The sequence below is a fragment of the Chionomys nivalis genome, chromosome 4 (genome assembly GCF_950005125.1).
Source record: "Chionomys nivalis chromosome 4, mChiNiv1.1, whole genome shotgun sequence".
Classification (NCBI taxonomy): Eukaryota; Metazoa; Chordata; class Mammalia; order Rodentia; family Cricetidae; genus Chionomys; species Chionomys nivalis.
Genome location: NC_080089.1, coordinates 78,513,536 through 78,657,714, shown reverse-complemented (window position 1 = coordinate 78,657,714; position 144,179 = coordinate 78,513,536). Strand labels below are relative to the sequence as shown.

The 144,179-nt window shown below is 40.0% G+C and overlaps 1 protein-coding gene across 4 annotated transcripts; it reads left to right on the top strand.

The window, feature by feature from the left end:
• The first annotated feature begins 24,588 nt into the window (after positions 1 to 24,588).
• Positions 24,589 to 130,815, top strand: Col12a1 (collagen type XII alpha 1 chain). 4 transcript variants are annotated; one of them, XR_009056979.1, is made up of 67 exons: positions 24,589 to 24,997; positions 27,919 to 28,026; positions 34,568 to 34,684; positions 36,053 to 36,196; positions 36,846 to 36,905; positions 38,617 to 38,880; positions 39,034 to 39,198; positions 39,966 to 40,139; positions 42,286 to 42,576; positions 43,015 to 43,617; positions 45,033 to 45,305; positions 48,669 to 48,941; positions 49,401 to 49,673; positions 57,557 to 57,829; positions 60,927 to 61,193; positions 61,703 to 61,895; positions 62,873 to 62,994; positions 64,664 to 64,813; positions 64,895 to 65,014; positions 65,113 to 65,277; positions 65,714 to 65,860; positions 68,182 to 68,321; positions 68,936 to 69,065; positions 69,902 to 70,044; positions 70,492 to 70,621; positions 74,030 to 74,166; positions 75,237 to 75,366; positions 77,672 to 77,811; positions 78,288 to 78,420; positions 78,528 to 78,554; positions 79,804 to 79,946; positions 82,363 to 82,492; positions 83,623 to 83,762; positions 84,184 to 84,313; positions 85,479 to 85,621; positions 86,890 to 87,019; positions 87,638 to 87,780; positions 89,413 to 89,542; positions 91,184 to 91,303; positions 92,542 to 92,688; positions 93,553 to 93,669; positions 93,814 to 93,960; positions 94,598 to 94,672; positions 96,457 to 96,596; positions 98,013 to 98,136; positions 98,300 to 98,443; positions 100,457 to 100,621; positions 101,437 to 101,475; positions 101,581 to 101,719; positions 103,709 to 103,851; positions 105,654 to 105,763; positions 110,444 to 110,593; positions 112,657 to 112,734; positions 114,186 to 114,272; positions 115,894 to 115,947; positions 116,459 to 116,554; positions 116,971 to 117,024; positions 117,739 to 117,792; positions 120,506 to 120,559; positions 121,874 to 121,945; positions 123,956 to 123,991; positions 124,098 to 124,164; positions 125,154 to 125,342; positions 126,265 to 126,333; positions 127,539 to 127,709; positions 128,675 to 128,967; positions 129,823 to 129,885. XR_009056979.1 is itself a non-coding variant. In XM_057766552.1 (66 exons), the coding sequence occupies exons 2-66, from the start codon at positions 27,954 to 27,956 to the stop codon at positions 129,996 to 129,998; spliced, it is 9,363 nt and encodes a 3,120-aa protein (XP_057622535.1). In that variant the 5' UTR covers positions 24,589 to 24,997; positions 27,919 to 27,953; the 3' UTR covers positions 129,999 to 130,815. The 4 variants fall into 4 exon arrangements, 3 of the variants coding, with proteins under 3 accessions (XP_057622535.1, XP_057622536.1, XP_057622538.1); XM_057766552.1 differs by lacking the exon at positions 128,675 to 128,967 and having other exon boundaries at positions 129,823 to 130,815; XM_057766553.1 differs by having other exon boundaries at positions 128,675 to 129,959.
• Positions 130,816 to 144,179: the final 13,364 nt, after the last annotated feature.

Genomic DNA, 144,179 nt, shown 5'->3' with positions numbered 1-144,179 from the left:
AAAACAACTGTTTCATTCTAATGTTTAAACTAGATAGAAGGGTTCTACTCATTTTTCCTCTACACTTTGCATGTTTCAATTAATTTTTTTTAAATTTTTGCCTCCTCTCTACCTCCCTTTTCCCTCCCCCTCCCCCTGTTTCAATTATTTTTAAGGAAAGAACAGTGGATAAGCATCTTTGAATGCAATCCGACTTCATAATATTTGAGAAAATTTTTATAAGAATTTGATCTTGATTTTTTAAATTCTTACATGTAAAATTGTATTTATAATTGTTAAGAAATATCTCTCCACTGGCGCAAAAAACTTCAATCAAACCAGATTAAGCCAAATTAAATGCCCGTGTTTAATAGACAGCACACTCCTGGGTGGCTGGGAGAGCATGGCGAGGGAAAGACAGAGGGAGCACACACACAAACCCAAAACCACATGTTCCTTGCTCCCGTGCGACCCTAAATACCCTGTGGGAGTGGTCAGCGCTTGGCAGGCTGGGAGTGACACTCCAACTCAATATTACATTCCAGCCTTTTTGGATGTAGGAGTGTTAGAGGACTGGGGTCTTACTTTTAAAATAATATACATACCTTTTTAAAAAATTTAAATTTACCTTAAGGTTTTAAAGAATTTTTTAATTATATGAATATGTGTCTGTGAGTCCAGAAAAGGGTTTCAGATTTCCTGGAGCTGAAGTTACAGATGGTTGTGAGCTGCCAGAGGTGGGTGTTGAGAGCTGAACCTTGCTCCCCTTAAATAACAGATGTGCTCTTAACTGCTGAGCCATCTCTTCAACTCTGAAGATCTCATTTTAATTGTGCGTGTGTGTGTCTATGTGTGTGTCTATGTAAGGGAATGTGCACACAAGCACAGGTGCCAATAAAGGCCAGAAGAGGGTACTGGGTCCCCTGGAGTTGGATTTGCAGATGGTTGTAAGCCACTTGTTTCAACCCCTGCCCCCCAAACAAAGCAAAAAAAAAAAAAAATGCATAAATCCATTTACTTTTTGTGGTGAAAACATTGAAAAATCTAATTTTGAGAGAGAGAGAGATTTTTGAGACAGGGTTTCTCTGTGTAGCCCTGCCTGTCCTGGAACTCAACCTGTAGTAGACCAGGCTGATCTTGAATTCACAGAAATCTCCCTGCCTCTGCTTCTCAAGTGCTGGAATTGAAGGTGTACACCACAGTCCCCCCTCCCCCCCCATGGCTTAACATCTACTTTTACAATAGTTTTCAAGTATATAAGTGTCCAAGGGTTTCAGATGCTGTGAATAGACACCGTGATCATATAAATGAAAGCGTTTAATTGAGGCTAGCTTACAGCTTCAGCGGTTCAGTCCATTATCATCATGGCAGGAACGTGGTAGCAGGCAAACAATGTGCTGGAGAAGGAGCTCAAAGTTCTACATCTTGATCTTCAAGCAGCATAAAGTGAACTGTCTACCACACTGAACATAGCTTAAGCAAAGGAAGCCTGAAAGCCTGCCTCCACAACACACGTGCTCCAAGAAGGTCCCACCTACACTGATAAAGCCATACCCCCTATCAGTGGTGCTCCCTTTAGGGGCTATTTTCTTTCAAGCCACCACAGTAAGATATTTTTATTGGATGTGATCACCAAGACGAATAAAATCTATTTAGTCTTCCACCATTTTTTTGTCCTTTGCAAAAAAAAAAAAAAAAAATCTCTGATGAGAACGGATGACCCAGATGATGCAACACTTCAGAGCACCTCTGTTGCAGTTTCCTCTGAATTCTGCATCTAGAATGGCTGCTGGCTGAGATGATCCAGCCTCACAAAATACTCCAGTCAGGACTTGGCCATAATCCTAAATTTTCTCAGGATCCTCCAAAGATTACCAGCACCCCCAATCAACAGGAAGTAATCTAGAGAACTATGCCCACATTCCCCAAAATAAATTACGGATATTTGTCATTATTTAGAGGTTTGGTTACAAATTGTTATTAGTAATGGTCAGGAAGAAAAACTAAACAAAGGAGATTAGATTCAGGGATCTTGTTCTGAAAGGAAAAAGGGGTAATATAGAAATGATAGAATAAAAGAATAAATCATTGAATCTACTTTTAACTAAAAAAGCAACTCCTAGTCTTAAGTATTTTACATTGGTATGGATTTTAGTTTATTGATACAAATTTGTTAATTTTGTTATACTCTAAGTATATTTTTACTCTTGCTTAAGATATTGTGTTTATGCAGCTCATTTAAAAGTGTAATGTAAATTAGGAAATACAGATTAATAGACATCTATAATAGTCAAAATTATAGTCATGTTAGGTGTGTTTTCAAGGTCATACACAGATATATTTCAATAGATGGTCTTCAAACACTTCAAAGACCTACATATTATGGCATTTCATATGTTTAATAACCTAAGGCTTTTTATGACAGTGAGACACATCTGTGCCTGGCAGCACCAATCTACTTCAGAGATGATGGTGGGCATCAAAGAAACTCTGTATGGAGTTTGTTTTCTTTATGGCAAAAGTTAGCCATGTGGGCAAAGAAACTACCCTTGCCTCAATTGCTGACAGATGGGACCAGCAGGATACAAGAAAGGCAACTGCTAAACTTTGCCAAGACAAGGTAGGTCAGTACTTCAAAATTCCCTTCTTCACAAGAAACTCTGTCAGATATGCTAGGGCTATAGGCCAGAGTTAGATACCCCAATGTTACAGAGGAACTTTGGATGTAGCAATACATCCCTGTTGTTAGGTAACACTTCACTCTTCTGGGATCTTTAGTGGAGTTTAAGACTAGATAGTCATAGTTTTTCTTAGTTATGATAAAAAATGAATTAGATTGAAAACTTTAGGCTCACCAAGATAGGATAGATATTTTAGTATTTTATTTTGCCAAATGCAAATGGACTGGATATTGTAACTATTATTTTTAAAACTTTTTGTTGTATATAACCTCATTATGAAAAAGTTAAGACCTTCCTTTTTAATTAAACAAAAGGGGAGAAATGCTGTAGAATAACAAAAGGGGAGAAATGCTGTGGAATAACCCTTCTGTACACTGTGGATATGTATTACTCTCACTGGTTAATAGAAAGTTGACAGGCCAGTAGATGGGCAAGAAGTTTGGGCTGGAAAGCTAAACTGAGAATGATGGGAAAAAGGAAAGTGGAGTCAGAGGAGAATCCAGACAGCCTCTGAGCAAGCAGGATGTGCAGAAAATGAAGTACCATGCTGTGAGCCATATGACAAAGCATAAATAGAAATATTGGCTAATTTAAATGTAAGAATTAGGTAGAAACAAGCCTGAGGTATCAGCTGATCATTTATAAGTAATGTAAGTGTCCGTGTGGTATTTGGAAGCAGCTACTTGCTAGGACAGGGAGTAGGCAGTAGGTACAGTAGGTACATGGCTCAGGCAGATATGGGACACTGAACCTCGTGGATGTTGTATCCTGGTACCTGGGTAAAAGTCAGTACAGAGTTGCCTGCTTTGTTGGCTCCTGGAGCCTACCACTGCTACAAAAGTCACAGCAGACAACTTGTCTACACTCTCCTGGGCCTCTAGGGCTCCTGGCAGCCTCTTCGCTATCCCTGTCTTCCAGCTCCCTCCCAGAGCTTGCTCTGTCTCTCTTGCCCATCCCTTTGCTCTGTCCTTGGCTGCCTCCTTGTTAGCTAGCTCTGCCTCTTAGCTCCATTCTGGAGCTTGCTCTGGCCCCAGCCATGGCTAACCACTGTCTTTCCTCTTCTTTCCCTAGGAGCTGCCTGCTCTGTCTCTGTCTCTTTGGTTGCCTCGCCAGAGCCTGCTGTTTAAGTCTGGCAGGTACAATAGACACATCTCTATGACTTCCTGGGCCTCTAAGATGCAGCAATTCTCCCTCCATCGAAGTTCCTCTCTGCCATCTTTTCCTCTAAGCTTCTCCCACCTTCTCTGCTTATGGAGGATGTCTTCTTTCCCACTTGCTCTGTCTCTCAGCTGGCTCCTATCTCTAACCACTGGTCTCTCTGGATGCTTCTGCCCCACTCCAGCTGGACTAGGGTGATACAGGAAATAGTGATTGGCAGCTCCCACAGGCACCATAAGCCCCCTGTTCTACCACCTGCTGCTTGCTGTGCTGCTGCAGCTAGCCATGAACCGAGGACTTCCAACTTGATGGGCACTAGATTTCCAAATTCTCACTGATTGTTTCAACTGATACACTACACAAACAAATGATCCCAAAGTCTCTTATCTTTAAACCTTCTTTACTTCCTGCTCTTATCTTATCTCTGACCCTTTGATTCAGTTTTGTAGGGATTCAGGTGTTTTTTTGGAGTATGGATCATATTAAAATATTGTTTTATGCTCTTCTATTCTATAAAAAAGCTGGCTCTGGAGTTGGGTTATGGCCTTCCCCTTTCTGACCCAAGCATGCCTGTTTAAGTTTCCTTAAAATCTCCATCCTAGGTCAGATGGGCCCCCTGACTGTGAGGAGAACAAATCAGCCAGGTCACTATGTACTTTAAACAGCTAAAAAGTAAAGTTTTTGATATGTGCCTGTATTTTGTTTATAAATGTTTATTGCATTTTTGCAACTATATTTATCAATCATATTGACTGAAGTAGGAGCTGCGGGCTGTGTTCCTGCTGCCCCAGCTCCTGGTCGCCTGGCTAGCTTATGCCCCAAAATAACAACACACAAACTGTATTCTTTTAAACACTGCTTGGCCCATTAGCTCTAGCCCTTACTGGCTAATTCTCATATCCCGATCAACCTATCTCTAATAAACTGTGTAGCACCAGTCTTACCAGGAAAGATTCAGCATGTCTGACCTGGCGGCTTGCTTCATCGCGTCTGGCTCTGAGAGGAGCTGCTCTGCATCTGAGCTCACTTCCTCTTCCAGCATTCTGTTCTGTTTACTCCGCCTATCTAAATTCTGCCCTATCAGATGGGCCAAGGCAGTTTCTTTATTGACCAATGAAATCCCACATCAATTGACCTAACTGTTGTTTTAGAGTAATGCCGACTTCGTAGGAATAAAGTACATCTTATGCTTCTATTTTGTTGTTGTTAGAATTTTTAAGAAGTATTTATTGTAGATCTTCTTTGAAATTCTGTTAAACTGAAAGCCTCCTCTCCAAGGACTGCTTTTAATGATACCTGAAAATTCCATGAACATACATGAGGGTAACAAGCAACAGTCCTACCCAATTACTAGTGTGGGAGGTCCTTCTGCATATGTGTTGCTTTTACTGGTTAATGAATAAAACTGCTTTGGCCTATGAAAGGGCACAATAGAGCAAGGTGGGAATTCCAAGCAGACAGAGGAGGAAAGAAGGCAGAGTCAGGGAGATGCCATGTAGCCGCTGAAGGAGACAGATGCCAGCCAGAACCTTACTAGTAAACCATGAGCCTCATGGTAAAATACAAAATAATAGAAATGGGTTAGTTCCAGATGTAGGAGTTAGTTAATAAGAATTCTGAGCTAACAGGCCAAGAAGTGTTGTAATTAATATAGCTTCTATTTTGGGTCTGGGTGGCCAGGAACGAATGAATGATCTCTGCCTACAAACTATGAACCACATTAACAACAAGCATGAAACAACAGCCTTAAAGATTTGTAGCGGCACACATATCTTAGTGGTAACCAACAGCTTTCTAATTGAACTTAAGATTCAACAAGAACAAAATCATACCTGGTAGGGAAACCTAGCTAACTACCCAAGGCTAGTGAAATAATGGATCTTGGAAGAGAAGTGCCACTTTACTAAACCAGCATAATCTGTAGCTGAGGCTGTGCTTTCATTTCCCGGCCTCCCAGTCCTGAGTAATTACACAGGAACTTGTATTATTTACAAGCAGGTCAATGCCTCAGGTTTCTTGCTGGCTAGCTCTCTATATAAATTAACCCATTTCCAATAATCTGTGTATCTCCACGTGCCCTGTGTCTTGTCAGTGGTGCTCTGGCATGTTGCTCCTTTGGCGGCTGCATGGTGTTTCCCCAATTCCACCTTTTTGCTCTCTTTTTCCCTGCTTAGATTTCCTGCTTAGCTATAGTCTATCCTGTCATAAGCCAAAGCAGTTTCTTTATTAACCAATGGTAATAAAACATATGCACAGCATATAGAAGGATATCCCACATCAATAATCCATAACTACATTCTAAATAAATATTGGCCCTTATGTCCATAGGTATGTGTAGTTATTGGTCTTCATCAAGGAAACTTTTAGTTTCAAAAGACAAAGACCATTAGATAAAATCACAACTAATCAAAATACAGAATTGTGAAGCCCAATCCCAACATACATCTACATCTACAACATGACTCTTGCACCTGAGGCTCAGGATAATTGTGGAAGAGAGGGTGGGAAAGACTGTAAGAGCCAGAGGATCAGAGAGGTTTCTGTGAGATTGTGTCTTCTAGAAATGTCTCACCAACATGGTTGCTTAACCATGAGCTGAACAAGCGTAACACCGACAGACATGCAAAAATGTGTGGGAGAAAGACCACAAGGCCTGAGCCTTCCACAAAGAACTATAGGCAAGTAAGAAATTCTGAGAATGGAAGAAATTACCATTCTCCAGAGAAGGGCACACCAATTGCTTACCCAATCCAAATGGTTTGCCCTGAAAATATACATACAAGTAAAATTATATAGACTGAGCAGATTATATTTAAGAATATATATGTATATATGTATACATAGATGCATGCAGCAACAATAAAGAGACCATGAATTTGAATGAGAGCAAGGAGAGGTATATAGGACTGTTTGAAGGGAGGAAAGAGAGGGGAGAAATATAATTGTGTTATAATTCCCAAATTAGAAAAAGTAAAAAAAAAAAAAACACCAAAAACTTCAAAATAACAACAACATAAAATCAAACTCTTCGGCTGACAAGTTCATCTAAGATTTTGCTTTTATTCTTGAACAGAAGAAGGGACTTGAAAAAGCAAAGATTGTTAGAGGGATTTTTTTTCATGAACTACATTGGAACCTTTTTGTGTGTGATAATGTAGTCTGTGTAAAGGAGATAGAGTAAAATTTGAATCACTGTTGACAATCATGATATAGTGAAAGACATTTCTGGCTTTCATTGATAAATAAGGGACCGCGTGGAAGATTTTGTTGTTGATTATGATCTCTTACACAGTCAGTAGGTAAACACATTCTTAAAGAGTATCCCCTGTTGATTGACTCATTTTAATGATATTTAGAGGCTAATTTGTTCCTGTGACCCAGTTCTAAATTCAGTTCCAGAAACTGTTTCTGTTTCAGGAAATTAGATAGGATGTCCTTTGTAGCAGTTGTTTATTATTAACATAGCAATCTCCCTGGAAATTTGCAGTTACTCCCTTTCCCCTCGAGGAAAATTTTGACAATATGAATTTATTTAGGGTGTTTTCTGATAAAATAGTAACAGAACAATAATCTTATCTAAGTTTTCTCAGGTCAGTCATTTAAAACTGGTCATCAAGAAGTATCTACTAAAATAGAGTATATATATTGATATAGTATTTCTTACACTGTAGCTCACTGCCAGTCAGAATAATAAATGAATTTGTTGGGTCACAGAGATGGCATAGTAGTTAAGAGAGCTTGCTTTGCATGCGGAAGACGCAGGTTCAGTTTCTAGGATCCATGTCAGGTAGTTCACAACTATCTGTAACTGAAGTATCATAAGATAGATGACCTCTTCTGAGCTTTGTTGGCACCATTGTGTGAACACACATACACATAAATAAAAAGAAAATAAATCTTTAAAAATATCTAATTTCTTAAAAAAACAAACTGTCTAATATTGATGAATTTGGGAGTAACCTTCAAAATTCAAAATTTCAAGTTGTTAACTTTTGTTAACAGCTGAGTAATGTTTCACTGTGTAATGTGCCACTGCTGTGGGACAATGAGGTGTTTCCAGTTCTTGGCTATTGTGAAAAGAACAGCAGTAAACATGGATGAGTAAGCATCTCTGTAGTAAGGTATTGAGTCTTTGGACATATGTCAAAGGATGGTATAGCTGACTCATGTTATAGTTCTATTTCTAGCTTTTTGAGGAGCCTATTAAGAGAATTTGTTCACACAGTTTCGGAAGCTGAATCCTATACCAACCATTTGAAAACTGGAGAATGTGGAAGGTGGGTGGTGTGACTCAGCCCAATTCCAAAGGCCTTAAAACCATAAGAGCAAATGGTGGGGTTCTTATCCAAAGGACAAAGGCTGGAGAACCTAGAGTCATCATATCCAAGGGGAGGAAAAAAGTGCATTCTGGATTCAGAGGAGAGCAAAAGTAAGCCTGTCCCAGAAGAGTTAATCTGCCATAAAATGTACCCAGTCCTGTAACTATCCCATAATTATGATATAGAACATTTCCACCATGTGCTAGGGTTACATTCTAGTCTTTTCATGGTTCATCTCTTACCCTCCCTTTTATTTTTCTAGTGATGAGGTATCAAGAAATGACATCATATGTAGCATTCCATGCTTTTGTATCTTACTTTTTCTCACTTGCACAGTCCATGTCACACATTACCAGCAGTTTTTTCTTTTCATATGTAAGTTTATTCCACTGTATGTATTGTAATGAGTCTTTTTCTGACCCACCAGCCAGCTCCCAAATAATGGCATGGAGACATTATTAATTATGAATGCTTGGTCTTACCTTAGGCTTATCCCATTAGTTCTTATAGTTTAACCTGTTTTTATTAATCTACATTTTACCATGTGGTTTTTTATTTTTTTTACCTTTCTTTCATTTAGTATGTTCTACTCCATTTGTGTCTTTCTGTACCTCGATTATCTCCCCCTACTTTCTTTCTCTGTCTGGAAGTACCACCTATGATATGGGATTCCCCTATGAATGCTGTGAATACCATTGGTTAATAAAGAATCTGTCTTGGGCCTGGCAGGGCAGAATAGAGGTAGGTGGGAAAAACTAAACTGAATGCTGGGAGAAAAAAGGTGGAGTAAGTGAGATGCCATGTAGCTGCTGCCAGGAACAAAGGAGCCAGAAGCTTGCTGCTAAGCCACAGCCATGTGGCAATGCACAGATTAATAGAAATGGGTTAAATTAATATGTAAGAGATAACAATAAAAAATTAGAGCTAATAGGCCAAGCAGTGATTTAACGAATACAGTTTCTGTGTGATTATTTTGAGAGTCTGGGCAGCTGGGAAATGAACAAGCAGCCCCTACTACAAATTGGTGTTCCAACGTGTGCTAGCTAAATCCACATAAAACCTGAAAGGGCTTAGAAAAGAATTCTAGACACAAAAAACAAGGTTTAGCTGCATTTTTTCCAGATGGGCTCTGCTTGCTGGAGGCATGCTGAAGCTCCTTTAAGAGAGGTCTTCCTGATATAGTAGCCGAAAAAAAACTGGCATGGCTTCAAAATGGCAGCTTCCTGGGCCATGCTGCCAGCACTAACTCTGGCTCATTTGGGAGCTCCAGCTATGGAGCATTTAAATGGGTTTTGTGAGCAACATGTTACAAACTGCTTAATGGTGTGAAATCGACTCGCTGCATATTTGGAACTGGGGTACTGTGCATGGCTTGCAGAGGCAGTTAACATGCCTCTGACACATTGGACTGGGTGGGGCCAAGAGGCAAAGCAGCTTTGGCCCTAGTCATGCCCACTTAGGATTAAAAAAAAAAAGAGTGCTTCTGGTCAGAAAATAATCACAGATACACAATAAAGACAGATACAGATAAAAAGACCTCTAAATGGGTCATAGTGTTACTTGGGAGTAGGCTTGGGAGAGAGAAGAAAAAGAGTAAAGAGACAGTAAATGTAATATAAAAGAGTATAGTCATAGATTAAAGGAATAAAGATAATAAAATAAATATTAAAGTCATAGAAAAAGTAATAGAGTAAGAAAAATAAGCCATATAAAGATAGAATATACACAGGGAGTCTGGATTATGTATATTATTGTGTTTTCTTTGAATTTTTGACTGTGAAGGAGCTAAGTACATTTAATTGTATGGGCCACTAAACTAAATCAGCAAAGATATTTTAATGACTTCAGAATTTAGGCTTAAGGATTTGTTACTTTGGAAAAGAGGTTCTTCTTATGTTTCCACAGAGGATGAGAACTTGTGGAATCCTTGCAGACTAATGTGGTTTGATGGACCAAGACCTTCTGAAACAGTGCCATAAACAACCCCCAAAATTACTTTGTCCAACAAAAAGCAGGAAGAAGTTTGGAGAGAACCACACCCACATTCCCTAAATGATTGCTTATAAATGTTTGTTTACATTTAAAGGGGGATATGCTATAGACAGATACTTTGCATTGGTCCAGATCTTTGTTTATGGATACAAATTTAAGATCAATTTTGTTTTATATATATATATATATATATATATATATATATATATATGCTCTTGATTAAGATATTATGTTTGTGCAGTTCATTTAAAATATATGCATAATTAAAAAATAGATTAGTAGATAATAATCTATAATGTTAATATTGTAGTCATGTTAGTTAGGTTTTCTTGATATATAGAGATATCAGTTAGATAAGTTTTTCTTCAGATCTTTCAGAGACCTTCAGAATATGGCATTTAAAATGTTTTAATAACTTAGACTTTTCATGATATGAGATACATCTGCTCCTGGCAGCACCAATTTTTTCAAGAGGATGCTGGGGATCAAAGATTCTCCTTATGGAGTTTGCTAGCCATTTGGGCATGGAACTGCTCTTGCCTAAACTGCTTGATGTTATGTTGTATAAACTGGATATGCAGGATCCACAGAAAAGTGACTGCTGAACTTGCGTAAATGTCAGACAGTCCTTCAGGGTTCCTTCTTCATGAAAGAGTCTGCCAGACATTCTGCAGAAAAAAAGTGACTGACAAACTGCCAATATAGGCAGATCTATCATTGAAATTTCCTGCTTCATGGAAAAATCTGCCAGATACTATGGAACAATGGGCTGAAGATGGATGCCTGCAACATTACAGAAGAACTTCGGGTGACTGTCCAGCCAGCAAGATATCTCTGTCAATCCTAGAGTTTTGGAATTTGCTTATAATACACCTCCTGTAAACTTAGGTATTATATCCTTCTGGAGTCATTGATGGAGTTAAAGATTATACAGTTATAGTTTTCCTTAGTTATGATAAAAGTTAAAGTAGATATAAATATTGTAACTGTGATTCTTGCTTGATACCTGTTTTGTTATATGTAATGTTACTATATTAAAATTAAAACCTTCCTTTTCATTTAGATAGAAAAGGAGAGGTGATGTGAAATTATCCTCTGTATGCTGTTACTACCATTAATGAATAAAAAAAGCTGGCTTGAGCCAAAGCAGGACAGAACAGAGGCAGGCAGGGAGAACTAAACTGAATGCTAGGAGAAGGAAGGCAGAGTCAAGAGACGCCATGTAGCTGCCACTGAAAACAGACATGCTGGAACCTTACTGGTAAGCCACAGCCATGTGGTGATATACAGATTAATAGAAATGGGTTAAATTGAGATGTAAGAGTTAGCCAATAAGAAGCTAGAGCTAATGGACCAAGCAGTGATTTGATACAGTTTCTGTGTGATTATTTTGAGGCTGAGCAGCTGGGAACAAACAAGTAGCCTTCCTACAACAAATATCTCCTTCCTAGCTATTGGCCATTTGGTTCTTTATTAAACTAATCTTCACACAGTGTACAAATATCTCACAACAAGACATAGTGTGTGTTTATTCATTTGATGGACAATATAGCAGCTTCTAGAATTTTTCTATTATGAAAAATTCTGATAAAAATAAGAATGGGGATGGAGCCAGAAGGTGGAGCACTTGCCTAACGTGAATGAGGCCATGGGTCCCATTCCCAGAACTATATACACAAACACACCCCCCCCACATACAAACATTCACACATACACACACATGCACACACATACACACAAGCACATACACATGAAGAGAGAAGAGAACATAATTTCTTGCATGGATATATTTATATGTACATGTATTTTTACCTTTTAGGTTTTTTTGTGTCTGTGTGTATGTCTTCATGCGTGTGTGTGTGTGCATGTGTGTGTGTGTGTGTGTGAAGTCAGAAGTTAATACCAGGTGCTTTCCTTAATTGCTTCCCACCATTTTGAGACAGGGTCTTTCACTTAATGAAGAACTAACCAATTTGGTTAGACTGGCTGGATAGAAAGTGCTACAGATACTTCTGTCTCTGCCCCTAGCCCTGGGCTTACAGCTATGTGCTGCCAAGACAAGCTTTTATGTGGGTGCTGGGGGCTGAACTTAGATAGTCATGATTTTGCAGTTTACCAACTGAGCTGTCTTCTGAGTCTCAGGGCAGCAGGTTTGAGGAGTTCTTGGAATGAATAAAGGATAACAGCAGGAAATGCCAAACAGGAAATTCCAAGAAGTCTGGGATTGTATGGTAGAGGCTTGCTTTCTGTCACAGGTTCTGGGGAAGCTAAAGGAGTCTCCAATTCTATCCCATGAGTTTATAGTGCTAGAGAGAGCCTTTGGGTGTTTGGGAGGATGTGAGCCCTATTCTGACTTACTTCCAGTGTACAGATAGAATCTTCTCATACTAATGGTCCCATTATAGTCATTAATAAGACTCCCGGATTTTTCTGGAAACCTATATTTCCTGTCTATTTATAGCTCCATTTATTTTTCCTTTTTTACTTTCCAGCATAATGTTTGTTTATAAAAAAAGGTGTCCTGTAATCTTTTCAATGACGTCTGTGATAGGAAAGATCAAATGTAAGTTGTTATGAAAATCTTAATGGAATAAATGACTTGCCAGGGAAAACACATGTCCAAGAGTGATGTCATTCATGAGGATTCCATGCTCCTTTGTTTCCTGGGGACCTGCTGTTTCCATAGTTCAAAGCACGGTTTCAAGTAGAGCAAATGTCAAAATTATGTTATATGTGAAGGCCAAGAGCTAAGAAATTTCTGGAGGCAATGATGCAAGCTTTCTCTGTGCTTGACAGCTGTTTCTCCAGACTGAAGTGGAATGAGGCAAAATGTCAATTTCTTGGTAAACCTGGTATCTGTAAGTAGGAATATTGACACTTTGAGAGGGTTTGGCTTTAGTGCCTGGCACAGTGTGCATGGGTCTCCAGTCACTGTTTACTGAGGAAAGAGTCCATGAAAAAGATTTGCTGTCAAAGTAGTAAGATCACAAGTCCATGATCTTCTTTAAGAGAGAGTGTTGGTCTTGTAGACTGAGTGTTTGTGTCTCTATAAAATACACATGGTGAAAGTCTATGTTCCAAGGTAAGGGCATTTGGAAATGTGGGCTTGGAGAAGTAAGTGGGATTCTCATGTACAGGATTAGTACCTTCAGAAAGGAAGGTAATGATACCACCACACAAGCCCTTCTTCCAGCTGCTTCTGCCCCTTGCTTCTGTTTCCTCAGTGGAATCCCTGTGCTGTGGCTCTGCAAACACACTGCCTTAGGTGGTGGTCTCAAACAGAGCCTTCTTCTGCAGAGCATATGTAGAAAGAACTTGAGTGTCCAAGGTGTTCGGGGAAGCACACATGGACCAGCTGCCTCATGGGCAGTGGTTCTCAACTTTTCTAATGCTGCTACTCTTTAATCCAGCTCCTCACGCTGTGATGAGCCCCCAACCACAAAATTATTTCATTGCTACTGTTATGAATCATAATGTAAATATCTGATATACAGGATATCTGATAGGTGACCCTCAAAGAAGTTGCAACCCATAGACTGAAAACCGCTGCTCACGAGTTCTTTGAGTTTTAGTATTTGATATTAATGCTTTGTTGCCAAAGCAGTAGAGGGTCAGTGTTGGGAATCTTGGGAGAGGAGTATGGAAAGGTGATGCAATGTTCTCAGGGACTCCAAGGCTCGAGAAATAGGCATATCTTGCCTTTTGTGTCCATATTACGTCCTTTTACCTAAAAACGTGAGTATATACTCAGTGCTGCTGAGTGCATGCGGCATGTAGACCTAAGCTCCCTCCCGTTTTGCTTGCTTTGGAGCAGGAGCCCCCATCTGGGCTTCTCTACAGCTAGCTGTGTCAGTTGGCTGGGCAGTGTCGGGTGGTCCCGGCACATAGAGTTGCGCATCACTGCTTGTTTGCTGCATTCCACTTTGAAAGGTTACAGACACAGATACATTGTGATTGGCGTCAGCCTTCCTGGCTGTCTTCCAACCCCATTCTGGAGACAGTGAGGTAATAAATTCTCACACGTTTTGTAAAAGTAACAAAATCCCCAGAAGCAGGATACCAGAATTAACTGAAAGAAGATCATCCAGGAGGGGTACCTGGAGTGTACTCATGACATGGCTAACAGCGACAAGACATTGAGCACACCTCTTGTCTTCTGTGGCTCTCAGCTTTTGTTGCTGAAAGATGAAGGCATTGGTTATAGGATGTCAAAGAACCTTGTCTTCTTGATCTCAGTGCTGTGAACATTTCTATCCCCACCATGTCAGGCTGACCACCCAGTGTCATTGTTTTGCCAGAAGTATATTTACAATCTGTTAGGTATCAATGCAGTGAAATGTTAACTACAGCTCATCAGAAGAGAAACAGCCTAATCTCATTTTTGGGTGTGTATGTAGTAGTGTAAACTTCAGTAAGAACAACGAAATAGAACAGCAATTACTGTGTCCATTGGTACATGAAATTGTTCCACGTTTTTGTCTGATTTAAATTTTAAATTAGTGATGACAGTAAACAGATCTTTTCTGGGTGCCACGTGGAAGTAGGAATGCACGAGGCTCAGGAAGCAGGCAGCCTGAGTTCTGATTCTAGTTTCTCTGCTTATCAGCTCTCTGACCCTGGGCAATCAACTTTCTTTCCTTGTAACTTCCTTAATTCTAATCTTTATATCAAATCCATATGTAAATATCTACTTGAACTATGATTTGGGGACTAGTCCTAGAGTGGTTGGTGCTCATCTCCAGCCTCTGGGTGGCAGCTGGATCATCAACATGTTTTAGATTCCTGTGTGTCTACTCATTGGTCATAAGAACTACCTGGGCCCCTTCAGAACTCCAGAGATGCTCTAGCCTTCCCTGGGGGTGGAATTTAGTTGGTTTAAGGATAAAGTTCAGATAGCAGGGTGACTTTTAGTCTCTTTTAGTTAACCTTTAGTGCAGTTTGGCTGAAGACCCCTTGTCTTAGCCCTGCCATGGCCATTCAGGTCTCAGGTGTGAGGATTGTCTTTTCATTGAATTTAGAACCAGTTCTTATTTGCTGAGACCCTTACCCTTAGCTCCCATGGAGTGGTCAGAATAAGTACTGAAGAGTATTCAACCTCTTTAAGAGTTTTTACAATAAATAGTAAAAGCCCAAGTTTCATTTCAAAACAGAGTGGACATGTCAGCACAGCACCAACACTCACCTTTCTCACTAGTGCTCTATCATGTATGCTCCCTGCCTGTTCTTAACATCAATGATGACGGTCTTTCACTGTGAGAGGACTTGGAAATTGTGTTCAAAAGCTACATCTATTAGGAGAAAACAAACCCACGACAAGAAGTTGTTCAATAAGTAGAATGACAACTCCTTTTCTCTTGAAAAAGTAGATGCATATGAGAGTTTGAGAACCTTTTCAATTTACACAATGAATGGAGCCGTCAGTCAACTTGGGCAGTTGATTGACAGTAAGGTGGGAGTTTCTTAGATGCTTATTTGTATACCATGCAGTATTATGTATTTATCCATGAACATGCTTACTTGGGATCTGAGGAATGAGTATGCTATCCCTTCCCTTTGAATATCTCTGACTGGCTAGTATATTTGGTTCTTTGGTCATTTTCATACTTGGAAAATCCCCCAAAAAGTATAAAAAATATTTTAAAAAACTCTTCTGTATGTAATCCTGAAATGCAAACCTTTTATCTTAAGGGAAAAATCACCAGTCAACTTTCTTTATTAGAAAGAAATTCTGAGGATTTTGATTGTATATGGAGTAAATCTAAGGCAATTTGATTGTGCCACTGAATCTGATTTACTTCCCCACATTTGGCCATAGCATCACCATTGTCCTCTGTCACTTGACTGTGCTAGGTCATCTAAAATGTTTTTTCAATTCTTATTCTTTCCTCTTCTTTTTTGGTACAAAGTCTTGTTATGAAGTCTGTGGCAGTCTAGAATGCATTACGCAGTCTAGGCTCACCATGAATTCCTCATCCCCACCTCTGCTTCTTCCTTCGGAAGGACCAACCATTGTTTATTAAGCCAGCCTTATTCCTCTGTGTGTTGTTGGTATAAACAGCATTTCTTGATGTGAGACTTGAAGTTCTTTTATGCATGTGTGTGCGCATGTGTATGTGTGTGTACCCATGAACACAGCTGTGTCCTTCCAGAGGCCAGAGGCCATGTTGGGTGACTTCCTCAATTACTTTCTGTCTTATTCTCTTGAGACAGGATCTCTCATTGAACCTGAGTTTGAATTTTTCTGGAGGCTGGCTGGCTAGTAAGCTTCAGGTATCCTCCTGACTTCCCAGCTCCCTGTCCCCTCGTGCTGAGTTTGTAGACATATGCTGCCACCCTCCACTTGAAATGGATGCTGAGGATCCAAACTCAGATCTCCATGCTTGCGAGACAGGCGTGTACCCCACTGAACCATCTCCCTTGAGTGAGACACTCTGCTCTTATAGGGACCTCAGTACTCTTTCCCTTCAGTCCTACTTCTTTGCTGGCACAAGCCGTTCTTCCATAGAATTACCAGGAATTCTATTGTGAAATTAGACATGATTTTTAAAACCATTATCATTCCTATGTTGAAGAAGGATGTTTAAAAGAAATCCCACACTAGGTTAGAATTGAGAATAATAGACGGATTTATTTAGGGGTAGACTCACAAATCAGAATCCTCTACTGGAACGGCAAACAGAAAGCGAATCCAGCAGCCAGAAAAGAGACTGAACGTATGCTTTACATAGACATAAACAGTATAAGAGGCCATGCCCAATGGGCGGTTAACTTAAAGGCTATTGGCTGTATGCTTTTCTACAGCACTATGTTTAATCTTCTGAGTTACTTTTAATGAAAGTAATTCAGCATTTTAACAGTTGCCTCTTCCAGAAATTTTTCAGGAATCACTTAAAGATACAGTGCTTGCTCCTTCCCAAGAATTCCCAACAATCTTTATTATTGGGAGACATAGCTTCATGGTTTTCTCATATTTTTGCATTCCTGAGGGACCCCTCTTTGTTCCATGATACCTCTTTGGGAGTGTCTTTATAACAGAAGTTTTGGAAGATAGAGATAATTTCTCTGCGGAGCCAAGGGCAGGTGTGTCCAGCATAGTGCAGACCTACTGGACAAAGGCCAAACAAGCTTCCTGCCCTTAGTAAAGATTCCACACTCAGGCACTGTTCCTCTGAGGTAACATTCATGGGACAAAGGTGCTGCTTTGCCCAGTGACTGCTGCTGATTCTGTGTTTAACGGTCTTTGGCTTCTTATATTCTGCAGGCAACACTTGTTAGCTTGCAAAAGGGATAAAAATATTAAAATCCTGTTTTAGTTACTTTTCTATTGCTGTGACATGACACCATGACCAAGACAATTTATAAAAGAAAGCATTTAATTTGGGTGTCAGGGTCCCAGAGGGTTAGAGTCCATGATCATCATGGCCAGGAACCTGGCAGGCAAGCAAGCAGGAATGGAACTGGAGCCCTAGCTGAGAGCTTTCATCCGATCCACAAGTGTAGTTATAGGAACGGCGGGCTGCATCCCGCCACCTGGCTCTCAGCCGCCTGGCTAGCTTATGCCCCCAAATAATTACACGGAAACTGTATTCTTTTAAACACTGCTTGGCCCATTAGCTCTAGCCTCTTACTGGCTAATTTTCACATCTTGATTAACCCATTTCTAATAATCTGTGTAGAACCACAAGGTGGTGGCTTACCAGGAAGGATCTTAATCTGCATCCATCTTGGAGAGGAGAGCTATGATGTGTCTGCCTAAATCTGCTTCCTTCTCCCGGCATTCTGTTCTGTCTACTCCGCCTACCTAATTTTCTATCCTATCAGGCCAAGCAGTTGTCTTTATTAATTAACCAATGAAACAACAGATAGACAGATGACCCTCCTCCATCACACAAGCACACGGCAGAGTGAGGGATGGTGGTGGGTCTGGTATGTTCTTTTGAAATTTTCAAAGCTCATCCCAGTGACATACCTCCTTCAATAAGACCATATCTCCTAGTCTTTCTCAAAAAGTCCCATCAACTAGGTAGCAAACGTTCACATATCTGAGCCCTATGGATCATTCTCATTGAACAACCACGTTGCCTTTCCTAGTCCCTATAAGTTTGTAGTCATTATCATAGTGCAAAATGCATTTGGCTCAACTTCAACCCCCACACCCCCAAATCTTTGTCTTAAAACTTTATAAGACCAAGTCTCTTCTCAGATCCAAGACAATCTCTTAATTGTAAGCCCCTGTAAAACCGAAAATCAAATTGAATACTTCCCACATACAGTGGCACAGAATATACATTATCATTACAAAATAGAGGAATGGGAACACAGTGAGGAGATACTGAACCAAAGCAAGACCAAAACCAAGCAGGGCAAACTTTAAACCCTGTAGCTCCATGTCTCATGTCAAAGGGCTTGTAGGGCTCCTCAAACCTCCTGTTCCTTCTTTAATGACTGCAACACTCTTTTCTCTTCTGGGCTGGTTCTACTTCCTTTATGCAGCTTTCCCTGGCAGATATCCCATGGCTCTGGCATCTTCAACATCTTGGAGTTTTCAACAAAATCTAGGCTTCATCTTCACAGCTTCATGCAAGTGCTGTGTCCGGGCTTCCATGCAGGGATACCCCTGACATACGCTAGGGCTCAGCAGATTTCCTTAACCAAGGAAGAGGATTTCACAATTTGACTCTAAAGTTAGAACCACATGGCTGATGCTGCCTACTAGGGATGGAATTTGGCCCCTCCTTGAATTATATTTGCATAGCTTTTCCTTATTGTTGCTCTTTTGGAACAGAAATTCTTTCGGCCTTTTCTTTTTGTGGATTACTGGATAAGTAGGATGGGGTCCTACCTTAAGTGAGCCACTCACTTTATTCCATTTAACATCAGGCCTTTCTTTAAACTACTCACATCTTTGAGAACGAGACTTGGCTTCAACATTGTGTTCCCTGCCGCTCTTTCCTCCACAAATTGTGTATTTTGTACCTCCTTTGACCTTGCCCTGCTTGTTCTTTTTCATTGTGGATCTCCATAAAAGCGATCATTAAGAGCTACCCGACAGAGTCACTGTGAGGCTGTCCTGACATCTCTGCCAATGAAATTAGTTCAAAACACTACAATTTAGACTCTTGCAGAGTCAAGGGCATAAAGCATTCATATTCTTTGCCAAAATATCACAAGAATAATCCCTTGTTCAGCTGCTAATATTGTTCCTGTCTGAAAGTTCTTGAACCAGGCCTCTTCCGTAGTCCACACTGCTCTCAGTACTATTGGCTTCCGAGCTCCTACTAGGACTGCCTGTTAATCTTTGCATATAGTGTTCAACTGATTTTCCAGTCCAAAGATCTAAAGTTTTCCTCTTTCCCTCACAAAGCAGTATGGTCAGGCCTTTCATAGCAATATGCTACTCTCTGGTCTGTCTTAGTTATTTTTTTATTGCTGCGATGAGACACCATGACCAAGGCAACGTATGAAAGAAAAGCATTGCATTTGAGACTCACAGTTCTAGACGGTGAATCCACAACCAACCTATCAGGAAGCATGGCAGGAGGAGGCAGGCTTGCTGCTGGAGCAGTAGCTGAGAGCTTACAGCTGATGCACAAGCAGGAAGTAGAGATGGAGAGGGGATGGGAGAGATAGAGATAGACACACACACACACAGAGAGAGAGAGAGAGAGAGAGAGAGAGAGAGAGAGAGAGAGAGAGAGAGAGAGAGACTGAGCCTGGTGTGGATTTAACAATTCTGCCAGTTTTGGACCAAGTGGAAAAATATATGAGCCTATGGGTCCATTCTCATTCAAATCACCCTTTGTAATTCTTAATTAATTCTATTGCACAAAATCCATCTCATCACAGGGCATATGCCTCTTTTTCTCTTGTCATTTGTTTGAGGAAAGACTGAGACATTGGAATGAGCTGAGATGGTTTCTACTTCTGGCGTTTTTTATCTTCTGCTCTACCTATTTTCCCCCAAATTATTTTTAACTTTGGTCCTTTAGCTTTCAGAGACACAAGCTCTTAGCTATTTCCTGAATTTTACAAATTCTCTGGTTGTCATTAATACGTTTTGTATGAAAGGCGATTCTTTTGATTTGGTCTTCAATACCTCTCCCAGAGTGCCTTGGTGAACTCTGTGAGTAGAGAAACCCTTGCTAATGAATGCTCTGGATAGCTGACGAAGTTAAGCCGGATCAGGGAATTAGTTATTGTTTCCACTAGAGGGCGCTCGTCACCGTAATTTAAGGATGATTTCAATGCTTTAGAGACTTGCGGGTCAGTCATGTCCTTACCAGGATGCGTTAGTGAATGTATAAAAATATACTAGAAAACACTCGAAAATGGAACCTTTGTTTAGTTACACTGAACTCGAAAATGGAACCTTTGTTTAGTTACACTGAATCAAGCAGAAGCTGCAGGTGAGAGCAAAGATCAGATCTTAGAACACGAGTTCCCGTGATTTCAATTTCTACAAACTGAAAATGTATGTCAGCACGCACATACTGACTGCAGACAGTAGTAGCCTGATTAGAAATTCCCACTGTAGGTCACTTTGACAGCTACGAACAAAGAGGTTCTGTGTCTCCTGTGTTGGAAAGAGAGAGAGTGTTCAGTGCTGACTGTACTGAGGGTCTGAAAGAAGTGGCAGATATTTTTTTTAGTTGTGAATGGATTTATTTCCTCTTACCTTTCACATTTTGTCCAAAGATGTCAGAGTTAACCAACTTCCAAATACATTTCAAGCAGTCTTGGACTTATTGTAACCAGGTGTTGCCTGTGACTCCATGACTTAGAAACTATAATTTTCTATGCAACCTATGAGCTCTGAGCTGAAATCTTGCTTAGTAAGATACACGTGATGAAGTTTTTCTGTTTTTTCCTCCACAGCTGCCCACACCCTGGACACTGGTCAGGGAGGTTGTGCTTTTAGCAGAAGTGAGATTGGGTAAAGTATGCAATGTCTTTGGCATCACTGGAAAAAAAAAAACCCGTAAAGACAGCCTACCTAGAAGATAAGCCTGCTCTGCACCCCACTCTTTCCTTTAAGAATGGCTTTAGCCCTGGGGTTCCTGAACTTGTTAGCAAGACAGGGATGTTGTCTGTGGGGTCTAGGTACTCAGAATACTCGAGCGGGGTCCATGAAGTCGCTTAGGTGTGCAGCTGTTGTTTGACAGAGCTTTGAAGAAAGGCCTCGTCTTCATTATCTTAATATTGGCTGCTTGGGGCTTATGTGATGGTGGATAAGAATGGCACCATAGGTTCGTATATTTGAGTGCTTGGTCACCAGAGATTGGCACTATTTGAGAGGTTTAGAAGGATTAGGCGGTGTGGCCCAAGGTGTCTTCACAGCAGTAGAAGAGTGACTAAGGCGGACGGTATACAGAAGGTGCTGATTAAATGCATAGAGTTATTTACAGGGACTGGAAGTGTTCGGACTCGGTTCCTGCCCCCCCTGGTCAGGCTTCCCGTCGGCCTCTTGAGAACCAGGTGGAGGAAAGGCAGAACCTCTCTTGGGACCTTTGTCTCATGATGCTCACAGGCACTGGCTGGGCCCACACAGTCCTCAGCGTTGGATAACGCTTCCTGTCTGTGAGGCGGCTCAGAATACAGCAGCGGAATCGTAGCTTCATCCTGAAATGAATCTTTCCTCATTTACTTCAAAAACTGTCCAGAGCCTCACAGCCTTAGGGCCGGGTTTTCTACAGAAAGCGCCTTAACAGACGCCAAGCTCTTGCGTCCAACCTCCCGGAAGTAACAGTCCTAAGAGTAAGGTAGCTGAGTGGAAGATTTTCCCCTAGTCACCCTCAACTCTCTCCCTAATTTTGACTTCCCAATTTTGATTTTTAGTTGGCCACTAGGTTGCGCTGTGTGACAAGAAATCTCAGGATCTTGAACCCCCGGGAACCCAGGACTCGGAGGGAGAAGAGGTGGGAGCCCAAGAGAGGGAGAGCCGGGAGAGTGGGTCCCGGTGGTGTCCTCTGAAGAGGAAGACCCACAGGAAGCAACTAGACTGGACGACTACAACCAGCTGTGCCGCAGTCAGCAAAAACCACCGCTTTCCTGCAAACCTAACGGGTTCCAAGCGGAGTTAAGAAGTAAATGCGCCATTTGAAAAGCACAGAGTAGAAGAGGGTTCATCCGCGTTTGCCGGTTTACTGTCCTAAGAGCCAAGTGTACAGGCCCCAGGAGATCAAACAATTCACACGGGGAGGAATATTTGAACTGCCCCATATTCCCTTGGGAATAAGCGCCCTTGTATTAATTTGTAACTGTTCCTATCTCCCCTAGCTCCCCTTTCTTCTTCTAGTACCCTGATATTTTGCGCAGGGATTGTTCTTCTGAGGGTGAGAAGGCTTTTGTTTTTGTTGGTTTGTTTGTTTGTTTTACAAAGGTTGGTTACATATATATATATATATATAGCAGCAATTATTTCCCAGCCTTCCTGTTTAAGAATAACCAGAACAAAAGAAGCCTCCCCCCCACCACGCCCTGCACCCCTGTGCTGCTCTAGGCTGGGGAGGATGTATGTGCCCAGAAGCTTCTTCCACTCAGTCTTCAGGCTGCAGACTAAGCAAGAGGAAGCCTTGGGCAGACAGACACTCCTCACTCCTGCAGTTTTCCATTTCTAGATAGGGAGTGTCATTGTTCGTGCCCCTGTCTGTCTGTGTGTCTGTCTGTGTGTCTCTGTATTCCATGACCGGTGTAGGCCTTCACCTCCACTGTGCTGGGACCATGGCCCTGGGAACTTCTCTGCTCTGTCTTGTTGCTGCCTTTGCTCCCATGTCTGGGAACCATGTTGGACTCTGTTCCCTACCCGTTGCACGTGGATCTGAAGAGCAGGCTTGGAAGCTGAGGTCCCGCAGGGCTCGTTGCTCCATTGGGTGACTCTAAGCACCACAGGGGTGTGAGCCATCAGCTGTGTTGCCCACGTTGGCGTTTGCACCCTCCAGACGCGATCACACGCTAGAGATCTGTCAGACATCAGAACTGTGGAGACCGGAGGGAAAAGCCTGCGCCCTGTGTGGGTGCTTTGTGCAAGTTGCCCAATGACTTTTGAGTGGGCCTCGCGTGCTCCAAGAATGTGCAGAGGTGGCCATTCTCATTTTTCTCGTTTCTTTCCATCCAGACTCTTGCTCCGGTTGGCTCTGGCCAGAGACAGTCTGTGCGTGGGGCGAGGGCGCAAGAGGGCTGGGAAGGAACACAAAGTGTAGAGAGTTTTTGTCGTTCTGAAGACTATGGTGCCTAGAGAATGGAAGAGCAAATCTGCTGAGGTGAGATCAAGGAAGCAAGCAAGGCTTACATCAGGCGTTAGCTAAACTTCTGCTATTACAGGGAGATTAAATCCGGGGTCCAGGGCTTACTCCTGTTCCCAGTACCCACTAGTTCAGTCCCGCAGAGGCAACTTCTCTGGGCTTCAAGGGGCAGAAAGCCACGGAGCGAGTTCCGAGCTCACAAACGTGAGTAAGAAGAAGCCGTCTTCGAGCGCTTTTCGGATAACATCGTGTGACTACTGGACGCTTCCTCCCATGCGTCTTGTACAATTTGGCATCCTCAAGTGCCAGACTCCCACTGCGGCCAAGGGGTGGAGTGCCGGGGAATCGGGGAGCCGTAGAAAAAGGCTGTGTGCTGGCAGAGTGTCCGGCTCCTATTTGGCCTTTTCGGTAGCATGCGTGAGTGCGTGTTTCTCTCTCTCTCTCTCTCTCTCTCTCTCTCTCTCTCTCTCTCTCTCTCTCTCTCTCTCTCTCTCTCTCTCTCTCTCGTGTGTGAACGCGCGCGTGCGCGCCCGCTCACAAGAACCTCTTAATCCTTTTCACCTCTAGGAATTTTTAAGGGCAGAGCTGACAGTCTGAGTCTCCAACTTGGGCCAAGCTCTTGCTCCCAACCTGGCAAGAAATTTCTATGGTGAATAAAACTTGTTCTTGAGTGACTTGTTGGGATGACCCTAAGGTACCAGTAGCTTTCCTCTCCCTCCCTCCAGATTGAATCGAAGCTGCCCAGCTCTCTCCTGAAAAAACCAGGTTAGACAGACAGGCCTGGGAAAGTCATCCTATCCCTGAGCCGGGAGCAGGAGGCTGTCCGAGTTTTCAGTCGCGGCTTGGAGACTGGGAAAGACCTAGAGGCCCGCCGCGTGCACAGACAGTTAGTTAATGGAAACCCTGTAAATCGGTTTTAAGTGCACCCAGGACAGAGGGGAAAGAAGGTGGAGACGGTGGTGGCTGCGGATGGCATAGAATGAGGGACCAGGGGTTATCCATTCCGCTGTTTTGAAACTAACAGCAGCTTCCCACTTCTCCATTGTTCTTAACTTAGGAAAGTAAACGTATTAAAGAAATTCATCAGGACAGGGAAACCCGAGCCCCTTGCCCTCCCCAAGCGGAGGAGTCCGCGGCGGCCTCCCTTGGCAGGGAACCCGGCTGCGGCTATCCCCCTCTCTCCCTCCCTCCTCCCCGCCCCCGGAGGGGCATTGCTACTACGGCGATCGCCACCTCACGCCGATGGAATGCTCGAAGTATGCACACGTTCCCAAAAGTAGACCTCCTTCACCGCCGAGTAGCATACATCACCCGTGGCAGCCTTCCACCTTCTCAGGCGTTTCGTAACCGAGTAAACTGAGAGCCGGGAACAGCCCTCTATTAAGTAGCCCGCGGCGCGGAGCCTCTTCCCAGTCGGCGAAGGCGGCCGCCGCAGACGCGTCCGCCCTCAGCTGCAGTCAGTCCCCCTGCCTCCGCTCTGCGCTCCAGTCGCCACTCCTGTGTGCTCCCGCTGCCCTTCTCACTCTGGTGGCCGCCAGGTGCTCCCGGAGCGCAGCGCTCTCACCAGCCCGGGGGGTCCCACACGCTGGCTGCAGGACGCTCGCTCCCTCTGTCACCACCGGCACAGGTCAGTATGGCTTCTGTTCCCCCCTCATCCCAACCCCCGGCCTTCCCCCGAAGATAACTGGGAAAAGTCGTTTCTTGCTAGTATCTTAACCCGGGCCAGGCAGAGCGCCCGGCGGGAGCTGGTTCGCTTTGGAAGTGATTGGTTTGTGTGCCTGAGATAGATCTGCGGAGCAACAAGAAACATTGCGATTTCTTTGGAGTTTTGAAGGGCGAAGGAAAGATGGCTTATTTGGCTCTATTTTGTCCCTCTGCAGGGGATTGTCCCCTATAGACGGTGTCGCCTCCCTTGTAGTGCATGGGCTGCGTAGGTCGCTCTTTATTATCTGGTGATTGCAGCTTTGCCAAGTTTGCCGGGTTGCAATATGGGCACAGGACATTGCACGAAAGCGAAGAGAAGTTCCGCACGCACGGGGCAGAATTACTCGGAGGGCCAATGGCAAGCGCTCCGGCGCGGCGAGGTTAGGCGCGAGTGGCATTTCCAGATGCTCCCGGGAGCGGCCCTGGCTTCATCCTCTACGGCTTTCAACGGGTTGGTGGGTTAGGCTGGTTTTTCACAGCTGCTGAAACATCCTTTTGGGCTTCCCCTGAATGCACTGGGATTAAGTCCTACTTAGGATCAGTCAGAGGGACCCTGAGACGGCTTCTTCTCCAATCCCTGGGTGTAGAGTATGGGTATCAGACTGTGAGGATTTCGCGCATTTACAGAGCTATGCCAAACGGGACCTGCATCTGGCTTCTTCAGCCACCCTCCGGTGACCAGTTCGGATCTCTGGTATACCTCCCCACCCCCAACTTCAGGGTTGGATGGAGTTTTCTAAGGAACCATGGAGAGGGTTGGGGGTTGGGGGAAGAAGAGATGAGACACAACTCGTCCTTGGCTAACTAAGGTCAAGATAGCAGTTATAGAAGAGACATGTGGCGCCTGGAATCTAGGTGGGCCCATGGAACATGTGTATGCCTGTGGGTGCGTTTGAAAAAAAAATAACTTGAGAGAGTTAAGGAGTTGGCCGTTTCCAGCAAGGGGTGGGGGAGGGGCGAGTTGTCCAAAAGGGACCAGTTCCCATAGCGCCCCCATTCCTGGCAGCTGATGCGTTTTCATTCATGAGGGGGAAGTGAGGGAAATCCTACTGCCACGTAGGGGCGGCCGCTTTCAGCCATCTCTGTCTGAGAATGCTCAATGAAGTGTTGCTAAGCATTCCGATAAATGTTTTGGCTAAGAAGGAGAGAGACGCTTTTCTTTAAAACATATATGGACGGAAATCTTGGCTGGCTAAGATGGTTGGGTTATTCATCGGATACCCCAATGAGAGATGATTCATTCTTGATGCTGAGTCAGGAAGCCGATAGGTGGCGCACTAGACCCAGATAAACGCACTTCCAAGACTCAAGTTTTTGTTCGGCTTATTAACAACTCCCCCAAAACTGCCCACAGATTTTTGTGAGCATATTGCCACACTTTAAGTCTTCATGAGCCCAACTGCCAACCTCATTCCAAACTATTATATGAACGTTATGGTCAGGTGACGGCAACAATGGGCCAGTCATGCTTTTACATTTTTTTTTAACTAACGTAGGAAAGGGTTAGAATGTCAGAGTTGTTAATTAGGAAAAAGACATTACTAAAATCCCCTAGATCTCCTCGCCGCGCCAAAATTTTAATCTTGGCTTCATAAAAAGGAGCTCTGGGCAATTTGGCTTGCCTGCTCATCAGACATGTAAAATGCAATTTACACTCAGATGAAGAAAGCTTCCCTAACCTGCGTGCCAAAGATCTGGAAAGTCATGGTTGGAGACTGTCAGCTTCTTTTCTCAAGGAGAACCCAACCTTTGGCTTATTTTTGGATTCCAAAGCACCAGTTCCCCTCCCCCTTTAAGTTGTCTCAAGGCCTATGGTGCTGCTTTATAATAATGTGTGTACCTCTGAATCCATCCTCCCCATGTCTGTGTGTGTGTGTGTGTGTGTGTGTGTGTGTGTGTTTGGCCACAGGCACCTTCTCAGTCCAGCTCATTGATGGTAACTTTTGTTTCTGGATTGGGCCTTAGACTATTAGGACAGTCTATTAAACAGCCGCCGCCACCGTGTGTTCCGGAAACTACAAAAGAAGAGTAGACCTCTTGACCATTAAGGAATTAACAGTGTTGCAAAGTCAGGGAAAAGTCAGAATAGAACCTTCTTGCTCTGGAGCTTCTGTCAGTTGCATTCTTCCGACATTAAGAACTAGTTAAGAACAAAGATGAGTTATTGAGGATTTTAAAATTCTAAGAACTTTTAGAAAACAGACAAAGGTATTTTGCTTCTTTATATTGTTTTGACTCTCTTTATGATGCATTTTAGAGTTGGTTCCCCTCTTCTTTGGTAAAGGGTTTATCAGATATAAAAACAGCATAGTTATCAGAAGAATTGGGTTTCAGTTGGGCCTTGCATATCCCTGTATAATCTATTCCAGACCTTAAAGACTTGCATAGCTTTAGTCAGGATAAACTGAAGAAAACAGAATAAAAGAGGTTTATTATTCTTTCCAAATTATCCTGGGACCACTGAAGCACAGTTACCTAAAGAGTTCAGCAGTTAGGAAAAAACGGTCAAATGAAATCCCCAGCTGGAAGAGACATTTGGTTGAGTCAGGGATAAAAATCGCCTCTAAATTATCCATCATCTTGGCAAGATGAAGCCATGTGCGGTCTGGTCAGGCGTTCACAGAGCACAGTACCCCGGAGAAGAGTACCTTCTTTAATCCAGAATTTCCTACTAGGTCCCCGATTAAACCTATCGACTCCACAATAGGTCCATTATGTGCTCGGCTAGCCGCCGTTTTTATTATGGCAAATTTGACTGGGTTCTGGACCATGTTTAGGCTCCTGTTTGACCTGTCCCTGGTCTGCTCAGGATGGGTGCTGATGGATCACTGCTTCCTCCTGCAGATCTCTTCATGAGGCTGTGAGCCTGAGGCCAGAGCATGCAGACCAGGCTTCCCCGAGCGCTGGCCGCCCTGGGCGTGGCCCTACTCCTGTCTTCCATTGAGGCAGAAGGTAAAATGCTTTTACTTTCTCTATGGCAAGAGATACTGAAGAATTCAAGAAAGGAAAAGGCTCTCCTCTCTTCTGCTTCTGTGACTTGCTTTGTTTCTTCTGCACTTCTCCTGTGCTTTCTCTTCTCCAGAGAAATCTCCTCCTTCTGAGGTGTGTCCGTTTCCAGACTTTCAGGTCCAGCTCTGATATTCCGCTTCCCCTACTCTGTACAGTGCTGTCTGGTCTCTCTGTGCTTGTCTGCAGTGTGCTGTCCACACTGCCACCGACGCTGCTGCCTTCCCTGAGGACCAGTCCCCTGAATAGGGCAACAGCTGCATCCAGCTCTACCAAGAGGATCCTGGAGGGCTGGGTACCAGGAATCTCAGAATACGGACATCCTCACAGGATCACCTGGGTCGGGACTGTGACCTTGGTGACAACATGAAATAAAAGACTCCAACATCACCAGCTCCGCGCGTCTGGTTTTCTTTTCTTTTCTTCTTGAGCAGATTAGGGGATTCCAATTGGCTCGGCAGACTTTTAGGCAAAGGATCCAACTGTCAAACTGACTGTCACTTGATTTGGTGGGTAGAGGAATGAGTGACAAGCAGAATTCCCAATTCCTAGGGGGTACTCACTCAGTCTAGGGACTCTGTTGTTGGTGTTTGGTTCCAAAGTCTCTAAAGCATGTGTCCCAGAACAACCCAGCTCAGGAGGATTGGCTCTGGGCCAGGGTTTCCAGCCTGGAGGCAGCTTCGAGCCGGGCACCCTCTTGGCGTGCTCACCCATGCTTGGCTCAGGAAGACCTGGCCACGTCTGACCTCAATGCCTTGGCACTAGGTGACCAGGGACACCACAATGCAGCTCCGAATTGGCTCCTTGTGACCCTGCCCTCTAGAAGACTTCTGTTAAACTTTTAACCTAATTTTATTTTGTTTGGTGTGCTTGATGCTTTAATACCTTAGTATTTATTGACGAAGCCACTTCTACGTTATGACCTCACCGGCTCTTTGAAACTATCATTTGAGATTTGGCAAATTTATCATATTCTGCAATATTAATGAGTTAATCTTAATTTTTTTTACCCTCTCCAATGAAATAAACACCTTTAATGAAGTTAGGGAGGAGACATCTCTAGCCTCTGGAAATTCCAGGGTGGAATGCCCTGCTTGTAGAAGGGTAGGCATGTAGGGATGTTTCTTGGCAACCCTGATTTGTTTTTTTTTAAATGCTCTACTTCAAAACTGTGGGTACAGAGAACTAATGCTAGGAAAATAAAGAGTCCCCAAATGTATAGCTGGTCTAAGATTCAGAGATGCTTGCTGGTCCGGCCCACCTGATGAGGAAATGCAGAGGCTACTCTGGCCTCCTGAAGGAGTTTTCGGATGAGGTGGCCTTGCAGTAATCTTTGCTGTGTCGTCAGTTAGGAAGGAATTTTATTTGAGAGGCTTCTGGAAGCACTACTAAAGATATTTTTAGATAAGTCACTGAAGTGGCCTGTTTCTTGCTCATTAAGAAAATGGTTCTTTGGAAATAAATGTTTTGAGAATTCTCCAGTATAGGGTTAGGCTGGAGATACCGGTAAGTGAAAAACATCGGTTCTGAACTGGCAATGACCAGTCAGCAAAAGACAGTTAAAAACAGCATTATACTATGTGCCTTCCTGATTATTCCCGTTGTTTCTCATATTTTTATCTTATGACTTTGTGTTAATTTTCACATGGTGTAGTTCTTTCTTTCTTAAAGTCTTGTCTTTTGCTCTCTTAGGTCAGCATCTTTTAATAAGATTCATTTTTGGATTGTTTTCTGGTTTGGCAGCGTCAAACAGAAATATGATTCACACTTAAAAGTCATATATCTAACTTAAACATTTTTTTATAGTCATATAAAGAAAAAAGGGACCAGGAAAATTGATTTTTATGAAAGGTTTTTTAACATAATGCTATTGTTTCAACACGTAATCGACAGAAAAACCATAGGCCAGCTCCTCTGCACTTCTGGGCTAAGTTTTGAGAGCTGGACATGCGCTTCACACTTGCAGCCCTTTTCATTTCAGACTGGCCACACTTCAAGGGCTCAACGGCCACAGGAGACTCTTTGCTCCTTGTTGGGCAGCTCAGCTCTGGTGTTAACTACCAACTAAGTGGCCCCAGGAGCCTGTGAAGAGCTAACAAAATTTGTGGCCAAAGTCTTACTGAAGACGTTGGGCTAGAAAATAGATTCCCTCCCCCCTGAAATCTTTCTGTTGGGGCATTTCAAAATTTCAGCTTGCCCCTCTGTTTGCAACCTTCTGCTAAGGTAGCCAAGGCTACTTTGCTTTCTTTTGTTGACTCATATGTTCTTGTAGTCATATGGTTCCTGGCTCTTTTTAATATAGTTTTTTATATGCTAGAAACACAGTTTTTAATGTTAATCTAAATTATTTTGAAAATTACATTTAGAAACCATGATAATAATTTTCCACATTAGCTGGGCGGTGGTGGCGCACGCCTTTAATCCCAGCACTTGGGAGGCAGAGGCAGGTGGATCTCTGTGAGTTCGAGACCAGCCTGGTCTACAGAGCTAGTTCCAGGACAGGCTCCAAAGCCACAGAGAAACCCTGTCTCGAAAAAAAACCAAAAAAAAAATAGTAATTTTCCATATTGCCTCTATTTGCATGATGAATGATATTTCCATGCTAATTTACTGTGTCCGATAGATATAAAGGCAAAGACTACTTCCTTTTTTGGCCTTAAGTAATTATTAAATAGACTAGCAAACTTTAATCTTTCCAAGTGCTCTGTATGACCTAGAGTGTATGCATTAGGCTGGGATCATGTATATTAAGAGGTTTTTAGATAAATTAACTTTGCTTTAAACAGTCCAAGGTCAGTGTTCCTCTTTCCTTCATCTAGAGTTTGAGATGGACACATATTTTGTGAAATACAGAGTTTTAATTTTTGTAAGTTTTATTTATAGTTTATAACATAATAATTAATGATTTAAAGTCATGCTTTAACTATGTCTGTGTCTAGATTAAGGGACTAGTTTAATATATATTTCTATAATTCTGTATCTGACATGCAGCAAAACATTCATACCAGAGAACATAGATGTCATGATTCTGTTTTATTTTCTAAATGAGGAAGTGAGAATGCCTTAAGTTGATATAGTTTTTAAAAATATATTTATTTTTATCTTTGTGAATTGGTGTGAGGCTATGAAATTCACTGGAACTGTAGTTACAGACTGTTGTGAGTTTCCCCATGTGTGCTGGGAATTGAACCCTGGTCCTCTGTAACTACTGAGCCATCTCTCCAGTACCTCACGTTGATATTTTAATGTTGCTATTAGATTTTTTTGGCTATAACATATTATATTGTACCCACCCATGCATCCACCCACTCGCCTACCCTCTCCCTATTCACCTTTCCATACAAATATTTGCCATGGTTAATTCTTGGATATAGATTCTTGCTGGGTGCTCCAACTGGAAAAAAGGTTATTTTTCTTTAAAACAAGACAGACACACTAGTTTTAAAATTGTTCAGACAACAACGTGAAGTTAATACCTCAATTTCTATCTATACCTACATTGGTGGTACAGTGGTGAACATAGCTGCCTTCCCAATTCTATCTATATCAGAGTTGCAGATGTCAGCATGCCACATGTATATTACTGCACAGACGTAATTTCTTCTAACAGTGACTTTGAGAGAATAGAAAAATATGTATATATTAACAAGTACTGTGTGCTGATCCTAACGTTTTTGACTGAAATATTTATTCTATTTACTTTTAATATAATGTGATAAAAAACGATGTAGATTATAAGATAAAAATTGTTATCTATGAACTGTACTTTTTTTAAAATTTAATTTGTAGATCAAAGATTACAAGGCCTATAGTTACATTATTATAAATACAAAAGGAAATAACAAGTAAAATGTCTACATGTCTGCATGTTGTATAAGAAGACATTGAATAATTTTTACATAGTTTGATTATTTCTACCATGTCCTAAATCCTACCAGTTTGTGTAACGAAAATCTCATCATAATGATACTTTTATATCACAGTATTTTGATAACAAAAGCATCCTGTTTAAGTATAAAATTAAACTACCAGTTACAGATACTTAATGTTTCCCTTTCTTAGATTGCTAGTTATAATGTTAATTCTGTTTCCCTTGTCTTGGCTATGGTGGCTTGCATTTACAAACCATCTGTAGTCAGTTAGTGCTTGTATAATGATAGTATCAGCATTACTTTTGGGAACACCTAGACTCTGCAACAATGTAATAATGGTGGTTGTGAATGAATGTAAAAATTTTCCAAATCAATAAAAACAAATATGTGTAATGATTTAAATCAATGTAGGTCATACCCTCACACCTACTTCATCATTTTTTCAAAATGATAGCCCCCAAGCTTTGTAAACAAAATGACAATCTTGAAGGGCTGTATGTTTCGTAAACTCAATGAGAACAGAGGGGTAGGTTCTGATTTTCACACTGAGAGGTCATTTTTCCTACTTTCGAATCCCGTGTCCCACATCTGACTTCCCACGAGCACCTTAAAATCCTCTAAAATGTTCAAGACTTTTCCCCCACAGTCATTTTTTCAGTCTATCTGGAATCCTGGTCACTTGGATATCAACAAGGTGGGGCGCTGCTGGCCTTCAGCAGTTTTAACCTAATGTCCGCTGCTTCAGGTCTATTTCCTCCAAGGTTGGTGGTACTATTTTTCCATGTACTGATTTTTAAAAAGCTGCTCAGGCCAGTTGTGTCTGCCTTTGCATTAAATTTGTCCTGAGCCATTGCTATCGGAACAATATTTTATAATGATATTCTTAATACCCATTGTCCTATTAACATCTGCTGCATGCTTGTTACATATACTAAGTGATGACTTCAGCTAAACGTTGCAATATGGTAACAGACAGAAGAATGATTAAGCCGTGCATGCAGATTAATCGTCCTAATCTCACTGCCTGTGTATGGATAGGAAGAAAGTAACATTCGTTCTTCTACTAGTGTAGCCAATAAAAATAAAGACATCTCCTACAGCTGGAGGTGGCGATTTATTAAAACAGATGTTTGCCTAATCAGTTTTGTTTCCTTTAAAAATGTGCTATGAATGTTAAAGACAGCTAATCTAATCCCCGTTAAATTCTGAATGGTGTCTCAGAGCCATTACTGCATTTCGATTGACTTTCATAAAATTCTAAAGGGAGATGGTGCCCTCTTAAACCAGAGGTAAGCCACCTCACTCATAAGAAGTAGTACCTGCAGACTAAGATATTTAAAGTAGAATATGGTTGAAAATCATCTATTTTATTGAACTTGCTTCAAGTGTAATGATTTTCAAGGTGTCGACCATGCACTGACAGTGAGTCAGTATAAGGCTGCATGAGGAGGCATGACCATCGCTGTAGAGAATATCATTATAAAATATTTCAGGAATGTCTTTGTGTAACGACTATTGTACATGGAAGCTGTTGTTCATTGTGGGAAACTAAAAATAAGCCAACATTTTATTGACACATGCATGACGCTGTACAGTTTTGTATGTAAACTGTTCCTTTCTGTACTTTGCAGTTATTTCTGTCATTGATTTCTCCACGTTTTTATACAGTCATGTCTTCCAATGCTGATCATTCATTACTGTGTCCTCCAAGTTCTGTAAATAATTTCTCATAAATGTACATTGATGTTGTCTTTTCATAATTAATCATTGTTTTGTAGAGGGCCATCCTGGCATTTTAGCTTAAAATGCTACTTCTAGTATGGAGTAGGCCTACTACCAAGGCAATGACTGTGTTGGTTTACACCTTGGGAGCATAGCAAATTGGTGTAAACAGGCAGAATATGGTTTTATAAACATCTCTAGTACTGCTTATATACTCATACATTATTAACATCTCATTTTAATATTTGCGAATATTGATATCAATATACACTTAATGTATATTTTCTTGAAAGACATATTTCACTTTTTTATGATTTCACTTTTCCACTCAAATACATTTTTAAAATCCTCTACCCCAGACTGAGATTTATCAAACAACAATCCTCAAAGCAACAACGCGGAAATTGAACCTAAACCATCAGTGATTTTCTTCCACATTATAAAAATGTATGATGTCACTGTTCTAAATTAACACCCATGGTTGTAAGCAGGTTGTGATTTGGCATGCTTTTTCAAAGTGCACTCAGCATGTATTGAATTTCCTTAATCGTTATGTGAATTGTTTGCATATGTGGTTATTATATGTGATTTCATTGTTCTTGTATCCAAACACATTTCTATTCTGCTTGATTTTGCTGGCCATTCTTGAATGACCTAGCAACTCAAGAATCAAGTGTTCCGTGCTGTCTTCTGTAATTTGTACACTTTCTGATGTTTTGTCATATCTTGTCAGCTTTTAATTTTATTCTGATCCAACAAGATATTTTTTATACTTGTTGGAAACAAATTTATGCAAAGACAACTTTAGTAAGCTTTGCTCATCACAATTTTTCATTAATATATTAACCATTTTCTGACATTGGAAAATGCAACTAATTTCAACTCTCTTGCAGTTGACCCACCTTCCGACTTGAATTTTAAAATTATAGATGAAAATACTGTTCATATGTCATGGGAGAGACCATCTGATCCAATTGTGGGTTACAGAATCACTGTAGACTCTACAACAGGTGAGTTCTGAGGTTTTGGGACAGATATTGAGTTCATACAGTCTGTTTGCCTAACCTCACATTTAATCACAAGGAGGTCAAGAATAAGCAAGCCAGAGGGACTTGGTTGATGTCACCTGGTATTTGGTGGACTCAGGGCTACAGAGTCCAATCCTCATACTTATTGTAAGCAAAGCGAAGCAAAACAGAACTTGTTTCAGATGTTCTATTGTGTGATCGGTAGTGTTAACCATGTTGCCCAAGTGTGGAGAACCAATGTCTAAGAGGTGGGAAAGTGACTATTTGTATTGCCTTCTATTTGTATTGGAGATAAGAAATCTTCTTTGGTTGGCAATGAATATGGCCATTGCCTGTATTGCTAACCACTTGAGCTGTGCTTATTCACTATCTGACTTTTAGAATACCAGTGGTTTAAAATGCTTCCTCATAAGGGAGCTTTTAAAAATAGGTAGTATGGCTAACAAACTGAAGAAGGGGTAAAAACTTCCCCCTTTGCTGTTTCTCTCTAAGTTCATTTGGTCAATGGCTTCGTCAATTTTAAAGAATATTCTAAAAGAGCCTAAATAGGATCCAGCCCATTTCTAGATACTGGAATATTGGCTTCCAGTCTTCAAAACAGGCATCACAAAGATCCAATCTAATATATCCCCAATGTCCTCATGTCCCACGGTGCTCTGATCCACATAGATACAGTACATGGCCTATATAGATATCAGGAGCATTTCTCAGAGTTTCCTACATATGCTACCTTTCTTCCTTACGCATTGTGAATTATTTTATATAATTTAAGTATTAACAGACATGCAGTCCATAGGAGCTATCATGCTTTCTTATTGAACCGAGAGTTAAAAGAATCTAGATGGAAGTACACTGTCATTATGTAAGTAAATACTCAGTATATGATATCATGACACATGTGGTACACAATTTAATAAATTCAGAGGACTATTGGTACCTAGCAGAGTATGGTCCACATTTGAATATGGTTCTATTTTTCTGTTCTCTCCCAATTTATAATTTAAAATTGAGTTACTTCCTGAGTCATATTTTATTTATAACTTGTTTTATTATTTCATGTTTTTAACAAAAATGATGCTATATTTTTGGTCTGATAGTCTAATGTACCTTGAACTTAGAGGAATTTCAAGCTTTTAAAAAGTATTGAATGTGATTGTCAGATAAAGGCAAGACTATTGTAAATGTTAGGTTTTCTAAAAATGCAGCATCTTCTTTTTGGAAGATAGTTAAAATGTTTCGATGTCTTGGCAGAGTACATGGCAAAACTTTCAGTGATGGGAATGCATTTAGACTTCTTTTGTCATATGCTATTATTGGGATGCATTCATATTTTTCTTTTTGTATTTACAGAGGGACCTACTAAAGAGTTTACCCTTGCAGCTAGCACCACGGAAACTCTTTTAACAGACCTTGTTCCTGAGACAGAGTATGTGGTGACTATAACTTCCTATGACGAAGTAGAAGAAAGTGTGCCAGTTATAGGTCAACTGACAAGTAAGAGCACATACACATTGGAGCACTTTCATAATATCATTATATCTCTTCCTCCCTCCTTTCAACCCCCTCCCCCCGGCCAATCCCTTTCTTCCAGCTCCTTTCATGTCCTTCCCACTTTCAATTGATAACCTCATTTTCTTTGACCATTACTGTCACATGGATAACATGCATATGCATTTTGCAGACAACTTTCCACCCTCAAATTTAACCTATTATAGAAGTCACATATCAGCACCATTTTCTATGATTCTTGTTATTAGTACTTACAAGCAATTCATTCATGTTTTTTAACCTTGGTCTCTGGAAGTGGCAGAAATGTTCTGAATGAAAATGATTTGAAACATCAAAAGATTTCAAGCAATGAGGTCTTTTTGAAATATCTTGGACATTTCACTAAATAACTTATTAGTAAGGAAATTGTTGTTTGGCATTCTAACAATCCGGGCAAGACCAAATATTTGAAACACAATATTAAAGAACAATGTATATGTTCTACACCCCCCCACACCCCCCCCACAACACCCCCCCACCTCCCATCTCCCCCCACACACCCACCCCCACATGCACCCACACATACACCCCCCCACCCCCCCACAAGTACATATATTTGGTAATTTCTTTTGTTAATGATGGGTTTTTGACTCAGTTCAAACAGGTGATCCAGCAAAGACAGGGGAGAAGAAACCTGGGAAAACAGAGATACAAAGTGAGTTTCTTCCTATACTTTTGCTTGGATTTGTAGAAGTTACAAGTGTCCTGCTGTAGGTGTTCTAATTATACATAAAGCTTGATCATCTTCTCTGTATTAATAGCTATAAGCTTTCTCTAGAAGGAGTTAGCGAGATGAGAGAAATGTATAAGTAAATAGTTATAAACCTTGAGATCTGACCTTCTGGCTAATACGTCCTCCTAAGACAAATTATAGCAACAGATGGTACTTATAGAGGTTTGGGAAAAGACTGAGATGGCCTTAGTGCTCAAAGCAACTCAACTGCTATGAAACGCACTTTAAGTCTATTTGTATATTGAGCTCATCTCTGGGATATTTCTGACTTGGCTGATGATGTCAGCTTTCCCAATCTTTCCAGAGTTCCTGCAGCCCATCTCTAAGAAATTGAATATATAACCAGATGAAAAGCACTTTTATTTAGTCTTGGCTATTAGGCTGTTAGCCTTCTTTTGTCTGACGGTGCTTTGTGTGACTTGCTAGAGTGAACTCCTTAGGAGTTTCTTGGACTTCTGATTTTGTCACTTTGTAAGTTGTCTTTATGACCCAGATTGATCATAAAAACATTATAAACACAGAGGCCTCTTTTTCTGGAAAAATTTCCTCTAGATCACTGTTTATCATTCTCTCTTAGAAATCCAATAATCTGAAATGGAGTTTCTTCTATGCAGTTACATTACTATTTTCCCAAACTATCAATATTTATCCTAAATCAAAATATTCTGCCAGATATGGGTTTTAAAAGACTAAAATTGCTCTCTCTATTAAATAGCATACAAAAATTATTTAAGCATGCAACTTGAAATTGCCTTGCACAATTTTCCAGGACCTTTTCCTACTTCTCTTTGCCAAAATACTTCTTTTATTATCTACCAACTAACTTCAAGGACAAAAACATCTTCAGAAATCCACTAAATGTTGCCTTACAAATGCAGATTTTCATGAAAACCAACGTGCTTCTTTGACCACGGAAGAAGGAAAGATAATGTGTGGTCAAAAAAGCACACTGCATTTTAATCCCTTAAGGATACCACATGGCCATATGGACTCTTACATCAACAATATTTCCTCTTATAGTTTAGTAATGGAGGTCTTAATTGTCAAATTTGAATATAGAGATAATGAAGAAAAGATATTTTGGCTACTTTGTGTGACTGTATGTGTAGACTACCTTGACTAAAAACTGAGACATTTATATTGGGAAATACGACAGACTATTAAATATTTGTTCTTCTCTTCAACTTAGACTGATCTGCTTAAAGAGCACAGATTATATTTATTTGTTGATAAGTAGCAAGGCAGGAGACACTCATTTCTTGTCTGTCTCCTAGATGTTTTATGGAATCTTCATTTGGGGAACCATAAAAATGTGGTTTAGAAATACAGGTCGTCAGGGCACATGCTTGGACTGCGTTCTCCTGGGCAGTGTGTACCGGGTGTCTAGTTATTTCTTTGCACAGAATGTCTTACCTAGCAATTTAAAGACATCCAATTGCCAAAATGGATCTTGGTAACTGAAAATTCTTCGATGTTCTAAGGTTTTATTTTGTTTTATGTGTGTAAATGGAAAATAATGGGTCCAATACATTATAAGCAATGGAATGATTTGGAATATTTTTTGCAATGTTAGCCTGTGTTTTTAAAAGGTGGACTGTTCTAACTATTTAAAAATATGTTTAATGTGTTACAGAGTGCTCGGTCAGTGCCTGGACTGATTTAGTCTTTCTTGTGGATGGCTCCTGGAGTGTGGGAAGAAATAATTTCAAGTATATTTTAGACTTCATGGCTGCTCTTGTGTCTGCTTTTGACATTGGGGAGGAGAAAACAAGGGTTGGAGTTGTTCAGTACAGCACAGATACCAGGACTGAATTTAACTTAAATCAGTATTACCGAAGAGATGACCTGCTTGCTGCAATTAAAAAAATACCATACAAAGGCGGTAACACAATGACAGGTATGTTTAGAGAGATTCCTTTATTGTTTAAAATAAATGAAGTGTCTGTTTTGATTGCATAGCAAGTACCTTTGGAATTAACCTTTTAGGCGCTAACCTTGGCAAAAGAGTGAGAGCCTAGAGGACATAAGCATGTTTCTTTGTTCCCTGCAGGGGATGCCATTGACTACTTAGTTAAAAACACTTTCACTGAATCTGCTGGCTCAAGAGTCGGCTTTCCTAAAGTGGCAATAATTATCACGGATGGCAAGTCTCAGGATGAAGTGGATATTCCAGCACGGGAACTTCGTAGTATTGGAGTTGAGGTTTTCTCTCTGGGTAGGTGAAGTCTGACCAGCCATTTTCTTTCTAGATCTCCTTTGTTGCACTAAATGCTTAAGAAGATAAAGGTTGAGTCCTCAAGGAAGGATGCTGTCAAAAACGCTTACTGCATTATAGAATGGTATTAAGCCAAGTTGTCTTTGAGTAAAAATTCTGCTTATCTATTTCCTAATAAAACTCTTTTAGCATATGGATTAAGTGAGGTGATATTAACATGCTTCGCCAGCTCTCTACTTTTCAAAGAATGTTCTGCCAACGATTCTAATAAAGACCCTCCTTGTATTATCATTAAATGGATTTTATGCATTCTGCATTACATAATACTTGAAGTATTCACAGGGCTCCAGCTCATTCAGCATTTTGGAATAAAACATATTATCTTTACAGATGTCAGAGACAAGTGATGGCACAGTTAAAATGGGGGGCTCTCTCTATTAACCATTTGTTTTTCTCTTTGGCTGGTTACTTTTTGTGAAATTATAAAATCTTTTGTCATTGAACATTTGTTTGCCATTTATCTATCATCTATCATCTACCTATTCGAGATAGGTTTTCACTATGTAGGTCTGGTTGCCCTTGAACTCACAGAAATCTGGCCTCTGCCCTGAATGTGGTGGGATTAAAGGCATGTGTCAAAGCAACTCTGGATTTTGACTTAAAAAGGGTTAATAGTATCTTCAGTTTGAGACTTAGAATTATTGCAAGGAACTTCTTGCAGTTGGTAGGGTTCCCATTTTAACATAGTCTAACCCTTTGCGTTCAAGGTATTAAAGCTGCAGATGCAAAAGAACTCAAACAAATTGCATCCACACCTTCCTTGAACCACATTTTCAACGTGGCCAATTTTGATGCAATTGTGGACATTCAGAATGAGATCATCTCCCAGGTGTGTTCAGGAGTGGATGAACAACTTGGTGAACTGGTTAGTGGAGAAGAAGGTAAGTGCTGGTTTGTTGAGAGGTATTTAGACATCAGAACTTTTTGACAGCAGTTCTTGCTTTACAGGTATTCTAGAGCAGATCTATCTTAACTGTATCCTATAGTGATTGTTCTAGAGCAGATCTATCTTAACTGTATCCTATAGTGATTGTTCTAGAGCAGATCTATCTTAACTGTATCCTATAGTGATTGTTCTAGAGCAGATCTATCTTAACTGTATCCTATAGTGATTGTTCTAGAGCAGATCTATCTTAACTGTATCCTATAGTGATTGTTCTAGAGCAGATCTATCTTAACTGTATCCTATAGTGATTGTTCTAGAGCAGATCTATCTTAACTGTATCCTATAGTGATTGTCTGGTTTCTGAACTCAACCTGTTAATACAATGGTATTATTTCCTCCATCCAGGGGAAATTTGACAAAATACTTAGTTTCTTTTTTTTAATATTTATTTATTATGCATACAATATTCCGTCTGTGTGTATGTCTACAGGCCAGAAGAGGGAACCAGACCTCATTACAGATGGTTGTGAGCCACCATGTGGTTGCTGGGAATTGAACTCAGGACCTTTGGAAGAGCAGGCAAGGCTCTTAACCACTGAGCCATCTCTCCAGCAAAATACTTAGTTTCTGTGAAGTTCCTGAACATTTTTTTGGGAGGGGAAAATTTGATTAGCCTTAGTTTATTTAACATTTTTAACTTTAATTAAAAAATTAAAATATCATGACATAATTTCTGCTCTCCCTTTTATTCCTCCAACCCTCACATGTTCCTCCTTGCTTCCCTTCAAATTATGGATTATTTTTCTTTGTTGTTGTTGCATTTATGTTTGTGTGTGTAGATGCATAAATATATGAATACAGCCTTTTTATTTATGCTGAGTTTGTTTAGTGTTACTTGTATGTATATGACTTCCAGGGTCTACTTGGCATTGGAACAGCAGTTGGGGGCTCACCTCTAGGAAAAACCACTCCCACTTTCAGTTGCCTGTAGTTCTTTGTCTGGGGTGGGGCCTTATGAGATTCCCCTCTTCCACTGATTAGGTTTTTATAAAAAAGTCTTTTTGTGCATATTTTCTATCCACAATCAGGCTTTTCTGGTATTTGCTTTAATTATTTTATATGTGGGCCTAAACTTTGGCAGGTTGCAGACACTATAGCATCCTAGAACATGAAAGACTGATAGCATTGTTTCCATCAACTGCCCAGGGACAAGGGCTTCACATTAGTGTGTGCTGCCTAATGCATTCAAAGCTCAGAGCTACTTCGAAGATTGGTCCATTTGCTACTCCCACATCTGAAAGGTTTTCCCATTTCATCAGTTATTGCTTCTAAGTACATAGAAGAGAGGGCAGTCATTGCAAAAAGGTATTTTATGAGTATCTATTTGAACCCCGAAAACCCCAATATTTTCCTATGGTGGTCTTCCTCCCACTGTGGGAATGGACAGGGGTTAAGTATAGTTTTCACGTGGTTCCATCTTCAATCATATTTTGGTAAATTCTTTGGCTTTGCTTCTCCCAGGACTTCTCCACACTTCCTAGGCTCCGAATCCTTTCTTTATCTTTACTGTCGAATGGCTAACTTTCCCCACCCCCACTCTGCACTATCACAAGATCCATATGCCCGCTTTGACTTTCCTACTTTGAAGAGGCTAATTCTTAGGCAAGTGTAGTTTTGTGCTTGCCACGATCAGGCAAAGTTTTTGTTGTGTGGCTGTTTGAACTTCCTGCATGGGTAGCCACGACCACATCACAGCTATGTCCATCTTTCTTCAGGGCCTGTAGTGAGTAAATCATCAACATAGAGACCAATTTGTCAACATCTCTATTGGGACACAAAAATAAAGACAATGAGTAAAATGCCAAGTTCAAAATGAAAATTGTGGTTTCAGAGGATTAAATATTGAATCTACTTTCATAAGTTTATTTCAAAATTTTTCTTTCCAACCAAACTTTTCAGTGTACTAACTACAATCCTGGCCATAGAAACCATTTGCTTGTTCATACAGGTGGATTAGGGGGGAGGGTATCCATGAACACGTTCTGATGTAGACATCATCAATGTGAATAAGGAAAACTGGATGTTCAAATGCAAAACCTAATAGAGCTGTACATTAACAATCACCACATTTTTTTCCCTAGTCGTTGAGCCTCCTTCAAATCTAGTTGCCACAGACGTGTCATCAAAATACATTAGGCTGAGCTGGGATCCATCTCCCAGCGCTGTGACGGGCTATAAAATCCTCCTGACGCCAATGGTTGCAGGAAGCAGACATCACGCCTTGAGTGTGGGGCCTCAGACGACCACACTCAATGTTCGCGACCTCTCAGCTGACACAGAATACCAGATCAGTGTTTCCGCCATGAAGGGACTGACTTCCAGTGAACCGATTTCCGTAATGGAGAAGACTCAGCCAATGAAAGTTCAAGTGGGTAAGTCAGTCATTTGATCATGGGGGTTGAATATCACAGTATGGCGTACTAGTCCAGACTTTGTTTTAAACACAGTATTTGCGGTAGTTTTCTTCTCCCTTTCTTTTGTTTCGCAATGGATGGGGTCTTTTCTGGAGCCTGAAGCTTATTTTGGTCTAGACTGGCTGGGTAGTAAGCCCCAGCATCTGCCTGTCTCCATGTCCCCGGCACTGCATTTAGGTCTACTTGATTCTTATGTGGGCGGCTAGGATCCAAACTCAGATCCTCTTGCTTGCTCAGGAAGCGCGGGACCCACCAAGCTGCCTCCCTAGTCCTGCAGCAGTTTTTGAAAAGAAGTAGACTTATGAAGAAAGTGAGATACCTAGAGCTATTTATATCTTAATTTGATTATATTTTAGTTCACGTTTGTTTACGTGCGAATTTTCTTTCTCTTCACAGAATGTTCACGTGGTGTGGATATAAAAGCTGATATCGTGTTTTTGGTCGATGGTTCCTATAGCATCGGGATCGCAAACTTTGTTAAAGTTAGAGCTTTTTTGGAAGTTCTTGCGAAAAGTTTTGAGATTTCACCAAATAGGGTTCAGATAAGCCTTGTCCAGTACAGCAGAGACCCTCACACTGAGTTCACATTGAAGGAATTTAACAGAGTTGAAGACATAATCAAAGCAATAAACACCTTCCCCTACAGGGGCGGATCCACAAACACAGGCAAAGCAATGACTTATGTCAGAGAGAAAATATTTGTGCCTAACAAGGGCTCAAGAAGTAATGTACCGAAGGTCATGATTCTCATCACTGATGGGAAGTCATCGGATGCTTTCAGAGACCCTGCTATAAAACTCAGGAATTCGGACGTGGAGATCTTTGCAGTTGGCGTAAAGGATGCTGTTCGTTCCGAGTTGGAAGCCATTGCCTCTCCTCCCCCTGAGACCCATGTGTTCACAGTGGAGGATTTTGATGCCTTTCAGAGGATATCGTTTGAACTCACACAGTCCATCTGTCTTAGAATTGAGCAAGAGTTGGCAGCTATAAAGAAGAAAGGTTGGTAGAATTTGGAAAGTTATTTCGCCGTAAACAAAGTTTCCCAGTTCTAAAACCGTGGGTAGGATTCTTCGACTCACTGGGTACAGGGAAACTTCCCACTGCCGTTGAAAACCATCAAATTTAGCGTATTTGGGTCTGACACATAACTTTCTCCAGGATATGCACATCCTTTAATATTTGCTGAAAAAGATTGTTTACCCAAAGAGTCATGAGAGTTCCCTCCCTAGATCCCTGGGGGAGTTCAGGCCCCAGCTCCATCACACTGTTTGTCATAGCCAATTAAGCAACCACTTACTGAGTTTCTACTGTGTAGCTACAGATCCAGGTCCTTTGAACCCAAAGCAACTGAAAGTCTTGGACCTCTGAATTCTTTTTGTGCATTCTCTTTTCTTGTTTTGGGGCCTGATACTTCACATCTGGGATTCGCTATTCTTTCTTCTTGATGTGTCTAAATTCTGCTTTCCAATGTTTAGTTAGAAATATTATCCCTTTTCTAAACTCTCCTTCAGTTTTCTAGTATATGACATATTTACACATTTGTCTTTTTTTGTTAGTAACTTTATACATTCCCGTCTCTCCTGTTTGTGTGTCTCCCAAGGACAATGTGCAATAAGCATTGTCTCTTCTTCTGATCAGTTTAATGAATGCTCAGTTTAATATTATTTTGAAAACCCTTCCTTTGTAGATGTGTATATGTAGTTGTATGTGTGTGTGATGGACATGCACATGCCATGGGACGTGTGTGGAGGTCAGAGGCCTCAGGTGTTGTCCTTGACTCCCACCTGATTTGAGACAGTCTTTGCTGCTCAGTCTTTAGGCTGAGCTCTCTTGTCAGACCCTCTTCTTGCTGTGGAAGCACTGGGGTTACAGAGGAACCCCACTGCACCCAGTTATAAATGGATTTGGGGCATTCACACTCAGTCTCCTCACACTTGCATGACAAGTGCTTTCCCCACTGAGGCTCCATCCCAGTTATTATAATTATTCATATGCCAGGAAATGCCTTACTGTTACTTTGAAATATCTGCCTACCTGTCACTAAGGGTTAATATGCAAGGACCAGGGTGATTGGGAAAATTGTTATGGTTCATTTAAAACTTGCTGCTGTTTAGACAGATACTTGTTGGGGAACACTTATTCCATTACTGCTTGAGAAGCTCAGAATTCAAGTTCCACTTTAATTAATTGCTTCTTTTGTATAATATCATCACTGTTGTGTAGAGTCAAGGAAAATGACCCGGATGTCCTTTTAAGAAGGAGGCCTTCTCTCAGCGGTCATATGCTTGGTTCTCAATGACCCTGCTCCCGAATCAATACCAACAATTTCAGAAGCACAGAGGCAAGGGGTCTATTTTTATTCCATAGATTTAAAAAATTAAATTATTTCTTTTTTTTTTTATTCTTTTAAACAGCGTATGTGCCACCAAAGGATCTGCGGTTTACTCAGGTGACTTCTAATAGTTTCAAAGCTGAATGGTCTCCTGCTGGAGAAAATGTTTTCTCATATCACGTTACATACAAGGATGTCAATGGGGATGATGAGGTCACAGTGGTGGAGCCATCTTCAAGCACCAGTGTTGTTCTCAGCAACCTGAAGCCAGAGACCCTGTACTTGGTCAATGTGACAGCGGAGTATGAGGATGGCTTCAGTATTCCCCTGACTGGAGAGGAGACCACAGCTGAAGGTATGGTGTGGTCTCTTCCACGTTTGCTCAAAACCTTGGGATTAATTAGATAGCAAAGTTATAGCATGAACAAACCACTTGCTTTTAGTACATGATAATAAAATGAAAAACAAACAAACAAACAAACAAACGCTTTTCAGCCATTTTAGTCAATAGGTGGACATTTCAACTGCACGGAGTGTATTGATCTTGTATAGCATATAGCCATCATCACCACCACCCATGTGCTGAACTGTGTATAACCAAAGCGCTGTAGCCATAGCCGGTCTCCATTTCCCAACGCTCTGTTCTCAGATTGTCGTCCTACTTTCTGTTTCTTTGAATCCGACTATTGTAAGCCCTTATCCAATGTAATCATGTGATGCTTGTCCCTTTGTCTGACTTCTTTTACCTGGTGTAATTCCTCATTCATGTTGTAGCTTCTGTCAGAGTTTATTTATTTATTGAAACAAGGTCTCACTATGTAGCCCTGGTTGACCTTAATTCTCTGTGTAAATCAGGCTAACCTTAAACATAAAGAAATCTGCCTGCCTCTGACTCCTGAGTGCTATGGTTGAAGGCCTATGCCACCATATTTGGGCAGAATTTTATTTCTTTATAAGGATGAATGCTGTCTCATTGAATGACTACACCATGCTCTGTCTATTTATTTATTTAGGCTGTTCCCACTTTTAGCTACTGTGAAAAATGCTGCTGGGATGTGAGTGATTTAATCCTACTGGTGTCTGAGATATATCATCTTTACTGATTAGAGCTGAATGCATTTAGGTATAATTAATTTCATTTGACATTTAGTCTGGCAAAGAAAAAAATTAAGATACGACAACTGCTCTTAGCATGGAGACAGTGATTACAAGAGATGTGGCTTCTTTTCCCTGTTTTGACCGGGTGCAAGGGAAAGGATCCAAAGGGCATCATGAGAATTTAAGATGTACAAGAAGAACTTGCAGAGAGATCCAGCATTTATTGCGTACGTTACTGATACAGTTAGGGAGTATCTTCTTTTCAAAGAAGATTGATAATTTTCTTTTGTACAAGATAGAGGAATAGTTATGACTGTAGGCCAACTGAAGTATCTAACACATTTTTTTGTGTGTTTTTATAACTTAGATATTTGCACTTAAGATATTTCTGCTTTTTTGTTGATTGCTGATACTGCCTAACACAGTTCAAGAAGAAACTTGAGTCTGACAACTTTTAAAAACTGAATGTGAAGCAATCTGCCTAGCTGTTGAATTTTTCTATTTACTTCTGATATCTTCTGGTACAAATAGACTCACTGTGTGTACTGATGTTTTGCATTCTCCCAGAACACCAAGGTTTGATGCTGTTGGGTTTTATTTCAGCCCTCTCTTTAAACAGAAGAGAACAAGTACAGGTTTTTGTAATAAGAGGTGGAAGACACACGAGACAACTATATTATTAGTCATTTTAGGACACTAACCTAGGAATTAAACACCTTAAAAACAGTTGTATTTTCTGTACTTGGTTTTATTTTCATTCTTTTAATAGGCTGAAAAACTACCATGTTTGCAAATATATTGACATTGTTTGCTTTTGGACACAGGCTCTGTTTTCCTCTATAATATTACTTATAGAGTTCTTTTTATTATGACTTCTTTACATAAAAATAAACTGTAGAAATAAACACACCACATTCTCACTTTTTGTATTAAAAAAAGAGGAAAAGCTGGGCGGTGGTGGCGCACGCCTTTAATCCCAGCACTTGGGAGGCAGAGGCAGGTGGATCTCTGTGAGTTCGAGACCAGCCTGGTCTACAAGAGCTAGTTCCAGGACAGGCTCCAAAACCACAGAGAAACCCTGTCTCGAAAAACCAAAAAAAAAAAAAAAAAAAAAAAAAAAAAGAGGAAGAATAAAAGGGAGTTTGAGTTGTGTTGTGTCATATTCAAGTTTTTAGACACTTGTGACCACAAGAGAACTTGATGCCTATCAGTTTGTTGCTTTTCACGAAATTGTGACATCTAAATTTCATTTGTAAATAGCCAAGTTTTGACATTTAACATCTTAATTGAGCTGGTGTGTTTTGAGCCTGTACTAGGTGTCACATGCTTTACTAAATGTTTCCCGTGGATTATCTTACTCAGATATCTTAATAATCTAATAAGTACTCATGTTTAACTGCTGAACAATCTGTGGCTCAAATTATGCATCTATTAAGCTTCAGAGCCAGGATTCACAGCCATTAGTCATTCTGTTTCATTTGTTTTGACTAATTGGTCTTTCTTCATGACATAGTCAATGAATCATAGATAAAATTTGCAAATTACAACTTCTCCCCTTCCTTCCTTCCTTCCTTCCTTCCTTCCTTCCTTCCTTCCTTCCTTCCTTCCTTCCTTTTCCTTCTTCTTTCCTTTCTTTTCTAGGGGAAGGATCAAAGTCTTACTATTTAGTTCTAGCTAGCTTGGAACTGGTCATGTACACCAAACTGGACTTTAAGCAACAGAGATCCACTTGCCTCTGCCTTCTGAGTACAGGGATTAAAGTATACAACCACTGCACCCCACATATTTCTTTTACTGATGGATTTATTTTCTTTTCCTTTTTCTGTTTGGAGTGACCTACCTGTGTGTTGAATTTTTCTTATTAAATTTTGATATATTCATTTTGCTTTTGTGCATTTGAGTGTGTTTCCTGCACATGTATGTACCAGGTGTGTGCAGCGCCCTCAGAGGCCAGAAGAGGGTGTTAGATACCCTGTAACTGGAGTAACAGGTGGTTGTGAGCTGCAGTGTGGGTGGTGGGAACCAACTTGCATCCTCTGGAAGAGCAGCCATACTTTCAACCACTGAGCCATCTTTCCAGCCCTTTCAAGTAAACTTCTAATTCTGTTTGTTGGCCGCATACAACCACATTACACTGCAGCTGTGCCTCAGTGAGTTGAAAACTTGATGACTTTGAGCTCACCATTATTGAATGTGTTGTCCATATGGACAGTCTATTTTCTTGAGCATGTTTATGAAACATAAAGTCCAATGGTGTTCCCATTTGAGCTCTTACTTGAAAATTTAATTGAAGACCCTAAGTCTGTGATATACACATTGCAATTCAACTTTGAGATTTATATGTAATGATATTCATTAAGTGCTTATCACATACTTCCCATTCATATATATGTTTTTCCTCTACAGTAAATGACCATACAAATAAGGAATTATTTGCAGAACAGCTTCAGAATCTATTTAAGTTCTGGCTAAACAAATGTTGTAACCAGAATGCTTACAAATAAAGCTGGCTCTGGAATTTAGGTAGAAAAATACTATAATTAATGTTCCAAAACAAGTGTTTTGTACTCACATAAAATCAGCTAGCTTTAAGAAAGAATGATGTATTTTTAAATTTCAGTAAAAGGAGCACCACGAAACCTGAAGGTAACAGATGAGACTACGGACAGTTTTAAAATTACCTGGACTCAAGCTCCAGGGAAAGTTTTAAGGTATCGAATCATATACAGACCAGTATCTGGTGGAGAAAGCAAAGAAGTCAGTACCCCAGCCAACCAGAGGAGGAAAACTCTGGAGAATCTGACGCCAGACACAAAGTATGAAATATCTGTAATTCCTGAATATTCCTCCGGTCCTGGTTCTCCACTGACAGGAAATGCAGCCACTGAAGAAGGTAAAGGAAATACGCTGATCACGTGGAAACAACACACATTACCTGGTTCAACTTATGGGAAAGCTTTAAGGAGAATATTTTATATGGGAGATTTTACACAAAAGATTTTTTCCTTTGAGACAGAATGCATATATGTGGCCCAGGCTAGCCTCAAACCTACCGTACCCACCTAGGTGCTGGGATTGCAGAAGTATGCTACTATGTCTGACTTCTGAGGAAGATGTAACTTGTATAAGCACAGAAAAGGAGTTAGATGCCATTTGCTCATTGGTTACTCTTGTGTAGGACCCTATTTAGTAAAGCTTATATTTTGTTAGCGAGGCAGTGGTGTATACTGCCATAGAGTCATTACATAGGATGTAAATTTGATATAACACATTTATGAAAAAATGAGTGTTTTCAAGTCATTTTTAAAAAACTAAATAATGCCTTTTGATACTATTATCTTTTTTAATGAAGTTAGAGGGAATCCAAGAGACTTAACAGTTTCTGACGCTACAACATCAACTCTGAAGCTGTCTTGGAGTGGGGCACCAGGAAAAGTGAAGCAGTATCTTGTCACATATACCCCAGCAGCAGGAGGTGAAACTCAAGAGGTCACTGTGAGGGGAGAGACAACCAACACAGTGTTGAGGCGACTGAAGGAAGGGACACAATACGACATATCTGTGACAGCCTTGTATGCGTCTGGGGCTGGAGAAGCCCTTTCTGGTAAAGGAACAACCCTTGAAGGTAAGTAATGCCCTGTGTTCCAGCAAATCTTGAGTCTGTGTGATTCTGCATGAAGAAGCTGGAAGTGCTTTTAGAGAATGAAATATTGACTGTGTAGTCTTTTTTCCTTAAAAGGAATGTGTATTTAAGATGAATACTATAAATCAACCTACGATATATAGATAGAGTGCAAGCAACTGCCATAAAGACATGGGCTGCTGCAGTGAAGAACATGGACGATACTCAAGGGAAGGGACCTGGGGAAACTTGTCATCTGAGGAGCTTTTGGAGGGTTTGTGGTCATGACTCCATTTGCTACGTGGGGGCCGCTCTCTTTTCTTTTCATAAAACATTCATAATTGCTTAAGGACTATGACACCATACTATACTATTTTACATTACTTATGCAAATTGGTTATTAGAGAAAAGTTAATCGGAAGTACATTATGAGTGCAAAAAAAATTAAAACAAAACACTGGAGTTGGGCAAAATACCCAACATTAGTTGGATCCAAATAGTTCAGAGGCCTTCTTCCCCCTTGCTTGACTGATGTTGGTAGGGCTAGTCTGTAAGGAACTAGGGCAGGAAACTACAGTTCGTGTGAGTAAATGTTTACCATAGCTGCATCTAGTCTGAGAATGGTATTGCATAGCCATTCACCCCATCTTTTTAAAAATATTTGTATTTTTATGTACATTGTTGTTTTGGCCTGTATATATGTCTGTGTGAGGGTGTCAGATCCCCTGGAGCTGGAGTTACAGATAGTTGTGAACTGTCATGTGGGTGCTGGGATTGAACCTGGGTCCTTTTGAAAGAGCAGTCAATGCTCTCAACTGCTGAACCATCTCTCCAGCCCCTACCTCATCTTGTTTTAAAAAAAAAATTAAAGCATCCTTCACCAACAGTAATGTTACTAGAAATCTCACATAGCAAAATGCACTTTGCAATTTTCAGCAAACATTTTCTTGTTCTGTAAATTTTTTTAGTTCATATAGGTAGCATAATATTTATAAATTTATAACTTTATACATCAAGAAATTGCCAAATCATCTGCGTGTGTGACTGTAAGCACACACACACACACACACACACACACACACACACACATCTGCATGTATTTGACCAGAAACTGTTTCTGAGGAAGATGCACAGGAAGTAAAATAAATAAATAAAAAAGCATTGTTTCTCATTTGTTGAGAAGGAGGAAAGCTAAATAATTTGTGAACTCGCTGAAACTAAATTGTGTCGATTGAAGATGTCTTTGTCACTTTAGTGGAGCTCTTGGCCTATCATGAAGATTACAAAAGTGCTGTCCTCCTGCTTTTATGGACATATTTATTCTATTGTGTTATGTGTGGTAAACTTGACGAGTCTGTGAAAGTGTAGTTGTGGCTAGATTAGCAGAAGATTTTTGCCCCTGCTTCTTCCATTTCATTTTATTATACCAGTTCAGCCAAATCCACATACCATGTACAGGAATAGGATACGATGGTGAATGTGGGGAGTGGAAAGCCCAAAGAAGAGCCAGGCAAATGCTTTTGAGGGCTGCTGTTTTTCTAATCTATTCTCTCCTGGGAGAGGAGGTGGTAAGAGCAGACCTTGAAGGAATGCTTCTTTTATCCAGGGCCTGGAGTCAACCCGCAAGAGCTTTCTGTAGGTTAAAAATTTTGCAGATTATCTCGAGAACATGTGGCTTTCAATTCAAAGAACAAAAGTTCTGCCTTATTCTTTTTTAGAATACCTTGTATGGTCTACAACCATTTCTAGCCTGAATTTCTTTCTGCGCACTTTTTCCTTTTGAAATGCCGTTGATGGTCTGAAAATTTCCCCTGTCTCTGGAAGAGAGATTTATTAGCACTGGCACCGGGGTAGTTCATGGTTGGCTTAGGACTGTTGTGTGATAGAATCACAAAGGCAGAGTTTATGACTATTTCAGATCCAAACTTCAGAGGAATCTGAGCAGAAGTCATTACGTTTGATTTATATTGTCCCCAACTGCCGTTGTTGTCATTAAAGTAGATAGACTTAATGTAATTAAAAACGCGGCTGTGCATGCAAATGTACTTTGCGTCTGGATAGAACCCTTAGCACTGACTGTTGGGACGTGACAGAGAGGGCAACCAGCTTTGATAAACCTAAGTGAATAATGCTTCGCTTTGATTCAGAGATTTGCCACAAAGGCATGGGTATATCAGTTTGGGAATAGTACAACTCTGATTTGAGTTTTGAGTATTTTCTATGGAAAACATGCCCTTTCAGGATTTCCTTTGTTTCAGTTGCTGTAGCAACCTGCTAGTGCCTGACCTATGGATGGCTCCCGACAGGTCAAACCAAGTTGACTCAGCTGACATTTTGTTACAGTGAGGTCTTTAGCACAGTGCAGGGATTCCGCCTTATGCACAAAACCATGGGCTTCTCCAAGGTGGACTAAACAAGGCTTCTCTGTTTTCTTAGATTTATTGCTGTCTCATAATTTGAAAAATCATACATTGAGGGTACAAGCACTCTGACATTGCCAAGGAACTTTATCACGATCACTGAATGCTAATTCAGTTTCTTGTCTGTGATTTAATTGCTTGCCAGAGAACTCCAGCTAAGTCAGATTTGGAGAGGCAATAATTAGGGAAGACAGATTTCTACTCCTGCAGCTCTGAAGCTGCAGTGCAGTTTTGGGAGATATTTACAAATTGCTTATTCCTTTAAGTAGCTAAACTGAGTCGTCGACAATGAACTTTGCCCTCTGGAATGGTGACTCTGGTTCTGTTTCCACATGAACGCTCTCCAGAAGCAGGTCTTCTGTAGTCTGCGATGGAAAGTTGGATGGCTTTTGGGCTGAGCTCTAACGGAAAAGACAAATTGATTTAGAAGAGCATTTACATTACGTTTGGAATTGAACTTCTATTTTTGAAAGTGCTGTGTGAAGGCTGGCTGGAACAATCTATAAGATGAAGCACAGCTTCGTTACAGGGTGACTCATTCTTCAGTTATCATCACTGGTTAATTTATATTTTAATTATGTTTGAATTGGATGCTAATTTCCTTTTCGGAAGGCAAATGGAAAAGAGCTAAGGAAACATAGGAAAGTTACTTAAATGAGACATTGGTTCTTTGGCATAGCATGTGGAAAAACTGTATAATTCAACCCTTTGTGGATGTTCAGATCATGAGGAATACACCTGTCTGCTGCACCAATTCCACAGCATCAGCAATGAGGTGATGCAAGCAGACACGAGGAAAAAAATGCATTTTGAATATATATTCATATATATGCTCATATATTGTTAATATATAGTAATATATATTATATAATCATGTTCATATAAATATGAGCATTATTTATAGTCAGGAGATGCCAAACACCAAAATTGTTTTAAAGAATATTCTTATTTTTTTTAAACAATTTCATACACATTTACAATGTATCTTATTCTGATTCTCTTCCCATTTCCCCTGAGCGTTCTGCCTCTCATACTAAACACATCCTCCTCCTACTTTCATGTCCTCATTAAATAATACAACCTCATTAAAAAGCTACTGGAGTCCCATTGGTGCTACCTGAACGCACTAATGAATGGACATGAGGCTATCAACCTGAGCATAGACAATCTACAATGGCCATGTGCTCTTAAGAAAACAAAATGAATCCTCTTTCCCCAGTAGCTAGTAACAACCAATAGCTTCTCAGCCAAGGGTGGGGCCTCATGAACCCCTCCATTTTGAAATATTAACTGGCTTGATTCTGTGCAAGTTGTTCAGGTAGCCACAGATGCTGTGAGTTCATGAGTATAAAGGCCATATCAGGTCCAAAAGATGGCGTTCCACAGCTCATTTTCCCCTCTACACATTCTCTCTATTGCTCTTCTGCAATGTTCCCCTAAGCCCTGGATGTTACAATAGATGCTCTATTCAAAGCCAAGTACTCAAAAGTTACTTATTCTCAGTCCTTTGGCTGAATACCAAGATTTTAAAATCCGATTGAGTTTTAGACTTTAAAATCTTGGGCAGAAAGCTACTCCTATTCCTTGACTTCCACTGGTGCTAGGAAGATTGTATAGGAATGCGACTGAGATGGAATCAAAGGGAAAAGAAGAGACGACACTTAGAAGAGACACTTGAAACAAATGGCACAGATTCTTTGCCAGAGATGAATGAAATATAGAAAACACAAGTACGCAGTTCAGAGCAGGAGAAAGCAGGTACTAGGGGATTAGCATTATTGAAACACTCCACTAAGGAGAACCGCCCCCCCCCCAGCCATCTTCAGGGTCATAAAACAAACATTGGAGGAACTCACTCAAGGGGGGGGGGAGCAACCCCTCCAGCAGAAGTGAATCTCCTCTCAGCAAGGTGGGACAAAGGAATGAAGCCTGCTGGGTTCTGCTCAGTGCCAGGAGACCAGACTCCAACTTCTGGCTTTCTTTTTCTCCTCTCACTCCTAATGTATTCCAAACATGGATGCTTGTTCAAACCCAGTCTTACCAAACTAAAATATTTTCTGGTAGTTACTGGTAACTGGAGCTTCCCTGGTGGCAGGGACTATAAATAAATTAAACAATCAAATGCCTGCCTTGACAGCACCGTGATTGAACTCACAAGAGTGCGTGCCATTGAGTGTTCAAAAACAGGCATGTGTTGAGAGTCGGTTTCTTTTAAGACAGGAAAGGCCAGAGAGAAGAGAAGGAGACATCCCACATCTCAGTGAAAGTCTGGGATGGTGGTTAAATCAGCTTCCCGGGTCTCTGAGTGTCAGTCTTGAAGTGACTTTGATTTATGTGCATGGCAATAAAGCTATAAATACAGAAAGGGTCAAGCAATCATAACCATGACCCCCATTTTAACAAGTTTTGCTTCTCATGAATTCTTCATTTTCAAGGAGCCATTATTCTAGACAAAAGCAAGACTGAAGACTCAGTGCCACCCTGAACAAGTGTATCTTTTGCTCAAACAGCTCTGTAGGTCTCAGAGAGGAGCAACAGAAAGAAACTAGACATGAGTGGTGTGTGTGAGTGTATGTGTGTGTGTGTGTATGGTGTGGGGGGCGGGGAGTAGAAGGAGAGTGGAGAATGTGTGAAGGGAGACACAAAAGAGTGAAGAGCCCTGGAGGAATGAATCACAGGGCAGATTTAAAAGTTTTTTAGGAACTGCTAGTATTTAGACAGAGTCTCCTGTGTTCTGATCTAAGCAGGGCTGAGCTTTGCCTCTCAAAACATTGTTATGTTCCTAATAATGTTGAGTCCAGATGTTTTGCTGCCGAGACACTAGGGAGTGACATAGCTTGCTAGTGGCCCACTCAGGTGATTGCACCCTTAACCCCAACACCAGCCAAATGCTAGCCTGTGTCCTGCCTGTTGTACCTATACGGTTGCTTTAGCTTTTGGTAATCTAATGTTTGACCAAACCAAAACCCCATTTAAAAAGAAAAGAAAAAACTTCATAGGTTATAGGCCTGATACCTAGTCTTCTCAAGGAACTGTCTTTTTTCTAAAAATCCACATGTTACAAAGCATTCTGTATTTCATTAGAATGTGTAGCCTCCTGTTGTGGAGCCAAAGAGCAGTATGCAGGATAACTGCCTAAACAAGGAGGGATATTCTTATCACTCTGACTGATAAAAGAAACTTGGTTGAGTATTTATCTTTGCAGTCATGGCTTCTGAATTAGACCTTCCTCTCCTTTCCTTGGGTCTGAACTGCATCTTCTGTGGGGATGTGGTAATGTGTGTCTACAGATGATGTTCATACACCGTTGTCAGAAGTTGGGTGTAAAAGGCCCGTTCCTTGTGACTGGGAATCTTCTCTGGGGTCACTCAGGTCATTGTTGGTGTGCCTTTAACCAGAGGTCAACTATCCTTTAGTTGCTATTTCATTTGTATCTTAAAAAGGCCTTTTGCAAATTAATTCCAGGGAATTAAGGCACTCGACAAAGTCTTTATTGTGATTTTGTTAGTATTTTGTTCTAGTTTTACAAGGCTTTTGATTCTTAAAATAGTTGGTTAAACTCATGGGAAGACATGTCTAGTGATGAGGGAATTTTTTGTTTTAAACTCAGAAATGTCTCTGTGAATACATTTTTGCTTCAACTACAATTCTCTTCCTGTTATTTTTCTCATAGTGAAATTATTTGCTTGTGTTTGTGAGACTGATGCTTGTTGTCATGGAAACAAACAATCCCACAAATTCAGTGCTTTAGAAATTAGGGAGAAAAGCAGATTGAAAGACACAGACCTTAGGAAAAGTAGACATTGGTGATTACTCTGGTATTAATTTGGTAGAAAATTTCCAGTTTCTAGCTCTTTTCTATATGCTTGGAGAATATCATTAACACATTAACTAGCTTCTTTAAATCCAAAGTCACTATTAAGTGAGTTCATTTCCCTGTAGTCCTCCTGACTTCAGGCCAAGAAATTCAGAAGCAAAAGCACATGTGGAAAAATGGCCTATAGTAAACAAAGGGAAAGTGTGTTGCAGACTTGAAACTTAGCAGAATTGTGGGAAATCAGTCATCAAAACAATTAGAAACCAACAAGCAACCAAATCAAGCCAAGAAGCCAGCGATAGGAAGTTACACTTTCATATTCTGCAAGTGAAGAAAATGTAGCGGTTATCACCATACAAGCAGCAAATTCTCAGGGCAAAGGGTTTTCATTTTTAAGTGCTGAGGAAAAAAGTCACTATGTTCTTGAAAATAAGTGTTCTTGGTTTCAGTGAAATATGCAGCTAATTCCCTCCCAGAGATGAGATGTCCTGTCTACTTTCAAAGTCATTTATAATGGACTAAGAACTTTCCATTAGGATCTGGTAGCCTTTCCAGCTTCTGTCTTATCTTTCCCTCTACGTTCTACCATGTATGAGGAGAGTGTTTGTGCACTGACATTTTTTATTAATACTTATCTTTATTTTTGGTTGATGCTTGTTTATGAGTAGTTCCAAAATGTTCATTGCACTCCGAGTTAAGAAAATAGCAGCTTTCAAAAATCTAGTATGTGCACTGTCATTTACATGAATGTAAAACAATTATTGGCATAATGTATGCTGAAGAGGCAGATAGTTTTATAGTTATGTCACAGTGTGGTATAAACCCTAGTAAAAGCATCCAATATAAAGTGACTAGTATATTTATATTACATTTGAAATATGGAAAATGAGGGTTTCAGTAGAAGACATCTGTGCCTATCATTACGTTTAGGTTTCTATGTCTTTCCATTTAGGGGAAGTATAGATTAATGAAAGAGTCACGATTTAGTAGCAGACAATTTTGATCAGACAGAACAAGAAGTGTGCTCTATTTGATGACTCATTACTTTTAAGTTGCCCAGAATTATTGGTGACACAGTTTCATTGGAGTGAAGCTGTGTCAAAAGTTTGTACTTTTGCTCTCTTGAACAGAATATGCAAGTTAAAGTTTATTCAGAAAACTGTGGTGGAAACTAAGATTTGCAAGCAGTATATGGTGGTTGTAGTATCTGCAGTTCATAAATTGAAATGAGTATATTAAAATTAGAGAGAAAGGAAAACATCCTGGTAATGACATGGAGACTTTTGTGGAAGTGGGCTTTGTCCCAAAGTACTCTGACATCTGATAAAACATTGACATTCAGACATTGTTCCTTTTAGGAAAAAGTTAAAAGCATTAATTTCTTCGAATCTGGGTGTCTGCTTTGGCCTAGAGGGCCCTGTAATACAAATAAGCACAAGGGGGTTGATAATTAGGGATTGTGCAGCATGAAGTTTTCTTCTGCCGATTTGCTCTATTGATGAAAAACATCCCCAAAGCTCAGAAATAATGATCAATTTTAGACAGGTTGAGTTTGAGTCCAGTAAGTTAGGATGTCTACCAGGATGAAGGAATACTTATATTATTCAGGTGACATTTAAAAAGTGATACTCTTTTAACCTCTGTTCTAGAACGTGGTTCACCTCAAGATCTAGTTACTAAGGACATCACGAACACATCGATTGGGGCCTATTGGACATCCGCTCCAGGAATGGTTCGAGGGTACAGAGTCTCATGGAAGTCGCTTTATGATGACATTGAGGTTGGAGAGAAAAATCTTCCTGGAGATGCAATTCATACTATGATAGAGAATCTACAACCAGAGACCAAGTACAGAATTTCAGTTTTTGCAACTTACAGCAGTGGAGAAGGAGAACCCGTGACTAAAGATGCCACAACTGAATGTAGGTAACTGCCCAAGAGTGTGGGGATACATGTTGGTGCTGCCTAAGAATTAATCCACTCAGGTGACATGAAATTGAGCCACTGAGGTTTTTTTTCCTTCACTTGGGAATAAGAACTGAACATGAGTGATGTTTAAGTTCCAATTAGGTTCTGATCTGAAAAATAATATATTTGGACAATTTTGAATTCTTCCCAGCTATACGTATGTGTCCATTTTGTTTTCTAGTAAAAGAATCAGCTAACTAGGATACTAAACAAGGGAAAATACAGCTCGCATGTAGACCAAGCAAATTTAGGAGCCTTTGTGATTGCACGATCTTAGTCAAGGGCCTTAGCTTTCTTCGGATGTCACTTCCTTCCTTCCTTCCTTCCTTCCTTCCTTCCTTCCTTCCTTCCTTCCTTCCTTCCTCCCTCCCTCCCTCCCTCCCTCCCTCCCTCCCTCGCTCCCTCTTCTTTCTTTCTTTCTTTCTTTCTTTCTTTCTTTCTTTCTTTCTTTCTTTCTTTCTTTCTTTCTTTCTTTCTTTCATTATTATTAAAAATTTCCACCTCCTCCCCTCCTCCCATTTCCCTCCCTCATCCCCCCACTTCCCCTCCTCCTCCCTCTCCAGTCCAAAGAGCAGTCAGGGTTCCCTGCCCTGTGTGAAGTCCAAGGTCCTCCCCCCTCCAGCCAGGTCTAGGAAGGTGAGCATCCAAACAGACTAGGCTCCCACAAAGCCAGTACACGCACGCGTTTTATTTTGTTCTTCTTTCAGACTATAATCCCCATGTTTCCAGCTTTCTTTCCCTAGTTAGTTCCCTTTTACTGTTTTCCAGTTACAGATATTTTATTACTCTATTTTCTCCCCCCAAATCTCTTCTTCTCTTATGAATCCCCCCTTTGCTAGCTTTATGGCCTATGAACACACACATACACACACACACACTTAAGTTCTTTGCATCAGAGTTGGGGATAAGGGAGGGTGAGCTTGACCTGGTTGGTGTCTCCACTTTCTCTACTAAGGTCACTGGTCACTGATATCATTATATTAGGTAGGACCTCATCTACATAAGCTTGTTTGATCCAAAGGTCCTACCTGTGAGCATCCACATTGGAGGTGAGAGCTTCAACATGATTTTTGGGGAGAACACAATTGTTACATCCAAAATTTAGGTCATAAATTTGTTCTTGGTGTGCCATATAATTTTTATTTGAGTCCAGATATTGTGAGTTTTATTTTATTGGGTTCTGGAAAGTATATTACTATAAATATTAATCTTGTTCCCCTACCTAGAATGTAGTTATTTGGAAATAGTTCGATCTTTTTGAAATTCATGTTAAGACCTGTTTTATTTTAGAAGCACTTTTGCTTTGTTATCTGTAATAGGGAAAGGGTCTGCTTTTGGTCCCAGCCACCCCGCTAGCTTAACCCCAGAAATAAGCTCACAGAAATTGTATTAATTAAATTACTGCATGGCCCATTATCTCTAGCCTCTTGTTGGCTAACTCTCACATATTAGTTTAACCCATCTCCATTAATGGGTATCGCCACTTGACTGTGGCTTACTGGCATGAGTCTAACCAGCGTCTGCCTAGGGCAGGAAAACCATGGCGTCTGCCTGACTCTGCTCTTCCTCCCAGAATTCTGTTCTGTCTTCCCCGCCTACCTAAGTTTCACCCTATCAACTAGGTCAAGACAGTTTCTTTAATAACCAATGAAAGCAACACAAATACAGAAGAGCCTCCTACACCAGTTATTGAAGCAATCCCCTGCTGTACACTCTGCATGGCATCACCACAATTCTAAGGTTTGGTCTTCTGGCTGGGGGAAACTTTCTGGCCACATGTGAGCTTCAAGAGTGGTTCTGTTTGTTTTGGGTGATGTGTTCTCTAGTTTGTGGTACTTTCCTCATACACATGCCCTGACTTACCCTGGGTTGGGGACCCAAGGAGGATTTTCTGTGTGTTTGGCCACATTTTATCTGTGGCCTTCTCTCTGCTGCAGTTCTCTATCTGTGGACTCCATTCGATGTGGACTCCCACCATCTCATCAGTTAGGAAAATCACGGGGCTCCATCTGGGTCCCACCTGCCTGTGTTGGTGCCTGGAAGCACACCAGCAACACAATGGCCAACATAGAGTCAGCCCAAGTCTGTTCCTAAAGTCCCAGGGTTCACTGGTGCTAAGTGACATTTGTTGTCTAAAAACTATTTTAACCAAGTTTTTTTCTCCCTATTTAAAACTGTTTTGTTATGATTCTTACTCACTTGACCATGAAAATTTCTTTGAACATCAAAGAAGACAGTTGATTTTGTTTCCTTCAGCTTTAGCGTCTTCTAATAGTACTTGCAACTCTTCTAGTATTGAATTAAATGATTCTGATGATAAACTTATTATTTATAAGAAAGGGGATATTGTTGATTGAAGATATTGGATGATCTATTTCTGACAGTTATTCATAATAATTAAATATTGCTAAAAGAGCTAGCTGAGTGATGATATTAGCTTCATATAAGATACATGTTAACACACAGTGCTTCCTAACATACTTGGTGTGTATGCTTTCGTCTGCCAGCCTTTGAGATGTTTTCACCTATTAGAGTTGCCTATTCCTTTGTGTTTATAGTCTTATACGCACATGGAAATCAGAAGATTGCTGTCAATCATTCTGACTCTGACCAGTTACTTACAGATTGTAACTTCTTCTGAAAAGGCCTGAATAAAATTTCTAACTCTTTATTTTTGATCTTTAGTATTCCTTGTGGCTTTATTACTAGAGGAATTCTTTACAGAGAAAGCACAATAAAAATTTAAAACCACATCTTTGGAGATGAATTTCTTTTCCTTTACTAAAGTTTTTAGAATGCAACTAGGAAATCCCTGCAATATGAACTTTCATTTTTTCAGTATTAACTGGATAAAGCAAAAGTATCCCACCGAGGCCATCCTGAGATTAAGCTCACATGCCATCATGAACTCAAGAGACTGGGATGCTCAGCGTAAAAGACATTTGTGTCCATACTTAAGAATACAGTTTCTTCTCACGTGAAGGGGGTGGCAAGCAAAATTAGTTTTCTTTTGACATGCTATAGATTAATTTTTTTGTTGTTGTTTCACAGTATCCCAAGATTCCAAAACCTTAAAAGTGGATGAAGAAACAGAACACACGATGAGAGTCACGTGGAAACCAGCACCAGGGAAAGTTGTCAACTACCGTGTTGTGTATCGCCCTCAAGGGGGAGGGAGACAAATGGTTGCTAAGGTGCCACCCACAGTCACTTCAACAGTGCTAAAGAGACTTCAACCCCAGACCACATATGACATCACAGTTCTTCCAATGTATAAGACAGGAGAAGGAAAGCTTAGACAAGGATCAGGGACAACAGGTATACAACAATAATAATACTAATCATGCCTTTGGGGGAGAAAGTATGCTGCCTTTCAAAAGGAAGGCTAGAATGTATCTATTTCATCTGTTAACATTTCAAATTGAATCTGGGGTGGGCAGGGTCTGTGGCTGAGCTGTGGAGTATTTGCCCAACAGGAGTGAGACCCTGGATTCAAGATCCAGCACTATGCATGCAAACACTTTCAATTTGTAATAAATTAAGTTGTATTTATTAGGGGGCATGTCTAATTAGTGCGTTATTTGCTTTGCAAATCTAGTTCCTGGTAAAATGATTCTACCAGCTAATATATTAATCTACGACTCACCTGAATTGTGAGAATCGTTTATGCTGCTCTGTCAACACTCCATTTCAGCTTTTAGCGACCCTGACATCTTGTGCTATTGGACTTGACTCTCTATACATTCATATTTTTGTGGGCGTGAATAAAAAACACTTAAGCCTGTCTTACTGGTAATCTTTTTAAAAAATCCTTTTTCATTTTACAGCTTCTCGGTTTAAATCACCAAGAAACCTCAAAACTTCTGACCCGACAATGTCAAGTTTCCGCGTGACTTGGGAGCCTGCCCCTGGGGAAGTGAAAGGTTACAAAGTCACATTCCACCCTACTGGCGATGATAGAAGACTAGGGGAGTTGGTCCTTGGACCATATGACAACACAGTTGTCTTGGAGGAGCTTAGGTAGGAATGAACTGTATTTGTGCTAAATGATTATATCACTTACATAAATTAGCAGGTTTGGCACAAGGACCTGCCTCATATCTGTTTTCAGAATCAAGCAAAGAATTAAGACTAAACAAATAGTTTGTATTTTTAAATAATTTTGTTATTAAGTGATCAGGGATAACTTTTAAAAAAGGAATACCTGGATTTTAGCATGTCCTTTTCACATTGTTTTCTTACAATTGCAGCCATGTGGAAATGTGTGGCCAGGTAACTCATTCTGAGACTCCCAGTGTGGGTGTCCCTGCAGTGAAGCACACTGGAGTTCAAAGGCCAGAGTCTGAGCTTGTTGCCAGCTGGCAAAACAGCTTTGGGTTGATTCAAGGTCTAGTTTCAGACAGTGAGCTGGGAAACAGAAGAGTGTGAGTCTGAACAGCAGCACTCCACATCCATCCAGTCGTACCAACCTGCTACTGGAAGATCCTCTTAGAAACTTTGTCTGTTCGAGTGGGCATTCAATAACATTAAACCTATGTAATGCTTGCTGTTCATGATCGCTTGTGTAGATAGGATGAAAGTTGGTGATGTCACTGTTTGACACAGCCCAGTGCTTAGCGTTCTGGGTTACCTTGCGGACATCAAACATTTCAATCTCCTTAAGCCTCTGAAATTCACTCAGAGGCAACAGAAGAAAGGCAGCTCCTTTTTCTCCTTTCTGAGGCACATGATGGGGGGTGAGGGGAATGCTGCCTCTGGCAGCAAAGCCAGTCCAGAAATGGTGCTGTGAATCCCCGGAGCTCCCTGGAATGCTGGGTGGCTGCTTTCCTGTGAGTCAGGCTGGAATGAGATGGCAGCTATTTTTCTTCTTTCACAATACTGAACATTTTAAGTTCCTGTGGGTGAAAGTTTGTTAGTGAAGGCGGATATCTTTAACAAGTTGGAAACTGCTTCCCTGAGTCCATGGTCCATACCCACTGTGCGCATCCCTGTTCCAGGGCAGGCACCACCTATAGAGTCAATGTCTTTGGGATGTTTGACGGAGGAGAAAGTTTACCACTCGTTGGGCAAGAGATGACAACCCTTTCTGATACAACCGTGACACCATTTTTATCCTCTGGTAAGAAACTGAGTTATATTTCTATAGGAAATAGTATTGTGAAACTATCTCATATGTAAAGTGTTAGGTTATTAAGCAAAGACAAGTAATTATAAATTTTCACTACAATATATTTAAATAATTCACATACTATATGTTTGAATGAACTGCTTCAAGATAGCCAGCTGAGTCTATTTTTGGCTTTTTCTTTCAGATTTGCATTAATTAAATACCGTTATTTAAAAATGGGTTTTATTCAGTGTGACAGTAATAGTTACACTTTCTAATTTTTCTTTTTAGTTATACAATTTTCTTTTGGTATAATGATTATATATTTTTACTTCAGTGGCTTATTTGGGCTGAGAAAGAAGGCTTTACATATGAAAAAGTGGGCAATCATGACTTGCAAGTAAAATGGTAGCACAAACCCTTTAGACATTCTGCCCCTTGCCATAAATACAGGTTTGATGTGAACCAAGACAGCATTTAATAGAATTAAAGTTGAGAGGAAGAGGTAGAGTTTACTTCTAAACTTTTAAAATGTCATTTGCTGAAACCAATCAGTCTTAGCACAACCAGAGATGTTAAAGGTGTAGGTTCTAGGAGTACTGTTTGGGAGTCTTCCACCTTGGGAAAGGTATGACATGCATGGCACCGTGTAGTTGGTAGTGTGATGGGCATCACCTAAGTTTCTTTCCTTTTAAAAGTGAGATAAAGATGATCTGATAACATTGCAATAAACGGGGAAGTTTATAGCTGGGGACTCAAGCTTCTAGAAAAAAGAGGATTTAAAGTTAGACATGGAGGGAAGAAAGTCACCTTTTGATATTTTGCATTGTTTCATTGTTTCTCTTATGATGACATTAACTGGCTTATATTTTTATTTTGTAGCTTGTCACTGAGGATATTGGGATTATTTTCTCTGCCCAAACACCTTCGCTTTGTATCTGTGTTTGTCTGTCCCACAGCCCTCAACTCGTGTATTTCTTTGCGTATTTTCCTAATTGTCTTCCTCCTTCCTCACTTCTTTGAATGTGCAAACTTTGCTGTCTGAAATTGTCTACAGTAGATGAAAAGGTTAAACAGATAACAGTGAAACAATAGAAAGTGTGTTAGATTTTCAAAGCATGTTTTCACTTCATAAAGTTCTGATTTTAAGAGTCATGTGTCTAATCCTTATAACTTGTAATAGTTACTTGATATCTTAATTATTAGAAGGGATATTTTTGGCTCACTTAAACCATTTATGGTTTATACATTTAATCAGTTCATCTTATATTTATTTGCTAATATCTTAAATAGTGAAGAATGCAATATCTTACCTTATATAGAAGCCAAATCTTATTCAAATTATTTATATTTATTGTTAGATAGCTATGCATTCTCATTTATTATTTTAGGTATTGATTGTGTGAGCCTTTCAAACTGACCATCATGGTTTAATTAAAATCTCTAGGTTCTATGATCATGGTCAGGAAATATAGTCAAAGATGAAGATTTGCCACTGAAATAATCTTTGGGGAAATTGGTTCTTGTGTGACTTATTTTAGGTTAATAAATTATAGTTGTGGCTTTGAATTATTAATCTTACCTGGTATGTTGAACTAGACAACTTGGGTTGCAGCAGCTGCAGAGGGAGCAACCTGCCAACTAGGTGTTTCTTACCGCCCTGTCTCATGATTGCTGTCAGGGATGGAGTGTCTCACCAGAGCGGAAGCAGACATTGTCTTGCTGGTGGATGGGTCATGGAGTATCGGCCGCGCAAATTTTAGAACCGTGAGAAGCTTCATTTCTCGTATTGTGGAAATCTTTGAAATTGGTCCCAAGCGAGTACAAATTGGTAGGTTCCGACAACACTGAAGATCTTTGACAACTTAACTGTGATCTTTAATCCATTCTAACATCCATGGTGTCATTTTAGCTCTCGCTCAGTACAGTGGAGACCCCAGAACAGAGTGGCAGTTAAATGCCCACAGAGACAAGAAGAGTTTATTACAGGCTGTGGCGAACTTACCGTACAAAGGAGGAAACACCCTCACGGGTAAGTCAGGATGCTTTGGTGCAGATTTGGCACGTGCTTTTGGTCAGGCAGAGAGTTGAGAAATGATGTGACTGGCTGTCTTCTAAAAATCCCCCTAGGCATGGCTTTGAATTTCATTCGCCAACAGAGCTTCAAGACCCAAGCTGGCATGAGACCTCGCGCTCGCAAAATTGGAGTTCTCATTACTGATGGGAAATCACAAGATGACGTGGAGGCTCCATCAAAGAAACTCAAGGATGAAGGAGTGGAACTGTTTGCTATTGGTAAGACCTGGAGAAGATAGTGATGCCCTGGGTGGCAGATGGGCTGAGGACATTTTTGTAGTTAAAAATATTGTTGGATTACCATATTCACTCAAACCAACAAGGTGGTAGAATTCTTGTCACTTCCGAACAAAAATCTCGTGAGAGAGGAGTTGAAATTAATTAACAAAGGGGAATAATAAAAGCTAATACTTGGACATTTCAGCTCTAGTTATTTTGGAGTGATCAAGACCTTGCTACATCTGAGAAGAATAAGATTCTACAAGGGATTTATTTGCCTACAGAGGCTTCTGTGGGCACCTGGTGCTCATCTGCATATACCCCTATACAGACTCAGTGGCGGAGCACTTACAAAAAGAAGAGGCCAATGTATTTGCCTCATTCCATCACCATTTCCTGAACGGTGCTCTCAATTTGTAATTAACTGTTTTCCAAGGTATTAAGAATGCTGATGAAGCTGAGCTAAAGATGATCGCCACGGATCCAGATGACATCCATGCATACAATGTGGCGGATTTTGAGTCATTATCCAAGATTGTGGACGACCTGACCATCAACTTGTGTAACAGCGTCAAGGGCCCTGGTAAGCTGAGCCAGGTGCTGCTCTGTCTGGGTGGGGACCTCACTCTGAAATGCTCAGCAGTGTTAGAGGCTTTTGCTTCCTGGCTGCCAGGAGCATCCCGAGTTGTGGTGAGTAGATATGACATACAATTTAGGTTACCTGCATCTGGCACACAGTGGACAATCGAAGGCTTTTAGGAAATTAATTATGAAATTTTGTCCTTGTTAGTGCAAATTCCTTCTTTTTTATATAGGAAGATTGTGGCAAAATTGTTCTTCATTTATTTTTCTTGGTTCTGGGAAAGTTAGTATGAGTTTAACCCACAGAAATAGTAGAAACCATTCTAGATTTTTGTAGAATTGCCTTTACTGGTGCCAAATGTCTTCTGGGGGGAACTTCCTAGTTAAGAATCTCTATTTTAGTTCATTTGTAAATGATATTTTTTTGGGGGGGCGGAATCAAACTAGAAAATGGCTTCTAGTGTATTTAAGGATTTATTTCGGCTATATGGCTCAGCAAATGCACAAAAGTGGGAGAAGAGAATAAAGGAGAGTCAGGAGACGCCCTTTCTGGTTCGGATCTGTTCTGTGGTGGCGCAGTTTCTTGTTACTGCTATGTCACGCAGATGGCAACGACAAGCTCAGAGATTTGGATTGCTAAGTAATGTTTGGTAGCCTCTTCCAGCTTCCTAAGACGTCGGCCTGGGAGAGGCATCCTCTGCCTGCTTTCTTCTCTTCAATTGTAGACTGTCAGGTCTGCTGCTCTACACTGATAACCCCTGAATGTGAAGAGAAGTTACAGTCCTAAACTTGAGACTTTTAGAAATAGTGTAATCCTTCTTTACTGGCAAAGACATAGATACCGAGAAGTTACCCAGTTGGGGTCAAACGCCTAGGGATGTTGTTGTGGGGCTTTGAATGATGTAACCATGGAAAGGGATTAGGGGTTAGAAATAAAATTACAGAACTGGGTCTGTAGTGACAGGAGAGGGCCCAGATAGATAGGACATTGAAAGAAGCAATTCCGAAGGGCTTTGCAAAAATAACGACACACAAATCCATGCTCCTTAGACTATGAGGACTTCTTTGTTAGACATGTGAATTGTGTGCAGACAGTCTGTCATTAACTTGCAATGGTTTCAGAGAAGTAGGGTGGTTCAGTAAACAGAGTGGCAGAAATGCTTCACAATATTTGGGTCCTTGGTTACACTCACATTTTATTTTTCATGTTCCTTCTTGAACTTCTGTCTCCAAACTTTTAAAGATTTTCTCTTTTGGATTTTGAACAACAGTCTGACCTTTTCCCTGGAGAAATAGACCAGCTGGGCAGCCAGAATTTGTAGGCTTCTGGCTTTGGGTTAGCTGAGAGAAATGTCTTTTTTTATTCAATTGGAGTGAACTCTGAGTGGGGATGAAAACATCTTTTATCTTTATTTATTTATTTTTTTAATCAACCAAGTAATAGTTGCATTCATTGAAGTTTCCCAGACAGTAAAACTACTTGATAATTTTGCAAGCTTGACTTTGATCCAAATACAATAAAGGTTAGGCTGCTAAGAGTAGACATGCTCACCCAGTTTGGGCTCACAAAGAATCCCAGAAGAGTTTATAAGAAAGTGATTTGTCATGGTCGTGGACTCATAGGAATGACTCCTTTCTCTTTAAATTATTTGCAACATATTTGCTATTGTCCACAATGTATTTGTCATGTCTATTTTTATTGTTATTTTATAGACACTGTTATTTACTCTTATCTACCCACAGACTGGCTATTTTAAAATGGTTATTTCTATATTTAAAAATATCAATATGTGTTTATTTTCATTCTTTCTTGAGTAAAAAATAATTAGATTTTCTTATTGCCTAGTTAGACCTAAACACATAAGAAACAACATAGACAGTAACTAGTGTTGTCTTCATAGAATATAACATGCCTAGGAATAGTAATGGGGTAGTGATCTTGGTCTAACCCCAGACAATGGAAAAGTCGAATTGATTGGTCCCTTCCTCTGATTATGTGAATGGGTTGAGAGGGGAAATGGTGCCAGAGATGACTCAGAGGTCTTGGGTCGAGATGACATTTTGACTAGTGGTTTCATGAAGAACAGGAGATCGTGTTTAAAGAGCTCTAGTTTGAACCTTCTGAGATTAAGGAACCTTTTGAGCATTTGTTCAGAAAGGTCAATGGGCAATAGGCCTCTATATAAATTCATTACCCTCTTCCCACGTGAAGGAAAGGCTGTAAAAACTTCTATGTACATCAGTGCTGCTTCAATCTAATTTCCTACTTCACCCCCTTGCTACAGAAATGAAAGAGTGTATACACGCTTTCTTCACAAACAGGTGACTTGGAAGCACCATCTAACTTAGTTATTTCTGAGAGGACTCACCGTTCCTTTAGAGTGAGCTGGACACCTCCTTCTGACAGTGTGGACAGATACAAGGTGGAATATTACCCTGTTTCTGGAGGGAAACGCCAGGAGGTGAGCAGATGACTCTTAAACCCTCCTTTCTCATGCTGAGATTGGGTGCTTCTCATTAGAGCTCAGAGGAAAACGTTGGGTGAGAAACAATAGATGAATGAAGAATAGTCCTCTCTGTTCCTCTCAAGGCACTGCTCTTTGAACTTCATGAAAGGGAAATAGCTTTTTAAAAAAATGTTCCTAATGCTCAGAATATCAATATGATTTTTTCAAACAAGTTAACTGATTCATAAGTTTGAATTAGATGCATAAAGTTGACAAGTGAATCTTATTAAGGATGAAAATTTATTAGTTTTACAAATACGGCAATGAAAGCTGGGAAAAATTATGTTATCACCTCCTGAGTAAATTGGGAGCATGGGGACTTTGGGAGAGGCCTAAAGGGGAAGGGAGAGGCAGGGAGGGGAGCAGAGAAAAATGTAGAGCTCAACAAAAATCAATAAAAATGTCAAAAAATAAATTATGTTACCACACCTGAGATCTTTCTGCAATCTAGTAATTTCTCAAAATAAAGAACAAAGCCTCGTGAGATACCTTCTAAACTTCAGACAGCTGCTTGGAGGTCTGGCTTGAAGAATGGAGTTGACTGTTCTTCCTTTTATTCTCCCCTCCAGTTTTATGTGAGTCGACTGGAAACCAGCACAGTGCTGAAAGACCTGAAGCCTGAGACTGAATATGTGGTGAACGTGTACTCTGTGGTTGAGGATGAATACAGCGAGCCTCTGAAGGGCACAGAGAAAACCCGTAAGTCCCATGGGGAGCAGCAACAAGAATATAACCCCATTATTTCTTTTACAAGAAAAAGAAAGAGGTCATGGCACGTAGGAGATTTTTGCCAGCCTTTGACAAACTCACTGTTTTCCAGTCATTGATGTCAACTCACATCTTAAGTATGTTCTTTCTTTCTTTCTTTCTTTCTTTCTTTCTTTCTTTCTTTCTTTCTTTCTTTCTTTCTTTCTTTCTTCTTTCTTTCTCTTTCTTTCTTTCTTTCTTTCTTTCTTTCTTTCTTTCTTTCTTTCTTTCTTTCTTTCTTTCTTCCTTTCTTCCTTCCTTCCTTCCTTCCTTCCTTCCTTCCTTCCTTCCTTCCTTCTTTCTTTCTTTCTTTCTTTCTTTCTTTCTTTCTTTCTTTCTTTCTTTCTTTTTCTATGTCTCCTCCTCCTCCTCCTCCTCCTCCTCCTCCTCTTCTTCTTCTACTTCGTTAAAGAAGAATGAAGTGAAATAATGGGCTAGTAACTTCTGTCTGAAGTTCTATGACAAAAGAATAAAAATAGCTTAGTGACGTTCCAGAAAAAGGGATTAAAGTCTCAGAAAGCTTATCTATTTTGGCTTTCATATGGTTCCATTGGAATGCCATTTGTAATCTGAACTTTGAGCGTTTTCCTCTTTTTAATAGTTGGAATGTGTATCCTGGAGAATAAAGTGCAATCAACACTGACATTGGGTCTTTATGGGTGGAGGGAGCTATAGTAAATCATCAATTTCTCAAGCAACACACTTTCTGCTAACATATATGTTATCGACAAAATAGGAAACATTTATTTGAAGGGATTCCACTGATGTCCACTTTTGTGTTTTCATAGTGCCAGTTCCTGTAGTTAGCCTGAATATTTATGACATTGGCCCCACCACCATGCATGTGCAATGGCAGCCTGTGGGAGGAGCTACTGGCTATACTGTGTCACACCAACCAGTTAGAACCCCTGAAGCAGCAAAACCCAAAGAGGTGAGAGATACCAGTTTCTTAATCACTCTGCTCTTCTCAGACTTTATAGGTTGACAGTTCTATTCTACTGCCAATACTTATGAATCAATTTATGACTCTATACCCCAACCAAAAATAGAAATGAGGTTTGTGACCTGTAACCCATTAAAAAAAAACATTGGCATGAAAGAAAAAAAATAATCCATTTTTTTTTTTTTTTTTTTTTTTTGGTTTTTCGAGACAGGGTTTCTCTGTGGTTTTAGAGCCTGTCCTGGAACTAGCTCTTGTAGACCAGGCTGGTCTCGAACTCCCAGAGATCCGCCTGCCTCTGCCTCCCGAATCCAGTTCTTTTGAATGTAAAAGCTGTGTTCTAACCTAGTGGTTACTAACAGGCCTTTGCTGCATCTCCCAGAAAGTGGAAGCCCTTGATTCACATGTCTTATTTTCCCCCGGCATGCCCTGGTGCAGATGCGTGTGGGTCCAACAGTGAATGACGTGCAGCTGACTGGCCTCCTTCCTAACACTGAATATGAGGTCATGGTCCAAGCTGTCCTGCATGACCTCACTAGTGAACCTGCCAAAGCTCGGGAAGTCACATGTAAGATGTTACTGGCTTTTTTCTTTTCTTATTGCTGTTAAAGTTAACATTTGTTGGAATATTTCCACATGATGTTAGTGATAGTTTGATAATTAATGCATAATTGTAGTTATTATTTTTGTTAATATATGAAGTAGTAGGTGTAATTTCATTATTCCATATATTTATACCATGCACTTTCCTTATATTTGTCCTTCACTACTCTGTCCCTTTCCACTCTCCTTCTTTATTCCTCCAAGTAGAACCTTTTCTGAGACTGTATTCTGTCATATCTGGCCATGTCAGGACTGATCAATCAATCAATCAGTCTATCTTTTTGTTTTGTTTTTCAAGACAGTTTCTCTGTGTAACTTTGGTGTCTGTCCTGGAACAGGCTCCTGCAGGCGAGACTGGCCTTGAACCCACAGAGATTCTCCTGCCTCTGCCTCCCAAGTGCTGGAATTACCGCCCAGCTATCCTTTTTTATGTTTAATGAACCTTATTTTGAGGCATAGCCTATCAACAGCAGAGTTTTAGAGCTGCTCTAGGCAATGTGTTAATCAAGGTATATACATGAAATAACGCTGCATGGTTTAATCTATGAAGTACAGCATGTAAGACACATGACCAGGACTATTCTGTGGCTACAGTTTGGAGAAGGGTATTTACGTTAAGTTCAGGCATTTTGAGTTCTTGTTGAAGTGGAAACTGGCACCTATGAATGCTCATTTCAAGTATGTCAATTAATCAGTCCACTCTGTCCTACAATTGAACATGCACTATGTCCCGGTCATCAGGCTTAGAGTTGGGGACATGCCACTGAGTGATAGAAAGCAGTGTGTAGAAGGTCTTTTCTTGATCTGCAGTGATTCTGTGTGCTGTTCGGTGTCTTGGGCTGATGAGTGAGTTCCCTTTGTGAGAAGTGTACTTTGATTTTGCTTGGAGAAGTAAAAATTTCTGAGATATATTTGTCTTAAATGTAGTGCTCCTTAGCCCACCTTCTAAGGAAACTGAAGAAGGAACTTGATGGAAAAAAAGATATTGAGGAAACATAAGCATTATGTGGCAGAGAAAAGAAAGAGCCTGACAGGATAAATTTATTGATGGCGTATAAAGATTTATCATTTTTATGTGTTAGATACTAACCAGGGCTGGCGGTTTTGTGGATGTGGGTAGTGATACAAGAGAGGGTGGGATTTAGTTCAGATTGGAAACACATGTTAGAAAACCCAAGACTCGCAGTGAGATGGCAGATAAATGGTACCAGGGATTTGGGAATGGTTCTAGACTACAGCAGTGGGGGAAGGAGAAGGGAGAAAGACACCAATGCAGAAAACCAAAAGCAATGGAAATATAGAGGGGACAGAAGGTGGTGGCAGAAATAGGGATTCAAGATGAGAGACCCGCAGAGCTGAAACAAAAGACAAAGAGAAATGGTCCAGTGGGCAACTAGAAGGAGGTAGATACGTATAACAAGAGAAAAATAAAAATAATAAATAAAAAAAACCAAGGGTGGTAGTGTGCAGCTTTAATTCTACCACTCAGGAAGCAGAATCAGGCAGATACTGTGCATTCAAAGACTAGCCTGGTTTACATCATGAGCTTCAGCTAGCCAAGGCTGTATAGAAAGACCCTGTGCAAAAAATCAACGACGTTTTTCTTTTGTTCATTATCCTCTCCTTTTTTAAAGGTAATCATTTGTTTGATTTGGCAAAATTTTGTTATTTATATTTTCTTCCAATGATTTAATCAAATGTGACTATTCTTACAAGCTTAGTGGTTACCTAACATTGGTTCATTTTTATTTGTATTTCTCATAACTATTTTATATAGTATCCCCTATAATATTCTTTTATTAATTCTTGGAGAATTTCATGCAGTGTATCTTGATCATATTCCCCCAGTGTCTCCTAGATTCACCTTCCTTCCCTAACCACCTAACTTTGTGTTCTGTTTTCCTTTTAAAACCTATTGTGTCCAGTTTGTACTGCTCATATACCCTTGGCATATAGGTAGCCAATGAAGCACAGGTCCATTCACTTAAAGAAAATTGACACACTCATTCTCCCAGAAGGTATCAATTGCCAATGGCATCTCAGCAGGGGTGGGACTTAATGCCCACCTCCAATCTCCTTTCTGGATTAAGTCTGGCTCAAGTTTGCACAGGTCTTGTGCATGCTGTCACAATTTTTGTGAGTTCATATGTACATCTTCTCTGTTGAGTTTGGAGAATACTGTTACCTTGTAGTCATCTACCACGTCTAGCTCTTAAAAGTTTTCTGCTCCCTGTTCTCAAATGATTTCTGAGGAGAGGTTGTAATATAGATGTACTGTCTAGGGTTGAATCTTCACAATCTCTTATTCTTTATACCTTGACCAGTTGTGGATCTCTGCTGTTAATCACCATCTGTTTCCCTGGTGATGGCTGAGAGATGCATTAATTTATGGATACAATGATAAGTCATCAGGCGTTGATTTAATATTTTATTTATTCATCAGAGTATAGTAGTACATTCTCATCTATGGCTTATGGCCTGCCCGATCACAGGTTGTTGGCTTTGGTAATGCTGGTGATGAGTGTGTATTTCATCTTTTGGAGCAAGACAAATCAAATCAGAAAGTAATTGGTTACTCCCTTGGCATTCATGCCACTAGTGTATCAGTGAGAGTATCTTGCCAGCCTTCAACATTCACAGTTGTGTAAGAATGATGGTTATGGTAGTGTATATAACCCCTTCTACCACTATGAAAATGAATCAATAGGGATTCAGTTCATAGGTTATGATCAGCTGGACTTATCCCATGTTCTATGACTCAGATATTTGGTGTCTTCAGGAATAGGGTCTTACTGGCAAGTTATGAAAAGTAATCAAGAGAGGATCTGTAACATCTTTAAGGGAGCACGCCTTGATTGATTATTTTTTTAGTATTATCTTATTTAAATATCTGAAGACACATCATTTATGGTGAATTTATGATTCATTATGGCTGAGCAGCAAGCAGTTAATGTAAACAAGAAGTCAGCAGGGCAATGAAAGAATATATCCTATTTCTAAAAGACCTTCTAGAGAATAAAACAACTCTGTCTGGTAAAAAATGGTACTTCTATTATTTCATTAAAAATCAAGCTTGGCATGGTGGTGCATGCCTTTAATCCCAAAAATGGAGAGGCAGAGGCAGTTGGATCCCTGAGTTTGAGGCCAGTCTAGTTCAAAGAGTGAGTTCCAGGGCAGTCAGGATTACACAAAGATACCCTGTCTATAAACAAAACAAAACAAAGCAAAAACCAAAATAAGACAAAACAACAATAGCAACAAACCAGTAGCTACGCACCTTTAAGTGTTCTCCAAGCAACTTCCTGAAGGATTCAGATGCTGAAGACTGTGGTGGAGGCTCCACATCTGGTTCTAATGTCTTGTGCTTCTTCAGTACCCTTACCCAGACCTCAAGATGTGAAACTCAGAGATGTGACTCATAGCACCATGAACGTCATCTGGGACCCTGTGCTTGGGAAAGTTCGTAAATACATTGTTAGATACAAAACTCCAGAAGAGGAGTTCAAGGAGGTAGGTTGGAGATAAGACGATATATGGAAGTAGTTGTTTTCCTGCAAGGCTTAACAACATAACTTTATCAAGGGTAGACAGAGGATAGTGTGTTTTGAACACTTGCCACTTTGTTAATGAAAGGCGGAACATTTGTGAGGTTAAGATTTTTTTTTTGGAAAATCAGTAAGATATTGGACTGTGTTAGATTTAGTTTGGAAGTGTTCTGCTGTGTGGTGGTGTTAATCTCAAAAACACCATCCCTCAGTAGATAAAGAGTTATAGAATCCACGCGGCATTTCCTTCCTGTCTAGTTGCCTTATATGGTGCTCTCTGGCCTATGAAAGACTAAAAATGCCCAATGTTCTAAAAATCCGAGGTGGTGAGAGATGCAGTTGAGGGAAAGGAGTATGTTAGATAGTAAGATGGCACAGGTGGGCAGTTCAATGAGAAAGGCTGTGAGAGTGAGGTGCCTTTTGGGCTGATATTTTTGAGGTGATGTTGTGGTGCATAACTTTTTATACTGCCATGTGGGAGCAAAAAGGGGAGGTTTCCTAGGAAGATGGGTTTAAACATTGGGTATACTTGAGGGCTTTTAATGCCGGAATTCTAGAGGTATTTTTGAAACCAAACCTTCACGCCTTTGTATATCTTTGTCATTTATGTATTGCGCAAATTTTAATTTATATGTCTGTACACATTTATTTTATTTTGGGTTTTCATTTCAAACGGATTTAACAGCCAGTGGGCCTCCCAAAGTTCTTGAACACAACAAATGAGATATGTATAAGCGAGCACTGCTGAAAGTAATAAACAATAATATTAAAAGATGCAGATAAAAATGGCTTGGTTACTTGAAGCCATAGGCATTCATTGCTTGCCTGAAAATCAGGCCATTATGATTCCAGTCCATACGTTTTCTGGAAGCATTTAAGTTGTGCCCATGTTTGGATTCTTATGCAAATTGAAAATTCTCCTTTTTTTTTTTGAGTCACGACTCTTCTGTTCTTGTGCTGAGAGCTCTAGTGAGCATCAGAGAGGCCACAGCAAATCCTTGAAGGGGTGGTTGCACTGTTTTCTTCCTGTTACAGGTGGAGGTGGATAGATCAAGGGCCAGCACCACCCTCAAAGACCTCTCCTCTCAAACCCCGTACACAGTGAGCGTTTCTGCCGTGTATGATGAGGGCGAATCTCCCCCGGCAACTGCTTATGAGACAACCCGTGAGTTGTGCCCTGTTTTACGGACACATAGGGAATATTTAATGTGCTTGCAAATCTACTTACTGGGACATTCTGTTTCTAATGCTCTTTGTCCAGCTTTGATGCTAGGGTTTGTAGATTACTTTCTCTGATTTTCTTCTGAAGTAAAACGCTATCAAACAGTAAATATCAGCCTCTTCCCCTTCAGCAGTTCACAACTTAGTTGTCAAGATCAAAGATTAATGGAGAGTTTCAGGGTCATGGCAAGATCAGGTGAGCACGATTCAGGATAAGCAGTCAGATCCCAGAAGAGGAGAGGAGGCCTTAGTGGCAGCATGGTATAGAGACACAGGATAACCTGCAGGACCCCCCCCCCCCCTTGCTCCATTCTGCTCTAACTTCCACGGATGTCAGTTTTTCTCTGCTTTGGTTTTTCTGTAGTGTTTAACTTAGTTATTATGCCTCCTGTTCTTTTTTTTTTTATTTTACATTTTTTGTTCATTTTACATACCAACTTCAGTTCCCTTTCCCTTCTGTCCTCTCACTCCCCTCTACTCCCTCCCCTCCCCATCCACTCCTCTGAGAGGGTTAGGTCTCCCAGGGGAAGAAAACAAAGGCTGGCATATTAAATTAAGGCAGGACCAAGGCTGAGCAAGGTATCCCAACTTAGTGAATGGGCCCCCAAAAGCCAGTTCATGCACCAGGATAAATCCTGGTCCCACTGCCAGGGGCCCCACAAACAGACCAAGCCACACAACTGTCACCCACTTTTAGAGGACCTACTTCGGCCCCATGCAGGTTCCCCAGCTGTCAGTCCTGAGCCCATGAGCTCCCACTAGTTCAGTTCAGCTGACTCTGTGGGTTTCCCCATCATGATCTAGACGCCCCTTGCTCAGTTCTGTTGTTCCTTTCATAGTTACTGGATTCCCCTGGTTTTTTCCCAACGAGACAGAGAATTTTATTTTGTATCTCTAGCTCCTGTAATTTAATTACTTAACTCAGTGCTAAGCATATGATGTTCTAATCAAGTGTTCTACTTACAATAACTTAATCACAATATTGATTAAAATGAAAGCTGAGAGCCAGTATTATTTTAAACAAGCAATAGGAGCTTCATGTGTAATTTAAAAATCTCCAACATCGGCTTTAAAAAAGATAAGGTGACACATAACATTAATAAATGATTTTATTCAAACCACAAAATGATAAACCATATCATTTCAATTCTTCAGCATAACTATAATAGAGTATTTCACTACTTTTAGGGAACTTCTTATATTTTGCCTTCACAACACCTCTTAGGACTAGCCATGTTAATTTCTCAATAGTCACATGTGCCTAGTAGCTCCTGCAGGAAGCACAAGTCTAGAGAATCTAAGTAGCTTTCCGTGCTTCATCATAAATCTAATGGTGGGGCCAGCACTACAGTCTGGAACTTTTGCAGAGGCCAGGGTTCAGAATCTTTGCCTCTGATACAATAAGAGGGCTGGCTATGATCCCGAACCCAAGCTCAGCTGCTTAGTTGATGCCAGTTTGTCTATATTTGATAGACATTACGGAATTCAGGCATGCACCTTGTTCTCTCTTTTTAAACTTTGCATTTTGTAATGACGTGACATTCTGTAGTGACTTTGTTGTCCTGTTGTCAGTTCTTATGTGGTAAAATCGTAAGGAGAGATGACAATAACAGAGCAGAACTGACCCCTCTGTGTAAACAACAGATAAGAAGAGAGGAAAGTCAGGAAACAGATAATTCAGTAATGACATTTATACTTTCAATGCATGTCATCAAAAGCTAAGATTTTAAATTTAGGTAGCTCTAAAGGGCGACTTTAACAGTTGAGTTGTTTTGAGTCATAGTGTGGAGGTGGTATCTGCTGTACTGTTTCTAAGATGAGATATCTCTTAATCTCAACCCGTGAAACTCTAAAGGACTGGGTGAGGTCCATGAGCTGTTCAGTTCCGTGTCCAATTGCAAGTCACAGTTTGTGCTTTGTATATTGTTGCTATAACAGATCCTCAAAGTACTGGAGACACAAAAACTTTTGGGAACCACTGAAATAGAAGAGTATTATGAAACAGTACTTTAAAAAAGATCATCATTATAGTAAACTTGTATATTTTACATGTTTTAGTAACCTATGCATTATAACCATACATTATTCATCCCATGTTTTTCAAATGAGCTAAGCTGATAAAATAATTTCATTTTAATGCTATGTGTTTTGTCAGTTTTTACCATATCATTTAAAATAAATCATTTTAATTGTATTAAGTTGAGTTTGTATTCCCATTGAGACACGGACTCTTGCTTTTTCTATGATAGGGCCTGTTCCAGCACCAACAAACCTCCAGTTTACTGAAGTGACACCAGAGAGTTTCAGGGGTACTTGGGACCATGGAGCTTCAGATGTGTCTCTGTACAGAATAACCTGGGCACCTGTTGACAGTCCAGATAAGATGGAGGTAACCTCAGCTCGCTGTCTCTCCCTTTTGTCTCACTCTTTCTCCATTTGCTTCTAGGGAAGCATGGCCAAAATATTTTTCACTTCTATGTATCCGTTACTTTTGCTGTTATGATAAAACGCCACAGCCAAGGTAACTAATGGAAGGAGGAGTTGACTGGGCTTAACATCCTAGAGGGTTAAAAATCTTTTATGGTGAGGAGACATGGCTGCTGGCAGACATGGCAGCCAGAACGGGAAGCTGAGGGATCACTGAGGACCGAGTATTCAAATATCCGAGCCTATGGGGGACATTTCTCACCCAAAGCACTACATTCTGTTACAGATAAGCATCGTTTCTGGCTAGTGGATATGGGCTCATGTCCTAGAACAGTACAGAGGAACATACCTAAAGATGTCAGCCCAGTGTCATTGGGTATGCATGGTATGAACGGATTATTAATTTAGTGTGCAAATGATCTTTCCTCTTTGCCCAAGACCATCTTAAATGGAGATGAAAATACCTTGGTGTTTGAAAATCTGAACCCCAACTCTCTGTATGAAGTTTCCATTACTGCCATCTACCCCGATGAATCTGAGAGCGAGGACCTGAGTGGCACCGAGCGCACACGTAGGTGTTTAACTTCCAGATAGGACCTTGAGAGTTTGAAGTTAAATGTTAAGAAACAAAGCTGCATCTGTATTACTAATGTTTTTCCAAATTCTGTTCTCTTTTAGTGCGTTTGATACCTTTAACAACGCAAGGTAAGACATCGACCTACCAGGTTGTCTGAGTGAACAAGGTGTAAATTAACAAATAGGGCCGTAAAATGCATTGTGAACAAACCTTCTGCATTTTAATTGTAAGGTGTTGCTTTCCATCAGCCTTTCTGGAGACACTTTCTGTTGCTTGTTGAAGGATGTGTGAGTCAGCTTGGGCTTCCATAACAGAATGCTGGACTGGATGGCATAAGCAGCAAATATTCATATACCTATAACTCTAGAGAACAGAAGCCAGATTTGTGCTGCAGGCCTGTAATCCCAGTTGCTTGGGAGTCTGAGAAGGAGGAATCTGGCCAATTTAGTGAGACTCTGACTCACAATAAAAAAAAAAAAATCAAGGTTGGGCAAGATGACTCTGTAGGTTAAGGTGCTTGCCATCAAGCCTGGCAGTCTTTTTTTTTTTTAATATTTATTTATTTGTTTATTATGTATACAGTATTCGTTCTGCAGTCCAGAAGAGGGCACCAGGCCTCATTGCAGATGGTTGTGAGCCACCATGTGGTTGCTGGGAATTGAACTCAGGACCTTTGGAGGAGCAGGCAATGCTCTTAATCACTGAGCCATCTCTCCAGCCCCTAGCCTGGCAGTCTTAATTCAAGCTCCAGTATTGACTGAGTCGAAGGAGAGAAATGACTTCTCCAGACTGTCCTCTGCCCAACACATGTAAGATGTGGTGGGCATGTGCTCTGCTCCAAACAAATGAAAACCAACAGAATAACAAAATGTCAGTACTAGAACGCTTGTCTAGCATCTGTAGGACCCGACCTTCAATCTCTAGCCCTACTCAAAATAGTCTGGAGAATAGGAAGTCCAAGAGCAGGACAAGATGGCAGTCACTTCTTGGGGGTAGGGTCTGCATTCATCTTCTCATTGTGCTGTTGCATGGAAGAGAGAAAATGAGCTCTCTCTCTCATGCCTCCTTTTATAAAGACTAATCCCTCTTGAGTGATTCACTTTCATGACATCATCTTCAAACGCTCCATTTGCAAATTCTCCCATATTGAGTGTTAGGGTTTTTCTATGCAAGAGGGAAAAGTTTGGGGGGAGACTAACACATTCAGTCCATATCAAATAGCTGTATAAAATTCAGTGACCATATTATTGGTTTAAATTTAATTCTAAACCCAGTACTACAAAGCTCTCTTGATTTCTTTGGAAACTACAGGTGTTTTTTTTTGAAAAGGAGGGATTATTATATGTGTTTAATATGTTTTCAACAATCTTACTTCAGCTCCAAAAAGTGGTCCCCGGAACCTTCAGGTGTACAATGCCACATCTAACAGTTTGACTGTCAAGTGGGATCCTGCTAGTGGCCGTGTTCAGAAATACAGGATCACGCATCAGCCTTCCACAGGAGAAGGCAATGAACAAACGGTAATTCATTCTGTAAAAATTTACATTGGAAATATTCTGCCTGCTGCTCTTCAGCTATTTCCCCTGATTATTTACAATATTAACCTTGTTAGGGAATGTAGGACTTCCTGTACTGGGTAGAACCATTTGAACCCAGCTGACCCTCTGTCTGAAATGCACAATGGAGACACACAGGATGCTCTGGTGAGACCTGAGAGTTGTTGTTCATAGGAAGTACACATTAGTCCTGTGCTCAAGTAGCATGATGATATCCAGAAAGTTTCTGAGTCTATGTAGATCTTCAGTGTTTCTGATTATAACAGGTCTATTATTTCTAGATCTAGAAGTCCACTGACCTAATTAAAAATATTTATCAAATGGAAGTCTGCAGTTGGTTACTCTTTGGGGGCTCACCACCCAGCTCCCAAATAAATACACAGAGACTTACTATTACTTATAAATGCTTGGCCTTAGCCTGGCTTTTTCCTAGCCAGTTTTTCTTAAGTTATCCCATCTACCTTATGCCTCTGGCCTTTTACCTTCTCATTTCTATATATTTTTCCTCCCTTTTTATTCCGTGTCTGGCAGTGTGACTGCCCCCTACTTCTTTTCTCCTCTTCTTTTCTATTTATTCTCTTTGTCTACCAGCCCTGCCTATTTCTCTCTCCTGCCAAGCTATTGGCCATTCAGCCCTTTATTTGACCAATCAGGTGTTTTAGGCAGACAAAAGGACACCAGAGTTAAATAAATGCAACACGTCTTTGCATCATGAAACAAATGTTCCACAGCATAAAAGAAGGCAGCACATGTTTAACTAATATTCCACAACAGAGGTCCATGCGAAAGGTGATAACACTGCGAGCTCAGCTGTCATCTTTACTATCCCAGACTTTAATAGTTGTTTTCTGTTTCTCTTGTTTAATTTAGTTGCTTGTCTGGATTTCACCAGCTTTGTCTTTCATGAGGACACCTCACAATTTTTATATAGGTTCTATTGTCTGGCTTATTTTCAAATGTCATTTTGTGGTCAGCTCTAGAACTTTGCTGACTTTGGGGGGGGCAAGAGTTATATTATATCCTTATAAAACCTCATAGAGAGACAAGTTTTGAATTTTTTAAGCAGTAAATGTGTTATGCTCAAACAAATGGATCACACCTTCCACCAGTTTAGAAACTTAGTAGAGCTGAAGTTGGCAGTGGATAAGTATATATAGCAAAGGGCACGGCTCTTACCTGGCACATGAACTTAGCTGGACCACATATGCTCCAGTCCCATTTGAATACCAGTCTATAAAGTAACCAAAATAACCAAATAACAAATCACCAGTTCTGGGCTTATTTTGGAAAGTTGGAGGGAGATATATAAGTAGACACCCATTTCCTTCCTGATAAGATTAGTTCTCCTAAACAAGTTCTTTCAACCTGCTACATGTCAGAGTTTTTTATGAACATGGCTTCTGCCTGTACTGATCGCTTTCTCCCACATCCTCTGATTACAGAGAGTTTGCAGTTTGTCTCTGTAGCTCAGTTTCTTCATATTGAAGATGGTTACAGTGATCCACAGAGTTTTCCCCCTGTCCCGGAACTCCAACTGTTGGAGTGAATGGGTGCTAAGTTGGAAACATCTGTTAGTGCTAATACATCCAACAATTTTCATGAGCACTCACTGTGGGCAGCGTGCCATTTCTGTGCCATTTTCATGTGATTTTAATTACTGTGGCATAAACATCTGAATTCAGTAGACTGTTAACAAATCGTACAAATTTTCTTTCAACAAGATAGCAAGACAGCCTTGAGCAATGAATTAAAAACTTCAGACTCCATAATTGGAGGAAATTGAGACGCTTCATACCTCATGGCTTGTATCATGGAGATCACTGGGAACCCCTGCCTGAGTGTGGCTTGGCAAGCGGTCTGGTCACATCGTTTACACAGCTAACACTGTTAGAATGGCAGAGTTTGGGGGAAACACCAAGAGCTTCAGATCCTTTGCCGAACCATTTTAATGTGTTTCTAAAGCAAATAAAAAACATCTGTAAAATAGCAGGAAAAATACCAAAGGGTGAGGAGCCTCTAAAATTGTGCAGTCCTTTGGTATCTTAAAGACCCTTTGTAACTCACTTATGATTAATGCCTTGTTTTTGGGAAGAGTTCTGTGAAATGTGTTTTGGATGAAATTTTGCAATGCTGGCTGCTAGCAAGTTGAAATATCTTTCGAGGTCTCCAACTTAAAGCTCGAAATTTTTTTCATGACCCAAGACACATACTCTACATTTAAAATTATGCCATGATATATATTTTAAGGCTTCATTGTGGGACATGGTTCCAGAACTTGGCAAGGGTCTCAAATAGTTCCCCCAGAGAAAGAGCTGTATTTAATAAACCAGAGAGTTGGAAAGCGTAAGGCTGATGCTTACCAAGAAGTGTTTTCCTCAAGACCACAGTAGGAGGACGGCAGAACAGCGTGGTCCTGCAGAAACTGAAGCCTGATACTCCCTACACCATCACCGTGTCCTCCCTGTATCCCGATGGCGAAGGCGGCCGGATGACTGGAAGGGGCAAGACGAGTAAGTGAGACCAAAGTCCCTACAGCTTCTTAATCATCACCATGGAATGAAATCACGTCTTCTGCAAACACCGAGGAAATGGAATATCTTACTGATGTTTTAAAACTTTAATTTAAAAAAAAAATTAAGAAAAATTTTAAACTGTATCACTTCTTGTTCCCTTTCTTCCTTCTAGGCCTTTCCGGCTACCTTACCTCAAACTGTGCCCAAGACACCTCCCTACTATCAAGACTGCCTGCTCTCCCTCCCTCCCTCCCTTTCTCTCTCTGAGTCAGATTCTGTCTACATAAATTTGATTGTCCTGGAACTCACTGTGTAGTTCAGGCTGGCTTTGAACTTACAGAGATCCATCTACCTCTGCCTTCTAAGTGCTGGGAGTAAAGGCCTGTACCATCATGCCTGTCAATAGCCTATTTTTCTTTGATTATATTTGTTGTGTACACATGCACGCGCGCATGCCCGTGTGTGTGTGTGTGAGCACAAATATATGTAAATACAGTCAGCTAAATCCATTTTTGTTGTTTGTATGTATATGGTTTTAAGGCTGGCAACCCTGCATTGAACAGCCAATAAGGGGCCTTATCCTCGGGAGAGGCTAATTTTCCTTCTCCCAAAAGACAACTGTTGCTTGTAGTTGTTTGTCTAGGGATGGGACCCCATGACACTTTTCCCATTCCATGCCAACATGCCCATTGATATTGCTATTGATCTGATCTTGTTTATGCAGCCATTTTTAGGAGAGGCTATTTCACTGCAGCCTTCCTGGTCCTCTGACTCTTACTGTCTCTCTGCACCCTCCTCTAGGATGTTCCCTGAGACGTAGATGGATCTTTTAAGATAGTACTTGTTGTTTTTAACATCCCTGTTTGTAATTATGTCTTAATTTGTATCAACAAAAGATGTTATTATATATCAGGATAAAAAAAATTCAGGGAACCAAAATGCCTGGCAGATAGATGAGACACATATACCACAGAAGTGTGTATCTTTTATATCTTTAATTATTATTCTAACAAATACCTGTGGGGTGTCTGCTATGTTCTAGGTGGGCTAAAGATATTGTTTGACCTGTGTTTCAGATATATTTGCTAATTAGAGAACCATTATAGCGTACATCTTGTGTATTTCAGAACCTCTGAATACTGTGAGGAACTTGAGAGTGTATGACCCTTCTACCAGCACTTTGAATGTTCGCTGGGACCATGCAGAGGGCAATCCTCGCCAGTACAAGCTCTTCTATGCCCCTACATCAGGTGGTCCAGAGGAACAGGTAATTAGTATTTTTTGAGATAGCGTCTCTCTGTGTAGCCCTGGCTGTCATGGACCTTGCTATGTAGAGCAAGTTGTCCCTGAACTCACTCTTAAGTGGAAAATGTTAGTCTGTTTAAACTTCAGGTGATTGGTTTTAAAGGAGATGAAAAGATTTAAGTTGTTTAAAGGTGAAGAATTTACATTAATGCAAAGGACTTGATAGAGGGCATATATTTGGTGCTTTGGAGCCTGGGGAGTAAGAAGACCATGGGTTGGGTGCTGGTTGGAGTGGGAGATATAGAGAGACACTGTATAAAGAGAAGTCTTCATAACCTCTAGCAATCACCTTGAGGTGGCATTTTCAGCTGGTATTTTATTTTTAGCACTAGCTCCTTTACCATTTTCAAATTCAATGCTCTGTGTTTTATTAAAATCTTTAGGTACCAATCCCTGGGAATACCAACTATGCCATTCTTAGGAACCTGCAGCCAGATACTCCATACACTGTCACAGTGGTTCCTGTCTATACAGAAGGTGATGGAGGACGCACATCAGACACTGCAAGAACGTGTGAGTAAGAAGCCGGAGAGTTAACTTTTCATTATAGAGCTTGCTGTTCGCTGTAAAGGTCTCCTTGGCCATGGAAGAAAATTATAAAAAATTTAGAATGAGATTAAAAATATCAAAATGACCTACAGTTCACATTTCAGACACCAACTATTAACCTCTTGGATAAAGTAACCTTTAAATAACGTTACTTTGAAATTGCAATTTCAGAATCTACAAATGTATGTTATATTCATCCTTGTATGATCTCAGTCTCTTTCTCTGACAAAAACATATGTGGCTGAGCTTTGCACCTTGTCAGTTTGAATGAAGCTTGGTTTTGTCACTGGATTCCATAGCATAGGTTGTCAAAACCTGTTCGCTTTATTACTTGGTTGTGCATTTTTTTCTTGGTTTGCTGCTGTGGAGCTTTCGGTATTAAAAATATGTGTGCTTTCATTCATGAATAATGTAGACAAATTAGCTTAAATGCTTTTGTTGTGCTCTCTGGATACTGCGGAGTCTTTTTTGCACACTTATAAATATCTTTCTGACTTTTCAAATACACTTGCGGCTGGTTGAAGGGGAGAACAAGCACTGATAGCTTCCTCTGGGAAAACATTAGGGATCTAGAGAGAGGATGCTGTTGGTTAAGCGAGAGTTTGGGGTTGGTATGCAGATTCAATTCTCTAAATTTTATTGGTGGAAGTTAATTGAGAACTGACTTGTCTCTTTAAAAAATAAATCACGGAAGATATTCCTTGCTAGTGTTGAATAAGGCAGGAACAAATGAAAGGATGAAGGGCTAAAAGCAGCTACTGAATTTGAAGGGCTCCACACCGTTCTGTTGGTTAGAAGGCAGGCTGTAGAAAATCTCTCCTCTGGCCCCATTACTTTACTGGAAACTCATCTACTTCTTCTGTTTCCTCTTCCTAGTCCCATGTCCTTTCATGGACAGCCCAATCCTGTTGCTCATACTCACTTATTTTTGTTGAAAACAGCATTGGCTCCACGTTGGCAAAGGCTAACTTTGTCTTTGGAGAGTTTTTAATGTGCTTTCATGTGTAGATAGCAGTGTAAAGTGGGTAGGATATTATCCCATTAGAGAGCGTAACTTGTGGGAGAGTGATGGAAAACGTGACAGGTGTAAACAGACATGAGAAACAGGCATTGGCTTTCCTTTCCTCAGTGGTGAGAGGACTGGCAAGAAATATCCAAGTGTATAACCCTACACCCAACAGCCTTGATGTCCGCTGGGACCCTGCTCCGGGACCGGTACAGCAGTACCGCATTGTATACTCCCCTGTTGCTGGCACAAGACCCTCGGATTCCGTAAGTAATTTCGTCATCTTAGAGCTCAGCAAAGAACCTTGTAGATTCTGCTGGGGCTTCCGCCACAGCAGATGGTTAGGAACAATCAGCCAATTATTGGTGTTGCTGCCTTTCATGAAGATTACACTTTCTAATTATTATAGCTGCATGTTTGAGGCACATTTAGGAGCCTTTAAGAAGATAAGCCACCAATATGCTAGTATATAATATTTAAATGATTGTGTTTGATGAGTTAAGACATGTTAATTATAAGTTTGCTTTGAAAAGAACTTGGAGGGGGAAACATGAACTAGTTGAGTTAGTGATAATAATAAGAGATGCAGCCCATTTCTATAAGTTTCAATAATAAATACATTGGGAAAGTTCACATGCCTTAGCTATGAATATATGTTAAGTATGCTTTTATTGGTTATTACAAATTACAGTGTCTCGCTGGCCAGACTGTTTAATTTTTTTTTGAGACAGGGTTTCTCTGTAGCTTTGGAGCCTGTCCTGGAACTAGATCTTGTAGACCAGGCTGGTCTAGAACTCTTAGAGCTCTGCTTGCCTCTGCCTCCTGAGTGCTGGCATTAAAAGAGTGCAGCACCACTGCCCAATCAGACTGTTTAATTTTTGAGACTAGATGAAATCAGGCATGGTTTGGAATGGTGTGGTCATAGACTTGCAGTCATCTTCCTGATGCAATTCTAGTTCTGTTTGTGAGTAGGCCAATAATATTCAAACCATAAATTACTTATGTGAATAATAATAGCAGCACAACACGGAGGGGGAAATAAATTTATGGACTAACAAGTCTTTGCAAAAGCAAGAAATGATGAGAAAGATAAGAAAATGATAAGCAATGGGTGTATTCTGCAGCAGTGTTGGTTTTAATGCCCCGGTATATGATATGACATACTCATACAACATTGCCCTTATCTGAAATTTCTGTCTTACCACTAAACCTCTCTCTGGCACTGGCATGGGATCCCTTCTCTCTTGTGTACATGATACTCAGGATCTACTCTGAGAAAGTGTGCATCCTAGGTATTCCACTTACAAGCATTTATGAGAAATGCAATGGACGATAAGAAGCAAATCAGAGCATTTCTGAGAATAACTTGTATCTAATAATGTGCTAGAGGCACATCTTGCCGAGAAGCACACTTGGCTTCTAACGTGCCCGGGCTCAGCCTTTTACAATAAATACTATTATGCTGACTAACTGAAGACCTGGCAAGCATTTGGGTGGCTGTCAGACAGACTTTGGCATGTTTTCTCCCCTTCAGATTGTGGTGCCAGGGAATACCCGCACGGTACATCTGGAGAGGCTGATTCCTGACACACCCTATTCTGTGGACATCGTGGCTCTCTACTCAGATGGAGAGGGGAATCCCAGCCCCAGCCAGGGCCGAACACGTGAGGCAAAAATCCCATTTTCCACTTTATCTCTTGTCTTTGAGTGAGGAGTGGCTGGTGGGTGCTGAGTGAGGGATGCTGAGGACTCTCTGAAGGGGAGGGTAGCCTCTGCATGTACCTCTGCCTGGCATTTCCCACATTCACATTTTGGGCTCAGGCTATGTGTGCAAAACTATATATTGAGATAAATTAATTTAATTTCATTGTTAAAAAATTAAAAATCTGGACTCTAAATGAAAGAGGGCTTTCCTCACCTCCTTCCTTTTTTATTGCACTGGGTTTTCTTGCCAAACAGGTGCTTTGGAAATGTGAAGTAAGTCTAAGCCTCTGTATTTCCTTAAATGGAGGTAGTTAGAGTGGCTAAAAAAACACCCTTCTTTCCCAGTCTGCATATTTAGGCACAAAGCTAGCTCTGTTTTGTTGAAGTTCAGCATGTAACTATAGCTCTGAAATGTAGCATGTTATGCTGTGTAATGTCACATTAAAACCACAGAAGAATGTGGACCATATCATAGGGGAGTGAGCATCATGAATGGTGAAGTTCTAGCAAGATCTTTCTGTAAGCTGACCTGGGAAATGCTGTCAGGCAAGCAGCAAACCCAACCATATTTTATTTAGTTCCACGAAGTGGTCCAAGGAATCTACGTGTCTTTGGGGAGACAACCAACAGCCTTTCCGTAGCCTGGGACCATGCTGATGGGCCAGTTCAGCAATACAGGATCATCTATTCTCCTACTGTTGGTGATCCAATTGATGAATATGTAAGTATATCAACACAAAAGTTCCTGGCTCAGCCTCCCGTAGTCATGTAATGACTTGAGGATCACTTCTATTATAAGGGCTAATTGAAAAACCATCTCATTCTATATGTCTAACTGCCTACTTACATTGAAAGGTCTACTGTAACATGCTACATATTAATCTGTAACATCCAAATTAATGTTCAGATCATAGGATTATTTGAACCTTACCCTTCAAGTCCAATTCCCTGCATGATCTTCTCTCAGTATCCCACCTTCAGTCTCCATTTTCTCTAAACTCATATTTTTTTCCTGTGCTTTTTTTTTTTTTTTGCTTTGGAATGTACACCATTTCTTGTTAGTTTTTTTCTAAGCTAACTTTCTCCTTTTCTCCTCCATCCCTTCTTACCTTGATTCTCTACTAAGATTTGAACTCAGAACTCTGGGCATGAGGAACAATCTCTGTACCAGTGGCTTTAACCTAGTCTCTCCACACCCTTTGCACTGCCGTATTGTCTCCCTAGACACAGGCTACAGCTCTTCCCTTTTCCTTGGTGTGGTACTGGGGAATCAACCAGGACCTTGAGTGTGTTGCCAAGCACTCCACCCCAGAGCCACCATATTTTGCCCCTCAGGTTTCTTGGAGTTTCATTATAGCTGGAAAACCATGCACACTGACATTTAATTGATACGTTTCTGTGATAAACTCCTAGATTCCCTCAAATGGTGACTGTAAAGTAGTTAGATTTGTGGTTTCCAGCCCTTTCCCTATGTGCATCCTTTTAGAATTGTTCTTCTTCCATGCACTTACTTCGTGTGAAGAAATATTTTATCTCTTGATTTAGACACGGCAATCTTTAATTGAAGTCCTGTTTTATTAATAAGAAATAAGTAACTGTCAATTAGAGTTTTTAAAAATCAAAATGAGATCAATGATTTTACTACTCATGTTTAGTGTTTTTTCTTCCTTGCTGGGAAAAAATGTTCCTAAGCTTTCTTAAAACATTGGAAATAGAATTTCTTTTAGCACTTCACTGTTTGTAGTTACGGGATCTCAGGCCGGGAGACTTAGCCACGGTGTTTGTACAAGACTAGAAGCGAGGTGGAGAGATGACTGGTTCATTCATCTTTGAGGAGGGAGTCTAATACATTTTCCACTTCCTCTTTTTCAAACTTAACCTTAATTAGTACCAGCTAAACTAATATTCTTGAGCGTGGAAAACTGCCCATTTTCCTGATGAGTGGACGCCTGGTCCATAGCATTATTAACTGACACTTGTCCTCTTCCTGAAAATGTGATGCGCTGTGATGAAAGATGAAGCAGACAAAGTCAGATGCAGCAGGCTCAGTGATGCCCTCTGGGATGTTGTGTGCATTGTTGTCTTTAGTGTCCCTACTCTCCTCCAGCGATGCTCAGTCACATGACTCTTAGTGGCTGGTCTGGGAGTTGAGCCCCGATCTGTCAGGCCTTAAGCTATTCTCCCAAGCTGTGTAGAGGCAGGCTAGATAATTCGTCTTTCTCTGAACATTTTGAAACAAAAAGAAAGCATAAAAAAATCCATTTTTCTTATGAGACTATATAAAAACAGCATTGGCTGTTTGATCTAGGTGTCTTCCTCTTGGAAATAAATTTATAACTGAGCTTTCTTACAGACCACAGTCCCAGGCAGAAGGAACAATGTAATACTACAGCCCCTGCAACCTGACACTCCATATAAAATTACCGTCATTGCCATTTATGAGGATGGAGATGGTGGCCATCTAATCGGAAATGGAAGGACTGGTCAGTGTTGTCTTATAATTTCTTTTTGCTCTTTAATATGCTCATGCCTTTAATGTCAGTCACTATACCATTTAAAACTGTGAATTTCTGTCTTTGCCAGCATATCTCATATGCTATATTAATAGCACATATCACAGTCTATGTTAAACACTGAATTTTGTTAAAATGATGGCACAAGGGCACAATTTCTTAACCTTTTAAAGATATAATAAGAGGAGGAAAAGGGTGGTAAGGATCTGTTTATTCCTTTGCTTGAGATCATTTTATTTTTATTTATACTATACCCTGAGTAATGCATGATGTCGGGTGAAGCTGTAGTTGTAACTCAATATAGTATCAGTCAGACACCCTCTGTTATGATTGAGTCTTGATACACAAATAAAGAAGCAGAATGATTATAAATCAGCTGCCTAAAGATATATCTTAAAATTACCGCTTCAGATAATCTACAGAGAATAACCAGTGTTCTGGCCCACTCCTTGATCTGCATTGGTGGCAATGTCATGTGGCTTAAAGATTTTCTAAATTGTTTTTATTATTTTAACCTAAAAATCTTTTCAAAAAGTTCTTACCTGGGAGCCTTTTCCAGAGGAGCCAATGCACTTGGCCTGAGATGTGACCTGTAGTTCTTTTGATGTGCAGCAGCCAAGGCTGAGAACCACTGGTTCCCACAAGACAGGCTGGACTCCGGTTCCATAAACACTGACATTGTGTTTTCTTGCTTCATTCAGAAAATCTACTTAACTAGCATGGTTTATATTTCTTTATCCACTCACTTGTTCAAAGTCTGTTTGGGTTTAAATGTTCTTGACAACATCAGAGAACTTGTGAAAAGCAGCCCTGAGACACTTCTAACAGAAAAGCCTCCTGGAGTTGATTCAACTCTGTGCCCACAGCCTGGAAATCTGTGCTATTTACTGATGCTCTAGTGACTAGATCTTTTTAGCTGAGCAACCCACTTTCCCACTTTCTCATATTCAAAATCTATTTTGTTAACTTTCTGGGGAAAATGGAGTATTTCAGAATTTTGTGCTTACCAAAATGTTAAATAAACTTTGACTTCTCTAGAAAGGGCCAAAGTCATGTCTAGTTTTCCCCATGGAAATACAGTTTTCATGTTGTAATTTCTTTAATGCTATGGGTAATAATTTAATGGATCTGTAGGATACCACACTAACAGCACTGATTTCCAAGTTACACATTTTGGGAAAGATTGTATGAAATTGAGACTCTAGGCTATGCAGAGGACAGGGAGGGGTGGGGAAAGAATGTTGCTTTACTCATTCCTGCTGGTCTTTCGTGAAAATCATATCCCATTTATGTAAGGAGACACCTGCCATTTAGTCTCTAATGTATCTTCTAGTTCTATTACTGTGCAGTACACTCATTGTAAAGAAGATTCTGAGATCTCTCCAATTGCCTACAATTTTGAGCCTTCTTCCACACCACCTCTGGCCTTGCTACTGAGGTCTTCTGAAAATTATCCATTTCGAGTCCATTTGAACACTAAGCTTTCTTTGGAAACTGACAGTGGCTTTGTAATTGTTTTCTGGGTAAAGAAATGATAGGCTATTAGAAATTGAACTGTTCTCACAGAAGTGTCCTAACAAGACAGTGACGTTTGCGAATGTTTGTTTGCAGTGGGATTGCTTCCTCCGCAGAACATACACATCTCTGATGAATGGTACACCAGGTTCAGAGTGTCCTGGGACCCTTCACCCTCGCCGGTTCTTGGATATAAAATTGTGTACAAGCCAGTTGGTAAGGAGACACGTTTATTGTCACAGGAGTATGTTGGAAAGTTATTTGCATATGATTGTACCTGACTGCATTTCCCACTGCTGGGTTCTTTTGTAAAAACAAGACCATCTGCACTGGAGGTACTATTTCTGGAAACAGTCTAAGTCATCGCCATTACGCTGGGTGTGCATGAGGCAACTTTTACAATCGAAAATCTTGCTCTGTGACCAGTCTCCAGTGGATGGGCCCCACACTGCAGAACATATTGTCAGTAATATACAAAATTGGATTCAGTGGGCTACTAACTAAAAGAATACAAAACCAGAGAGAGTGGGGTGGTAGAGGTAGATCTGGGAGGAGCTGGGGGAAGAGTGGAAATGAGAGTATGACCAAAACCTACTGGGTGAAATTCTCAAAGAATTCATAAAAATATATGTCTAAAAGGGAAAAAAATTATCTGGTACAAGAAGTTGCACAGATTTAAGACGCTTATATTTAGGTACCATTCATGTTGTTATGATTATGAAATAATGATCGAATCCACATAAACGTCTATGTTTTCCCCATTACACTAAAAATTTATTCCTTTTGAGGCATAGGTTTTTTGCATTTTACTTTGTTCAGGCTTGCTTTCAACTCCCCGGTAGAATTTTCAGCTAAATCAGCATCACTTTGAGTAAACAATTTGATATCTATGTATATTCTGTCTGCATGTGTAAATTTCCTAGGGCATCTTTCATGTGCTCTGGAAGCCGGTGAGCAATGCAGACAAAGGCGAGAAAGCAAATGTGAACATGTGCCAGAGACGTGCTGAGAAGCTGAAGTGTGAAGGAAGGGGCGTTGGTAATGGAGACCCTCCAGTAGAGAGTGAATGTGGAACGTGGTCCGAGATAAATGCTCTCAGATCACCACTACAGCAAATACAAATGCTAATTGAGTCTGTAGTCTGTGGAAAGCACTTTTCTGGCAAAGCAAGGCTTTCAGAAGAAAGGAGAGAACGGGTTCCCTAAAGGGTCATCGATACATGCTGACTTCATTCTTTATACTGTGCCATGCTTTGAGGATAAGACTGCAGCCTTCAGACTGGGCTTGCAGATCCCTAGTCACTGTACAGTGAGGCACATAGATGGTAAAATGTGCCCAAAGGATGACTAGAATTCATGTGTTCATCCTACCATTTGATTTTTAAGTTAATATCTTTAATTTTGAACAAAAACTGAGGCGAGCAATTATCTAATTCTGTGTCCTTGCTATTAAAGGGTCCAATGAGCCCATGGAAGCCTTTGTTGGAGAAGTGACGTCATACACATTACACAACCTCAATCCCAGCACTACCTATGACGTCAGTGTTTATGCTCAGTATGACTCTGGACTCAGCGTTCCCCTCACAGATCAAGGCACCACATGTGAGTTGGGCATCGCTTTGGGATTATAAGAAATGGGGTAGCAAAACTTTCCAGGCCATCTTGTTGCAATTTACTTTTCTCTAATGTACACGTTTTCTGCAGAATCACATTGATAAACCATTTTGTATCTAGTTAAAACATCCAGATGAATCTCTAAGCAACTTAGTAGATTATATGCATATATATGAGGAAGAGGTGATACTAATTTGATAGAGATTACACTTTGATTTTTACAATATTAAGGTTGTACAAAATCATTTAACCCACAGTGATCTGTGTTGCTGTTTTTTTGATATTGGATGATAATATATCACTTGCAGTCATTGATATAATCTGATGAAATATCAAGTCAGTGATTTGTCCTCAGAATTTATTGTCCCAAAGGTTTTTTTTTTAAAATAAATATTGTAGGATTAAACAGTTAGTATTTCAAAAAAGTTTTTTTTATTATTTTCCCATAAATTACACTCGTAATTTTTAGGGATTATATAATTTCTTTCCTTGAAAATCACTGATGGAAGACAGGTGTATGGTGCACACCTTTAATCTCAGCACTTGGGAGGCAGAGGCAGGCGAATCTCTGCGAGTTTGAGTCAGCATTGTTTAAATAGTGAATTCCAGGATATCCAAGACCTCGTCTCAAGGTAAAAAGATAAGGAAATCACTGGTGGAGAAGCAGGATGATTTTGTTTCTGCCCCATTTTCATACATGTTTGATGTAAGTCTCTCATAACAAGACATGATGAGATTTCAAGCTTTTATTTTAATTTTCTTCTATTGTGGATATTTGAACATTGTATTATGGTGCAAAGTATGCTTTTATCTTTAGAATACAAAGTGAATCTATTTTTTTTCCTTCTGTAGTGTACTTAAACGTGACAGATCTGAAAACTTACCAGGTTGGATGGGATACGTTCTGTGTCAAATGGTCACCTCATCGGGCAGCTACTTCCTATAGGCTAAAACTGAGCCCTGCAGATGGTACGTGTGAGAGAAAACAAACTGAGCCTGGAGTGGAAACGCCTTACCTTGCAGCCATGCAGATTTTGTTTATAAACCATGGTGATGTGGCCTGACAGATGATGAATGATTAACACTTGTGTTCCCCCTTGCTGTCACAATTAGGAACCAGAGGACAAGAAATTACAGTGCGAGGATCGGAAACCAGTCACTGCTTTACTGGCCTCTCCCCAGAGGCGGAGTATGGCGTCACCGTTTTTGTGCAGACTCCAAACCTGGAGGGGCCGGGAGTCCCCATCAAAGAACAGACCAGTAAGCTCTGAGTGACCGGGAGAGTAGAATGAGAGGCACACTGGTACCTGAGCAAGCCCTTCCTCCCTGGGGCAGCAATACTAGGAAGATGGTTCCCAGAAGCAGAGTATGTGGCTAACTCAGAGCCTTTGTAGCAATGGTCTTCACTGGCAGTATTTTTGTTTGTTTGTTTGTTTTTGTTTTTGTTTTTCGAGACAGGGTTTCTCTGTGGTTTTGGAGCCTGTCCTGGAACTAGCTATTGTAGACCAGGCTGGTCTCGAACTCACAGAGATCCACCTGCCTCTGCCTCCCGAGTGCTGGGATTAAAGGCGTGTGCCACCATCGCCCGGCCACTGGCGGTATTTTAAGGCAAGGGTTGAGGAAGGGAGAAATGGCTTTGATGACAGAGAGAAGGTAAACACTTGCTGGCTTTTACTCATGTGGCTTCTCTGAAGGTCCCGTGTTCTCCTTCTGAAGCTCTCCTTTTCGTGGAGTCACTGATCTGAGAGCTGACTGAGGATGCAGACCAGACAGAAAGTCATCTATCTCTCCTTAGTCATTGCCGAACCTGTGCTTTCTAGGGCCTAAAGAACTCCTTTCTTTGTTGGGTAGGGAATGTGCACGCGTGCATTTTTCTAACTATACTTTGGAATTCCAGCTGTAAAACCAACAGAGGCTCCTACGGAACCGCCCACGCCTTCTCCCCCTCCAACTATTCCACCTGCCCGTGATGGTAAGTAAAGCTAAAATAAAAACAAATCAGCCTACAGGTATCCTAGAATCACTCCACATACACACAATCTAGAATTGATAAAGAACATTCTGATACTATTTTTTGCTGAAGAGTTTTTACAGAGGAAAAAACAATTACCAGTAATTTGTTTCCCCTTTTCTAGGCACATTTTGGGGTGAATCAAATCAGTCATAACCTAACCCAGCCCTTTAGCTGGGACTCTGTTTCCTCAGTTTTGCGGCAGATCTAACAGGACCGTCCATCGGCCACAGTCACACTGGGCAGGCGCTGTGAACCTTTTTGGCTGTATCTGAAACATTAGATTTCCTGGCTTCTGAACTGAGAAGAGCCCCAGATTACACAAAGCTAAAAATATTTCCATTCATCAAAATCTGAGACTCAATTGTCAGCTGCAGTGAACTGGTGAAAACACACTGAGCTATTAACCCTGCTGTTTGAGTTATTTGGGGACATTTTCTTTTCTTAGTGTTGTTGCATCAAGTTCAGTTTAAGCAAAATAATTGCTGGCTTATTCTTTTCCCCACGTTTTGATATTTAGAAAACATTTATTTTTTCTCTAAGTGTTTTTCTTTCTAAGTTTTCTAAGTGTTTTTTTTCTAAGTGTTTTTCTAGGTGGTTGGACTCTTATTAAAACTGTTATATAACTAAAATTAAACACTTGAAGTTGGGTATGGTGGCACACACCTGTAATCCCAGCACTCAGGAGACAGAGGCAGGCACATTTCCGTGAGTTCGAGACCAGCCAGGTCTATAGGGTGAGTTCTAGGACACCAGGACTACACAGAGAAACCCTGTCTTGAAAAACCAAAAAAAAAAAAAAAAAAAAAAAACCCCAAAAAAAACCAAAAAACAAAAGAAACAAAAACTAAAGGTGTATTATTTAAAGAGTAAAATAAGGACCCTCTTTAAATTAGACTGTTGAAAGTTAAGTTTTTAAAAAGATAGTCTCATTTCCTAGGAAAGTCATGGATTCACAGCAAATTGAGCGAAAGCACAGTTACCTTATACTCTTGCCCCCGCCCCCCGCCCGTCTATCGCTCTCCTGACCAGATTGGTGCATTTGTAATAGTGGTGGAAGCCCCGTTCACACACTATTGCCACCCACAGCCCCAACTTCCACCTTGCTCTTCAAGTTACACTTCTATACCTTAAGTGTGAATGAGCTAAAGTTTTCTTAACATTGCCCTAGAAATTGTTTTTGTTTTTGTTTTTTTTTTTTTTAGGCTGCAAGTCCAAAATGAGTCAAATTAAAGATTTTATCTTTTTCTTTCTTATTTCTCCACTTATGGTTCTGATGTTCTAATTTGAAAATGAAGGCAACATTTTATTTGTGCTAAATATCTGATAATTATAATGAAAAATCTCCAGACCCACCGGTGGCCTTCCTTTCATTTTGGTTATTATTGCTTTTAATTTGAGTACATTTATTTATTGTTCGAAGCAGCTTGAAGAATTGCACGGGGCAAGAGAATACATTACATAATGAATCTAATTAGTGTATTCGCAGAGCCAAAACTGAAGGTCGCTTAGATCAGGGCTCTTTAACTTTATCGTACATTTGCACCACCTGGACATCTTACTCTTTCTGACTCAGGAGCCTGGCTGGGTCCAGGAGGCCACACCACATTTCTTATTGGCTTGAAGGCAAGCAGTTCCCCATGTAGCCACACTTTGAGTAGTGAGGTTTTATATACTTTTCAGTTATGCAGTGCCAAGTGACGAGAAAATTAAGAAGATTTGGATTTTTCCTTTTTATTTTTCAGTATGCAAAGGGGCTAAGGCAGATATTGTGTTCTTGACGGATGCCTCTTGGAGTATTGGAGATGACAATTTTAACAAAGTTGTAAAATTTATCTTTAATACCGTGGGGGCCTTTGATGAAGTCAACCCTGGTGGGATTCAGGTGAGTGTCGCATTAGCAGAGCCTGCTTAGCTGTAATGTCCTGTTATTTTATTATTAGCAGTGTCTACTGTTTTCTTCCAGCTCTCTGTTAAAGTAGAAAGACATTTCAGTATCAGTTCTGTCTTTTTACCTTCACGATTTGCTACGTCCATTGCACGTGTCTTTGGGAAAGAATTTGGTGCTGGGGATAAGCGAATAGAAAAGTAAATATTCGTTAAGCTTCCCTCTCTGTTTAGATGATATTCCTCTTGGAGAATTTAGGAGATTCTGACTCTAACATCCTGCTTGAGACTCCCCACAAAGCTCATTCCGTGGAGGGTCATCCAAAGTTCTGCACATTAAATGCAGTGTTGTGTCGTGCCCTCAGCATGAGCGTAGTGCTTGGAAAGGGTGTGTGTCTAACCCTGCTATTCCATCGTATACATCGCCCCAGCCAGAAGAGCGTCCATTAGTGACCCAAGGCTAGTTTGTTTTTCTAAGACGGTAATTGCCAATTAAATTCCTATGGAATCATTTCCAATGTATTTTCTTTGTACTAGAGTAGGAGCTAGAGAAATTTATGCTTATGCAAGAAGCCTCAAAGAGTGATTAGTCATTTTATTGTAACCGGTCCCAAAACTAAGACCCTCCTCCACTGTTCCAGGACACCCATGAATAAATGAACATCCACACTCTGACTCTAAACCCTTTGAGGTGATCTTCCAACCTCCTTTGAGAATGTTATCCAAGCTATTATTTGCTATTTCTTGGATTTCTAAAAACAATATCTATTAATTGCACTTTTAGCTTTACTTGAATACGTGGTTATCAATCCTTAAGACGATCCTACAAGGCAAATAAAATTATCCTGACCTTGTTGATAAGGAAATCAAAGTCCAGAAAAGTAGGGACTGCCCACTATTACACAGCTATAGTTACCTAGAGCTAAGATTTGAGCCTGTGAATTGACTATAAACTTCTAAATCACATAAATCACAGTAAATCATACTTCTACTAAGTTTGTTATGACTAGTGATTATGATCATGTTATGACATTTTTGTGTACTGTGTTGAACGAGTGCGGTCCATGAGAAGAAGCAGGTGGCTGAGAGCCAATAGCCATGACGGTGCGCTCTTGTTTCTGACACAGGGCTATCACTGTCACCCTGCTGGACTCATCCGCTCTTACATTTTGGAGAAAGACACATATGAAATTTTTGGCATTAATGTAAAATGATTGCAGTTTCATTAGAGATTGGAAACTAGTGACAGTAACGAGACCACAGCAGTCACAGTTTCAGTATTAGGTACTAAGAGTTTAAAATACCTTGTTAAGTCCAAGACCCCTAAGTCCCCACTTTGCCACGGGAGGAACTACCAGAAGACCGAGGTCAAACTGAATAACTGACACTTGTCTCTAAATGTATTTCCCTTCAGGTTTCCTTTGTGCAGTACAGTGATGAGGTCAAGTCTGAGTTCAAGCTGAACACATACAACGATAAGGCTATGGCCCTTGGAGCCCTCCAGAACATTCGGTACAGAGGAGGAAACACAAGAACAGGTACAGTGCAGCATCACCGGTGCAGGCCTTCTCTTCCCGGGGCAGGCAGGATGATGGAAGCCAGCTCCCATCTGGTTCTCATAGTCATTCCCCTGTCACCTGGGCATGGTCAATGGAAGTTCTCACCGAGGTGACACTAAAGCACTCATACCCCACTCTGCAGGCAAGGCCCTCACGTTCATCAAGGAGAAAGTCTTAACCTGGGAGAGCGGCATGAGGAAGAACGTCCCAAAGGTGCTAGTTGTGGTTACAGACGGCCGGTCACAGGACGAGGTGAAGAAGGCAGCGTTTGTCATCCAGCAGTCAGGTAAGCACAAACACGGACTCTATGGCATATAATACTTTAAGGTTTAAGTATGCAAGAGGGATTATAAAAGACCCAAACTGCTGAGTTTACTCTATTATTTTGTTTTGTTGTGTATTTCATGATTACAATGTTAATTTGTGTTGAATTATGGAATTAATTGCTAATTTCTTAAAAATGACATGTGATATGACTCACATCATGAGGTGTGGTTCAGGGTTGTCAACTGAATCTCCCCATGGATGGCAGAAGTCTACAGAAGACCATGATAATGGAATAATCCTAGGGAAGGCTTCTTGCTTTATCAGAGATGAATCTTGATACTGGTTCCTGTGCAAGGGAAGCCATAGGATTCCTTCTGCCGTAGCTCATCCTTGCGGGTGCAGACCAAATGCAGATCACTGAAAGGCAGACTGCAAATAAGTCTAAGGTCTCAGGGCGATGGTGCTGGGGCTGATTTTGCCAACCAGACATCCTAGGAGTCCCTTGATAACATGGATATGTTGATTCCTTGTTTAGACTTATTAGAGATGAAAGCAGGTTTTTCTTTCCTTTTTTTTTTTTAAATTGATTTTTATTGAGTTCTACATTTTTTTCTCTGCTTTCCTCCCTGCCTTTTCCCTCCCCTCCAGCCCTCTCCCAAGGTTCCCATGCTCCCAATTTACTCAGGAGATCTTGTCTTTTTCTACTTCCCATGTAGATTAGATCCATGTATGTCTCTCTTAGGGTCCTTATTGTTGTCTAGGTTCTCTTAGATTGTGATTTGTGGGCTGGTTTTCTTTGAAAAACAGGCTTTTCTAAGATTTGTATTAAGGTTGTCTCTTGTGCCATTGACCCAAGCAGGGCTTCAGGTGAGCATATTTTGGGAAGTATCTATGCTAGGTGTGATCTGCTGTACTCAACAGTAGAGAGCTTGGGTACACAGAAGTTGTCATCAGCTCACACAATTGTTTGTCTGAGACTGTAATTCACACTTAGTATGAAGCCATTCCATTTTCTTTTAGTTTTAGTTTTAAATTATCTTATAAAATAATAGGTTACCTTATGGAATTTCCATACACACTTGACTTTGGCTGCTGCTCTCCCACCTGCTTCTCTCTGCCATCTCTTTGAACCTCTACCCCTATTTGTGTCCTTCTACCCCAAGTGTTACTCCAACTATTTTCCTATGGTATGTGTTCTCTTCCCTTCTCTTAAGGTAGAATTTTCTCTTGTCATGGGCTCTTTTCTAGTTATTGGCCTCTATCCACACTCAGGACACACGAGGACACATATATACAAATTAGGAGCTAGGATCTGCTTTTAAGAGCCCAAGGAGCTTTTCTCATCCCGAGCCTTGTCTACCTCCCTTAGTAGAACAAATGAACTGATGGCAAAAATGTGATATACATACATAAGGAATTTCGTTCAGCCATAAAGAAAATCTGGGAACATGAATGCTTGAGTCATTTAATATCCTAATCCTTAGATAGCCTGTTTCTTATGATGTCAAATTAAGCATTTAGAATGAAAACTTTACTTACATTTGCTTAAATAGTAGAATGTTTGTTTCCAGTAAGCGCTGTAGTTTTTATTTTAAAGGTAGCCATTGTTACCATTAAGCACAAGCTTGATGAAAAAAGAAATCAGGTTCGAGAATTCAAATTTAAAACAGCCTGTTCTGCATTTAAGTTGTTAATGGAACCCAACAGAGCTGTTGGACTTGTGTGTTTGCATTGTGGGTCTGTGGAAGATGAGGTGCACTGCACAGCCCTTCGGCTACTAAAAGGTTCACATTTTGGTTGTTAGGGTGTCATTTGAATTGAGTTTTATATGCCAGAAATAGGGTGGCAGGGAAGAGGTGTATCTTCGTTTAAGAGTACACACTCTTCTCGTAGGCTGAGTTTGTGCCTGAAAAGTACTTGCTGTCCATGCTGAGAGAATACAGCATGATCTCTGATGCTCTCAGTTTTGATTGCTCAAACAATAAATGATGGAAAGAGGATATGTGATTCCCTTGTCAACGGGACTTTGCAGGATTCAGTGTGTTCGTTGTTGGTGTGGCTGACGTGGATTACAATGAACTCGCCAACATTGCCAGCAAGCCCAGTGAAAGGCATGTGTTCATTGTGGATGACTTCGAATCTTTTGAGAAGATCGAGGACAATCTCATCACATTTGTTTGCGAAACGGCCACTTCAAGTAAGTCACGGTCAGCACAGAGTCATGACTTCATGTGAGAAATGGCTGCTTGTAGGCAGTTATCCATACTGTGTGGGATCAAGCTCAGGGCATAAATAGACTCTGGGAAATCACTTGAAACTAGTGAATCATTGCTCTTTTGAGATCATTCTAAATGTGTGCTTGCCAGAGGTCCATTTTTAGCCTTGAAGATATAATAACCCCCACATGGAAACAAATCATTTTAATATATCCCTTTCCTACCAGCCTAATGGCTATGTTATTTGGTAAGGCACTCTTCAGTTTTGATTTGTATATTTAGGAGAATTTCAGTAAGGTGGTTTCCTGTTTGTAATCAGTTGGTCTCTTGCTAGCTTCTGCTCAAAGAGAACGCTGAGAAAGCTAGCCTTTTCCTTTCGTTTGTTTTTCTTCTTCTGGAGTGCTAGAGATTGAACCTAGGATTTAGCATATGCTAGGCTAGTGCTCCGCCATTGAGCCGTGTTCTCTGTTCAGTCAGTTGAGGCTTAGTTGTTTTGTTGTAATGTAAAAATTTCAAGATTAGTTTTCCACTACAGATGCTAAAGGGAGATTAAATCCATTTTTCTTCCCCTCAACCATTAGCAACAGTTCTTGTTGTATTAGATAATGGAGACAATTATGAGAAAAGTTCAAAGCACTACTCCTAGGCAGGGCTGTACTTATGTGTGTATTATGCCTAGCAATAAATTGTATATTAAAAATGAAAAACTCTGCTTTGTACATGTGCATTGCTACTTTCTGTGCATCTATTTAAATTATGCTGGTGACTCATACTTAAAGAACATTGCATGTTCCAGGTTGTCCTCTCATCTATCTGGATGGCTACACCTCACCAGGTAAGCCTTTGTATATCCTCCAGCTAAGTTATTTCAAGATTTCAAGATATTCATACTAACATAACTATAATGTACTCATTTAATATCTTCTTCTTTGATGTCAAGGCTTTAAGATGCTTGAAGCTTACAACCTGACAGAGAAGAATTTTGCTTCTGTCCAAGGGGTGTCTTTGGAATCAGGGTCTTTCCCCAGCTATTCCGCCTACAGGCTTCAGAAGAATGCCTTTATCAACCAGCCAACAGCGTAAGTTTAAAAATGGGACTCCCCTTTTCTTAGAGTGGTCAGAAGGCTCTTGGAATTGCTGCTGGTTTCCTAGAATCTTGGAACTTAAGGATTGCCAGAAAACTCCTTATGGTTGAGCTGTTTTGCTTTCCTAAACACAGCTTAATTATATTCCTAGGGCTATGTAGCAGCTTGTCCACATAAAACTGTCTCCCAAACCTCATTATTCCCAGACCCAAGCCTCTTATCCTGGTAACAACACGATGGATAATACACTCCTGAACTGAAGGCTAGGGTTTCAGTTTACTCCCTTCTTCTGAGGGAGGCTGTTAAAACAGGAAGGCCATTTATTATTTTGAACATTTCACCCCTGTGGTGCAGAAGTGCTGGGTGGAGCAAGTGAGGAACGAGAGCAAACATTCTGGCTCGTGTTTCAGACCTTAGAAAATGAAGGGCTTGCCTACAATCAGGCGGGCTGAGGGTAGTTGTTACTGGCAGACACTCTAGCAATCTGTTGGGTAGCCCTAGATGTATTCTATTTCATGAAAGTTTGCACCTGGGTATGATAACAGACATTAATATTTCTTAATCATTAAAATGAAAGTGTTTTATTTTGAAAAAAATATGTGTTTGGCAAGTCCAGGGAAGGAAAGGACAAGAAGAAACAAAACTTCCAGAAAGGTAGAAGAGGGTCAGAAAATAATGTCTGAAATTTGAAATGCACCAGGCAAGCCAATGGGAAGCTAATTCTAAAACCAAAAGTAATTTGTTTTAAGGAGGAGCACATAGCATTGTTTGATCCATTATAAATTCTGAAGTTTTTTATACTTAGTTACAATGGTTCAATATGCTAATTTTTCCAGTGGACAGTATTACTCTATATTTAACTTTTTCTGTCACTTCAAGATATGAATTTAAATGATGGCAACCTATTGTCTCTTCAGAAGTCACAACTTTTGACTTGAAAGGAAGAAGAATAAATGTAATCAGATTTTTGTTGGTTCACTAAGGAAGGAGAATAATAGGCTACATGAAAGAAATAGGGGTAATAAAGGAAAAAATCAGAATTAGTATTTTTAACTGGGAACATGAAAAGATAGCTCTTAAACACATAAAAGGCATCATGTTAGCTTTCTCAGAGACTATGCCCAAGGAGCAAGAGCACATCATGCCCTAGCACATGTTAATGACATTGCCTTAGGACACTGAGCCTTTAGAGGCGTCCTGTACCCCCTGCCAAAGCTTGCGGAGGAATAGCTCCTTCCTTCCCGGGATCTACTCTCTAGGTTTTTGTTCTGCCTCCAGGGAGAAAGTGTTACATAGTATCAGACAGAAAAGCATTAATTCAATTTCAAACATTCTCCCAGAACAATGGTTTATTCAATGTTAGAAGGACACAAGGGATGGAAATATTTTGTCTCATGTCTTTAGAGCCAAAACTCATTTCTGTCTTGTTGAATCACATCCTTGTTTCATTACTAATTGTTTGCATATGTACGAGGCCTAAACATTTACAGTTGGTCCTGTTTTGGGGAATACGTAAGTTTATTGAGGTGCTTTATTTGATGTTAAGGGAAGAATTTAGAAGTGTAAGAGTATAGTGAGAACAATTACAACTTTAAGCCATTTTATCTACATTGCCAGATCCCTGCCACTAGAAATTAAGTATATTTGGGTAAGACTCCCTCCCTTTATTGTATCTACAGTCATAATGTTTGCTATCTTAAAGTGAGTACTTCCATGTGTCTAGAAAAAAGTAGTTATGGATGGGAAGATAAAGGCTATTTAGTAATTTCCCACACTTTTGTGACTTGATCAAATTATTAGCAATCTGTTAAGTGTTTGCTCCTTTGTTTGTGTTGCAAGGATTTTTCTTCTGCTCTAAGGTCTGATGACTATGGTTACGTTTTAGTATTACCTATAATGAGATTCTCATGTAAAAGTTTAAAATGGTCTCTTACTGAAGAATAATCCCATTTATTTATTTATTTATTTTGCTTCATCCAACAGAGAACTCCATCCAAACGGACTCCCTCCTTCATACACGATCATATTATTGTTTAGACTTCTCCCAGAAACTCCCAGTGACCCCTTTGCAATTTGGCAAATCACAGACAGAGACTACAGACCACAAGTTGGAGTTATTGCAGATCGTAAGGGACTTTATCTTATGTTAAACCCTATGTCTAGTTTCTTTTCTTTTTCTTTTACTAAAATTTATTTACTTTGTGTCCTGGTCACAGTTTCCCCTCTCTCTTCTCCTCCCAATCCTCTCTTCCCACCCCCAATTCACTCCGCCTCTGTTTCTGTTTAGGCAAGGGCAGGTCTTCCATAAGTATCAACAAAACATAGCATAGCAAGTTGCAGGAAGACTAAACATCCCCCTCCCCCTTGTGTTAAGGCTGGGCAAGATGACCCAGTATGAGGAGCAGAGTCCCAGAGCCTGAGATGGTCCCTGCTGCTACTCTTAGTAGTCCAAAACAGGACCAAGTTACACAACTGTAACATATATGCAGAGGGTCTAGGTCAGTTCCATGCAGGTTCCCTGGTTGTTGGGTTCAGTCTCTGTGAGCCTAGATTGGTGCCTAGCCAATTGTCATCAGAGGGGTTTCCTCCAGCAACTGATGGAAACAGATGCAAAAATCCACAGCTAAATATTAGGCAGAGCTCTAGGAATCCTGCAGAAGAGGCAGAGAGAGGATTGTAGGAGTCAGACGGGTCAAGTATATCACAAGGAAACTCACAGAATCAACTAAACTAAGTATTGTTTTGACCATGTTTTATCCTTTCTTTCTCCAGAAACCTTCTGGATATATATGCATTGATATATATTTATTTATTTGGTATATATTTTAAATTTAAATGTCTTCAAATAACATGTCAGCAAACACTCAAACTGCGTCTTCTCACAATTGAAATAATTCTTTTTTTCTCATTTATTTTAGAAAATTATTTGTTCTTTGACAATTTTATTGTACATAGTGAATCTTATTTCTTTTTACCTCCCCTATCCTCTCTCATCTCTCTTCCCTTCTCTGCTGCAACTCTTCTTCCCAAGACCTCTCCCCCACCCTTATTTATTTATGGTTTATTTGTGAAGCATTAAATTTAATTTGGATTCCATACATGAGTGAGTGGGAAGTTATTTATTGTAGTATGGACAGCATTTCAGTGGCTACACCACTGAAGAAGCTAGCAAGCATCTCCCCAGGCAACCATTAATTGACAATGGTTGTTTAGGGAGAGGTAGGGCCTCATGAGCTCTCCTGCATTCATGAAGAATGTTAATGGATCCAATCTTGTGCAGGTAACCACAACTGCAGCGAGCTCATGAGTGCAATTGTTACGCCATGTTTAGAAGACATTTGTTTTTTTGTTTTTGTCGTACATTTCTCTATCCTCTATCTTTTTAAAAAATTTTTTTGACCCCTTTTCTTCAGTGTTCTCAGAGTCTTGGAAGGAGTGATAGAGATGTCTTGTTTAGGGCTGAACACTCCATTATCACTTATTATTGACAGTTTGACTAGTTATGAGTCTCAGCAGTAGCCACTGCCTGCAGTGATAGGAAGCTTCTCTGACAAAGACCGAAAGTGGTGTTAACCTATGGTTATGAACATGTGTGTTCAGAAGGTAGTCTGATAGCATGCTCATTTACCAATGAATAGGAGCAGCCTCCCCTTCCCTGCTCTGATTCTGGTTGATGGCCTCTTCAGCTGTGGGAGCCTTTGCAGGTATACAGTGCCAGACCTGAAATCCCTCCCGTGGAATGCAGCCCAGATCCAATCAGAGAGTGGTTGGTTACTCCAATGGAGCTGTGCCACTATTGCACCAGTGGACACATCTTCCCTGGCAGATAATGAACTTCTTTTCAGTTTCTCCAACAAGAAATACTGTGTACTTTGAATAAGAAGCATACCATGTATACACTTTGACAATGATTTTATCTTGATTGCAGCTTCTAGCAAGACACTGTCTTTCTTTAACAAGGATACAAGAGGCGAGGTACAAACAGTTACATTTGACACAGATGAAGTGAAGACATTATTTTATGGAAGTTTTCATAAGGTAAAAATGTAAGCTTATCTGAGTCTTATTTTTAGAATAAGAATATGAGCTTAAAAACAATAGCTTAAGTATTTTATTGTGTTTAATATTACACTAAATTAGAATTCTAGCTATGTCTTTTGCAAACTTTTATTTTAATTGGTTTGATTAATTCAAAAGATAAAATTTAAATAAAAGAATAGCTGTCATTAGTATTTTGATGTATTTTCACTGTATCTTTCAAAGTTTGAATTAATAATTATATATACTGAAACTTGCTTCTTTTTCTGATTTTCATTTTTCTAGTTTAAGATTTAATGATATTTATGTTTATGTGTGTTTGTCTGTGTAAATGTATGCCATATATATATACCCTCAGGAGTTATAGGTAGCTGTGTACCACTTGACCGTGGAATTAGAATCTAAACTCAGGTCCTCTGGAAGAGCTACAAGGGTTCCTAACCTTTAATCCAACTCTCTAGCCCCTCTACTTACCACTTCATTGTAAACATTTCTGCCATTTATTTTGAGGAGTTTATAATTTAATGGATTATATTTTAGTTGGTCATATTATCATTTTATTGAGTGCAGGCACTTCCTTTTTCTTCCTTGCCTATTAAAATGTTACAAGCATGCAAGCAAATTGTAGAATAAACATCTCTAAATCCAAACATTCATAATAATTGATAAAATGATTAAGGTAAATATGTAATAGATTATTATATGAACACACAGTCTAAAATATTAATTTCTTAATGCAGAGTTTTCTAAATAATCACATTCAAGTTCTAAGACATATTTGAGATGGCTTCTTATACTTGGAGACCTTGAGTTTTTGTCAGCATCGAGAGGATTGTTGAAACTTATAAGTTTCTAAAGGACAGTCACTTGACAAAGGCTAGTAATGAGATTGTATAGTAGTAGGCCACTTGTTTGTTTCCTGGTTGTCCAGATTCCCAAAATAACCACCCAGAAACTGTATTAATTAAATCACTGCTTGGCCTATTAGCACTAACTTTTTATTGGCTAGCTTTTACATCTTAATTTAACCCATTTCTATTATTTTATATTTTACCATGAGGTTTGTGACCTATTGGCAAGGTTCCAGCGTGTCTATCTCTGCTGGTGGCTCCATGGCTTCTCCCTCACTCCGCCTCCTTTCTTCCAGCATTCAGTTTAGTTTTCCCCACCTACATCTACTCTACCCTATGACAGGCCTAAGACTGTTTCTTTATTAACCAATGGTATTCACAGCATACAGAGGGGAATTCCACATCAAGACTGGATTATTAGAAACAAAAGGAACAGTCTAGTTTAGGAATACATTTTTAATGCTGTTCTTCACATAATGGATTGTGTTAATAGTAGTAAAAATATTATTGTACTGATAATCTAAAATTTTTCTATGTATTACATACCAAAAGAAGATCCACATACACAAAAACATGCCTTTTTAGTTCACTCTAATCCCCAAGTGAAACTAAAGAGACTTTTTCTTGCTTGAATAGGTCAGTGAGGTCTCTTCCTGCTTAATTTCTTTCCATAGCATTTTCTAATTCATGAAGTAGATTTATTTCCCCTCTGTATTAAAATAATATTAGTTCTTTGAGATTTTTCTCAGTCTTTTACTTAAAATAGATTTCTTTTTCATGTACTATATTCTGATTATGGTTTTCTCTTCCCTTACCCCTCCCAGTTCCTCCCTCACCTCCCCTTCCATTTGGATCAACGTCCTTTCTTCATTCTTTTAAAAAAACAAATGGACATCTAAAAAATAATAATAAAATAAAATAAGATAAATAAAAAGCAAACAAATTGGAATATGACAAAACAACAAGACAGGAAAAGGAGCCAAAGAAAAAGCATAAGAAATGCTTAGAGATGCAGAGATACACACATTCACACACTCAGGAATACCATAAAAACCCCAAGTCAGAAGCCATAATATATACATAAAAGACCTGTAACGTAGGAAAAAAACTCACTCTGACTTAATGTTACGAGACAAAGAACCGACAAATATGCTATTGAGTTTGTTTCTCTAGTAAGATTCTTAGATAAAGCTTAGCTTCGTTTGCATGTGACTATCAATCGTCAAGATAGCTTCTGGATTGGGGATGGGTGTGTGTGTGTGTCCACTTTTCTATTCAGCCCTAGGTCCTCATATGTTGTACAACTGCACAGACTCTGTGCATGCTGCCACAGTATTTGAGTTTGTATATATGCCAGTCCTAGTGTGTCTAGAAAGTCTTCATTCTTTGGTGTTCTCCATCCACTCTGGCTCTTACACGTTTTCTGTCTCCCTTTCCTGAGAGTTCCCTGAGCCCTGAGGGGAGGGATTTGATGGAGACATCCCCGTTTAGGCCTGAGTGTTCCAAGGTCTCTCAGTCTCTGCATAATTTCTGACTGTGGGTCTGTGTATTTGTTCCCATCTACTGTAGGAGGAAGCTCTCTGATGATGGCTGAGCAAAGTACAGATATACGAGTATAGTAGAATATCATTAGAAGTCATTTTATTGCTACCTGTATATATGTGTTTACATTCCCCACCCTCCTTTATTCCTTCCTATCAGCACCCATGCTTTATGAATCTTTCCCCCATATTTACTAACTTTTAATTAGTTTAGTGCACATCAGAGTTTAACTCAGCCCATCTGTTTGAGTCTGAGTTTAGAATTAATCACCAAAGACTGGTGGGTTTGCCAGTGGCTATACACTTGAACCTTATACCTCCCCTTCTCCAAGAATCTGTTAATTGCCAATAGATCAACAGTAAGTGGTAGGGTCCCGTGTTTTTCCCCACCAACAATTAACTTTTAGGGGTTCCTCACTTGTTTGGACCCAGTGCCAGTAGGCACAGCTGCTATGAGTTCGGGACTTCTGTGACAATGTCCTGCTTAGAAGATGGCATCTTACAGTTCTCTGTTTTCTGAATCTTACATTCTTTCTGCCTCTTTTTCTTTGGGGCTCCCTGAACCTTAAGGGAGTGGTGTAAATGTCTTAATTAGGGCTTAGCCCTCAATCATCCCCTTTTCTCAGCATCTTGTGCAGTTGTGGGTCTATCTTTCACCTTCATTCATTTTAAGAAGAAATTTTTCCGTGAAGACTGAGAGTAGGCTTTGTCTGGGGTGGCCTGGGCCAGGCCATGTGTACCTTTCTTCTCTTCATACTCTACTGTTTTAATGTTTTTTTTTTATAGTGTTTCCTCATTCCTTTTCAACACCATTCTCTATTTTATTTTAATTTTACGTGTATGAGTGTTTGCCTGTGAGTTAAACTAGGGCTCTCTGTGTGACCATGAGTTTCAAATTATCTATTGGGGCCTGAGCAACTTACTTGTAGTATACATTGAGGACAATGAATGTATCCCCTGCCCCAAATCTACTAGTAACTAATAACTATGAATCAGAATAGGCTCTGGTCCCGTGAGTCCTCCCCATCCACGCTTGACTGGTGACAGGCACAATCTTCTTCAGACCCAATGCAGGCAACCATAATCCTGTTGAAATGTAATTATGCATAAGATTAAAATGCAGTAAACTAAGTGAATAAATTATAGCAAAATGTGTCCTTAGGATGTGGTCATTTATGGTTCACAGTGAAAGACAAGTGTATTTTGAATGATACAAATTAAAAATGGTTTTGCTTTTGAAATAACCCCTGTGGATTCTTGTTTCTGTGGTTGTTAATTTAAGGACCCATAAAAAGTTTTAACTTTTGTTAAACACTAAGTATCCTAGAAATGCTTATGTGATGTTCTTTAGTTCAGTATTAGCTGACTATCTCACAGATGTTTAAACTTTATTTTTAGTAAGCCATGAATCACTTGTATACAAAGACAAGCAATTCCTATTTATCATAGATGTTATGAGCTAGAGCTTTGGTGATGACTCCTTGTAAGAAAAATATTTAGTTTTAAAATAAGACTTTAGGAAAATTTCTTATTCTACCTGCTCCAGAGCAGTCAAAACTATTTCTGATATTTTTAACTTTCTGTAAACTTTTCACAGTAATCTGCAAATTCTTGCTTTGGTATTTGTGCTGAGAAGGTGCAATCTACAGCCAGAGCTGTGAAGACAACAGTGACCCACAGACATCCTCTTCCTTGCGTCTATACAAACGCTTCACTAATTTTCTGCGTCAATAGGCTTCCTAATGTCTGCCATCTCCAATAGCAGATGCAATTCAATCAACGTGCACTTCTTTCTTCAGATGAATCTTGAGTTCTATTATTTCCAGGTTTGACTCTAGATGAAGTGCTAACTCTTACTACATCAGAGAGCTGTGAGATATATAGCTTACTTGTGAATGGGAGGGGTGAGCAAGTCAGAACTGACATCATTGAGAGATATCTAATAACTCTGAAGATTGTTTGTACTAAATGAAATATATAGTGGTTTATTAACCTATTTTCAGACAATTCTTTACTGTTTACAAGCTCTACTTCATCTACTACATCCTCTCTGTTGGGAATTTATGAAACGAAACCTGTGTACACTGGTGACAGACTTTGAAATGCAGTGAGTGGCCAGTACCATTTCCTAGGACATCATTTGAAACCCAGGTTCTTGGATTTTTAACCCAAGACTTTTGACTTGGAAAGAAGTGGTTTAAGAAATAGTTATAAAGAATGTAATATAAAGTATGCAAATATCAGCTTATTTTTTGAGAGAAATTTCATAATGGAAATTGTCTTTTTAGGTCCATATTGTAGTGACTTCAAAAAGTGTTAAGATTTATATTGACTGCTATGAAATTGTAGAAAAAGATATTAAGGAAGCTGGAAATATCACAACTGATGGCTATGAAATTCTTGGAAAACTTCTTAAAGGGGAGAAGAAGTCAGCGACAGTAAGTAACACATTTTGGTATTTTTGATGTTTAGTGCCTTTTAGTAAATAAGATTGATGTGGTGTTTTCTAAATCTCTCTGAATTTTATTTATTTCCCTCAGTGCGTTTTAAACTGTCACATTTATTAGTCAGTTTGAAGGTGTGGAAAAATTACACTCAGAGAACTTGCTACCAAGAGAACACGATAATGTACTTTTTTTACTACTGAAGTCAAAATGAGGTACTCAGGCTTCAAGAGACACCATGAAATCTCTTAAAATAGGATCAAGCTGGAAAGAAACAAGGCAAATAAATGCTTAAATATCCAGTGAGGTCGCAAGAGTTCATGATTTCAAAATAATTATTAAGCTGAATTTGTGCAAGTGGGACATGAAGCCTCCACGGCCAATAACTGTTCCTGTCTTAGAACGATTGCCATGGCAGTGCAGCCAATTGACGCCCGATCTCAACTTTCATTGCCTTGGATTGAAGGCAAGCACACGGCCTTTATTCACACTGTGATCCAGAAATGGAGACTTAAGTCTCAAACTTTCACTCTCCCAGGCTCATTAGACATCCTAAATGTCAACCAATAAACATTGTCCTAGAAGCTAACAGTTTTGTCTTCTGTTATTATTATTTTTGAATGTCATTATTTTAGTTTTCTTCTGTAGACAGGATAAGTTTTTTTGGCTATCGTATGGGAACAATTAGTATAAATTTAATAGAATTATGATAGACCCAACATTTTGATGAATATTGGCTTTGATATTTAAATAAAGCTATTATCAGATATTTTTATTCCTGATCCCCTCCCCTTTTGAGACCCACTGAGTTTAAACAAGATTGGCCATGTGACCATAGATTTAGAGCTGTCCTTTGGTATCTGGTGGGCTCATCAGTAGTTACATAACTGAAGATGCTGTCTTCCTTTCTCCCAGAATTTATCAATTACTAATGGTTAATTGGGAGAAGTGGGGCCTCATGAACCCCTGGCTGATCCCCAATTGGCCCATTACAAGCAACCATAGTGACAGTAAGATGGTTTCCTTGGCTGTGTAGTGCTCAGAAGACAGCTTCTCATAACTCTTCTCCCTATCTCCCAGATAGGACATTCTTTCCTGGGCCATGGGGTGGGGTGGGGGCATAATCGGGGCCATAGAGAGCGTGGCATAAATGTCCTGCTCAGGGCTGAGCACTCACGACCGTGTGTTCTTAGCATCTTCAGCAGCCATGTATCTCTGCCTTCACTGCAAAGAGAAGCTTCTCTGATTATGGTTGGGGATCATGTTTGCCTATAAATATTTAGATGGCAGAGTAGTACCATCACAATTGAAGAATTAAGACCACCTCAGTCAAGGGTATTTTGGCTGGGTTTATAGTTGAATTCCCTCTGGTGGAGCAGGTCTCAGATCCTGACAGAGAACAGTTGGTGATGTGCTTGACAGGTTGGTATTGTAGTTTGTGAGGTTGATGGCTGGGGGAAATGTCAATGTCTTTTCTCCTCCAATAGCGTGCACAGTACCTTCACGCTGCAAGGAGGAAACAACTAGCAGATCTTTAAAGGAATGGTTGTGTATAGACAGCCTTTTTCTTTGCGTGTAAACAGTTCTGTCTTAAATTCTAAAAGGAGAGATGGCATGTGCCTCACTTAACTAGTTCATCTGAGGGCCGTAAAAACTATTGGTCAATTTCTAGCCAAAAATTTCTAAAGCAAAGGTCATCAACTATAGAATAAGGTGAAAGTTTCTTTAATATTTCTTTTCTACAAAGACACATCTTTAAAGATTGATTTAAACGTGTATAGTATTCAAATTAATTTAAACACAGAAACTAATGTTCTTAAATCCTTCACTCAAACATTTCTTTTCAGCAAGTGAATCTGGAATAGGATCTGGGTAGACGCAGTTCCCATTACTATCTCTTTTAGGCCCACATTTCCTGCTTTCCCTCACCACACAGAAGCGTAACAGTGTTCTCAGGAGTGTAAGCTCTAGACAGACTCTGCCTGAAGTTGGCAAGATTAAAATGTTTAGAGTGTCTTCCTGCATGCTTAGCTGATGTGGCTGTTGGTTGTTTGCAGTTCCAGATCCAGAGCTTTGACATTGTCTGCAGCCCAGTGTGGACCAGCAGAGACAGATGCTGTGATATTCCCTCTCGGGTGAGTAAGTCCTGTCCTGGCTTTGTTTGTCCCCCAAGAAGGAACCCTTATGATGCAAATAGCCTGGGACAGGAAATAGCACTCAGCAGCTGCAGTTCTAGATTGGAGCCCAGAGATGTGCAACGTGTGTGTGCTTTTTAGCTGCCACTGCTCAGACCAGGGCTCATGTGATCCTTCACCAAGGCGAGGCATGCACAAGACCATATCTGGAAATTCTCTCAGCAACAGCCAGGAAGGTCGTGCTGAGCCAATGTGTTTGATAAACCTACTTACTGCAGACCTCCTACTGCGTAACAGCCGTTTACTGAATAAGCTGTTAATTTTCTGGATTACTAAGTACATACATACATACATACATTCATTCATTCATACATACATACATATGTGTGTGCCTGTGTTATGTATAGGTGGTACTGGTTAAAGTTCATTGTTGGTGAGATGACGCTTTGGCAGGCACAGCTGCATACATCTGCTAGGTAAATGTTACTATTAAATATTTAGTGAACATTTGTTATAATCCATCAACCCCTCAATATGCTAGGGTTGTAGCAGTAAAAATGAGTATCTGTGAACAGCAATGAGAGAAATTAATAAGTAGATACATTGGTTCTCCCTGACTCTGGGCTTCTTAGCTGTGGGTTCAACCAAATACAGACTGGAAATATAAAAAAAGACCGTATCTATTGAACTTATAAACATTATTTTTTTCTCTAATGTTTTCCTAACAGATACTTACCAACTTCACACAGACATTTATTTTTCTTGCCATTATTTTCTAGGTAGCATAAGGTTCCAGCTATTCATAGCACTTCCGCTGTACTAAGTAATCTAGACATGATCTGATATATGCAGGGGGATGTACTTAGGCTACATGTGAAAACTGAAGCATTTTATAAGAGGGATTTTAGTATCCTTAGGTCTTGGTATTCTCAGGAGGTCCTGGAACAAATACCCCCAGATACCTGTGTGATGCTGCATAGTGGGGGACCTAGGAAGAAAACCAAGTCAAGGAGAAGTGAGGGGGAGTGATGGCAGGTGCCATCAACTTTTGGTGATAAGAGTGTTTAGCAGAGGTCCCAGTGAAGTGAGAAAACACTATGTGGATGATAGAGGAAGACAAAAAGCTTTGCTTTTTAATTTTAGTTTTTCTGAATTAAATGGAGTTGGTGTTTAAGATTGGTAGCATTTCTGTAACAGGGATTAAAGAAAATTGGTTTAAATGGTCAGTTGTCCTGCTAATCTTGCGAACATTATTATGTGTGGGGTTTGCTCAAATAAAACTCAGAGGACCAGAGAAGGTTCTGTTAGACCATTTATAAGCAATGATAACTAGCAGCCAGTTCTTCCAGTTGGGAAACAGATTCTCCTGTATGCAAATAGGGTTAGTGGATAGGATGTCACCTGTCACTCCTCTCTAAATTTATCTGCAAATAATCTTTTCAACATTTCAGAGAGATGAAGCAAAATGCCCCGCTCTTCCGAATGCTTGCACATGTACACAGGACAGCGTTGGACCTCCAGGCCCTCCAGGCCCCGCAGTAAGGAGACCAAAATAGTCACTTAGAGCATTATTGTTTAGTTTTGAAACCTTTTTGGAGGGGGATCTTTGGATCTTTGCTATTTTTCCATTTGGGTTCTTGGTGGATAAAATATGCTAAACTTCTAGCCATCTTTAAAATAGATTTTGAGATCTGAAGTGAAGTAAATCAAAAAGAAAATTTGGGAGCTGTCAAGATGAGTCAGTGGATAAATGTCCTTACTGCCAAGCCTAATGACCTGTGTTTTATTCCTGGGACCCCAAGGTGAAATAAAAGAACCAACTTCTGCAAGTAGTCCTCTGACTTCTACTCATGTGCCATGAGTGTAATAAGAATTATTTCTTTTAGAAAGATAATTTGGTTCTAGTGCTTGGCCCATTTCTATATCTGCCCAGGGTTAATAACATTGGCACTCTTTAAGACTTTTCTCTTAAAAACACAAGCTTGGGTTTCCATTTGTAAATTCAAGAACTTGGAAAGTCTTACATTTCCTGAAAGTTTCTTGCATGAATGGAATAGAGCCATGGTTTGGAAAGCTGGTCAAGAACAATGTACTTAGAACCTAGACATATGAACTTGACATGGACACACCATGAACATGATACATGAAGACGACAACTCAAACATATGGTCATAGTCTAAGTGTTGGGAGAAAGTTCTAGAGTTTTGGAATAACTTGAGTGGAGAGTCTATGACTGGATACTATGCAGTGGGGATGGGAGACTAAGAAAATGCAAAGTGAAACACTGAAGACTACAATTATGGTAGAGAACATTGATCAATCAGTGTGTACTCCTCAATTTTGGGTTGAGCCGACTTGAGCCGCATTGAGGAATAAAAGTGATTGCTCTAATTTCTTTGACTTAAGACAATAAGTTATTGTTATGGGAGCAACTCAAAGATACCAAGAACACCAACCCATGTTATTCTTGGCTTATGGTAAATAACTTATTTTAGGTTAGTTACAAGCAAGTTTTAATAAACAGATTCAAATGTCACTGGAATTAGTATCATTAGTTTGATACGTACTTGGCATATAACTTGGATCTGACAGATACTTTTCAGGTTTTTTTTCCCTCCAGTTTTGAGGTACCATTTTCTGAAGTCATTATTATATTTACTTTGGCTTTGCTTGTTGGCTTTGAATTCTTGTTTCTTAAGTACATGCTCTGAGGTCCAGAGAGATTAGGATATTTTCCTCGATCAATATAATTCTTTTGGTTATTTTCCCTTGAGAATATAATTCATATAATTCTCAAATGCATTTTTCTTTTTATTCTACTGATATAAGTATAACAGGAAGAAACAAAGAATGTGAAAAGTTTTGAAATTCTATTTTCCTGTGTGTTTGTATGACACAAATTTATTTCTTAGCCATGAGGGGCCTCAAACCAGGGCTTTGCACATGCTAGGCAAGCGATTAGTCACACTGCTGCACACCAGCTGTAATATGAGAGTTTTACTTTATTATTTTTAATATTTTATTTTATGGAATAAAATATTTATTTTAATAAATATTAAGTCATTTTAATAACTGTGAAAGTATTAACTGTTATTTTTATATATCCATTTTTATTTTCCTTATGCTCACACCAAAATGTGTTCTTTTTATGTGTTTTAGGGAGGACCTGGTGCGAAAGGTCCCAGAGGTGAAAGGGGCATCAACGGGGCAGTTGTAAGTACATTTTAATACTCCAAATGTTCATCAGTATGTTGAAGTGTGGTTGTTTAAGTTTCTGTGAAGGAGGTATTTGACCTTAGTTTAGTGTGCCCCAAGGTATATCACTATCCTTGGTTTCAGATATAGGGAGCAATTATTAAAGATTAAATCTAACGAAATTTGAACTTTGAGATCTTGGAAATCTATGAATACACTATGTATTATATAATGCTTTTCACTTTAAAAAGTCTACTTTAAGGACTTTTATTGAAATCTAAGTATTCTTGTGAATTCACTGCACATTCTATTTTTTAAATGTGTAGTAAAGGGAATGAAAGAATGACATCAACACATTCTTTCATTCTATAAAGAATTATATATCTATAGGTATGTATTTCCAAAATGTTTATGAAGACTAAGTGGTGATGCTTTCAGGCTATGAAGAAATGTCTAAATGTTCCTACTGGAGGGTATTACATCACCGTTCTCCCCTCCTTCCCCTCTCTCTTTTCCTCCTATATTTTAGGGGCCTCCAGGTCCCCGTGGAGATACAGGTCCCCCAGGCCCTCAGGGTCCTCCAGGCCCCCAGGGACCTAATGGACTCTCCATTCCAGGAGAACAGGTAGGCATAAAGGCTTTCTGTAGTAAATGAAAATTATTTTAGATATGTAAATGGAATATGCAATAAATAACTGCAGAAAAATTTGTTCTACTTACTTGATCTCTCAAAAACTTCCTAAAATTAATGCACATATCACTTTTGTTAGATATATAATCATGTAATTATATAATAGCATCTTATAATGTAAAGTAGAAAGTACAGAATGGCATTTACTGGAGGAAGTGAGTGATTAATGATGATAATAATAATAATAATAATAACTGGTTTATTCATCTTCCTTAAAACAGACCTATGTGCTCATCTCTGAACCTTTACACTGGAATAATAAATGGATAAAAGTCCATAAGTGACTAATTTCTTCCTTTAAACTTAATCTCCATAATCTCTGAGAACCATCTTCTTGCTGCCCCCTCTAGGGTCGCCAGGGAATGAAAGGTGACGCAGGAGAGCCAGGGCTTCCCGGCCGGACTGTGAGTTCTCATGGACTGTTTGAAAAGTTGTCTTTGAGTGTTGCAAATGTTTGTTTGTTTGAGAGAGAGAGAGACAGACAGACAGACAGAGACAGATGAGACAGAGAGACAGACAGAGAAACAGACAGAGAAAGACAGAGAGAGAGGCTGTAGAGTTTGGTGGGTGAGGTGGAAATGGGAGGAGCTGGATGGAGAGAAAAACATGATCAGAATATATTATATGAAAAAGGAATTTTAATTTAAAAAGGTGAAAAAAGTGAAGTAGTGAAGCGTACGACTGCATGTGTGTTTCACTGGACCCGCATTTCTCTGTTCTTAGAGCTCAAGGGTACAGTGTTTAATTCAGATTCTGCCTTGCTGACTGATGTCTGTATGCCTGGTGCTGTGTTTGGCTATGATCTTCTATTTCTTTTCAGAGCCCCCTCCCAACTGTGTCTTTCTTTCTTTCTTTCTTTCTTTCTTTCTTTCTTTCTTTCTTTCTTTCTTTCTTTCTTCTTTCTTTCTTCCTTCCTTCCTTCCTTCCTTCTTCCTTCCTTCTTTCTTTCTTTTTTTCTTTCTTTCCCTTCCTTCCTTCCTTCCTTCCTTCCTTCCTTCCTTCCTTCCTTCCTTCCTTCCTTCTTCTTTTTCTTCAAACATTTTTGGAGAATGTTAATCATCACTTTGTACACATGCAGTATTTTACTGTGCACTAATTGCTTTCTCCCCTTTGTGCAGGGAACCCCAGGATTACCTGGCCCACCAGGACCAATGGGACCACCAGGAGACAGAGTAAGTTTTGGGCCACACATCTGCATTAATTACAGAATCCCCACAGTCCTGTTTGCACTGCTGGAGATGTGGAATTCACATATCTTGTGGAAGGCTTCAAACTGGTATCAGTATCCAGCATCAGGACTACCATGAGTTCCCTTAAACAAATTGATGGGACTTTGGGGGAAGTATTTGAAATTTTAATTTTGAGAATTTTTAAGTTGTATTAGACTCAGAGCCCAGTAAATCATATTTAACTGATTAGGAAAATATTAATGAAACTTAGGAGTTGTTTTAGTTTTTGAAATTAAAATCTTTATCATGAGATAGATTTTATATAAGTTGGAGAGTAGCCTTAGCTTTCATAGCATTGTCTTTGAAGTCCTGAGGAACTCTACACTCTTAGAAGACAAGTGTCCCTTCTGAGATTGACGCCAGTGCAGAGAGCTGGTATTCAGTAGGGACTTTATTTGCAGCAGCATTCAAATTTGCTCTTGACTCAAGGTAAACACAAGGTAGGAAAGCCATTCTGTTCTGGGACAGGCTAATTGGTAACCTTGTGAACATGACATTTATGCTTCATTCACCAATGCTATGGAAACATTTCTTTCAAGAAGAGACCAAAATTGCTTTAGTAAGAGGAATTTAGAGATGTTAAATTCCTCAAAGCCCACAAATCTTGCTACTTTTTATCATTTTATGGTTTAAACAACAGTGTGAGGGCTGTCTGCACTGGATCAGTCAGGCTAAACTGCTACTATCAGCTTCTCTGGAAGGGTTAGTGCTGTACCAGCTGTCAGTAAGTCTGTGATTTGCTAACCTTAATATCTGTGAGTAATTGCTGGTAAGGATGTGTCACTCTGGGAGCAATGGTTCACCAAGACATCTCAGAATAGCGGGTGGTGTTCTCTAGAGCACTGTTTCTCGAAAGACTGAGGGAACCTGTGCCTTTTGTCTCTGACACTATAATCTGGGATCAACATTGTGGTGAGTCTATTCTGGTCTCCTGGGATAAAAATGAAGAAAGATTTCAAGAACTCGTTCCCCCCTTCTTCCACAGCTCCGTCTCCCTACCTATTTCTCAGTACTGCCTCTGGGGCCAAAAACAGGTGCACAGAGGGAACAGGCCACAAACAATTTCAGACAGCGAGAGAGACTGGGTAGGGGGATCTTGGCCAACAAAATAAGAAAGGAACAGGCTTTGATATGGAAGCAGGAGAGTGAAGCTAAGGATTAAGGTTCTGCAGGAATAGCAGGGCATGTGACAAAGGAGAAACAACAGAAGAACCCCAGGCATTTGTATCTGGTATACATATTTATATTAAATGATTGCTAGTCTCTTCAACACTGTCACATGGATGAGCATAACAGCTGCAGGCCTGCAACAAGAAGTGAAAGTAGAAGTTGAAGAACGGAGGTCTGCAGGTGCCTCAAGATAGCCCCTTTAAAGACTATCAGACTAAATCCCCTCTCCTCAATTTAGATATGTTCCTTCAAAGTCCAAGCACGACTAGATTGTTAAAAACATCATACTCACTAAAGAATGAGAAAAAGCATACTAGGTAGCAGTTGGCTATGTTTATATGGAACGAATGTCATTCCGACCATCTCAGCAAAGCTACTGGAACATTTTTGTTTCTTAAGTGGCTCTCAGAAGTAATGTTGGTTTTGTATCAGATAGACTCAGAATCTGGTTTGTGTTAAGCTGGCCTCGCTCCTTCAGAGAGCAGTCTGAAAGTTTATCCCTTTGAGTTTCTGAAAATATATGTTTTCTGGATATGGAGTATTTCTAAAATTCCCTTAAATAAAACCCTTTAAGTTTCTGCTGTTGTGAAGTCAGTAGACTAAGGAATATGGATGCTGAATAATCATGGACAAAATAATTATTCTTTTATGCTCGATTTTTCAAAGCCAGACTGGCCCAGAACTCGCAGCCACCCTTCTGTCTCAGCTTCCTAAATGCTGGAATTACAGGCATGGAGCCACCATGCCTGGTCCTGATCATTCTTACTCTCTGCAGAAAATGGGAGAAAAATCATTTCTGACGGAGGAATGCAGCAACCATAAACAGAAGGCTGACTCAGACGTCCTCGGCTGGGGTTCAGAGATCTGTTCTTGGGAATGAAAGCAGACTAGGTAGCAGGGTGACTCACTCCGGGCAGAGGTCATTTGGCACCGTACAGAGAGAAGGAGCTCATCAGCTTGGACACGGGAGCCAAAGGGCAGCCCTGCAGGGAGGTGCACCCTGCCCTTTCCTTGATGCTCACGCTGACACTGCTTGGCTCTGTGGAAGAAGGGAGAGAGTTTAATGCTGGTTGTGAGAATGGAAAACTTCCTTTTCTCTTAGGGTGTAGGGCAGTTAATACAGTTTTTTCCCTCTCAGAGAGCAACTGCTTAGTAGACAGAGTCAATCTCTCTTCGCCTCTCTTTACAGTCTTACGGAAGTAAAAGCCAGAATCTGCCTTATTTAACAAAGATTAGTTTGGCATTTAAAATGGTTTTATGTGTAACTACACAAATTAATGAGCATAGGAACTAATTGCTCTGTAACAGTGTAATGTAAGTTGAAATGAGTTGTTTTGAAATGGTCTTCGTGTTGAAAGCTTATCTACCAAACACCAAACTGTACTCAGTCCTTCGTATTTCCCATTCACTCTTAATGGTCTAGTCAGCTTCATTTTACGTGTTCATTTTCTTCCTAATCTGTAATTGTGATTTCATTCTTACCTAGGGTTTCACTGGAAAGGATGGTGCAATGGGACCGAGAGGCCCACCCGGGCCACCGGTAAGAGCCGAGCGGGTTAAATGGTCTTCACCTGGTCCCCAATCTCCTTTGCCTTTGTTCCAATTTTGCGAAAACATGGTTTGAGTTACCCTCCATCTGTGCTCTAGAGTATATTGTTACATGAGCTATTTGGCTTTGTTTTTTTTTTTAATAAATCAAAATGTGCTAGAAAAAGCAGATATGTCAAATACAGATGCTTAATTAAGTTATGTTTTAGAAAAATCTTAGACTGACTTGGCCACTAGCTGGTTAGTCTCGTGATTTTCCTCTGTGTTGAGTGGTTATGTTCGGGACCTCAATGGTTACCTCGTGATTCTGAAGCTTGTGACGTTTAAATGTTGAGGGCATTATTAATGAGTAACCATCAGTCATTCTGGGGAAGTAGGTTTTATCTACAACTTAAAGGGTCTTCTTATTATTTATGGAGAAAATACTGAAGATAAGAGATTCTGAAGCTTCTTAGCCCATAGGTTAGGTCACAGTGGGATGGAGACAGTGGCTGTGCCCCTGTCTGTGTGGCAGGATTCGGAGATTCTGGAACATATGTTTAAATGATTTTATTATTTATCTTTAATACATATGTTTTCAGGTTTAAATATTAAATCTAAGTGTTTACTGCAGAATTCAATTTTTTTTGCATAAATTGACAGAGAACTATTTTAAAAATCTTACGATTCCATTTAATGGAAATGGTTTTAGAACAAGATGTATTAGATATTATATGATAAATAGCCCAGTAGATATATGGCGGAAATGCCTGAAAGTTGACTTAAAAGCATCAGGGAGAAATTCTTGTGGTTTCTCTGGGTTGAAGAGCGATGATAGGCTAGAGAGACTTGGAGCCCGGGGAATGTCCCTGAGGAAGAAGTGATTTCTAGATTCCTCTGCGAACATCAGAAGTGCGGCCAAACCATGATAAACCCAGCCACCTTTTTAATCCCTCTCTAGCCAAAGTTTCCATCCCTGTCTTTTGGAGCTTTTATTCTTATTTTTTGTTTCAGAAATAAGCTAAAAATTCAGGAGTTTCCTTCTGTAGATATGCACTGTATCCAATTACTGGGGTTGTAGTCCAAAGATTGTGAAGCTGGTTATACGTGTGCATGTATTCTTTCATTGGATTCAAGATACAGTGCAGACCAAAATGCCAAGACTTACCCCCCTTCATGTTACCTCAAAATGTGGTTGTCCTTTTCCTTACCGTGTAATGATAGTCTGCTTCTTTTACAAGTTTTTAAACCTGGCTGCAGTTCTTTAGTTACTGTGACTAGGATTTTTCCTCACCCTAACATTGCCTTTCTTGGTCTGTGATTGTAGGGAACACCTGGTTCTCCAGGAGCCACAGGGCCAAGTGGAAAACCAGGGAAACCTGGAGACCATGGCAGACCAGTAAGTAGATGCCTTGCGTGTTTACTGACTTCTGTTCTCTTGTGGACACAGATAATGAGAACTCCAAGGCTTGGGCATATTTAGGTTATCTCAATCATAAATGTGTTTGGAACCTTGCTGAAACAATGATAAACCCATGGATTTGACTTGGGAATAGTTCTAAAGACTTTTTTTCCCCCTGCTGGGTTGCTATAATTTCCTGGGATGAGAACTGTGGTCATTGGGTTTCTTTAAAAGGAGGAAGGGAGTATGAGCCAAGACACATATTTCTGCACTGCATAAACACTCAGAGCTTCAGAGCTGGGTCAGCAAAATCACTCTTTATATTTATAAGTGGTATGCTGTTTAAGGCATAAAAATACATGATCGGAGTGCAGGGCGCCTACTTCCTTAGTTTATGTATGTTAACCCTTTGGCGGACAACACTGCTTAGCTGCACCATTTGTTTCTTGCTCCATAGCTGAGGATGTTGAAGCATCAGACCAGTGTTAAAAGTGTTTACTGGAACCTAAGGAGATGGCTTAGTGGGTAAAAACGCCAGCTATGCAAACATGAGGGTCTAAGTTTGAATCTCCAGAACATTTATAAAAAACTGGACATGTATGAGTATCTGTTATCCCAGTGTTCCCACAGAGAGACGGGAGGAAGAAATGGGAGAATCCCCGGAAGGGCTCAGGCTAGGTATCTGGCACCCACAGGGGAAAAGCAGCAAAGAGACTTCATCTCAAATACTATGGAAGTTGAGGATGAACACCCGAGGCTGTCCTCAGATCTCCACACGTACGCCATGGCATGGCACACATGCACCGACATATGTATATTCAAATGCCCTCACCACAAATGTGCGTGTGCAAACAAAATTATGTGCTAGACGGAGGGGGTGCTTGTCTCCCATGTGCAGGGCCGTGGGCTCAACACTTAGCACAAACAAATAAATAAGAAGCTGAACTTGAGTTGCTTATTTTACTTTTTCTAATGTGGTCCTTTCTCAGTTTCTGTCTGATTTAGCTCTCTCTCACTCTTCTGTTTAGTTAGAAATAAGTATTGCAATATCATTATACCTATCATGTGCTTTCAAATTAGTACCTTCCCATTGAATTTGGAGTTTCTAAAATTCCCACAAGTATTTGTAATAACCATTGGACGCCATACACTTCATGCTTAATTTTGCATTAGCACGATTCTAATCCAGTATGTATTTATTTGAAACTCATGTGAAGTGAGAAAATCTAATTTTTCTTTAAAAATACCATTCTTGTATCTGTATTGAGAATAGGCTATTAAGAACAAAAGCAGGAAATAGAGAGGTCAGTTAAGAGGATATTGGAATAGTTACACTAGGCCTTGATTTGAACTACAATGGTTTCCATAGAAACGGTCCAAGTTGGTTTGGCTGGAATAGTATTCCAACATCAGATTTGTTAACGACTTGGATGTTTCTTTTGTAATGGCAGTTTGAAAAGATGCTACTGAAAGATAGGAAGTTCCTGCCCTCAAAGGCTCTCTCCTGGACAGGGAGGGGCTTCTGATTGAGCATGATAAAGATTATGTGGTTGTTTGGATGTGAGACAATTAAGAAAGAAAAACACTTTTTTTCCCCTATTCAATTCACAAAGATTAGCTGGAGCAAGAATTAGATAGATTAATTAGATTAGAGCCCATCATTTTGCTGACTTATCAGATGATGGGCTCTGGCCTCTCTGTTGTCATTTCTGTCTATGCATCACTTTAGACCAGTGGCTCTCAGCCTTGCTAGTTCTGCTGTGAGCCTTTAATACAGTTCCTCATGCTGTGGTGGCCCCCAATCATCAAATTAGTTTCATTGCTACTTCACAACTGTAATTCTGCTACTGTTATGATTGTAATGTAAATACCTGTGCTGGCTGACATTTTTAGACGACCTCCGTGAAAGGGTCATTTGATCCCAAAGGGGTCATGACCCACAGGTTGAGAACTGCTCTTTTAGCCCCTATCTTCCTGTTTCTAAGGTGTGACATTCCTGTGTTTTAGGGCCAATCTGGGTTAAAAGGAGAAAAAGGTGATAGGGTATGTATTTCTTAAAATTTAATTTAATTTTATTTCAAGAGTTAAATGTTGACATCCAAAATTATAGAAATAATATTTTATTTTTTTTTTAAATTTAATTACCCAGGGAGACATTGCTTCCCAGAACATGATGAGAGCAGTTGCAAGACAAGTCTGCGAGCAACTAATAAGTGGTAATTTATTGTTTACCGTCTGAGTCTGTGAACAACTAATAAGTGGTAATTTATTGTTTACCGTCTGAGTCTGTGAACAGCTAGTGAGTGGTAATTCATTGTTTACCATCTGAGTCTGTGAACGACTAATAAGTAGTAATTCATTGCTTACCATTTGAATGACTTTTAAAGTAATTCTAGGAAACCTACAGGACTTGAGTCATAGAGTTGATCGAGAAATTCTCAATTCAGACAGCTCCTTGCCTGAAGATGGAGCATAGGCTAGACTTGAACTCAGGACTCTCTCTCTGAAAATGGAGAGCAGGCCAGTCTTGAACCCAGGGCTCTCTCTCTGAAGATGGAGTGTAGGCAACCTTGAACTCAGAGCTCTCTCTCTCTCTCTGAAGATGGAGTACAGGCCAACTCAGGGCTCTTTCTCTGAAGTTTAGCCAGTGTTTCTCACTGCACTATCCTAAGGAACACATCCCTTCAAATTGTTTAATTTGCTTGTTAGAAATGAGAGTTCCAAGACCATGTTCTAAACTCAGTGAATTACTGTGCTTGGAAATGAGGCCCAGAAATAATATATTTTTCAGTGTACGCTTACAAAAGTTCTCCTTTGTGCTAAAATCTGGGTGTCATTGCCTTAGGTATCTAGAAAAATGACACACTGTCCTAATTTCAAAAGGGCTCTCTTTTGAGTGACATCGTTCAGCACACTGGAAGGTAGTGTATTTCAGAGCCACCCCACACTTTGATAATTCTTATAGTTACACCAATGCTTATGGCTTGAGTTGAGCATTTTTGGGAAATGATCTTCTATCAAAGGTCATTTTGTACTGGGTGGCTGATGTATCTCATTTTTTCTTTTTTTTATTGTTTGTACTAATTAGAACACTTCCTAGAGAGAAGGAAGGAAGAAGGTAGATCTCTTTAGATGCTAAGAGAAAGCAACTTCCCAGTCTCGCACTTCTCTTCCTGGGCTTCTAACAAGTCTTTCTATTTTACAGGCCAGATGAGCAGATTCAATCAGATGCTGAATCAGATTCCAAATGATTACCACTCAAATCGCAACCAGCCTGGCCCACCAGGGCCCCCAGGGCCCCCTGGCGATGCTGGAGCCAGAGGAGAACCCGGGCCTGGGGGGCGACCAGGATTCCCTGGCACACCGGGGATGCAGGGACCCCCTGGTGAACGAGGTGGGTCTTTCTGACTTTACCCAGAGATAAAGGAAGAGCTTGCACGTGCTAAAATTGGGGCAGGTTGAAAATATTGCGAGAACAGAATTTGGCGAGCCACTTTGGTGCTAGTTAAACAGTCCAGACGAGCTGCCTGGGAGCCACCTTTGCCTGTGGTAATCTGCAGTTCACAGGTGTGTGGCCTGGTGATAGGGGTGCAAGAAAACAGTAGCTGCTTTCAGCGGATCTCAGTAGAGACATTTCTATCCATTGAGCTTTCTGTGGCATTCGTGGGAAGCAGGGTCTTGGCACGTGGGATCAGGCCTCACATTTGACCTAGTGTTGTGACTATGGCAAGAACTGAGAAGCCACCCAGGACATCTGAGCAGCCCAACGGTCTTAGGTCCAAATTTTTTCTATTCCTTCATTCAAGGCCTGGCACTGGTTCTAGGATATTTGTTTGACTTTAATTTCATGGTAGATAAATGAAATTGAAAGGGGGGGAGGGAAGAAAAACAGGATTTTTCTGCTTCCAGATGTTTCAGGTCAGTGAATGCCAGTTTAAGAGTTATGTAACCCTGCTATCTGATGGCGTCAATGCTGTGCACACACAGCTCCTAAAGCCTACCTGAAGGGCCTTCTCTAAGACCTCTGCTTTTAATTACTATTTGACAATATATTAGGCATATTTGTATCCTTCAAATAATTCCCCTCTGACTTTCAGCCAGATTTGTTTCTTGGCCATGAACCTGGAATTACACAAATGTCTAGAAAGAATTTGGCTTCAGGAGTGAACTTCTGGGAAAAATTAGGTTCTGTTTTCACTAAGGAAATGAGTTACTTGAATTATTATTATTTAAGATGAAAAATCATGTTTCCAGATAAAAATTTCCCATGCTTTTCTTCTCTCTCTCTCTCTCTCTCTCTCTCTCTCTCTCTGTAGGTTTGCCTGGAGAGAAAGGTGAAAGAGGTATCGGGTCTCCAGGATCCCGCGGGCCGCCTGGACCGCCAGGTAGGTTTGTTAGGACATCAGATTGGAAAAGTCTATAAAGCGTGAGAGGCAACTTCATAGCATTACCTTTACACCAATATGGCGGTCTTTGAGTGTACAGTCCAGCTGGGCTGTACAATGGAGCATGCTCCATTGGGTTTGCTCACAGCTTCCGTATATGAAGGTGGGATGGTGGTTACTGACTTAAAGAAGGAAGGATTACTTTCATTTGGTAGGGATTTTCTGTGTGGTGTTTTGTGTTGTTGTTTTGTTTTTGTTTGCTTTATACCCTCTAAATGCTATTTTTTTCTAGTATTCTTCAATATGGAGTTATGAGAGAGAGAAAAATAAAAGACTTGACGTAAACTTTCCTTTACAGTATTTCCCCAGCGTGTTCCAAGGAAGCAATAGCTGTCCAGTTGACTTATGCATTGTTTTCACTAGGTTGAAAAGGAATTTTTTTCTTATTTAAAGATTAAAAAAATCCTCTGTCTGTCTAAATATCTGTATCTGTCTGTCTGCTTGTCTGTCTAGTTATCTTTCTGTTTGTCGGTCTAAATGTCTATTTATCATCTATTTATTTGTGTGTGTGCACGTATGTTTATTCCATGATGACATGTGGATGCCAGAGGACAACTTGGAGAGGGTGGTTCTCTTCTTCCACCATAGAAGTCCTGGGTATTGAATTCTGGTTTTTAGGCTTGGTAGCAAGCACTTTTACTCACCAAAGCCATCTTGCCCCACATTTTTCTTCTTTTTATGTGGTTGCTGGATCTTTGCACCCAGGGCCAACCTTATGATTAAGTCTTTATATTTACATTAATCATGACTAAGTGCCACTTTATCCAGAAAGAATGTTACTTGTGTCATATAAACTGGAGGTGTGGACCAGATACTCACCTACCTGCCTGATGCAACCATTCCAGGCATCCTTGTCCCCATATGAATAGGAGCAAACAAGAAAATTCACAAATAAGTTTAGCTTGTCTTACTTCTTGCTATATCAGTTTTCCTTAAATTAAATTGCTACAGAGGTGGATTTCTGGCATTAATTCATCACAAGGAAGTTTCTTGGTTCTTACGAGGAATTTCTTATGGATTGCTTTCTTATGCACTGGTGAATGGCAGTGTAACTCAAGTTAGGGGAGATGCCACTTGAGTACTGGAGCCTGCCTCAGGTGTTTTTTGACAAGAGGGGAAATGTATTTGTTTTAACTTCACACTAGGTCCACAAGGAGAATCCAGAACGGGTCCACCAGGGTCTACAGGCTCAAGAGGTCCTCCTGGTCCCCCTGGCCGTCCTGGAAACTCAGGTATCCGAGGACCCCCAGGTCCTCCTGGGTATTGTGATTCATCGCAGTGTGCCAGCATCCCATACAATGGGCAAGGCTATCCAGGTATGTGGTTGCCAACCTAAGGATCTCAATTCCTCACGAGTAAGGAGCCCTAGGATGGAAGGAAGGTAGAGTTAAGGATTTTGTGAAGATGCCAAAGCTTTTTGCAGTTCTGTGTTTTGGATGTTGGTGCCTTCTAAAGCACAGAGCACCTTTCACTATAAGGATTTAAGTAACCCTTTCCTTTGCTGCATTTCTGGATTTACCAGACCACATCATAAACCTCTCTGCAACTTTCCTGAGAGTTAAATGAATGTTACCAATTCATCAGTTTTTTTTTAATTACCTAATAGGATAGAGAGATAAACAAAAAAGAAATACAGTTATAGAATGCTGAAAATATATAGTGAAAGTATTTTGGGAATCTCATTTACATGTGCTAGCACAGGACATGCAATTGAAATAATTCACTGTCTCGTAACAGCCATGGAATTGATGCTTATCAAATCTGGAGCTTAAAAGTCTTATAGGGTTGTTAATGAAATTCTAGTGTTCCCTACTTGTAGACAGCAGAATTCTCTGTCCTGACACTGGAGATATGAGGTTTGGGAAGCATGCTGGTCTGGATAGAAGACTGGCATGTTGTGGTCAACGGCGACTTTTTATTAGTGCATCCTCATGCATCTTGCAAGTTTAAAAATGATACTGCTGTTTGATATGGTTTGCTACTAGCAAATAGTGCATGAGTAGTTGAATACCTAAATATCTATATATCTATATATTTATGTGCATAATTTTATATCATCAAAAGTAATAAATACAAATGCATAGTCCTATGTAACTCATTTGTGAGACTATAATTTAATTCTTTGTAAAACAAATTTAAATTATTACTGCCTTATGGCATATATGAGCTGAAAATATATGGATATATATATATACTTTAACATTTACATAGATGGATGTTTATATATATATTTTGCATAGTAATTCAACTTTTAAAAACTATCATCTCTGACCTGTTTCAGGTTCCGGCTAACAAATTTTCTAAGTCTCCAGTGCTGCTTACAGTTTGAATACATGAAAAACCTGTTTCTGAGATGTTTGCGCACGTGCTTATTAGAAAATGAGTCTGTATGGAAATCTCACCGCAGATATGGTTAACGACCTGGGTCGGCATCATACAGGAGGGTGGAGACTCGATACTAACCCGAATGATACAAAAGCAGTGGTGTCAGCCCGATGCTTCTCAGCAGTAATGTAGAAAACCATCTTTTAGCAAGTTCAGACACAGCCGCGAGGAGCCTTGGCTGTGAAGAAGGTGCCTAATAAGCTACTAACCAGCAGAGATACGCCATGTTACGAACGACGATTAACCTGGTTGAAGAGAAATGTCCTATGTAAATAATAAACTAATTGAGGCTTGTACATGATCTGGATGGGATCCTACCCACTAAAATTCTGTAACAACCCAACAGTTTGCTTCTGCACCCAAGCCTGCTGGCTGCTTGCTCTCTGCAATAACAGCGAATGGATCTGCTCCCCTCTTGCTTGTTAGCAGTGTGTCTGAGTTCAGCGCATGCGTGAGTTCAGGGCCTGTGTCTTCTCAGTATTCCGTGTGCGTACTCCCATTTGGGTTCTTTTAAGCACAGTTTTTCAAACCAAAGTCTAAAATCACCATTCCTTCCTGTTTGGATGTGGTCCCAGGTGTTTCTCACCCGTTGACTGTATGTAATTCTGTCTGTGTGAGACCCAGCTAAAGGGTAACCTGGTGACGATAGCTCCTTCTGACCCCAGTTCAGTTTTTAGGCGCCAATTCGCTTCATGTCCTCAGCTCTCCAAGTTGTTCTTTGACGTGAGGACTTTGAAGTTACGAACAGTTATTTAGGGATTTGTCAGAAATTCTACCTACGCACTGTGTTTACAATTCTTTGGCCCATAATTTCTGCCCATTGCCAGGGTTTGTCCATTGATTGTAATTATTCCTGGATCTTTGAAGGTGTGCCCCCCCATTTGATTACCAAATTCTCTCTGCGCATGTGCACATGGATTGAATTGGACCACTGTAACGCATTTATTTATGGTTGTGAGATTAAGACTGGAAGGTGATGACTTAACTTTTACTATGCGTACGTACATTCCAAGTCATGCCGTAACTGTAATGTTGATCGGACAGAGCCTTATGTGCCCGAGGGTGGGGCCTACCTGCCTGATCGTGAGCCCTTCATCGTGCCTGTGGAGCCTGAGAGGACAGCAGAATATGAGGAGGACTACGGTGCAGACGAGCCTGAACGGGAGCACCCTGACCACATGCGTTGGCGGCGTGCCCTGCGCCCAGGCCCTGGGCAGTGAACCTCAGCGAGGTGGGAGGTGTTGGGGTTCTCCTTCACAGGTCAGACAGGGCAGCATATGTCTTTTCTGTGATGTTTTCTTCGCGTTGCTTCATCCACAAGTGCTCTTTTCTGACTGTAGGGAACCTTGTTTCTTCAGGCAGCCTAGTCTGCGACAGTCTGTAGACATTTATAAGCCTTTGTCGTTCAAATGCTTACAACAACACACGCTGTTCACAGAAGCTGCGAGGAGAGAACACGCCCAAGGTGGGCTGTGGCAGCCAAACTTCCAGGTTCAGCAGCAAGCCCTGGAAACCAGAGCAGCTATATATTTGGAAAGAGCCTTTGTCTTTCTCAGTACTAATCTGCAATTCAATCACACCCCGTTTCCAGTAATTCCTTTCCTTAAACCAAAATGGAGGGAAACACCAACTCACTGCCATGTTTCTCCTTTTCCCCCTTCCTCCCGTCCGGCTTTAGGGCACAGAATCTTAGTCTCTTAACAACCACAGACCTTCCGCCACGAAGCTGAAGCTATTGTATCAACTGGATACTGTTTCATATTGCCGTAGACCTCCTTGTTTTGACACACTAACATTTACGCCAAATTGCAGATTATTCTGCAGAAACGGAATTGCATGTTTGTGTTGTATATTTAGAATGAACTTTTTGCAAAACTTGTTTCTTAGTTATCAAAGCAGTTGGAAATTGTCTTCAAGACTATGAACATAGAATTGCTGCTTTTTATATTTTAACTGCAGATTGTGAATTTCACTGCCTTATATTATTTATTTCTGAAACAAAAGAGGCATTTTTCAATAAAACTACTGAAAATTTGATATGGCATGTTCTTTTTCTTTGAAGGGCCTTTTGGAATGCTCAAGTGGTTGTTACAACAAACAAATTAATATCCTTGGATACGGTTACAAATCTTACTAATACTGTTAAGTTATGCTAAATAACTTTAGATTTTTTTTTAATGCTATGGTGAAGTCATTGAAGAGAGTGGTGAGAGCCTTAAGAAATCCGGCAGATTCCAAAGGTTTTATTAGGAATGTAGAGGATGTGTGGGCTGGTGGAAAAATAATGAAGTATCCTAGGAGACCCCAAGCAACCAAATAATCTACAACCCACATGATTTTGTGTGCATTTAATTACTTTCCTATACTTTGCCCAATAGCAAATTTAATTGCAAAGAGGAAAATTCCTTAATGGAAAAATTTAATTTAGGTAAACTTTTCTTTTCCCCTTAAAAACTCAATAAGAGCATCTTAAATATAAATAAGTGATGTAAATATCTGTTTGAAAGAAACCAACATCATCTGAAAAGCGAGGGGCAGTGGAAGAGATTTTCGTGGGGGAAACATGCAGTAAATTTTCCTTGGAGTTCAAGACGAAAAAGCATGGATGGTGGCGCATTAACGGATGTCAGCTAAGAGGCTTCGAGTAGACTGTTAACTTGTAGAGTTTTTTCTCTCATTCTCGACTTTTCACTCACATTTTAAAACTGGAGGAGAACACTGAGGCTCTGTCAGTCCCCTCTTCACTAGGCTGTAGGAAGAACTCAACTTTGCTCTAGCCTAAGAAGAGGACTGATGCTCTTTCTTTCTTACTATGTAGGCAGATGTGTTTTCTGCCTCTCCCCCAGTCCTTTACAGCCGAGTCTCCAGGCAGGGGCTTTCAAACCTCAAAGATTCCCCCAATGTCGTTTCTTATTCATTTGTGGTTTGAATGTTCCTTGACGAGCCCTTGGATTAGGAGTCTGAAAATGGGTCCTCAGGTCTCTGACTCAGTGAGGTCCTAGCCACATGAATTTGAAGCACAAAGTAATGATTGACTACATGGGGGTTTGTAATGTTTTGGTTCACCACTACTTTCTAGTTTGCTCTGGAAGAAAGGACTGGGGCCAAGCCATTCCTGAACAGAGCTAGGATACATGTGATTTTTGTAATTGAAAATAGTTTTCATGCAATTCTGACACACATGATTTTTATTTTCATAACATATTTCATTATTAACTGTGCATATACACAGTAAACTTTGAAGAGAAGAGATGATGCAGTTTGGATGTAAACAGTGACAAAAATCCCAGAAATGTCAAATATGCAGGTGTTGATGTATTTATTAAAACTTTCTTGGAAGAGAATGACATACAACACAAAGGACATTCTTAGTAATGTTTCAATATGAGACCACTCTAACATCCACTGATGCCTACCTTGTGTATATGAAGGTGAGGCCCCAACTTCAAGAGAGAAAGGGGCCTGAGATTTCTATGGCCACAGGTTATTACTTCTAGTGAGGTCTACCGCTGGAAAACAGCATCTATGCAGACTCTAATTCCCATATATTTTATACAGATATTTTGCATACTAGCTTTAGCAATTTAACAAATGTAAATATAGATTACACGTATATTTTCTTAAATATGTGAGCATTCAGGCATTCAATTGGATCTGTAAAGAATCATACTCTTTACTTCCATATTATTTTCTGTACAAATCAAGTCAGTGTAAATTTCCAAACATTTTCTATCCATTGGACTGGGTTAAGCAATATGAGTTTTTATCTCTTCTTTTTTTTTTTTAAATCATAATTTCTTCTTCAGTGGAAAGGGTTTGGACTCAACAGTCATAAGGTATAAAGTGACATAAGTGGTTCATGAAAACTAATCGGTCTTTGCAAAGAATTGCTGTAGTCACTGCTGTCTTCATGGACATTATAAATACAAAGCAACATTGACTTCTAGGTTACTTAGGGTTTAATGTGGATATCTGTCCAAGCAAACACTAATCAACCTTTGTCCTCTTAGATCAGGCTGTTTAGGGTTGGGAACAGAATCATAGTCCTTTCCTTTTTTTTTTTTTTTTTTTTTTAGAAGGATCTGCGCTCCCTGTCTTCAACTCCAGTGTCTAGTCCAGTTCTTTGCTAATGTTCAGTTGTGCGTCCCTCAGGACAGGCTTCATGCTCAGGAGTAGCTGGCCAACACGAATCAGACGTCATCTGTGTGTGTGCGCATGCATGCACACACACGCTTCTGCCTTTTTTGTTTTTGAAGAGTAGGAAGGAACATGAATTTGGATGAGTAGGAAGAGGATCTGATAGGAATTGCCAAAAAGGAAATAATATGATCAAAATATGCTGTCAGAAATTCCCAAAAAATAAATATAAAACATAAAAGAGTTTCCTTGGTACCTCAAACTTAACACATTTATTAGGATTAGGTTCAGCTATAATAGAAAGCTGCAAAATAAGTGGTTTTAAGAAGAAATTTCTTGGAGCTCAGACATGTAATCTCAGCTATTTGGGAGACTTTCATAGGGAGATTACAAGTTCAAGACCAGTCTGGTAAACTCCATGAGACCCTGTCTTAAAACAAACCAAACCAAATAAAATAAAATTCTGAGTATCTAACTCAAGAGTAAAATTCTTGCTGAGTGTGGTAAGGCCCTGGGTCCAGTCCTTAGTACTAGAGAACAATCGTCACCACCAAAACAGAATTTCTTTTTATTTCTAGTGTAAGAAGGCATAGACTCATGCTTTTATATTTTACTGCTCCACCTTTTGTGGTTGTCATGGTTAAATTAAGTAAATGGCCCATGAGAATTAATAGACCTATAATTATCATGCTCATATAATCCAGAATGAGAAAGAGAAAAATAAAATATCATCCATTTGATGCATATTCTTGAAAGCTGTAGGTACAAAGCATACTACATATATGTATCCAGAACTCAGTTTTTTTCATAACATCTACCTCTGAAGGAAAACAAGGAATGTTATCTGTCTGTAGAGTTGTCATTTGCCCAGTTAAAATGGCAACTCCATTGCCGTTTTCACCTGCAGCTAGCTACTCATTTAGTCAGGACAGAAATGACAGAGTCATTGCAATTGTGCCTTCTGCTTCCCACTATTAGTCAACCAGAGCTACATTGTTCACCACACTGTTTACATCATAGTCACTTCATCAGTTAAGTCGATATTCCAGCTAGTGGTCCTCATTGCTTTCTCGGATGAAAAATCTGACAGTTTCTGAAAGATCTCAGCATCCATGTTGAATAACAAATCCAATAGTCTCAATTATTTGAACTTCCTGTCATCAAAGACTTTTCTTTTACTCAAGCTTGGCTACTCAATCTTTCCAAGGTTATTAATACAAATTCGTTACAAACTACTGGTTCTTTAAGATCCCTGATGGGGACATTCTGTCCTTTTTGTGCTTTCTGCTTATCTACTCAGATACCCCCAGTGCCTCTATCCTTTGGTTTTGTCAGAACCCCTGTGCTTCCTTGACCGTTAGCCCCTCCACGCCTCCCCTTGATGCTTCTCCAGTTTGGTGTCTGTGCTATGGTCACATGCTACATTAACTGAAGGACATACTAATTTAATTTTTGTTTGGCCATATCTTTAGTTATGCTTAGTTACCATTACTGTCTTAGAGTTGTATTGTAACAAAATATCATGACCCAAAGCAATTTGGGGAAAACACGGTTTACTTCATTTTATCACTCTCAGGTTGCACTCGTTTACTGAGGAAAAGCAGGGTAGGAACCCAAGGCAGGAACTGATGCAGAGGCCATGCAGAAGTGCTGTTTAGTGTCTTACACCTCACAGCTTGCTTAGTCTCCTTTCATATGTACTCCAGGACTACCTGTTCAGCAATGACACTGCCCACTGTGGCCTGACTTCTTTTACATCAATCATTAATAATACCATACACATGACTGTATGCCAGACTGATGGGGGCATTTTCTCAGCTGAGGTTCCATCTTTCCAAACGACTCCAACTTGTATCAAGTTGATAAAGTACTAACCAAGACAATTGCCCTTCTTAATTTGACATACCAATGCATTAAAATACTAAACCACACCTTTTCTTACTAATCCTTAGTACTACATGTTAACAGGTACCATCTCAATATAAAACACACTTTGTTTTAAAAGTCCCATAGTTCCAAAGAATTCAAACACTTTAGTCCTTTTTAAAATATCTAGTTTATGTGAAACTCCAATTTGGGGAAAGACAGCTAAAATTAAGGTCCATTTGTGGGAAAGTACACAAAACTTCCCCAAATATATGTCTATGAAGGGAGTCTAAATGAAATCTCCAAATAATGGGGGAGACAGGGTCCTATTGACTATTTCTAGTCACCAAATGGAGTTTCAAATACCATGATTGGGTTACTTCTAATTGAGTTGTTGGCCAAAGAGATTCCATAGGAATCCCCAAACCACCCAGGCTATTGCCAAGACTGTAGGTTGCTTTCCACAAACTGACTGGCAAGGCTCCATTGCTGCTGGAGCAACACCTACACAACTCATGGAACATCAAGAAGTCCAGCTCATGCCTACGCAGAGCCTTCCCGCTAATATCTTTGGTACAGAAAGGTAGTCTGCACCTACCAAAGGGGAGGGGGAATATCAAGCCAGCCACAAATTTTTTGATTTACAATGGTGCCCTGCCTGCAAGATATGCTAAGCAATGGTGACACAAAACTTATGGGAATAACAAACCAATATCTGATTTGACTTAAAACCACTTTGAGATGGAACCCATACCCAATACTTCTTGGGTAACCAAAACCAGAGATTGAATAGCATATGCACTTAGGGTAAAACCCAGTACTACTTACTGGTCTAAAGAAACAAACAAATAACATAGTGTAATGGAGTTTGTGATTCCTTGGGAAAGATCATAGATTCAATGAAAGTATAAGTAAAAGATTTATTTATTCGCTGCTAGCAGGACAAACAATCTCTAATTCAAATTTGAGATTGCCATGTAGGAAAAGAATGGGGAAGGGTGTTTTAAAGGCAAAACCCACAAGAAGACCTTCAATATCTATGCAAGCAAGCAAAAACTGGTCTGTTTTGCCAAGTTGAAGTGGCAACTCAAAACAATAACAGAACAGACTTCTCAAACAGAACAAATCAAAACTTAACAGACAACTCAAAACAAGACAAATTTTGTGTATCTGCATAAGCAAGTTACAGAAGTTAAAAGAAGCAGTAAAACATATCATAACAAGTAGATATTCACAATTGTACATTTTTGGATGGAGGTCACTGAGTCACAATTTCTGGAAATTTCCTTCCCAGGGACTGGAAACAGAGACAAATGATTAGTGGGTACCAAGATGGATGTCAAAGACCAGCCTTGACGAAATTCATACATTCCAGGGTAGTAGCATGAGGATTAGAATTATAAAGCAAAAGGAACAGAGATATGAGAGAAATAAGAGGCAGAAACACAGAACAGCATCGAGAGGGAAATTCAGTGAATCGTCCACGTTTGTTTTCCACATACCTATATACTTCACTCCAAAAAGGGAGTGGGGAGGCAAAAGACTTCATTAACATGATGTAAAGTATAGACTTGAACTCTCCTACCTTTGTTCCAGGTGGAACAGATTCACCTCTATACCCAAAATAGTAAGCAGCCACACCCTAGGTCAGAATCTCTTCTTTGTACCCACATCCGTTGTCAACAACTTTGAGGGAGCAAAAAGAAGCTCAAACTCTTTGACCTATAGTCAAGGTGGCACAGGCTCACATCTGTAGGCCCTCACAGATGGATGCCTAGCATAAAATTGAGTTTCATTAGCCGTCAGAGTATCTATAAAATGACTCCTAATGACACAGGCTGCTATACTCATAAATCAGTACTTTGCTCAGCCATTCATCAGAAGCTTCCCTCTGCAGCAGATGGGAATAAATACAGGGACCCACAGCCAGACATTATGCAGAGAGTGAAAGATATTGGGACACTCATCCCTAACTGGGATGTCTCTATCAAATTCCTTCCCTCAAGGCTCAGGGAACCCTGCAGAAGAAGAAGCAGCAGAAAGAGTGTAAGAGCCAGAGAGGATGGAAGACACACACACATAAAAGGCTCCCTAAATCAACAGCATCAACAGTCATATGAACTTGAAGAGCCTGAGGCAGCATGCACAGAGCCTGCACAGGTCTGCACCAGGTCCATTGTGTATATATTATAGCTTCCAGTGTTGTGTTTTGATGGGATTCTGTGGTGTTTGAATACATGGGTCTCTGATTCTTCTGCCTTCTCTTGGGCTCCTTTGCTTTTCTGTTTGTTTGTCTTGTCCAACTCTGGTGTGTTAGGATTTATTTTATCCTATATTTTACTTTTAACATTATTTTTTAATATTTATCTACTATTATCCCTTGAAAGTCTGTTTGCTTTCTAATGAGAGACAGAAATGGAGAGGATCTGGATGGGAGAGGAGGTGGGGAGGAACTGGGTACTATGTTTAAAAAAAAGTCTATTTTCAATGAAGGACAAAGAAAAAGCAAAGCGAAGGAAAACCTGAAAAAGTATCTCTAAGTAGCTTAATCATGGCGTATGGCTAACCAAATTATGATTCTGTACTGTAAAAAAATAAATTAAATAAAAAATTGACACACATATTTTTAAAAAACCCAAAAAAACTCCAAAGTATTTATAAAATATTCAAAATCTGTCAACTGTGGGCTCTAAATTTAAATCCAAAATTCAACAGGGAAAACATTTCAGTGCTTAACAACTGGGACACACTCATGGTCCCTGGGTTCCACAGGACTTTGGCAGCTCTATTTCTTTGGTTCTTGCCTTCTGAAACACACAGAGATTGTTTCCAGGCCCAGACCAACAGCACTCCAAAGTTATTGCCATATTTTGTGGTCATCCCATAGTACTGGCATCTCCAAAATTCTGGGTTCCTTGCTGTAACTGGGTTTTACTTTCACTAATAGGCTCTCCTGACTTTTCCTCAGAAACTCTGACCCTGCTGTATGGTGCAAAGCCTCAACTTCTCTCCATGAGTGCTGTGGAATAAACTTTCTGTACACTATGTGAATGTATGTTACTATGATTGGTTTAATAAACAAGCTGACTGTCTAATGGCTGAACAGGATAAAGTTAGGTGGGAAAGTCAAACTGAGAATGATGGGATGAGGAAAGGTGGAGTCACCAGGAGGTGGAGGAGAAGCAAGAAAAGCATGCTGTGCTGAGAGAAGGTACCAAACCATGTGACAAAGCATAGATAAAAAATATGGGTTGATTTAAATGTAAGAGTAGTAACAAGCCAGAGTTATTGGCTGAGCTTTTATCTTTAGTCTTTGAGTCAGTTATTAGGGAAGCAGCTGCTGGTTATTTGGGAGCAGGTAGTTGGGACAGGAAGCTTCCACTGACACATGACACTTTCAGTTCTGTAGCTTTTACTGCAACTGGAACTGCACCTTTTTCAATGGCCTCTCACAACCTCTCATAGTGAAAAACGTCAATTGCTGTCCATGACCCCTTCAAAACTACTACAACCTGGGAAACTCTTATACAATACCAACTCTGACTGCCAGCCTTGGCCCCTTTGGACCATAGCTTCTGTGTGTACACCCTGAGGAAACATTTTTTGGATGATTTGTTTCAGTGATGTTGATTTCTTCTTCTTCTTTTCTTTTTTTTTTGATAATTAATTTTTTATTTAAAAATTTTCATATAATCTATTTTGATCATATGCGCTAAATTTCTCTGACCATTTACTGTTCCTCTTCACCCCCCCAGCCACCAATGCCATGCTCCTTTTTTTCTCTTTTATTCTCTCTCAAAAAAGGGCAAAATCAAAACAACCCCTCCCACAAAAACACAAAATCAAGACATACCAAACCAAAACCCAAATATGACAAAAAAAAACCCCAAAACAAAACCATTCATAAGATACACAACTAAATAAAACAACAACCAGAAAAAAGTCTCTGTGTGTTGGGTAACTTATGGAATAAGGCCTGCTCTGGAGTGTGGGTTGATATACCCAGTGACTTTTCATTGTAGAAAACGGATTTTCCCTTTCCCAGAAGATATCAATTACAAATGACTTCTTGGTTAGGGTAAGATTTTGTGTCCATGCCTCCTTTTCCATGATCTGATTTAGTATGCTTTGAATCTGTGCAGGTCTTGTGTATTCTGTCACCATCTCTCTGAGTTCATGTGTGTATCAGTCTGCTTCTGCATGGCATTGTTTCCCTAGGGATAGCTACCAACTCTGGCTTGTACAATCTTTCCATATCCTCAGGAGCTGAGCCTTGAGCTGAAGGGTCTGATAAAGACATACAACTAAGGACTGAGCACTACAAAGTCACTCTTTGCACATTATCCAGTTGTGTTCTCTGTCAGTTTCCATCTACTGCAAGAAGCTTCTCTGATGAGGGTTGGGCAGTGCATTGATTTATGGGTGTAGCACTATGTCTTTAGAGTCAATTTCTTGCTAAGTTCCTTTAGCAGAATAATAGTAGTAGGTTTTCCCCTAGGGCTCATGACTTACCTAGTCTCAGGTTCTTGGTCACTATACAGTGACAACTATGGGTTCCATCTTTCAGGATGGGCTTTAAATATAATTTTTTAAAGTGGTTAATTATACCCATAACATTTGTTCCTCTACTCCACCAGTATGTCTTGCAAGCAGGTCACTGTTATAAATATCAAGGTTTGTAGCTGGATGATATTGATGATCACTTCTCTCCTCCAGTGAAGTGCGGAGTACCTTGCAGCACAATAGAATCTAGTCAGTGGGCCTGGCTCATCTCATTGGGGATGGCTCAATTTCTTCGTGATTGATGACATAAGTAAGTTGTGTCCTTAGCAACAGGGCCTTACTGATGTGGGACTCCTCTCTATATTTTGTGAATATCATTGGTTAATAAAGAAGCTGCTTTTGGCCTATTCCAGTGCAGAATGAAGCAAGACAGGAAATCTAAGCAGATAGAGGAGGAGTGAGTAGATGGAGTCAAAGAGAAGCCGTGTAGTTGCCTCAGGAGACAACTGAGGCAACTACATGCTGGATGCCAGACAGAACCTTACCAATAGGTCACAACCACATGATGATACATAGAATAATAGAAATGAGTTAATTTAAGATATAAGAGCTAGCTAGAAATACGCTTAAGTGATTGGCCAAGAAGTATTTTAGTTAACACAGTTCCTGTGTGGTTATGTTGGGTCTGGGTGGCTGGGAACAAATGAACAGCCTCTCCCAACAGATCGGCACACCAATGTGGGGCTAACTACATCCATGTAAAACCTGAGAAAGCTGGGAAAAGAATTCTAAACACAGAAGAACAGAGTTAAGCACAACTTCTTGGTAGCTGGCATTTTTTTTTCCAGATGGGCTCTGTTTGCTGGCAGTGAGCAGGGTCACCATGGCTCTTTTAAGAGAGGTGCTCCTGATTTAGCATTATCAGCAAAAAGATGTATGGCTTCAAAATAGTGGCTTCTTGGTTCATGCTATTTGCACAAACAGCTCTGGCCCTTTCAGGAGGCCAAGCACTTAAATGGGGTTTGTGAGCAACATGTTACTAATTGCTTAATAGTGACATAGAACCAATGTGACCCTGGAGCTGGGGCAGTGTGCACAGCTTTCAGAGGCAGGGAACATGCCTCAGCAATGTTGGTCTGGGCAGAGACAACAGACAGTGCCGCAGTGTTGGTCCTAGTTATGCCCACTTAGCACTTAAAAAAAAGCACTCCTGGTCAAAAAATAATTACAGATAATGCAATAAAAGACAGATCCAGATTTTAAAAAACATCAAAATGGGCCACAGTGTTGGATAAATGTACATAGGCTTGGGAGAGAGAAGAAAAAAATATACACAGTTATAAAAAACAGTAAAATTTTTTAAAAAAATAAAACAAAGTCTTTAAAGAGACACAGTACAGACAGTCATAGATTAAAGGAGAAGAGAAAAATAAGTCATGTAAAGATAGAATACAAGCAGAGAGTCTGTGTTATGTATATTACTGTGTTTTCTTTGAATTTTTTGGCTCTAAATGAGCTAAGTACTGAAAGACATTTCATTGTACAGGCTACTAAGCCAAACCAACATATATATTTTAAAGGTATCTTGATTTCAAAATTTGGGTCTAAGGATATGCTACTTTGGAAAGGAGATTCTGCTTTTATTTCCACAGAGGATGGGAACTTGTGGATTCCTTCCAGACTAAGGTTTGATGGACCAAGATCACCCGAAAAGTCTCTGTGAACACCCCAAAATACTCTGCCCAACAAAAATCAGGAAGCAGTTTGGAGAGAACTATACCAAAGTTCCCCAATATTGTTTATAAGTGTTTATTTACATTTAGAGGGGGATATGATACAGAGAAGAATACTTTGCATTGGTATGGATCTTCTTTTATTGATAAAATTTAAGGTCAATTTTATTATATATATTTCTGCTCTTGATTAAGATATTGTGTTTGTGCAGCTCATTTAAAAATGTAATGTATATTTAAGAAATACAGGTTAATAGATAGTCATCTATAATAGTCAAGCTTGTAGTCATGTTAGTTAGGTTTCCTATATGTACAAAGATATATTTCAAATGGATAGTTATTCTTCAAATCTTTCAAAGACCTTCAGAATATGGCATTTAAAATGTTTAAGAGCTTAGGACTTTTCATGACAATGAGACCCATCTGCTCCTGACAGCACCAATCTACTTCAAGAGAATGATGGACATTGAAGAATCTTCTCATAGAGTTTCTGTAGCCATTTGGGCAAGAAACTGCTCTTGCCTGGACTGCTTGATGTTATAGTCTATGAATTGGACATGTAGGACCCACAGAAAAGTGACTGCTGAACTTACCTAATTGTGAGATGTTCCTTTGGGGTTCCTGTTTCATGAAAGAGTCTGCCAGACATTCTGCAGGACGGAGAAGAAAGTGACTGACAAACTGCCAGTATAGGTATCTTTGAAATTTCCTGCTATATGGAAAAGTCTGCTGGGTACTATGGACCTTTAGGCTGAAGATGGGTGACCCAATTGTACAGAAGAACTTTGAGTGACTGTCCAGGCAGTGAGATGTCTCTGTTAGTTCTAGAGTTTTCAAATTTGCTTACAATGCACTTTCTGTTTACTTAGGTAATATTATATCCTTCTTCAGTCTTTGATGGAGCTGAAGAAAGATAGTTATAATTGTAAAAGAAAGATTTGATATAAAACTTTAGACTCACAAAAATAGGATAGATGATAAAGCATTTTCCTTAATTTGCCAAATATAAATGGACTAAATATTGAACTGTAATTCTTGATTGATAACTGTTTTGTTGTATGTAATCTTATTATGTTAAAACTAAAATCTTCCTTTTTAATTAGACAAATATGGAGAGGTGATGTGGGAGAGTTCCCTCTGTATGCTTTGAATCTTGATAAGGCCTGTACTGAATTTCTATGTTGCTTTGAGCATGGGAGTTCTTTCCATCTTCTGATTTCTTCTATTTCTTTATTCAATGAATTAAAATTTTTATTATACAATGTTTTACTTGCTTGGTTAGAGTTATTTCAAGATATTTCATTTTTTTAGGCTACTGTGAAATGTAAAATGCTCTAGCTAAGACTTCAACCCACTATATTGACTTGATATGGAGAAAATGGAAACTCTTGTCTTTTTCTTGATTTTAGTGGAAATGCTTCAACTTTCTTTCCATTTTTATTGACATTGTCTGTGGGGTTGCTGTAAACTGCCTTTATTTATGTCCTTTGTATCCCTAGTATCTCTAGGATTTTTATCATGAAGGGATGTTAGAGATTTGTCAAAGGCCATTTATTCACCTAATATGATGTTCATGTGGTTTTTGTCTTTTAGTTTGTTTATGTGGTGAGTTATGCTTATTGATTCTTAGATGCTGGACCATCCCTGTATTTCCGGGGTGAATCCAACTTGACCATGGTGGATAATCTTTTTCATGTGTTCTTAAATTTTGTTTGCAAGTAGTTTATTGAGAATTTTGGATCTATGTTAATAAGAGATATTAATCTATAATTTTCTTTTATTGTTGGGTCTTTGTGTATTTTTGATAGTAGGGCAATAGTCATTTCATAAAAAGAATTTAAAAATGTACTTTTAATTTTTATTTTGTATAATAATTTGAGGCATACTTACATTAGTTCTTTGAAGGTCTAGTAGAAAGAATTCTACTATACTGAATCCATCTGGCTCTTGTTCTCTTAACCACAGGTGACTAGTATTGATTGTCTCAGCAATTAAAAGACTTGCCTTTAGTGCTTCTTATTTACAACCAATTCTTCAGCCCCATCTGACTAAAGCAATAGATTCTTAATCCAAAATATCAAACAGTCAAGCCAGGTCTCCATAGTTTCATTGCACTTGACATTTTTACCTTCCAAGCTTCCAGAGAACAGACTGCTGAGCTATGATCACTCAACATCATTTCCAGCTCAAAGTTCAAATGCCATCATAATCCTCTCAGAAACACAGTCAGGCTTGTCAGAGCAATTTTGTACTCCTCTTACCAGTTTCTTAATTTTCAATTACTGTGATGAAAATCAGTTTCTGGTGGAATAGGATTATTTAATCCGGCAACTCCAAGGTAACAACAGTCCATCACTGAGGGAAGTCAGAGCAGGAACCTGGAAGAAAGAACTGAACAGAGGTCATGGATGAGCAAACCAAACATCAGCACTCCTCCATGACCTCCGGTTAAGTTCCTGGGTCAGCGGATGTTTTCCATGGTGCTCGCAAGGGCCCTTTCCAGTGTTTGTTTATTTTCAAGATGACCTCTTCTGCAGCCCAATCCACTTTGCTTACATGGACTAATTCACAGTTTTGTTTTTGGCTAAGACAGTCCCCTGGTCTGAGATCCTCTTAGGAGGGATTTCATCATGTTCATGCAAGACTTGCTACATAAGAAAGGTCTATTTGAGGACAGGAGACTCAAGTCTCCTAGTCAAGTCAAATGAAAGAAAATTCTTCTTGAATGACTTTTCTATGTCTTGTTGAGTTGCATTTATTTCTCATTATTGATTACATATGTATGTATGCATGTCTACTATGTCAGAGCTCACCACTGTAGAACAGAACACCATGTTTGTCACGTAGGCATCCTTTAGTCTCTGTGAGCAGTTTTCTTAGACTCTCTTTTACATGATTCACTTCACGGGAGGGTTTGAATCATCCTACTGTGGATGGGAAAAGCCACAGCTCTTCCCTAAGACGGTGATTACTGGTTTCAGCAGATTCCTGGCTCTCGTCTTTTCAGATATAGTCTATGGGGATGATGGAACAATAGTTTTAATGGCAGAGTTGATTCCTCCAGTTCCTGGAAATCTTCTGGGACTGTGCTCTGTGGTTCTCTTTAGAATGTGAATGGTCAGTAATTATTGTTTTCATAGCCTTTTGTCAAGTTTTGAGTCA

Coding starts and splice junctions, on each gene's coding strand:
- Col12a1 (XM_057766552.1), top strand. CDS start 27,954: ATGCAGACCAGGCTTCCCCGAGCGCTGGCCGCCCTGGGCGTGGCCCTA. Junction 89,543..91,183: donor AATCGGAAATGGAAGGACTG/GTCAGTGTTGTC, acceptor GTTTGTTTGCAG/TGGGATTGCTTCCTCCGCAG. Junction 112,735..114,185: donor GCTGTGATATTCCCTCTCGG/GTGAGTAAGTCC, acceptor TCAACATTTCAG/AGAGATGAAGCAAAATGCCC.